Source organism: Dendrobates tinctorius, unplaced genomic scaffold (genome assembly GCF_039654945.1).
Source record: "Dendrobates tinctorius isolate UK_male_01 unplaced genomic scaffold, ASM3965494v1 ptg000468l, whole genome shotgun sequence".
Taxonomy (NCBI): Eukaryota; Metazoa; Chordata; class Amphibia; order Anura; family Dendrobatidae; genus Dendrobates; species Dendrobates tinctorius.
The window spans coordinates 123135-266949 of NW_027362130.1; the positions used below are offsets into that span (position 1 = coordinate 123135).

The 143815-nt window shown below is 47.6% G+C and overlaps 2 protein-coding genes across 4 annotated transcripts; both read left to right on the forward strand.

The window, feature by feature from the left end:
- The first annotated feature begins 31658 nt into the window (after positions 1-31658).
- Positions 31659-96455, forward strand: CGN (cingulin). 3 transcript variants are annotated; one of them, XM_073564626.1, is made up of 22 exons: positions 31659-31806; positions 69069-70171; positions 70252-70334; positions 70411-70480; positions 70610-70705; positions 70822-70964; positions 71383-71521; positions 71811-72023; positions 72276-72424; positions 80295-80436; positions 80519-80731; positions 80847-81059; positions 81160-81366; positions 81480-81737; positions 81821-81991; positions 82072-82233; positions 82703-82792; positions 87407-87490; positions 87936-88054; positions 88206-88314; positions 88408-88571; positions 95271-96455. In XM_073564626.1, exons 2-22 carry the CDS (start codon positions 69080-69082, stop codon positions 95404-95406), a joined length of 4053 nt encoding a protein of 1350 aa, XP_073420727.1. In that variant the 5' UTR covers positions 31659-31806; positions 69069-69079; the 3' UTR covers positions 95407-96455. The 3 variants fall into 3 exon arrangements, with proteins under 3 accessions (XP_073420727.1, XP_073420729.1, XP_073420728.1); XM_073564627.1 differs by lacking the exon at positions 31659-31806 and adding an exon at positions 31899-31919; XM_073564628.1 differs by lacking the exon at positions 71811-72023.
- Positions 96456-114577: 18122 nt separating this feature from the next.
- On the forward strand, positions 114578-132260 carry TUFT1 (tuftelin 1). Its single transcript, XM_073564664.1, has 13 exons — positions 114578-114727; positions 115840-115914; positions 116282-116389; positions 118402-118488; positions 119000-119071; positions 119146-119220; positions 119303-119410; positions 119506-119634; positions 119886-119980; positions 120279-120384; positions 120504-120587; positions 130877-130977; positions 131102-132260. Exons 1-13 carry the CDS (start codon positions 114680-114682, stop codon positions 131166-131168), a joined length of 1155 nt encoding a protein of 384 aa, XP_073420765.1. The 5' UTR covers positions 114578-114679; the 3' UTR covers positions 131169-132260.
- Positions 132261-143815: the final 11555 nt, after the last annotated feature.

A 143815-nucleotide genomic window follows, 5' to 3' on the forward strand; every position in this document is an offset into this window, starting at 1 on the left:
AATATCGCTATAACTAGTGACGTTATAGCGATATTGCTAGCGATATCTCTGTGTCTGATACTTACCTCCGACCGGCTCCCCCGCTGGTTATCGCTGATCGCGCGAGAACGTTCAGGACTGTTTCTCGTCGTCAGCTTCCTGTGGCGCTTCCTGCTGTGAGGACGAGCGATGCGTGGAGCCGGGCGGGAGGAATCAGGATCGCCTGGTGTGACAGGTAAGTAGCGATCCCCGTCCCCAGCGATGTCGCTAGTGAGATCTGCCTGTGTGGCAGCTCACTAGCGACCACTTAGCGATGTACCAGCGATCCTGACCGCGTCATATCGCTGGTCGGGATCACTGGTACATCGCTAAGTGTGACAGTACCTTTAGGCTCTGAGGAAACTCGAGCAGCTCATCTCGATTGGGGGTGACCGTGAGGAAATCTCCGGTGTGAAGTCTTTACTCAAGTGGTGTCAGTATGACAGGCACACATCTTTAGTTTTTGAGAGGGATTTCCGGAGGTACAGCTCGCCCGACCCATACAGAAGCTGTAAGCTTTAAGATGTCAGTGAATTGTAAGGTGGCAAAGAGACTGATCGATAGAACAGGCTCAGTAAGCACACATCCAAATTAGGGATCCTGGAGGTGGTCAGGTTCTTCTACTCACACCTCTTGGGAAAGAGAGATCTGGATCGAGATAGGATGTCAGTTTTCCTGGCTGATTCCTGAGTCAGGAGATGACCCCTCTCTTCATGTTTTAGCAGAGGCAATCAGGGAAGAGGAAATGAGATTGGCGATTGATGGGCTTTGGCCCCCAAAAAATTGCCAGGTCTGGATGGCTTAAAATCCGAGTTTTATAAGACCTTCAGGAACTCTTTGGCATCCTTCTTGACTGAGGTGTTTAACGAGTGTTTTTCCTCAGACACTCTTCCCAGATCAATGAGGTCTGCCCTAATTATCCTGTCAAAGCGTAAAGACTCATCCAGTATTGAGAATTGGCGTCCCATAGTGCTTTTTGATATGGACCGAAAGGTTCTGGCAAAAGTGCTTTTAATTGGCTGGTGAAGTTTGCACCCTGGCTCTTTTCGGGGGCTTAGCACAGCTCTGTTCCAGGCCACAGTACGTTTAGCGCTGTGCTCGGTGTGCGGGAGGCAGTGGAGCAGGGCAGGGCAGGCCACTGGAAGGCGTATCTGCTGTCTTTAGATTAAGCAAAGGCTTCTGACAGAGCGGATCATGAGTACCATTGGTCTGTCCTTCTGAGGTACGGTCTGCCTGAGAGGTTTGTCGATTGGTTAAAGATCTTGCACAAAAGGGGCAGAGACTATTCCGCTTGTGAACGGTTGGGTTGGTCACCCTTTGCGGTTGGTTCTGGCATATGCCAGGGCTGTCCTTTGAGCCCACAGTTAAACGTATTAACGATCGATCCCCTTTTCAGAAGGGTTGATCGCGGGCTTTGGTGGGAGTCAGGATGGACCGGGCGGAGCCGGAGGCCACTCTAAACGTGGTAGCGTACGCGCCTTTAACGAACCCTAGGAGCAGTTAGGTCGGTAGGTGGCAGAGTAAGGCAGGGCAAGAAGGTAAGGTGGGTAGGGTTAGGTATGATAAGGTAGTTAGGTGAGGGTAAATGAGGGATAGGTAGGGAGAGTTCTTGTAGACAACTAGGGTCAGAAATAAGTAGAAAGGGACAGAGAGGTAAGCAAGAGGTAGGTAGGGAAGGAGCCTTCTCTTTCTCCAATATCTTGTGATGGGCAAGTTTTGCACCTGTAGATTTTTGTTTTGCTTTGAAAGCTAATATGGATATAGGGCTTGCAGGGTCTGATGTGTTTTGCTAAAGTGTTTTTTGTAATATTCTAGTATGTTAAAACCTTGCTGTGTTGTTTCTTGTACAGTGTTTTAGTTGGAAGGGTATAGATTAGGTGGGGAGGGGGGTCAAGGGTCTTTTTGAGACATCCATGAGGATGCTTGAGTGAGCTTAAAAGCTCCAATGGAGAAGAGGCCATGATGGACAGTGGATTCTGCGGACATTGCATGGACCTTTCTCGTGTGGCGGTTTTGGGGTTTGGTAGGATAGGGTTTTGTGTGGAATAGGCTATGATGGACAGTGGACTTTCCATGGACCTTTGTTGTGATGCGGTGTTGGGTTTAGATAGGTTAGATTTTTTGTGTTAATAAAATATAATATTATATATATATATACTAGCTGAAGAGCCCGGTGTTGCCCGGGTATAGTGTCGGGGATCTTATTTCACGATCCCACCTTCAGTTCCTGTTTTGGAACGTGCAGCTCTCTGGCGCCCCCTTACCCTCAGGTCAGTCAGGCAACTACACCTAGGATAAGTAGTTGCCAGAAGGGCTGCCTTGCTGTATACTGGCTATTGGGCACTCTGCAAGGAGGGCGGTATGTATATTCCCCATCTCAAGCGGGAAATACACATGGAAAACCTCCGTTCTGTCACTGCCAGAATCTTCCAAATACCCCAGAACACACTTTGCTGCCACCAGCTCCTAGTTCTGATATTAAAATCAATATCAGGTCAGGAGCCAACCCACCAGTAGCATGAATTTAGCACAGAGAACATGGCAATACGTTTAGCGCAAGGAAAATGAAGCTGGTAAATTTTAATAGTTTTACTACACAAAAGTTAGGCAGTGTTTACAAAAATAAAAGATGTTACAAAGGAGACAATTACAATACATACAGGCAATCACAAAATAACATTGATTAAAAGCAGGAACCTGCATATCTCAGTCAATGGCACGCCATGTGGGAGAGGGGGAGGGGAACCTTCCCAGAGCAACAAGTCAAAATGCACAGCTTTCTGTAGCTGGTTCCCTGGGCAAAAGACCCCTTTTGTCTGGGCCTCTGAGCTCTATACCTTTTGCCCAAAACTAGGGGTCTTGCCCCTGGATGTCCTCACGGGGAGGTCTGAGTTATGAAATGCACTCCCTTTTTCAGAAGTTATGAAAACCTTATAAGAACCATAACTCTGGCTGCGATGCTCGTAGGGTGACTGCAGGACTGCTATTTTTCTTATTACGACATGAGCTTTCTATTGATACCAAATGAGAACAATCTGCCGGCTGGGGGAAGGCAGGGACCCTTTTCTCAGTTCCTGAGGAGCTCATAAGTCAGAAAGCGCCAATGTGGATAGCTTTCATGATGTAGATCCCAAAAATATAGGTTTCCTACTTCCACGCCTAGTCTGCGTTATTATATACCGATTTAAAGGAACAAAGAGATTCCCAAAACCATGTGCTCTTGCACATAGCTGAGTACAAACACATTCTGGAGGAAGGGTGGGAAAGAGTGAGATAGAATTATACAGTGCTGGCATGGAGAAAAGGAGGGGGTTGGACACTGCAGCTTGTGTGTGTACTGTACAACCTAATGGGGGATGGGCAGCATGTGTGTCCCAGTAGTTGCAGCGGAAATTTCTGGAAGTGTACTCGAACCCCTGGAAAATGGTTCATATTTTCATGACACCTCCCCTTTTGGACTGCGTTATGGAAGCAGGACCTCTTGGTACTCCTCCAAGTGCACCTCGGCAGGCTCGCCCTGCCGGCACAACACGTCTGCATTGCCATGCTTGCTGCCCTTTTTGTGTTTAACGGTAAAGTCATACTGTTAGGGGGTGAGGCGCTCCAGCGCAGCAACCTTCCATTGATACCAGACATGGTGTGCAGCCAACTCAGGGGGTTGTGGTCGGTCACCACAGTGAAAGCGCTTCCAGACAGGTAGGGCTGCAAACGTTGCGGGGCCCAAACCATGGTCAGGCACTCCTCTATGGTGGAATAAGCCACTTAATTCGGCAGAAACTTCCAACTCAAATACAATACTTGCTTCCCCGAGTTGACCTGACTAAGCACACCACCGATGCCAAACTTGCTGGTGTCAGTCTGTACTATGAACGGCCAACTGATGTTGACTGCCTTTAGCACAGGAAAGCTGCTCAGGGCTGTTTTCAAAGCCCTAAAAGACACCTCACAGCCTTCTGTCCAGTCAATTGTTTGGGGTAGCTTCTTCCTGGTGAGGTCTGCCAAGGGCTTTGCAAGGCTGCTACAGTTTTGTACAAAGCACCTATAGTACCCTGCGGTGCCCAGGAAGGACATCACCTGCTTCTTGGTCCTGGGGGTTGCCCAGTACGCGATAGCATCCACTTTCCCAAGCTCTGGCCTCATAGATCCCCCGCCTACCCGATGCCCCAGGTAGTGGACCTCTCTCATGCTCATCTGGCACTTTCCCGGCTTGATGGTCAAGCCTGCTTGATGGATGTGCCTAAGCTCCTCCTGGAGATGCTGAAGGTGTTCCTCTCAGGAGGAACTGAAGGCAATGTCATCCAGGTACGCCACTGCGCACCTCTCCAATCCCTGAAGCAGGAGGTTGACCATCCACTGGAATGTGGCAGGGGCATTCTCCATGCCAAAAGGCATGACCGTGGACTCGTACAGTCCAAAGGGGGTGAATCTCGAGGCTCAGGGGAATCTGCCAATATCCCTGACTCAAATCCATAATGGATAGATAGTGCGCGCCAGCTAACCGCTTAAGCTGCTCTTCAATGCGTGGCATTGGGTTTACATCAGAGGTGGTGATGGCGTTGAGCCCCCTGTAGTCCACACATAACCGGGTGGTCTGATCCTTCTTGGGCACCAGGACTAGAGGTGAGGCCCACACGCTCTTGGACCATTGGATCACCCCCAGCTGCAAAATCTCATCAATCTCCTGGCACATGACGTGCTGAACCTCGTCAGAGGTCCGATAGGGTGTCCGCCGTAGGGGGCATGATCTCCGGTGTCCTCTTCGTGGACCGCTACCTCAGTCCTTCAAGGTCGGTTGGTAAACACAGCCCGGAAGGTTTCCAGCGTGGCTCGCAGCTGCGACCGCTGGGGTGCAGGTAGTAAGGCGCTTACCTCCGTGTCCTCTATGGACCCACTGGCCTTAGCTTGGGCCAGCATGTCCAGGAGGGGGTCTTCCTCCTCGTTCTCGGGCAGGTGAAAGACGAGCGTGGTCAAGAGTGACTGGGTTGAGCTGTTGGTGTACGACGTACGGGCCTTCCCAGGCTGCTTGAAGAATATCCTTTGGTATGGGGGACCACCACCCACACCTTCTGAACCACCTGGTAGGTCCGCTACCTGGGCGTTCTGGTCGTACCAGTGCTACTGGTCAGCCTGAGCCTGTGCTATGTTGATAACTGCTATATACACAGTATTGTCTCAGCACTAATAAACAATAAGTTTGTTCTCCAAAACTTTTTGCGTCCTCGCAAGAACCGTGCAAGTTTTAAGTGAGAGGAATGATTGCTCAAACCAGATCACTAATACAGTCATGGCCAAAAGTTTTGAGAATGACACAAATATTATATTTTCACATGATCTGCTGCCCTCTGGTTTTTATGTGTGTTTGTCACATACAGAAATATAATTGCAATCATATTATGAGTAACAAAAGGTTATATTGACAGTTAGAATGAGTTAATGCAGCAAGTCAATATTTGCAGTGTTGACCCTTCTTCTTCAGGACCTCAGCAATTCTCCCTGGCATGCTCTCAATCAACTTCTGGATCAAATTCTGACTGATAGCAGTCCATTCTTGCAAAATCAATGCTTTTATTTTGTCTGAATTTGAAGGTTTTTGTTTGTCCACCCATCTTTTGATGACTGACCACAAGTTCTCAATGGGATTAAGATCTGGGGAGTTTCCAGGCCATGGTCCCAAAATCTCTATGTTTTGTTCCCTGAGCCATTTAGTTATCACCTTTGCTTTATGGCAAGGTGCTCCATCATGTTGAAAAAGGCATTGTTGATCGCCAAACTGCTCTTGGACGGTTGGGAGAAGTTGCTCTTGGAGGACATTCTGGTACCATTCTTTATTCATGGCTGTGTTTTTAGGCAAGACTGAGAGAGAGCCCATTCCCTTGGCTGAGAAGCCACCCCACACATGAATGGTTTCAGGATGCTTGACAGTTGGCATGAGGCAAGACTGGTGGTAGCGCTCACCTGGTCTTCTCCGAATAAGCCGTTTTCCAGATGTCCCAAACAATCGAAAAGGGGATTCATCAGAGAAAATGACTTTACCCCAGTCCTCAGCAGTCCACTCCCTGTACCTCTTGCAGAATATCAGTCTGTCCATGATGTTTTTTCTGGAGAGAAGTGGCTTCTTTGCTGCCCTCCTTGAGACCAGGCTTTGCTCCAAGAATCTCCGCCTCACAGTGCGTGCAGATGCACTCACACCTGCCTTCTGCCATTCCTGAGCAAGCTCTGCACTGCTGGTAGCCCGATCCCGCAGCTGAAACACTTTTAAGAGACGGTCCTGGCGCTTGCTGGTCTTTCTTGGGCGCCCTGGAGCCTTTTTGGCAACAAGGGAACCTCTCTCCTTGAAGTTCTTGATGATGCGATAGATTGTTGACTGAGGTGCAATCTTTCTACCTGCGATACTCTTCCCTGTTAGGCCATTTTTGTGCAGTGCAATGATGACTGCACGTGTTTCTTTAGAGATAACCATGGTTAACAGAAGAGAAACAATGATGACAAGCACCAGCCTCCTTTTAAAGTGTCCAGTGGTGTCATTCTTACTTAATCATGACAGGTTGATCTACAGCCCCGTCCTCATCAACACCCACACCTGTGTTAATGGAGCAATCACTGAAACGATGTTAGCTGGTCCTTTTAAGGCAGGGCTGCAATGATGTTGAAATGTGTTTTGGGGGATAAAGTTAATTTTCTAGGCAAATATTGACTTTGCAAGTAATTGCTGTTAAGCTGATCACTCTTTATAACATTCTGGAGTATATGCAAATTGCCATTAGAAAAAATGAAGCAGTAGACTTTGTAAAAATTAATATTTGTGTCATTCTCATACTTTTGGCCATGACTGTACTCTATTATCCCACCGCTCTGCCACTAATATGTCATGAATCGGGGTTAGTAGTTGCCCCCAGTTCATCAGGGATTTATTATATCCCACTTTCCAGTTCCAGTTTATAACTTGCAGCTCTCTGGCTCCCAACCTTACCCTCAGTTCAGTCAGGGTACTAGACTTAGGATAAGTTGTCACTAGAAAGACGGCCTAGCTGTGTACTGGCTATTGGGCACTCTGCAGGAGGGCGGTATGTATAGCCCCGTCTCAGGCAGGAAATACACAAGTAAAACCTCCATTCCGTCCCTGCCAGAATTTCCCAAATACTCCAGAACACTCGCTGCCACCAGCTCCTAGTTTTATATTAATATCAATATCGGGTCAGGAGCCAACCCTCTAGGTAGCGTGAATTTAGCACGAAGACGTGGCAGTAAGTTTATAGAGCAAGGAAAACAGAACTAGTAAATTTTTATAGATTTTATTCCAAAAAGAATAGACAGTGTTTAAAAAAGTACAAAGATGTTACAAAAAGAGACAGATACAGTGTATACAGGCAATTACAAAATAAAGTGAATATGAAACTTACAGTTATCAGTCAATGGCACACCATGTCGAAGAGGGGAAGGGGAGTTCACAAGGGCCAGGATTCAGTCCAGAGCAGGAATAGTATATGCTGTCTCCCAGGTCTGAACAACAGCCTGAATGAGCCTCCTAGCCATATACCTTGTTAGGCATCGAGTTTCCCCCACTGCACATTGGGAATCTCAAGCCATGTCCTCTGCGGTCTCCCATTCCTCTGCGGCCGCAGAGATTCCTGCTCATCAGAGATGTCGGTCCTGGCGTCTTGCCCTGGCTGATGCTAGGCGTCTGGATGCTGCTTCAGGCTCTACTATAACACCATGTTTGAGTCAGCAGCAAGCATATGCTTCTGGGACTAAGTCCTGTATTTTGCTTACTGAGCATACCCGTGGGACGACCTCTCATTGGAGGTCGGAGGTTACATGCGCAGGTCCCGTTCCTGCTCGGATTGGTCCACTGAGAAGGTCCCGGAAGGATGCCGCTATAAAAGAGTCGCACGGCCGCTCAGCCATGCGCTAGGATAGACTCTTACGGGTAGTTGTGTGTGTGCAGATGGATGCTTGAGACTGGTGACTGACTCATCATGATCCCCTCCTTTTGGTTGTGTATAGTATAGGGGTTACTGAGTCAGCGCCAGTAGTGGCTTAGTCTATGTGCCACAGAGCATCCCGATCTCCACACGAGCGTTAGCGCCATATAGTGCTATCCAGCACAAGGCACCTTTGCTCCACACGAGTAGCAGCGTCCCTCACAGCGGCGCCGTGCGCTAGATAAGCGTTTTCCTCCCTGCTCTGGAAGGAATTAGTTAGTTCGGTGCAATTAGTATTCATCGGTTCTCTTACTGGCCCCGCAGCTGCGGCGCCGAGCGCTGTCTAGAGGGGCTCTAGCCCTTTGTCTCTGGGGCAGAGTTCTGTGACTGTCAGCTAGTGCTCACCCTGCCGAGCTCTGTGAGTATAAACAGGCTCCGGCAGTTGTTTTCAGCAGCTCTGTGATGTAACAGAGTTCGCCCCTTTGCACACCGGGTCAGCGGATATCCCGCCGGTGTTCACTTAGTTCTCCCCCATTACCAAGCATCAGTTTTACCATCTCTGCACAGTGGACCCCGGGCTGCGAACGCACCTTATACCAACTTTATTAGGGGCTTGCGGAACGCACCGAATAACACCTTTCCCTGGGTGACCTCACTGGGTGGGCGGAGCTATGGAACGTACTCCACTTTTCAAAAGTTACTAAAAACTCAAGTGTCATAACTCTGGCCGCGAAGCTCTTAGAGTGACTGCAGGACTATCATTTTTCTTATTACGAAATTACCGTTCTTTCGATACCAAACATGAACTACCTGCAGGCTAGTGGACGGCGGGAACCCTTTTCTCGACTCCGGATAGGTGCCAAAGCTTCAAAACCCACCTGTGGATAGCTCTAACCCTGTAGTTTCTATAGTTTCCTGCTTCTATGAAAATTCTGTGTTAATATTGTCACTGGGCAGTAGGGGGGAAAACAGGAGATGTGGAACCTGGGCCCCTGAACTGCCCCTCAGGCTAAGGGGGTGCCCTGACTCTCCCTAACTTGGGGGTACACTTGATGGTAGTAAGGCCCAAATCCCCGACCTGTCCCTATCTCCTGTTTAGCCCTGAGCTAAACCCCCAACCCCCTCCCCAGGAGGTGAGACAGGGAAAACGTGAACTGCACCAAATAATAAACAAGGAAAGATACGACAGACACCTAAGGTTAAAATAAACTAAAAAACAAGACTTAGCTTCTCTCTGCTGCTAATGCTCCGAGCAGCAGAGTAAGACACCAGAACAAGGGGATAGCTGGAGCTCGACCGTAATACAGCCTGCTCCTGAGTCGAGCTTGGTTGGTCTCCAAATGAATAATATCACCAACAGTGAGTTGCAGCACCTGATGACCCTTTCTAGGAAGGAGGAAATGGTCACACCTGCTGACTGACTAAACATGTAGTAACACCAGCGGCCACCAGGGGAGTAAAAAGCCAGCAGCAGACTCACTAAAATTGTAGTAACTACAGCAGCCACCGGGGGCAAAAACCCATATTAACCCCCAAGGGCCAGAAAGGAAAAAGGATTAAATAAGAGAGTCCAGACTCTGACACAGATCCAAAAATGGATCGTGACAGTACCCCTCCTCTGGACCCTCAACACTGCACCTCACCAGAAAAACACTTACGGTGAGGAAGCCTAGATCCACTAAAGTTCACCCCAGCGACCACCTGACTCTCTGGTTCATGGCAAACCTGGGCTGATGGAGGTGGCAAGGTATGCTCCGGAGGCGCCACGAATCTCCAGAGCGCCGACCTGGGGAATGAGTTGTGCATGGGCATTACAGGGGGCAACTCCAGCTGGTAAGTCCCCAGGCCGGGAATGGCCGACACCCGATACGGCCCGATCACCTGAGAACTCCAGACCCCTGCAGCACACTTCCACTGGATGTTTTTGGTGGACACCCATACGTACTCCTTCACACACAGGTCTGGACCTGAACGTTTATTGCCACGCACACGTTTGCCACAAGATGGTGAACTCTTCACAAAACCGACAACAGAGGCATCCCCCTGTGTGGTCACACTCACACCCCCACAATGCTTAGAAGGAGTCACCACCCTCCTCTGACCCCCTCCTCCCAAGAGGACTAAGACACCCAGGGTTAGCATGTGGTGAGGGTCGCGACTTGCTCCTACTCCCTGGCAGCACCTCTGCTGCCCCCACTGGAGTAAAAGGGGATGGACGTAGAATGACGGCAGAGACAGTAGCCCCCAGGCAGCAGCCCTCACATGACTGACCCCAGCCTACTACTTTTCTAGACTGCCAATCTATTACTGGGTTGTGTTTTTCCAACCACGGGAGGCCTAAAACGATAGGTTATGGCATTCCCTCAAAGACATAGCATGACAGGGACTCCTCATGATGAGTCCCTATACGCAGATGTATGTTATCCACGACTTGGGTCAACCTCCCCTGGCTAAGTAGGACAGGGTCAATGGCATGGACGCTTAGGGGTTTGGCTAGCGCCCTACACCTCAGGTCATGGGTCCAGACAAAGTGAGCATCGACCAGATTGACTCCTGCTCCACTGTCCACAAGCACCGGTAGACCCTCAGTCTCCCCGCCAAGCTCCACCTCCGCAGGCAGGTTACAATGAGGGGAAGAAATGGAGGAAATATACACTCCATGGTTGCCTCCCTCCACACGACCAGGGGGACACGGCTTCTTAGCTGGTACAGTAGATTTGGCGCGCATTGGGCAGACTCCGATGAAATGACCACTTTGCCCACAGTAAAAACATGCCCCCCACCACGGCCAACTGCAGTAAACACCATTTGGGCTCCTCCCACCTGCATGGGTTTATCCGTCAGCACTGGTGTGTCCTCCTCCATAGCAAGGACTACAGGGGGCACATTTAGTGTATGCCTCTCCCTGAGGCGTCTATACACCCGGATGGCAAGGGACATGGCGGCCTTCAACGACTTGGGGGTGGCGCACTGCACCAGAGTTTCCTGCAACTTTGGGGACAGACCCTGCTGTGTCAGGTGTTGCACAGCTGACTGTGCTGTGTCTGGTGTAGCAGAGCTGACTGTGCTGTGTCTGGGGTAGCGCAGCTGACTGTGCTGTGTCTGGTGTAGCGCAGCTGACTGTGCTGTGTCTGGTGTAGCGCAGCTGACTGCACTGTGTATGGTGTAGCAGAGCTGACTGTGCTGTGTCTGGTGTAGCGCAGCTGACTGTGCTGTGTCTGGTGTAGCAGAGCTGACTGTGCTGTGTCTGGTGTAGCACGGCTGACTGCGCTGTGTATGGTGTAGCACAGCTGACTGCGCTGTGTATGGTGTAGCACAGCTGACTGCACTGTGTATGGTGTAGCACAGCTGACTGTGCTGTGTCTGGTGTAGCACAGCTGACTGTGCTGTGTCTGGTGTAGCGCAGCTGACTGTGCTGTGTCTGGTGTAGCAGAGCTGACTGTGCTGTGTCTGGTGTAGCAGAGCTGACTGTGCTGTGTCTGGTGTAGCGCAGCTGACTGCGAGCTGACTGCGCTGTGTCTGGTGTAGCAGAGCTGACTGCGCTGTGTATGGTGCAGCACAGCTGACTGCGCTGTGTATGGTGCAGCACAGCTGACTGCGCTGTGTATGGTGCAGCACAGCTGACTGCGCTGTGTATGGTGCAGCACAGCTGACTGTGCTGTTTCTGGTGTAGCGCAGCTGACTGTGCTGTGTCTGGTGTAGCAGAGCTGACTGTGCTGTCTCTGGTGTAGCAGAGCTGACTGTGCTGCCTCTGGTGTAGCAGAGCTGACTGCGCTGTGTCTGGTGTAGCACAGCTGACTGCGCTGTGTCTGGTGTAGCACAGCTGACTGCGCTGTGTCTGGTGTAGCAGAGCTGACTGCGCTGTGTCTGGTGTAGCACAGCTGACTGCGCTGTGTCTGGTGTAGCACAGCTGACTGCGCTGTGTCTGGTGTAGCACAGCTGACTGCGCTGTGTCTGGTGTAGCACAGCTGACTGCGCTGTGTCTGGTGTAGCACAGCTGACTGCGCTGTGTCTGGTGTAGCACAGCTGACTGCGCTGTGTCTGGTGTAGCACAGCTGACTGCGCTGTGTCTGGTGAAGCGCAGCTTACTGCGAGCTGACTGCGCTGTGTCTGGTGTAGCACAGCTGACTGTGCTGAGTCTGGTGTGTCAGAGCTGACTGTGCTGTGTCTGGTGTACCACAGCTGACTGTGCTGTGTCTGGTGTAGCAGAGCTGACTGTGCTGAGTCTGGTGTAGCACAGCTGACTGCGCTGTGTCTGGTGTAGCACAGCTGACTGCGCTGTGTCTGGTGTAGCACAGCTGACTGCGCTGTGTCTGGTGTAGCAAAGCTGACTGCGCTGTGTCTGGTGTAGCGCAGCTGACTGCGCTGTGTCTGGTGTAGCGCAGCTGACTGCGCTGTGTCTGGTGTAGCGCAGCTGACTGCGCTGTGTCTGGTGTAGCGCAGCTGACTGCGCTGTGTCTGGTGTAGCGCAGCTGACTGCGCTGTCTGGTGTAGCGCAGCTGACTGCGCTGTGTCTGGTGTAGCAGAGCTGACTGCGCTGTGTATGGTGCAGCACAGCTGACTGCGCTGTGTATGGTGCAGCACAGCTGACTGCGCTGTGTATGGTGTAGCAGGGCTGACTGTGCTGTGTCTGGTGTAGCACAGCTGACTGAGCTGTGTCTGGTGTAGCGCAGCTGACTGAGCTGTGTCTGGTGTAGCGCAGCTGACTGTGCTGTGTCTGGTGTAGCAGGGCTGACTGCGCTGTGTCTGGTGTAGCACGGCTGACTGCGCTGTGTCTCGTGTAGCACAGCTGACTGCGCTGTGTCTGGTGTAGCACAGCTGACTGCGCTGTGTCTGGTGTAGCGCAGCTGACTGCGCTGTGTCTGGTGTAGCGCAGCTGACTGCGCTGTGTCTGGTGTAGCGCAGCTGACTGCGCTGTGTCTGGTGTAGCAGAGCTGACTGCGCTGTGTATGGTGCAGCACAGCTGACTGCGCTGTGTATGGTGCAGCACAGCTGACTGCGCTGTGTATGGTGTAGCAGGGCTGACTGTGCTGTGTCTGGTGTAGCACAGCTGACTGAGCTGTGTCTGGTGTAGCGCAGCTGACTGTGCTGTGTCTGGTGTAGCGCAGCTGACTGTGCTGTGTCTGGTGTAGCGCAGCTGACTGTGCTGTGTCTGGTGTAGCGCAGCTGACTGTGCTGTGTCTGGTGTAGCAGAGCTGACTGTGCTGTGTCTGGTGTAGCAGAGCTGACTGTGCTGTGTCTGGTGTAGCAGAGCTGACTGCGCTATGTCTGGTGTAGCAGAGCTGACTGCTCTGTGTCAGGTGTACCACAGCTGACTGTGCTGTGTCTGGTGTAGCAGAGCTGACTGCGCTTTGTATGGCGTAGCAGTGCTGACTGCGCTGTGTTTGGCGTAGCAGAACTGACTGTGCTGAGTCTGGTGTAGCACAGCTGACTGCGCTGTGTCTGGTATAGCAGGGCTGACTGTGCTGTGTCTAGTGTAGCACAGCTGACTGCGCTGTGTCTGGTGTAGCACAGCTGACAGCGCTGTGTATGGTGCAGCACAGCTGACTGCGCTGTGTATGGTGCAGCACAGCTGACTGCGCTGTGTATGGTGTAGCAGGGCTGACTGTGCTGTGTCTAGTGTAGCACAGCTGACTGCGCTGTGTCTGGTGTAGCACAGCTGACTGCGCTGTGTCTGGTGTAGCAGAGCTGACTGCGCTGTGTCTGGTGTAGCACGGCTGACTGCGCTGTGTATGGTGTAGCACAGCTGACTGCGCTGTGTATGGTGTAGCACAGCTGACTGCACTGTGTCTGGTGTAGCACAGCTGACTGTACTGTGTCTGGTGTAGCGCAGCTGACTGTGCTGTGTCTGGTGTAGCAGAGCTGACTGTGCTGTGTCTGGTGTAGCAGAGCTGACTGTGCTGTGTCTGGTGTAGCTGAGCTGACTGTGCTGTGTCTGGTGTAGCAGAGCTGACTGTGCTGTGTCTGGTGTAGCAGAGCTGACTGTGCTGTGTCTGGTGTAGCGCAGCTGACTGCGAGCTGACTGCGCTGTGTCTGGTGTAGCAGAGCTGACTGCGCTGTGTATGGTGCAGCACAGCTGACTGCGCTGTGTATGGTGCAGCACAGCTGACTGTGCTGTGTATGGTGCAGCACAGCTGACTGCGCTGTGTATGGTGCAGCACAGCTGACTGCGCTGTGTATGGTGCAGCACAGCTGACTGTGCTGTTTCTGGTGTAGCGCAGCTGACTGTGCTGTGTCTGGTGTAGCAGAGCTGACTGTGCTGTCTCTGGTGTAGCAGAGCTGACTGTGCTGCCTCTGGTGTAGCAGAGCTGACTGCGCTATGTCTGGTGTAGCACAGCTGACTGCGCTGTGTCTGGTGTAGCACAGCTGACTGCGTTGTGTCTGGTGTAGCAGAGCTGACTGCGCTGTGTCTGGTGTAACAGAGCTGACTGCGCTGTGTCTGGTGTAGCACAGCTGACTGCGCTGTGTCTGGTGTAGCACAGCTGACTGCGCTGTGTCTGGTGTAGCACAGCTGACTGCGCTGTGTCTGGTGTAGCACAGGTGACTGCGCTGTGTCTGGTGAAGCGCAGCTGACTGCGAGCTGACTGCGCTGTGTCTGGTGTAGCACAGCTGACTGTGCTGAGTCTGGTGTGGCAGAGCTGACTGTGCTGTGTCTGGTGTGGCAGAGCTGACTGTGCTGTGTCTGGTGTACCACAGCTGACTGTGCTGTGTCTGGTGTAGCAGAGCTGACTGTGCTGAGTCTGGTGTAGCACAGCTGACTGCGCTGTGTCTGGTGTAGCACAGCTGACTGCGCTGTGTCTGGTGTAGCACAGCTGACTGCGCTGTGTCTGTTGTAGCACAGCTGACTGCGCTGTGTCTGGTGTAGCGCAGCTGACTGCGCTGTGTCTGGTGTAGCGCAGCTGACTGCGCTGTGTCTGGTGTAGCGCAGCTGACTGCGCTGTGTCTGGTGTAGCGCAGCTGACTGCGCTGTGTCTGGTGTAGCGCAGCTGACTGCGCTGTGTCTGGTGTAGCGCAGCTGACTGCGCTGTGTCTGGTGTAGCGCAGCTGACTGCGCTGTGTCTGGTGTAGCAGAGCTGACTGCGCTGTGTATGGTGCAGCACAGCTGACTGCGCTGTGTATGGTGCAGCACAGCTGACTGCGCTGTGTATGGTGTAGCAGGGCTGACTGTGCTGTGTCTGGTGTAGCACAGCTGACTGAGCTGTGTCTGGTGTAGCGCAGCTGACTGTGCTGTGTCTGGTGTAGCGCAGCTGACTGAGCTGTGTCTGGTGTAGCAGGGCTGACTGCGCTGTGTCTGGTGTAGCACGGCTGACTGCGCTGTGTCTCGTGTAGCACAGCTGACTGCGCTGTGTCTGGTGTAGCACAGCTGACTGCGCTGTGTCTGGTGTAGCGCAGCTGACTGCGCTGTGTCTGGTGTAGCGCAGCTGACTGCGCTGTGTCTGGTGTAGCGCAGCTGACTGCGCTGTGTCTGGTGTAGCGCAGCTGACTGCGCTGTGTCTGGTGTAGCGCAGCTGACTGCGCTGTGTCTGGTGTAGCGCAGCTGACTGCGCTGTGTCTGGTGTAGCGCAGCTGACTGCGCTGTGTCTGGTGTAGCAGAGCTGACTGCACTGTGTATGGTGCAGAACAGCTGACTGCGCTGTGTATGGTGCAGCACAGCTGACTGCGCTGTGTATGGTGTAGCAGGGCTGACTGTGCTGTGTCTGGTGTAGCACAGCTGACTGAGCTGTGTCTGGTGTAGCGCAGCTGACTGTGCTGTGTCTGGTGTAGCGCAGCTGACTGTGCTGTGTCTGGTGTAGCGCAGCTGACTGTGCTGTGTCTGGTGTAGCAGAGCTGACTGTGCTGTGTCTGGTGTAGCAGAGCTGACTGTGCTGTGTCTGGTGTAGCAGAGCTGACTGCGCTGTGTCTGGTGTAGCAGAGCTGACTGCTCTGTGTCAGGTGTACCACAGCTGACTGTGCTGTGTCTGGCGTAGCAGAGCTGACTGCGCTTTGTATGGCGTAGCAGTGCTGACTGCGCTGTGTTTGGCGTAGCAGAACTGACTGTGCTGAGTCTGGTGTAGCACAGCTGACTGCGCTGTGTATGGTGCAGCACAGCTGACTGCGCTGTGTCTGGTATAGCAGGGCTGACTGTGCTGTGTCTAGTGTAGCACAGCTGACTGCGCTGTGTCTGGTGTAGCACAGCTGACTGCGCTGTGTATGGTGCAGCACAGCTGACTGCGCTGTGTATGGTGCAGCACAGCTGACTGCGCTGAGTCTGGTGTAGCAGGGCTGACTGTGCTGTGTCTAGTGTAGCACAGCTGACTGCGCTGTGTCTGTTGTAGCACACCTGACTGCGCTGTGTCTGGTGTAGCGCAGCTGACTGCGAGCTGACTGCGCTGTGTCTGGTGTAGCAGAGCTGACTGCGCTGTGTATGGTGCAGCACAGCTGACTGCGCTGTGTATGGTGTAGCAGGGCTGACTGTGCTGTGTCTGGTGTAGCAGAGCTGACTGTGCTGTGTCTGGTGTAGCAGAGCTGACTGCGCTGTGTCAGGTGTACCACAGCTGATTGTGCTGTGTCTGGTGTAGCAGAGCTGACTGTGCTGTGTCTGGTGTAGCAGAGCTGACTGCGCTGTGTCAGGTGTACCACAGCTGACTGTGCTGTGTCTGGCGTAGCAGAGCTGACTGCGCTGTGTATGGCGTAGCAGTGCTGACTGCACTGGGTTTGGCGTAGCAGAGCTGACTGTGCTGAGTCTGGTGTAGCACAGCTGACTGCGCTGTGTCTGGTGTAGCGCAGCTGACTGCGCTGTGTCTGGTGTAGCAGAGCTGACTGCGCTGTGTATGGTGCAGCACAGCTGACTGCGCTGTGTATGGTGCAGCACAGCTGACTGCGCTGTGTATGGTGTAGCAGGGCTGACTGTGCTGTGTCTGGTGTAGCACAGCTGACTGAGCTGTGTCTGGTGTAGCGCAGCTGACTGTGCTGTGTCTGGTGTAGCGCAGCTGACTGTGCTGTGTCTGGTGTAGCAGAGCTGACTGTGCTGTGTCTGGTGTAGCAGAGCTGACTGTGCTGTGTCTGGTGTAGCAGAGCTGACTGCCCTATGTCTGGTGTAGCAGAGCTGACTGCTCTGTGTCAGGTGTACCACAGCTGACTGTGCTGTGTCTGGCGTAGCAGAGCTGACTGCGCTTTGTATGGCGTAGCAGTGCTGACTGCGCTGTGTTTGGCGTAGCAGAACTGACTGTGCTGAGTCTGGTGTAGCACAGCTGACTGCGCTGTGTATGGTGCAGCACAGCTGACTGCGCTGTGTCTGGTGTAGCGCAGCTGACTGCGCTGTGTCTGGTGTAGCGCAGCTGACTGCGCTGTGTCTGGTGTAGCAGAGCTGACTGCGCTGTGTATGGTGCAGCACAGCTGACTGCGCTGTGTATGGTGCAGCACAGCTGACTGCGCTGTGTATGGTGTAGCAGGGCTGACTGTGCTGTGTCTGGTGTAGCACAGCTGACTGAGCTGTGTCTGGTGTAGCGCAGCTGACTGTGCTGTGTCTGGTGTAGCGCAGCTGACTGTGCTGTGTCTGGTGTAGCAGAGCTGACTGTGCTGTGTCTGGTGTAGCAGAGCTTACTGTGCTGTGTCTGGTGTAGCAGAGCTGACTGCGCTATGTCTGGTGTAGCAGAGCTGACTGCTCTGTGTCAGGTGTACCACAGCTGACTGTGCTGTGTCTGGCGTAGCAGAGCTGACTGCGCTTTGTATGGCGTAGCAGTGCTGACTGCGCTGTGTTTGGCGTAGCAGAACTGACTGTGCTGAGTCTGGTGTAGCACAGCTGACTGCGCTGTGTATGGTGCAGCACAGCTGACTGCGCTGTGTCTGGTATAGCAGGGCTGACTGTGCTGTGTCTAGTGTAGCACAGCTGACTGCGCTGTGTCTGGTGTAGCACAGCTGACTGCGCTGTGTATGGTGCAGCACAGCTGACTGCGCTGTGTATGGTGCAGCACAGCTGACTGCGCTGAGTCTGGTGTAGCAGGGCTGACTGTGCTGTGTCTAGTGTAGCACAGCTGACTGCGCTGTGTCTGGTGTAGCACAGCTGACTGCGCTGTGTCTGGTGTAGCGCAGCTGACTGCGAGCTGACTGCGCTGTGTCTGGTGTAGCAGAGCTGACTGCGCTGTGTATGGTGCAGCACAGCTGACTGCGCTGTGTATGGTGTAGCAGGGCTGACTGTGCTGTGTCTGGTGTAGCAGAGCTGACTGTGCTGTGTCTGGTGTAGCAGAGCTGACTGCGCTGTGTCAGGTGTACCACAGCTGACTGTGCTGTGTCTGGTGTAGCAGAGCTGACTGTGCTGTGTCTGGTGTAGCAGAGCTGACTGCGCTGTGTCAGGTGTACCACAGCTGACTGTGCTGTGTCTGGCGTAGCAGAGCTGACTGCGCTGTGTATGGCGTAGCAGTGCTGACTGCACTGGGTTTGGCGTAGCAGAGCTGACTGTGCTGAGTCTGGTGTAGCACAGCTGACTGCGCTGTGTCTGGTGTAGCGCAGCTGACTGTGCTGTGTCTGGTGTAGCAGAGCTGACTGTGCTGTGTCTGGTGTAGCAGAGCTGACTGCGCTGTGTCAGGTGTACCACAGCTGACTGTGCTGTGTCTGGTGTAGCAGAGCTGACTGCGCTGTGTCAGGTGTACCACAGCTGACTGTGCTGTGTCTGGTGTAGCAGAGCTGACTGCGCTGTGTATGGCGTAGCAGTGCTGACTGCGCTGTGTTTGGCGTAGCACAGCTGACTGTGCTGAGTCTGGTGTAGCAGACTGACTGCGCTGTGTCTGGTGTAGCACAGCTGACTGCTCTGTTTCTGGTGTAGCAGAGCTGACTGCGCTGTGTCTGGTGTAGCAGAGCTGACTGTGCTGTGTATGGTGTAGCACAGCTGACTGCACTGTGTCTGGTGTAGCACAGCTGACTGCACTGTGTATGGTGTAGCACAGCTGACTGTACTGTGTCTGGTGTAGCACAGCTGACTGTACTGTGTCTGGTGTAGCGCAGCTGACTGCGAGCTGACTGCGCTGTGTCTGGTGTAGCAGAGCTGACTGCGCTGTGTATGGTGCAGCACAGCTGACTGCGCTGTGTATGGTGCAGCACAGTTGACTGCGCTGTGTATGGTGCAGCACAGCTGACTGCGCTGTGTATGGTGCAGCACAGCTGACTGTGCTGTGTCTGGTGTAGCAGAGCTGACTGTGCTGTCTCTGGTGTAGCAGAGCTGACTGTGCTGTCTCTGGTGTAGCACAGCTGACTGCGCTGTGTCTGGTGTAGCAGAGCTGACTGCGCTGTGTCTGGTGTAGCAGGGCTGACTGCGCTGTGTCCGGTGTAGCACAGCTGACTGTGCTGTGTCTGGTGTAGCAAAGCTGACTGCGCTGTGTCTGGTGTAGCACAGCTGACTGCGCTGTGTCTGGTGAAGAGCAGCTGACTGCGAGCTGACTGCGCTGTGTCTGGTGTAGCACAGCTGACTGTGCTGAGTCTGGTGTAGCAGAGCTGACTGTGCTGTGTCTGGTGTACCACAGCTGACTGTGCTGTGTCTGGTGTAGCAGAGCTGACTGCGCTGAGTCTGGTGTAGCACAGCTGACTGCGCTGTGTCTGGTGTAGCACAGCTGACTGCGCTGTGTCTGGTGTAGCACAGCTGACTGCGCTGTGTCTGGTGTAGCACAGCTGACTGCGCTGTGTCTGGTGTAGCGCAGCTGACTGCGCTGTGTCTGGTGTAGCGCAGCTGACTGTACTGTGTCTGGTGTAGACCAGCTGACTGCGCTGTGTCTGGTGTAGCAAAGCTGACTGCGCTGTGTCTGGTGTAGCGCAGCTGACTGTGCTGTGTCTGGTGTAGCACAGCTGACTGCGCTGTGTCTGGTGTAGCACAGCTGACTGCGCTGTGTATGGTGCAGCACAGCTGACTGCGCTGTGTATGGTGCAGCACAGCTGACTGCGCTGTGTATGATGTAGCAGGGCTGACTGCGCTGTGTCTGGTGTAGCACGGCTGACTGTGCTATGTCTCGTGTAGCACAGCTGACTGCGCTGTGTCTGGTGTAGCACAGCTGACTGCGCTGTGTCTGGTGTAGCGCAGCTGACTGCGCTGTGTCTGGTGTAGCGCAGCTGACTGTGCTGTGTCTGGTGTAGCAGAGCTGACTGTGCTGTGTCTGGTGTAGCAGAGCTGACTGTGCTGTGTCTGGTGTAGCAGAGTTGACTGTGCTGTGTCAGGTGTACCACAGCTGACTGTGCTGTGTCTGGCGTAGCAGTGCTGACTGCGCTGTATTTGGCATAGCAGAGCTGACTGCGCTGAGTCTGGTGTAGCAGACTGACTGCGCTGTGTCTGGTGTAGCACAGCTGACTGCGCTGTGTCTGGTGTAGCACAGCTGACTGCGCTGTGTCTGGTGTAGCACAGCTGACTGCGCTGTGTATGGTGCAGCACAGCTGACTGCGCTGTGTATGGTGCAGCACAGCTGACTGCGCTGTGTATGGTGTAGCAGGGCTGACTGTGCTGTGTCTGGTGTAGCAGGGCTGACTGTGCTGTGTCTGGTGTAGCAGGGCTGACTGTGCTGTGTCTGGTGTAGCACAGGTGACTGTGCTGTGTCTAGTGTAGCACAGCTGACTGCGCTGTGTCTGGTGTAGCGCAGCTGACTGCGAGCTGACTGCGCTGTGTCTGGTGTAGCAGAGCTGACTGCGCTGTGTCTGGTGTAGCAGAGCTGACTGTGCTGTGTCTGGTGTAGCACAGCTGACTGTGCTGTGTCTAGTGTAGCACAGCTGACTGCGCTGTGTCTGGTGTAGCGCAGCTGACTGCGAGCTGACTGCGCTGTGTCTGGTGTAGCAGGGCTGACTGTGCTGTGTCTGGTGTAGCAGAGCTGACTGTGCTGTGTCTGGTGTAGCACAGCTGACTGTGCTGTGTCTAGTGTAGCACAGCTGACTGCGCTGTGTCTGGTGTAGCGCAGCTGACTGCGAGCTGACTGCGCTGTGTCTGGTGTAGCACAGCTGACTGTGCTGTGTCTAGTGTAGCACAGCTGACTGTGCTGTGTCTGGTGTAGCGCAGCTGACTGCGAGCTGACTGCGCTGTGTCTGGTGTAGCAGAGCTGACTGCGCTGTGTATGGTGCAGCACAGCTGACTGCGCTGTGTATGGTGCAGCACAGCTGACTGTGTATGGTGCAGCACAGCTGACTGCGCTGTGTATGGTGCAGCACAGCTGACTGCGCTGTGTATGGTGTAGCAGGGCTGACTGTGCTGTGTCTGGTGTAGCACAGCTGACTGCGCTGTGTCTGGTGTAGCGCAGCTGACTGCGCTGTGTCTGGTGTAGCAGAGCTGACTGCGCTGTGTCTGGTGTAGCAGAGCTGACTGCGCTGTGTCTGGTGTAGCAGAGCTGACTGCGCTGTGTCTGGTGTAGCAGGGCTGACTGCGCTGTGTCTGGTGTAGCAGAGCTGACTGTGCTGTGTCTGGTGTAGCAGAGCTGACTGTGCCGTGTCTGGTGTAGCAGAGCTGACTGCGCTGTGTCTGGTGTAGCAGAGCTGACTGCGCTGTGTCAGGTGTACCACAGCTGACTGTGCTGTGTCTGGTGTAGCAGAGCTGACTGCGCTGTGTATGGTGTAGCAGGGCTGACTGCGCTGTGTCTGGTGTAGCACAGCTGACTGCGCTGTGTCTAGTGTAGCACAGCTGACTGCGCTGTGTATGGTGTAGCACAGCTGACTGTGCTGTGTCTAGTGTAGCACAGCTGACTGCGCTGTGTCTGGTGTAGAGCAGCTGACTGCGCTGTGTCTGGTGTAGCAGAGCTGACTGCGCTGTGTCTGGTGTAGCACAGCTGACTGCGCTGTGTCTGGTGTAGCAGGGCTGACTGCGCTGTGTCTGGTGTAGCAGGGCTGACTGCGCTGTGTCTGGTGTAGCACAGCTGACTGCGCTGTGTCTGGTGTAGCACAGCTGACTGCGCTGTGTCTGGTGTAGCACAGCTGACTGCGCTGTGTCTGGTGTAGCACAGCTGACTGCGCTGTGTCTGGTGTAGCACGGCTGACTGCGCTGTGTCTGGTGTAGCACGGCTGACTGCGCTGTGTCTGGTGTAGCACGGCTGACTGCGCTGTGTCTGGTGTAGCACGGCTGACTGCGCTGTGTCTGGTGTAGCACGGCTGACTGCGCTGTGTCTGGTGTAGCACGGCTGACTGCGCTGTGTCTGGTGTAGCACGGCTGACTGCGCTGTGTCTGGTGTAGCAGAGCTGACTGCGCTGTGTCTGGTGTAGCAGAGCTGACTGCGCTGTGTCTGGTGTAGCAGAGCTGACTGCGCTGTGTCTGGTGTAGCAGAGCTGACTGCGCTGTGTCTGGTGTAGCACGGCTGACTGCGCTGTGTCTGGTGTAGCACAGCTGACTGCGCTGTGTCTGGTGTAGCACAGCTGACTGCGCTGTGTCTGGTGTAGCACAGCTGACTGCGCTGTGTCTGGTGTAGCACAGCTGACTGCGCTGTGTCTGGTGTAGCACAGCTGACTGCGCTGTGTCTGGTGTAGCGCAGCTGACTGTGCTGTGTCTGGTGTAGCGCAGCTGACTGTACTGTGTCTGGTGTAGACCAGCTGACTGCGCTGTGTCTGGTGTAGCAAAGCTGACTGCGCTGTGTCTGGTGTAGCGCAGCTGACTGCGCTGTGTCTGGTGTAGCACAGCTGACTGCGCTGTGTCTGGTGTAGCACAGCTGACTGCGCTGTGTATGGTGCAGCACAGCTGACTGCGCTGTGTATGGTGCAGCACAGCTGACTGCGCTGTGTATGGTGCAGCACAGCTGACTGCGCTGTGTATGGTGTAGCAGGGCTGACTGCGCTGTGTCTGGTGTAGCAGGGCTGACTGTGCTGTGTCTGGTGTAGCAGAGCTGACTGTGCTGTGTCTGGTGTAGCACAGCTGACTGTGCTAAGTCTAGTGTAGCACAGCTGACTGCGCTGTGTCTGGTGTAGCGCAGCTGACTGTGCTGTGTCTGGTGTAGCGCAGCTGACTGCGAGCTGACTGCGCTGTGTCTGGTGTAGCAGAGCTGACTGCGCTGTGTATGGTGCAGCACAGCTGACTGCGCTGTGTATGGTGCAGCACAGCTGACTGCGCTGTGTATGGTGCAGCACAGCTGACTGCGCTGTGTATGGTGCAGCACAGCTGACTGCGCTGTGTATGGTGCAGCACAGCTGACTGCGCTGTGTATGGTGCAGCAGGGCTGACTGTGCTGTGTCTGGTGTAGCACAGCTGACTGCGCTGTGTCTGGTGTTGCGCAGCTGACTGCGCTGTGTCTGGTGTAGCAGAGCTGACTGCGCTGTGTCTGGTGTAGCAGAGCTGACTGCGCTGTGTCTGGTGTAGCAGAGCTGACTGCGCTGTGTCTGGTGTAGCAGAGCTGACTGCGCTGTGTCTGGTGTAGCAGGGCTGACTGCGCTGTGTCTGGTGTAGCAGGGCTGACTGCGCTGTGTCTGGTGTAGCAGAGCTGACTGTGCTGTGTCTGGTGTAGCAGAGCTGACTGTGCTGTGTCTGGTGTAGCAGAGCTGACTGCGCTGTGTCTGGTGTAGCAGAGCTGACTGTGCTGTGTCAGGTGTACCACAGCTGACTGCGCTGTGTATGGTGTAGCAGGGCTGACAGCGCTGTGTCTGGTGTAGCACAGCTGACTGCGCTGTGTCTGGTGTAGCACAGCTGACTGCGCTGTGTCTAGTGTAGCACAGCTGACTGCGCTGTGTCTAGTGTAGCACAGCTGACTGCGCTGTGTATGGTGTAGCACAGCTGACTGCGCTGTGTCTAGTGTAGCACAGCTGACTGCGCTGTGTCTGGTGTAGCGCAGCTGACTGCGCTGTGTCTGGTGTAGCAGAGCTGACTGCGCTGTGTCTGGTGTAGCACAGCTGACTGCGCTGTGTCTGGTGTAGCACAGCTGACTGCGCTGTGTCTGGTGTAGCAGGGCTGACTGCGCTGTGTCTGGTGTAGCAGGGCTGACTGCGCTGTGTCTGGTGTAGCAGGGCTGACTGCGCTGTGTCTGGTGTAGCAGAGCTGACTGCGCTGTGTCTGGTGTAGCACAGCTGACTGCGCTGTGTCTGGTGTAGCACAGCTGACTGCGCTGTGTCTGGTGTAGCACAGCTGACTGCGCTGTGTCTGGTGTAGCACAGCTGACTGCGCTGTGTCTGGTGTAGCACAGCTGACTGCGCTGTGTCTGGTGTAGCACAGCTGACTGCGCTGTGTCTGGTGTAGCACAGCTGACTGCGCTGTGTCTGGTGTAGCACAGCTGACTGTGCTGTGTCTGGTGTAGCAGAGCTGACTGCGCTGTGTATGGTGCAGCACGGCTGACTGCGCTGTGTATGGTGCAGCACGGCTGACTGCGCTGTGTATGGTGTAGCAGGGCTGACTGCGCTGTGTCTGGTGTAGCAGACCTGACTGCGCTGTGTCTGGTGTAGCACGGCTGACTGCGCTGTGTCTGGTGTAGCACGGCTGACTGCGCTGTGTCTGGTGTAGCAGGGCTGACTGTGCTGTGTCTGGTGTAGCAGAGCTGACTGCGCTGTGTCTGGTGTAGCAGAGCTGACTGCGCTGTGTCTGGTGTAGCAGAGCTGACTGCGCTGTGTCTGGTGTAGCAGAGCTGACTGCGCTGTGTCTGGTGTAGCAGGGCTGACTGCGCTGTGTCTGGTGTAGCAGGGCTGACTGCACTGTGTCTGGTGTAGCAGAGCTGACTGTGCTGTGTCTGGTGTAGCAGAGCTGACTGTGCTGTGTCTGGTGTAGCAGAGCTGACTGCGCTGTGTCTGGTGTAGCAGAGCTGACTGTGCTGTGTCAGGTGTACCACAGCTGACTGCGCTGTGTATGGTGTAGCAGGGCTGACAGCGCTGTGTCTGGTGTAGCACAGCTGACTGCGCTGTGTCTGGTGTAGCACAGCTGACTGCGCTGTGTCTAGTGTAGCACAGCTGACTGCGCTGTGTCTAGTGTAGCACAGCTGACTGCGCTGTGTATGGTGTAGCACAGCTGACTGCGCTGTGTCTAGTGTAGCACAGCTGACTGCGCTGTGTCTGGTGTAGCGCAGCTGACTGCGCTGTGTCTGGTGTAGCAGAGCTGACTGCGCTGTGTCTGGTGTAGCACAGCTGACTGCGCTGTGTCTGGTGTAGCAGGGCTGACTGCGCTGTGTCTGGTGTAGCAGGGCTGACTGCGCTGTGTCTGGTGTAGCAGGGCTGACTGCGCTGTGTCTGGTGTAGCAGAGCTGACTGCGCTGTGTCTGGTGTAGCACAGCTGACTGCGCTGTGTCTGGTGTAGCACAGCTGACTGCGCTGTGTCTGGTGTAGCACAGCTGACTGCGCTGTGTCTGGTGTAGCACAGCTGACTGCGCTGTGTCTGGTGTAGCACAGCTGACTGCGCTGTGTCTGGTGTAGCACAGCTGACTGCGCTGTGTCTGGTGTAGCACAGCTGACTGTGCTGTGTCTGGTGTAGCAGAGCTGACTGCGCTGTGTATGGTGCAGCACGGCTGACTGCGCTGTGTATGGTGCAGCACGGCTGACTGCGCTGTGTATGGTGTAGCAGGGCTGACTGCGCTGTGTCTGGTGTAGCAGACCTGACTGCGCTGTGTCTGGTGTAGCACGGCTGACTGCGCTGTGTCTGGTGTAGCACGGCTGACTGCGCTGTGTCTGGTGTAGCAGGGCTGACTGTGCTGTGTCTGGTGTAGCAAAGCTGACTGCGCTGTGTATGGTGTAGCAAAGCTGACTGCGCTGTGTCTGGTGTAGCACGGCTTACTGCGCTGTGTCTGGTGTAGCACAGCTGACTGCGCTGTGTCTGGTGTAGCACAGCTGACTGCGCTGTGTCTGGTGTAGCACAGCTGACTGCGCTGTGTCTGGTGTAGCACAGCTGACTGCGCTGTGTATGGTGTAGCAGAGCTGACTGCGCTGTGTCTGGTGTAGCACAGCTGACTGCGCTGTGTCTGGTGTAGCACAGCTGACTGCGCTGTGTCTGGTGTAGCAGAGCTGACTGCGCTGTGTCTGGTGTAGCAGAGTTGACTGCGCTGTGTCTGGTGTAGCAGAGCTGACTGCGCTGTGTCTGGTGTAGCATAGCTGACTGCGCTGTGTCTGGTGTAGCACGGATGACTGCGCTGTGTCTGGTGTAGCAGAGCTGACTGCGCTGTGTCTGGTGTAGCAGAGCTGACTGCGCTGTGTCTGGTGTAGCAGAGTTGACTGCGCTGTGTCTGGTGTAGCAGAGCTGACTGCGCTGTGTCTGGTGTAGCATAGCTGACTGCGCTGTGTCTGGTGTAGCACGGATGACTGCGCTGTGTCTGGTGTAGCAGGGCTGACTGCGCTGTGTCTGGTGTAGCAGAGCTGACTGTGCTGTGTCTGGTGTAGCATAGCTGACTGCGCTGTGTCTGGTGTAGTACAGCTGACTGCGCTGTGTCTGGTGTAGCACAGCTGACTGCGCTGTGTCTGGTGTAGCAGAGCTGACTGCGCTGTGTCTGGTGTAGCAGAGCTGACTGCGCTGTGTCTGGTGTAGCACGGCTGACTGCGCTGTGTCTGGTGTAGCACGGCTGACTGCGCTGTGTCTGGTGTAGCACGGCTGACTGCGCTGTGTATGGTGTAGCACGGCTGACTGCGCTGTGTCTGGTGTAGCACGGCTGACTGCGCTGTGTCTGGTGTAGCACGGCTGACTGCGCTGTGTCTGGTGTAGCACGGCTGACTGCGCTGTGTCTGGTGTAGCACGGCTGACTGCGCTGTGTCTGGTGTAGCACGGCTGACTGCGCTGTGTCTGGTGTAGCACAGCTGACTGCGCTGTGTCTGGTGTAGCACAGCTGACTGCGCTGTGTCTGGTGTAGCACAGCTGACTGCGCTGTGTCTGGTGTAGCACAGCTGACTGCGCTGTGTCTGGTGTAGCAGAGCTGACTGCGCTGTGTATGGTGCAGCACGGCTGACTGCGCTGTGTATGGTGCAGCACGGCTGACTGCGCTGTGTATGGTGTAGCAGGGCTGACTGCGCTGTGTCTGGTGTAGCAGACCTGACTGCGCTGTGTCTGGTGTAGCACGGCTGACTGCGCTGTGTCTGGTGTAGCAGGGCTGACTGTGCTGTGTCTGGTGTAGCAGAGCTGACTGTGCTGAGTCTGGTGTAGCACAGCTGACTGCGCTGTGTCTGGTGTAGCACGGCTGACTGTGCTGTTTCTGGTGTAGCACGGCTGACTGCGCTGTGTCTGGTGTAGCAGCTGTGTCTGGTGTAGCACAGCTGACTGCGCTGTGTATGGTGTAGCAGAGCTGACTGCGCTGTGTCTGGTGTAGCACGGCTGACTGCGCTGTGTCTGGTGTAGCACGGCTGACTGTACTGAGTCTGGTGTAGCACAGCTGACTGCGCTGTGTCTGGTGTAGCAAAGCTGACTGCGCTGTGTATGGTGTAGCACGGCTGACTGCGCTGTGTCTGGTGTAGCACAGCTGACTGCGCTGTGTATGGTGTAGCAGAGCTGACTGCGCTGTGTCTGGTGTAGCACGGCTGACTGCGCTGTGTCTGGTGTAGCACAGCTGACTGTGCTGAGTCTGGTGTAGCACAGCTGACTGCGCTGTGTCTGGTGTAGCAGGGCTGACTGCGCTGTGTCTGGTGTAGCACGGCTGACTGTGCTGAGTCTGGTGTAGCACAGCTGACTGCGCTGTGTCTGGTGTAGCACAGCTGACTGCGCTGTGTCTGGTGTAGCACAGCTGACTGCGCTGTGTCTGGTGTAGCACAGCTGACTGCGCTGTGTCTGGTGTAGCACAGCTGACTGCGCTGTGTATGGTGTAGCAGAGCTGACTGCGCTGTGTCTGGTGTAGCACGGCTGACTGCGCTGTGTCTGGTGTAGCACAGCTGACTGCGCTGTGTCTGGTGTAGCACAGCTGACTGCGCTGTGTCTGGTGTAGCACAGCTGACTGCGCTGTGTCTGGTGTAGCACAGCTGACTGCGCTGTGTATGGTGTAGCAGAGCTGACTGCGCTGTGTCTGGTGTAGCACAGCTGACTGCGCTGTGTCTGGTGTAGCACAGCTGACTGCGCTGTGTCTGGTGTAGCAGAGCTGACTGCACTGTGTCTGGTGTAGCAGAGTTGACTGCGCTGTGTCTGGTGTAGCAGAGCTGACTGCGCTGTGTCTGGTGTAGCATAGCTGACTGCGCTGTGTCTGGTGTAGCACGGATGACTGCGCTGTGTCTGGTGTAGCAGAGCTGACTGCGCTGTGTCTGGTGTAGCAGAGCTGACTGCGCTGTGTCTGGTGTAGCAGAGCTGACTGCGCTGTGTCTGGTGTAGCAGAGTTGACTGCGCTGTGTCTGGTGTAGCAGAGCTGACTGCGCTGTGTCTGGTGTAGCATAGCTGACTGCGCTGTGTCTGGTGTAGCACGGATGACTGCGCTGTGTCTGGTGTAGCAGGACTGACTGCGCTGTGTCTGGTGTAGCAGAGCTGACTGTGCTGTGTCTGGTGTAGCATAGCTGACTGCGCTGTGTCTGGTGTAGCACGGCTGACTGCGCTGTGTCTGGTGTAGTACAGCTGACTGCGCTGTGTATGGTGTAGCACGGCTGACTGCGCTGTGTCTGGTGTAGCACAGCTGACTGCGCTGTGTCTGGTGTAGCACAGCTGACTGTACTGAGTCTGGTGTAGCAGAGCTGACTGCGCTGTGTCTGGTGTAGCAGGGCTGACTGCGCTGTGTCTGGTGTAGCACGGCTGACTGTGCTGAGTCTGGTGTAGCACAGCTGACTGCGCTGTGTCTGGTGTAGCACAGCTGACTGCGCTGTGTATGGTGTAGCAATGCTGACTGCGCTGTGTCTGGTGTAGCACAGCTGACTGCGCTGTGTATGGTGTAGCACAGCTGACTGCGCTGTGTCTGGTGTAGCACAGCTGACTGTGCTGTGTCTGGTGTAGCACAGCTGACTGTACTGAGTCTGGTGTAGCAGAGCTGACTGCGCTGTGTCTGGTGTAGCAGGGCTGACTGCGCTGTGTCTGGTGTAGCACGGCTGACTGTGCTGAGTCTGGTGTAGCACAGCTGACTGCGCTGTGTCTGGTGTAGCACAGCTGACTGCGCTGTGTCTGGTGTAGCACAGCTGACTGCGCTGTGTCTGGTGTAGCAGAGCTGACTGCGCTGTGTCTGGTGTAGCAGAGTTGACTGCGCTGTGTCTGGTGTAGCAGAGTTGACTGCGCTGTGTCTGGTGTAGCACAGCTGACTGCGCTGTGTCTGGTGTAGCAGAGCTGACTGCGCTGTGTCTGGTGTAGCACGGATGACTGCGCTGTGTCTGGTGTAGCAGAGCTGACTGCGCTGTGTCTGGTGTAGGAGAGCTGACTGCGCTGTGTCTGGTGTAGCAGAGTTGACTGCGCTGTGTCTGGTGTAGCAGAGCTGACTGCGCTGTGTCTGGTGTAGCATAGCTGACTGCGCTGTGTCTGGTGTAGCACGGATGACTGCGCTGTGTCTGGTGTAGCAGGGCTGACTGCGCTGTGTCTGGTGTAGCAGAGCTGACTGTGCTGTGTCTGGTGTAGCATAGCTGACTGCGCTGTGTCTGGTGTAGCACGGCTGACTGCGCTGTGTCTGGTGTAGCAGAGCTGACTGCGCTGTGTCTGGTGTAGCAGAGCTGACTGCGCTGTGTCTGGTGTAGCACAGCTGACTGCGCTGTGTATGGTGTAGCACAGCTGACTGCGCTGTGTCTGGTGTAGCACAGCTGACTGCGCTGTGTCTGGTGTAGCAGAGCTGACTGCGCTGTGTCTGGTGTAGCACGGCTGACTGCGCTGTGTATGGTGTAGCACGGCTGACTGCGCTGTGTATGGTGTAGCACGGCTGACTGCGCTGTGTATGGTGTAGCACGGCTGACTGCGCTGTGTCTGGTGTAGCACGGCTGACTGCGCTGTGTATGGTGTAGCACGGCTGACTGCGCTGTGTCTGGTGTAGCACAGCTGACTGCGCTGTGTCTGGTGTAGCACAGCTGACTGCGCTGTGTCTGGTGTAGCACAGCTGACTGCGCTGTGTCTGGTGTAGCACGGCTGACTGCGCTCTGTCTGGTGTAGCAGGGCTGACTGTGCTGTGTCTGGTGTAGCACGGCTGACTGCGCTGTGTCTGGTGTAGCACAGCTGACTGCGCTGTGTCTGGTGTAGCACAGCTGACTGCGCTGTGTCTGGTGTAGCACAGCTGACTGCGCTGTGTCTGGTGTAGCACAGCTGACTGCGCTGTGTCTGGTGTAGCACAGCTGACTGCGCTGTGTCTGGTGTAGCACAGCTGACTGCGCTGTGTCTGGTGTAGCACAGCTGACTGCGCTGTGTCTGGTGTAGCACAGCTGACTGCGCTGTGTCTGGTGTAGCACGGCTGACTGCGCTGTGTCTGGTGTAGCAGGGCTGACTGCGCTGTGTCTGGTGTAGCACGGCTGACTGCGCTGTGTCTGGTGTAGCAGAGCTGACTGCGCTGTGTCTGGTGTAGCACAGCTGACTGTGCTGTGTCTAGTGTAGCACAGCTGACTGCGCTGTGTCTGGTGTAGCGCAGCTGACTGCGCTGTGTCTGGTGTAGCGCAGCTGACTGCGCTGTGTCTGGTGTAGCAGAGCTGACTGCGCTGTGTCTGGTGTAGCACGGCTGACTGCGCTGTGTCTAGTGTAGCACAGCTGACTGCGCTGTGTATGGTGTAGCACAGCTGACTGTGCTGTGTCTAGTGTAGCACAGCTGACTGCGCTGTGTCTGGTGTAGCGCAGCTGACTGCGCTGTGTCTGGTGTAGCGCAGCTGACTGCGCTGTGTCTGGTGTAGCGCAGCTGACTGCGCTGTGTCTGGTGTAGCGCAGCTGACTGCGCTGTGTCTGGTGTAGCAGAGCTGACTGCGCTGTGTCTGGTGTAGCACGGCTGACTGCGCTGTGTATGGTGTAGCACGGCTGACTGCGCTGTGTCTGGTGTAGCACAGCTGACTGCGCTGTGTATGGTGTAGCACGGCTGACTGCGCTGTGTCTGGTGTAGCACAGCTGACTGCGCTGTGTCTGGTGTAGCACAGCTGACTGCGCTGTGTCTGGTGTAGCACAGTTGACTGCGCTGTGTCTGGTGTAGCACAGCTGACTGCGCTGTGTCTGGTGTAGCACAGCTGACTGCGCTGTGTCTGGTGTAGCACGGCTGACTGCGCTGTGTCTGGTGTAGCAGAGCTGACTGCGCTGTGTCTGGTGTAGCACGGCTGACTGCGCTGTGTCTGGTGTAGCACAGCTGACTGCGCTGTGTCTGGTGTAGCACAGCTGACTGCGCTGTGTCTGGTGTAGCACAGCTGACTGCGCTGTGTCTGGTGTAGCAGGGCTGACTGCGCTGTGTCTGGTGTAGCAGAGCTGACTGCGCTGTGTCTGGTGTAGCACGGCTGACTGCGCTGTGTCTGGTGTAGCAGAGCTGACTGCGCTGTGTCTGGTGTAGCAGAGCTGACTGCGCTGTGTCTGGTGTAGCACGGCTGACTGCGCTGTGTCTGGTGTAGCAGAGCTGACTGTGCTGTGCCTGGCGTCGCTGGAACGAATTTGTCATATGAAATGCTTTGGGGTGATGTGGAGGAGTGACTGCTACCTCAAGTCTCCAGGCCTGTCCACCACTCAGTGAGGAGACACAGGGAAAGACGGCCTCCAGTACATGGACAGCATCTCCCAGCAGTCCCTCACCAGGATATGTTCTCCCTCTTGCCGGACAGCACCACAGGCGATCAGTACAGCGGCTGCTACAGCAGAGTCACGGACAGGTGACTGTCACCAATCGATGGTTGCTTGACAACCAGAAACATGGCGCTCATCACGTGACTTGAAGCCACTATGCCTCAGGTTGTGAGTGAGCTCACCTTCTGCCTCCGCCTTCTTCTGCTTTCCACCAGTGAGCGGAAGGGAAAGGAGCGGGGACAGAGGATGGAGGTCTGTCATTGGTACCGGTGTTTTTAGAGGGGCGGGGTTACAGGGAGGGGAGCTTTGTGGATGGAGGTGCGGCTCAGTGTCAGGTTGGAGAAGACCGGAGGAGTAGCGCAGGAGGTGAGAGGCTGGACAGGCTGCGGGTCGGGGAGGGGGCGACGGGGCTCGGAGGAGCAGATAAACTGGACCGTTTTCGGACTGTCACGTGCATAATATTTCGTATCATTATATTGGTTTGTGTGTTATATCATACCGTATCCATCTCATTACACCTCTACTGTATTTTATCCAACCCGTGTCCCGTATGTTTACACCTGTGCTATGTTATTACATCCCAGTGCTGTATATTACACCTGTGCTATGGGTTTTTAGACCCACGATCTTGTGTATTACACCTGTGCTGTGGGTTATTACACCCCGATGCTTTGTATTACACCTGTGCTTTGGGTTATTAGACTGCCGGTCCTGTATACTACCCCTGTGCTGTGTATTACATCTGTGCTGTGGGTTATTACACCCCGGTCCTGTTTATTACACCTGTGCTATGTGTTATCAGGTGCTGTGTATTACACCTGTGCTATGGGTTATTAGACCCCCGGTCCTGTGTATTACACCTTTGCTCTGGGTTAATAGACCCCCGGTCCTGTGTATTACACCTGTGCTCTAGGTTATTAGCACAGGTGTAATACACAGGATCGGGGATCTATGTGTTATCTGTTGCTGTGTATTACACCTGTGCTGTGAGTTATTACACCCCGGTGCTTTGTATTACACCTGTGCTATGGGTTATTAGACTGCCGGTCCTGTATATTACACCTGTGCTATGTGTTATCAGGTGCTGTGTATTACACCTGTTCTATGGGTTATTAGACCCCCGGTCCTGTGTATTACACCTGTGGTCTAGGTTAGTAGACCCCCGGTCCTGTGTATTACACCTGTGGTCTAGGTTAGTAGACCCCCGGTCCTGTGTATTACACCTGTGGTCTAGGTTAGTAGACCCCCGGTCCTGTGTATTACACCTGTGGTCTAGGTTAGTAGACCCCCCGGTCCTGTGTATTACACCTGTGGTCTAGGTTAGTAGACCCCCCGGTCCTGTGTATTACACCTGTGGTCTAGGTTAGTAGACCCCCCGGTCCTGTGTATTACACCTGTGGTCTAGGTTAGTAGACCCCCCGGTCCTGTGTATTACACCTGTGGTCTAGGTTAGTAGACCCCCCGGTCCTGTGTATTACACCTGTGGTCTATGTTAGTAGACCCCACGGTCCTGTGTATTACACCTGTGGTCTAGGTTAGTAGACCCCACGGTCCTGTGTATTACACCTGTGGTCTAGGTTAGTAGACCCCCCGGTCCTGTGTATTACACCTTTGGTCTAGGTTAGTAGACCCCCCGGTCCTGTGTATTACACCTGTGGTCTAGGTTAGTAGACCCCCCGGTCCTGTGTATTACACCTGTGGTCTAGGTTAGTAGACCCCCCGGTCCTGTGTATTACACCTGTGGTCTAGGTTAGTAGACCCCCCGGTCCTGTGTATTACACCTGTGGTCTAGGTTAGTAGACCCCCCGGTCCTGTGTATTACACCTGTGGTCTAGGTTAGTAGACCCCCCGGTCCTGTGTATTACACCTGTGGTCTAGGTTAGTAGACCCCCCGGTCCTGTGTATTACACCTGTGGTCTAGGTTAGTAGACCCCCCGGTCCTGTGTATTACACCTGTGGTCTAGGTTAGTAGACCCCCCGGTCCTGTGTATTACACCTGTGGTCTAGGTTAGTAGACCCCCCGGTCCTGTGTATTACACCTGTGGTCTAGGTTAGTAGACCCCCCGGTCCTGTGTATTAAATCTATGCTTCTGTCCTGCTCATTGTTATGATGTGTAAGTGCATAATGTGGAATATCTTCTGTATTGAGTATTCGTGTGAAATATAGAAAAGCAAATCATAAACAATTTAAAACATAAACAATGGGAGAGAAAAATAGAAAAACCTAAAGCTTGCTGTGACACTGGTATTGGCACACTTTACATTAGATTAGTATGGAAACACATTTTGACTTGCTTGTTGTAAATCACAAATGAGAATCACCTGTGATTAATTGTCGTTGTCTATGTGATATGAATTAGCCAATGAATGATGACTTCAGTGTTGTATAAAGCCACATGGTAGGCCCTGTTCCTTTGTCACAATGGTGAAGATGAAGGAGTTGTCTGAGGACATCAGAACTGCTTTTAGGAGAAACAAGACTTCCAAAGGGTATAAGGCCATCTCCCAAGACCTTGGTAGATTTCTAAGCTTGAGACCGTCAAGAATCTCTCTGGACGTGGGGAAAGAGGAAAATTGACGAGATGTCTTCGAAGGTTGGTGGAAAAAAACACCACGTCAAACATCCAAACACTTGAAGAACAGTCTGAGGTCATGATTTCAATAAGTACCATATGACGTACACTAAACCAAGCAGAGCTTTATGGGTGAAGGCCAAGGAAGAAACCATTGCTGAAGAAAATACATAAAAAAGAGCGATTGATCTTTGTTAAAGAGTACCTGGACAAACCATAATATAGACGGCGCAAAGAAGCTTATGAGGAAAAGAACACCCTCCCAACAGTTGAACATGGTGGAGTATCCATAATGAAGTGGGTTGCTTTGTTGCGTCTGGTACTGGAGGCCTTGTTTCTATCACAGGAATCATAAAATCAGAGAATTATCAAGAGATTTTAGAGCGAAATCTCCTATCCAGTGTAAGAAAACTTGGTTTGAGACGAAGATCGTGGGTTCCCCAGCAAGACAATGAACCAAAGTACACAAGAATGGTTGAAAAAAGAAAAAATGGCCATCAATGAGTCCTGACCTCAATCCCATTGAAAATCTTTAGGGTGAGTTGAAATCTGCCATAGGGAAAATAACCCTGCAAACATTCAAGAGCTCGAGCAAACTGCAAAGGAAGAGTAGGAGAAAATACCTGCTGAGTAGAGCAAGAAGCTTATAGATGGCTTCAAGAAATGTTTGGAGGCCGTCATCAATGCCAAAGGGTGTGCAACCAAGCATTAATTAGGGGTGCCTTTATTGTTGGATTACTCTGGACCAGTAATTAAAAAATCCTGAGGATATAACTATGGTACGTTTCCATTTATTACTGAAACTATTGTACAGTCTATGAAAAAATGAAGAGGTGCCTATAGTGGTGAGCAGGACTGTATATGTTATAACACCCTGGTCCTGATTATTACACCTGTGCTTTATTACTTTCCGGTCCTGTGTATTACACCTGTGCTACATCTTGTATATTATTATTTTGCTCTACCATTGGAGATTTTATATGGACACATGTACAGCTCTGGCAAAAATTAAGAGACCACTGCAAAATTATCAGTTTGTCTGACTTTTCTCTTTATAGGTATATTTTTGAGTAAAATGTAAATTGCGTTTTTATTCTATAAACTGCTGACGTGTTCGAATTTCCAAGCAATAAATTTTGTATTTATTTTCAGAAAATGAGAAATGGTCAAAATAACAAGAAAACCCAATGCTTGTAGACCTCGTAATGCTAAGAAAACAAGTTTATAGTCATTTACAAACAACAATACTAATGTTTTAACTCAGGAAGAGTTCAGAAATCAATATTTTGTGGAATAACCATGATTTGCAATCACAGCTTTCATGTGTCTTGGCATGTTTTCCACCAGTCTATCACACTGCTTTTGGGTGACCTTATGCCACTCCTGGCGCAAAAATGTAAGCAGTTCTTCTTTGTTTGATGGCTTGTGACTATCCATCTTCCTCTCGATTACATTCCAGAGGTTTTCAACGAGTTTCAGGTCTGGAGATTGGGCTGGCCATGACAGGGATTTGATGTGGTCGTCCTTCATCCACACATTGATTGACCTAGCTGTATGGCATGGCGCATTGTCCTGCTGGAAAAACAGTCCTAAGAGTTGGGGAACATTGCTTGAGCAGAAGGAATCCACTGTTTTTCCATGATAACCTTTTATGCAGCTTGATTCATACGTCCTTCGCAAAGATTAACCTGCCCAATTCCAGCCTTGCTGAAGCGTCCCCAGATCATCACCGATCCTCCACCAAATTTCACAGTGGGTGCAAGACACGGTGGCTTGTATGCCTCTCCAGGTCTCCGTCTAACTATTAGATGACCAGGTGTTGGGCAAAGCTGAAAATTAGACTCATCAGAGAAGATTACCTTACTCCAGTCCTCTATGGTCCAATCCCTATGGCAAACTTCAGCCTGGCTCTCCTTTGCTTCTCATTGATGAAAGGCTTTTTTCTAGCTTTACATGACTTGAGCCCTGCCTCTAGGAGCCTGTTACGAACTGTTATTGCACTTCACCCCAGCTGCCATTTGCCATTCCTTTTGTAGGTCACTTGATGTCATCCTGCGTTTGCTGAGTGGCATTCGAACAAGGTGACGGTTATCCCGGTCAGTGGAGAGTTATTTTCGCCCTCTTCCGGTCTGTGGCTTTGTTGTCCCCAATCTCTGCTGCTTGACCTTGTTGTAATGGACTGCTGTCTTAGAAATTTTAAGGATGGAGGTAACATGATGCTCACTGTATCCCTCTGCTAGTAAAGCCAGAATTGAGCCCTTCTTTTCCTCACTCAAGACTTTTCTTTTCAACTCCTTTGACATGGTTAAAGGAGCTAAATTATAAGATTATTTCTCGTTGGTATAAAACCCCAGATACCCTCTCTAGGAGTGACAAATCTTACTCTTCTTATTGTTGGAGATGCAATCTAATGCCAGGTACGCCTGCCCATATATGGTGTCAATGTACCAAAATTATACCCTTCTGGAAAATGATATATAGTCACATATAGAATGTCTTTCGAACAATACACCCTCTGACATCTAAACAGGTCCTCTTGAATGTCCGTCCTGGGCTCAAATGTGTAAGTGACTAGATTGTGAGCTCTCACTTCCTTAACGCAGCTAAAATCCTCATCGCTAGACATTGGAAGGATACTGATCCACCTTCCTTAGCAGAATGAGTAGACGAGGCTAACAATATATATTCCCTTGAAAAAATTTGACTGGCTCACCGCAAACAAGACAATTTAAATGGAAGATGGCACCAATGGTTTATATATCAAAACAAGATTAAGCTCTAACGGAAGGAATTTTAATGCAGGGTACTATTTATGCTTTATATGAATATATATACTTTGTTTTCCACAACTGTGAGTCTAAAGATAGAGGCTTTCATCCAATGGGACTACATCCCCACCCCTTCCGTTCTTTCCCAACTTTACCTGAATCCATGTTTCCCCTTCCCATCTCTTTTCCCATTCCCTTCCTTAAGAAAATGTGAATGTTGATTATACTGACTTGTATTTTGATAATAATTCTGTAACAACATTCTTAAATAAAGAGTTTATAAAAAAAAAAAAAATTTTTTATTCCTATTACTTTTGGGATATTACTAGCACTTGTTTTGCCATCCAGCTTGTCCTATTGCAAGAGGATTGTGAACACCACAGCAGGGTTTTTTTTTATACTTTCCTTCGTTAAATAAGATTTGGTTCAGGTGATCACCTAATCAGAAGCACATTAAGTAGAATGAGGTGTACTCTGGTTGGAATTCAACTGACACTGGAATGGAATGGCTGTCAGACTTGTAGAGAAGCTGATTTTTATAAAACTGTGCAGTGGTCTCTTAATTGTTGCCAGAGCTGTATTTTATACTGTATGTTGTTCAGTGATGGGTGCAGGGCCTGTGGGTTGGGAGTCAGTATGTGACACTGTGCATGGCGGTGTCTGCAGCGCCCCCTCCTGTCCACTGCACATTCGTCAAGTTTTTGTGCTGCTGATCAATGAGGTACACCTCCCACCCTGATGGTTTATAATGGATGCCATGGAGCTTCTGCCGGCCTGAGCGTAAGAGGCTGGAGGACGACATGGTACAATCTAAGGCGCTATAGAATATATTGGCACTATAGATGCAAACCTCAGGAATGAATGACAGAGAACGAGACAAGGGTCCGCGCGTCACTTCCCCCTCTGCTTGATGTGGAGCGGTCTTCTGCCCCTTTATACCTGGCTGATGACATCATAGACACTGTCACTCTTGTGCACACACCAGGTATGCAGAGTTGTAACATTTAAAGGGCCGGTGATCCTCATAGTATCCAGCCTATGACAGTATTTACTCACATATATAGGGCCATTCATTCAGCAGCTTTACGGACATTGCCACTGTCCCCATTGGGGCTCACAATCTAGATTCCCTACCTCCTGTTTTTGGAGTGTGTGAGGAAACACACGCAAACACGGAGAGGACACACAAACTCCTTTCAGATGTCGTCCTTGGTTGGATTTGAACCCAGGACCCCAGCGCTGCAGTGGGAGTGTATGAGCACCAGATGTCTCTGGAGGTGGTCCGATTTGACGTGGGGCAGGGCGCACACTACTATTCATGCCACTCAGCCTCTTGATTCATTCTGCAGTCAGACCCTCTCCAGACTGTAATGGCTGATACCAAAGAGCAGTAAACTATTGGGTAGTTCCTGGGCAGGAAGAGGTTAAGAGTCGGTACCGATCAGGCACTTCCTCTATTGTGTGTCCTAGCAGTGAAACTAATTGCAGTGGAGTGAAACTGGCCCATCCCGTGCTGTGATGAGCTCTCCCGGAGCGTTCCTCAGGGTACAGTCAGTGTGTGGAGCAGCAGCTGGTCCAGTCTGTCCTGTTGGCCTCAGCACTGTGCCTGGGTGTAAGCCCATAGTGGCTGGTTAATGCTCTGACAGCCACAAGCACCTATCTATGGCATCCTCCCTGACTACTGGCACCCTGGCCCAGGCCTCTTGGTGACGTCCCCATGCATGGCTGCATTCTCTCCGTGCAGATGTTTGGATGATTTTGTCTTCTCTGCATCTGGGTATCTCGCGGCTCATTATTACACCACGTGAAGATGTACCCACACTATCAATGGCCACTGACGGTGCTCAGTGACTCTCCCTGTGGGCCAGCTGAGGGTGCATTGAATGTGAATGGTGGGGTATGTGCACTGCATATACAGTAAATAGGTTATGTTGCTGTGGTGAGCCACGTGGGAGACAGTTGTTACAGCTGTGGCTGACTGGGGTATATAGTCCCAGCCGGGTACATCCTTTTAAAGGGGAGCCTCCTGTGGGCTGGCGAGGGCAGGGGGTGCATTGAATGGCTCAGTACGCCCCATGTGGGTCTCTGCTGCGCACACCTGTATATACAGCACACAAGGAAATTTTATGCACTGAAGGGAGCCCCCCCCTGGGCCTGGCTGCTGGGGGCGCGCTGAAGGGAGCCCCCCCCTGGGCCTGGCTGCTGGGGGCGCGCTGAAGCCCCCCCCCCTGGGCCTGTCAATCTGCACTTGGTTTATGTGCAGTTGTCACTGAAACCTTTTATGGGGTGAGCAAAGATTGTAATATCACATAAAGACAACGATAAGCAGAGCAGGCATTTATGGGTTCGCTCATCCATATTATTGCCCCTTATACAAGCTGGCGAGCAGTGTGCCATATCGTATACGCAGGGCCTGCTGCCGATACTGTGCAAACTGCATAAGGCGAATAATCGTACTGTGATTGTCCTTCCGTACAGTTTCCTCATTTAGATTGACGGCAGCAAGACAAGCGCCTTCATATTTGTAGACTTTGTGTGGCCCTCTTTCTACCACTCATCCCACAAATATCTGCACTTGATGTTACTGATCTTCACTCGTTACCATTGTATTTGTGTTAGTAATACCACCCTTTATGGTCAGGGGTCATCTGCCGAGATCCCACGTGATCAGATGATCTGTGAGGCAATATGCAGTTGTATGGAGCAACTGATACGGACGCTCTGCTCCGACCTGTTTGTTCGTTATTCGTCTGCTGGTTTATTATACCTCCTGTAATGATAGATTAGGAGCAGATGAATACTCATTGCATTTTTCCAGGTGAGGTAGTCAGAACAAGGAGGGCCTGTGTATATGAGTCACTCCACCACAGCAGACTTCTCGGCAGAAAATCACCCCCTCTCCCAAAAAAGAGAAGCCCAGACAAAAACATGGGGCCCTCACTAATAAGTATATAAGGCAGACGAGCACCCCGCAGTGTGATGACCAGATGTGTTCTCGTGTGTTATGGGTGGATATATAATGGGGCCTCGCCCACTGCACTCATGTATAAACATGGGGTGCAGGCACTCACTATAGTACTTACTGCAATTTGTTCTGTACTCCAAATGGGTGTTTCTTGCAGATCAGGAGTTCCCCCATATAAACCAACAGTAAAGAAGGCGCTTACGACCATAAGATGAAAGTTGGCCATTTTGTTGTTGGGCTCCGTTGACAATGTAATGTGAATATGGGAGTCCCTGCTCTTCACCAGTTCCAGATGGTATCTTTTGACATGCCCAATCTTTTTTGGCCATTAGAGATAAGTGGTGATCCGAGATGTCTGGTTAGGACTTATTCCCTCATTGCCAGTCTTGCTAACCATTACATCTCACTGAGTAAGATCCACCAGCCCCCATGTACTGGAAGTTCGGGTCAGTTGACGCCATGTTGGTGGCTCCGTGTGTTACCACTGGGAATTGAAGTTCTCCTTCAATGGAAGTCTTCAAACAGAGGCTGGACAGACATCTAACTGGGATGATTTAGCGAATCCTGCTTTGAGCAGGGGGTTGGACCAGATGGCCCAGGAGGTCCCTTCCAACTCTACGATTCTATGATTCTATGATTTGTCTTCCGTTTGATGTGTAAACAGTAAAGCCTCATAGGAATATCCGGCAATATAAGGCCAGGAGCCCAGCTTTGCCCTCTGAGCTGCCTGTGTCGTAGAACTGCATTGTGTGCTGATGTACAGCAATGTGGAGTATTCCTTCCTCCCCTCTCCTCATGTTGCAGGGTAATGGGTGGAGTATAGATATAGCTTTACTCCAGTCCTTTATCAGTAAGGCCTGGGCAAATTCCTTACAAATTTAACATTCATGGTGACTCATGACCAGCCTCCGACTGGAAGCTTAAGGATCTGTGAGCCCCTCGTACAAATTATATAATGTAATATATTATATTCTCCCCACTCCTTTCTATATGTAGCTTAAAGACCCTCCTGTGTAATGTTGTGGAGAATGTCAGCTGACTCCAGTGACTCACACACATTTTGTTCCATTTTTCTGTCTTTAGTAAGTGGGTGACAGGTCAGTTACATCGTGATATCAGTAGACTGGATCCTGACGTGATCACCCATAGACCGGAGCATGGTTTGCTATTGGTCGTGCTTTCTGCTGCTGATCGGGTGCATTGTTGATTTCTGATGGTCTGGAGCACTTTTTGCTCTTCCTGATAGTCGCCTGTAGATTCAGTGCATTGTTGGCTTCTCCTGGCAATCAAGCAGTCTCCTGTAGATTGGATGCATTATTTGCTTCTCTGGTAACTTCCTATACATTGACTCCTGGAAATATGGCAAGTAGAGATGAGTGAATCTGTGGGTGTTCGGGTTCAACGAACACAGTAAAAAGTTCAGGTCCAAATTTGACCTTGAAATTGATCCCGAACCCAGTAGAGGTCGATGAGCACCTTAACTTCTGTGCTTTAAAATGGCTGTAAAATGGTCATAGTCAAGGCTGTAAAATGGTCATAGTCAAGGCTATGTGGGCTGCAAAATAGGAACCATGGTAAAATAGAAACTAATTGAATAACATAAAAATCTTATCAATGCCCTCACAGAAACTGAGGCCTGTATACAGTATTCCTACATTAGCAACTTAGAAACTTCACCCACAAAGCATGGAGGTCACAGTACCTTTTGATTGGAAGGAAGAGGCTGAAACTGCAGCAGAAGAGGGAGCAGGAGGAGACTCAGATGTGTCTTGGTTTTTAAGACTTGTGCTCCGCTGCATCTGGTGCTTGGATTTCAGATGCCTCGTCAAACAAGTGGTACTTGAGTTCAGAGCATTTCTGCCTCGCTTCAGGGTCTGAGGGCAGAGTGCAATCCACCTGTCTCTTGTTGGCAGCACATTCTCTAAAGAAATGCAATGCCAGGGAGCTCTTCGTTTGGGCTGTCTTTGGTGAGCTTATAACAGCTGTGCGGTGTTCAGTAGCAGCCGATGTGCTGGCTAGATGCCGCCCACTGTGGCATTGTACCCTGCTTCCTCTTTTGATGTGCTGCGGCTCTACGCAGCATCCAATCTGCAGCAAATCCTGATGGAATCCTGAACGTGGAAACATGCCCTAATACTGCCCAATGATGTGCGGCACAGACTGCTTGGCTGATTTGCAAGGGGGTGAGGTGGAAGCCAGATGACCGTGGTCCTCAGGTGCCAACTGTGTGCTTTCTCCACTGGACCAGGTGGAAGATAATATGAAGGAACTGGAGCTACTCTCAGCCAACATCTTGTGGCCTTACCATTAGTGTAGCAGTATTCGAGCCTACGAAAGGAGGCATAATGTCCTGTCACCTGCGTGCGTCATTGGAAGGTGTTGTAATTGTGCACGTAACAGGTGCAGAATGACCTCGTCCTCTTCCTGCATCAGCTGCATTACCACCATCAGCAGCTACACAAGCATCGCCACGTCCCTTATTTGATGCCCTCTTCGTTTTTTGGAAGTTTGATTTTGTAAACACTAATCACAAAGAGATGGTGGCAGAGTAGATTTATTTGCAACACTATTAGAAAAAAACACAGTGGTCCTGAAAAAATATTTTTGGCCTAAAAATGGCAACTAGACGGTTGATGCCAATTATTTCTCGGACTACTAGAAAACACACAGCATGTTAGGGACAATACTACTACATATAGGGGTTACAGAGCGCACACTGTGGCTTTTAGCACCTTACGCCTATAGGGGGGTGCACAGTACACACAGCGGTTTACAGGAAGGTACTACTACATATAGGGGTTACAGAATACACAGTGGCTTACAGGACAGTACTACTATTACTACTACTACTACTACTACATATAGTGGTTACAGAGTACACTCACTAGCTTTTAGCACAGTACTTCCACAGGTGGGGTGTGCGGGGTACACACAGTGGCTTTTAGCACAGTAGTCCCACAGGCGGGGGTGCAGAGTACACAGCGGCTTTTAGCACAGTAGTCCCACAGGCAAGGGGGTGCACAGTACACACAGTGGCTTTTAGCACAGTAGTCCCACAGGTGCACAGTACACACAGTGGCTTTTAGCACAGTACTTCCACAGGGTGCAGAGTACACACAGTGGATTTTAGCACAGTAGTCCCATAGACACACAGTACACACAGTGGCTTTTAGCACAGTACTCCCACAGGCGGGGGGGGCGCAGAATACACACAGTGGCTTTTAGCACAGTAGTCCCACAGGAAGAGGGGGGGTGCAGAGTACACACAGTGGCTTTTAGCACAGTAGTCCCACAGGCGCACAGTACACACAGTGGCTTTTAGCACAGTACTCCCACAGGCAGGGGGGTGCACAGTACACACAGTAACTTTTAACACAGTAGTCCCACAGGCACAGAGTACACACAGTGGCTTTTAGCACAGTACTCCCACAGGCGGGGGGTGCAGAGTACACAGTGGCTTTTAGCACAGTACTCCCACAGGTAGGGAGTGCAGAGTACACACAGCGGCTTTTAGCACAGTAGGTAGCACATATAGGGGTTACAGAGTACACACAGCTTTGCATTTGCAGAGTGCGCAGTCAGATTCTGTCCCCCCAATCCAGATGTGTCCTGTCCTTACACTAACGATGCATCCGCCAATCACAGCCATGCTAATACTTGGCATGGCTGTGAAGGCTCCAGAAGTGCCCACTGTCTAAAAGCTTGTTGATTGGATATGCTGCAGCCTTTCAACAAGCTTTATTAGACTGGTGAACCTGAACAGGAAACCGGACGTACAGTAAAAAGTCCATGTTCTGTACCGGATACTAGGTGTCCAGTACGAACCCTGAACTTTCCAGTATGGGTTTATGCATCCCTAATGGCAAGTTCTTAGATCCTAATATAGGCCATAGCGTATGTGACTTTCTCCCTACGCACAATGCCCCTGGCCATAGCACTCGGGTCTAGGCTGCTTGCTCTATTCATCTTCTGCCAAGTCCTGCAGACCGCAACAGACTTTGCCATTGATTTGTTTGGCAGGGCTGACGTCGCGTTTAATTATTGATTGGCACCTTGCACTGTTTGGTCTAGGGCGTGATGGACTTGATCTGTATGGTTAACCAGTGATCGGTATGCAGTTACCTGCACTTTGCTCACTGGTTTTGCCTTGAAGTTCTTCTTCTACAGTGATTGATATGTTGGGGCCCAAGAGCTTGCACTTTGCCACATTGTGTGGTCTTTGTAGTGCCGGGGTAAGCGGAGTAGTCTGAGATGTGATGGGAGGGTTAAATGCTTCGCTGGGCTGTGTCAATAAGAGCAGGTAAATCTCTGCAGAGCAGCATTGTGGCCAGGCTGGCAGAGTGGCTGCAGCTTCCACCTGTGGTAGAAGTGTGCGTGGAAGTGCAAACACTCTGGCACAGATTTCCAAGACTCTGGCTGATATTGGAGGGGCTTTGGTGCCACGTTGTGACATCCGCTACTCCACCTTGTTGCAGATTTACACTGCTGAGAGGTGAGGGCCGCTCTTCTGGTGACAGCTGTTTCTGGGTGACTGTTCTGCACTGGTATTGCCGGCGGTTGTATGTCTGATGCAGGTTTATTTTATCTTGCACTTTTGCTGTTGCTGGTTTCTACTGCCCCCTTTGTTGGTATACAGTGGCTTATGAAATTGTTCCCCCCCCCCCTTTGGCTTTTTACCTATTTTGTTACGTTCCAACCTGTGTAAATATTTTTGTAATCCTATTTGTGTATGATGCTTCAGCATTAGTATAAGTTGAAGTGAGAAAAATATAGGCATACATTTATGGGATTAAATAACTAAAATTGGCATGTGCATATGTATTCTTTCCTTTTGCTTTAAAGTCCCTAAACATTTCTGGAGCAATCGATTCTCTTCATAAGTCACATGCTTAGTGAGAGGATGTCCCCCTGTGCCTTTTAAGGGTCACATGGTCTGTTTACCTTCTCTGAAAGGCCACAGAGGCTGCAACACCATTAACAAGAGGCACCACTAACCAAACACCACCCCGAAGACCAAGGAAGATCTCCAAACATGTCAGTGACAAAGTTGTTGAAGTACAAATCAGTGTTGGGTTGTTAAAAAAAAAAAAAAAATCTGATGATCCCATGGAGCACCATCAAATCCATTATCCTCAAATGGAAAGAATAATGGTACCACAACAAACCTGCCAATAGAGGACAGCACACCAAAACTCTTAGGCCTGGCAAGGAGGGCATTAGAGTGGCCGCACAAAGACCAAAGGTAACCCTGAAAGAGCTGCGGGTTTCCCAGGCAGAGACTGGAGTATCTGTCCATATGACCACAATAAGCTGTACACTCCATAGAGGCGACCTTTATGGAACATTGGGCAGAAAAAAACCTTTACTTACAATTTGTGTGTAAGGCTTGTTTTCAGTTTGCCAAAAGACGCTGGAGACTCCCCAAATGTATGGAGGAAGGTGCTGTGGTCAGATGAAACCAAAATGGAATTTTTTGGCCACCAAGGTAAACGCTATGGCAGGCACCAAACCAACACAGCTCAAGCCCAAGAACACCATTCCCATAGTGAAACATGGTGGTGGTGGTGGCGGCAGCATCATAATGCGGGGATTTTTTTCGTGATCGGGGACAATAGTCCAAGTTGAAGGGAAGATGGATAGTCAAAATTTAGGGATATTCTTGAGTAAAACCTGTTTCAGTCAGACTTGAGCCTGGGACAGAGGTTCACCTTCTAACAAGACAATAACCTAAAGTGGTTTAAGTGGGAAAAGTGTAAATGTTCTGAAGTGGCCTAATCAAAGCCCTGACCTTAACTCAATTGAGTATATGTGGTCAGACTTGAAGATTGCTGTTAACCAGAGGAAACCTCCTAATTTGAAGGAGCTGGATCAGTTTTGTCTTGAGAAATGGGCAAAAATCCCAGTGGCAAAATGTGGAAAGCTCAGAGACCTATCCAAAGCAACTTGCAGCTGTAACTGCTGCAAAAGGAGGCTCTACAAAGTACTGACTTTAGGAGGGTCAATAGTTAGTTACACAAAAAAAATTTTTAAGTTATTTTGTCCTATCTTTTGTGGTTCACAATGAAAAGAAAAGTAATGTTCACAGCTGTAGGCACTTTCTTTACATAAACCGATGCAAGCCAACAAAAAAAGTGAAATTCCAGGTTGTGAGGTAGCAACACAGGAAAAATGCCAAGGGGGTGAATTTTTTCGCAACCCACGACCATGTTTTGAAATGTATGATTTGTATTTTCAAGATGTTGCGCACAGCTTTGGAGATTGTGACGTGGCACAAGCTCCAGGTGCTGATCTCCTTATGTTGCCTCCTGTGGTTTGGCAACCTCGCTCTTATTGACACTTCAGGCTTTTGGCTGGTGAAAGTGATATGTAACCCGCTGAGCAGTTTCACCTGGGTGGAGGTGAGAGACCTGCTTGCACTTCCTCTATGGAGAAAAGCAGGTTAATGATTGACTGCCTTGGTGCTAGGAATGTGTCAGCGAGGTGTGTGCGGCGCACCTTCCAGATATCTGAGCACAGGATCCCTCAACTGCTCTCCTAGCATTACTCATGCACATGTAAGTCTATTCTGCATCCTTACTGGGAATTTTAGTTCTTTTTTTTTTATCACATTTCAGAGACCATATTGAGAATTTCAAATGTGATCGGTACTTCAGCTGTAGAGCAGAATTAAGGAAGGGTTTAAGAGTTATAGCTCTTTAAAAAGAGGCAGCAGTATATTAAAGGGATGTAAAGTAATTGGACAAGTATCTCAGAATCTCGTTAATGGGCTGCAAGGGCTATTTCCTTGTTAAGCCATCATCGGTTGAGCAGGTAAAAGGTCTGGAGCTGATTCCAGGTGTCATTTGCATTTGGAAGCTGTTTGTCAACTTCTACTAGTCTTTTAATTTATTGACTTTACATTTCCGCTACGATCGCTTGTCCAAGTTACATGTGTTGGAGTCTAACATTTACCGTACAATAACCACAATATGGCTACAGAATCACGTTTGATAATGTGTACATTCATAATAACCAATCTTCAGAAACAAAAGCTCTATTTTAGAGGTTGGAAAAATTGGCCAACAGTTGTCTACGTGGTGGAACTACAATACAATAAAGAAATATGTTGAAAAAAAACATGATTCTCAGAGGTTTGTGTATTAAAAAATCCACCGCGTACATTTTCTCAGACCATTTTTTTGACTGATTGGAACTCTATTTTGGCACAGTGCTTATTGAATTGGATGAATTTGATTGTTTCCTTTGAAGAAACTTTTCTTAAGGAATTTAAAAATTGACATTGATAAAGTCAAATGGGAGCTGGAAAAATCTGACACCCTTGTTTATAATCAGCTCATGAAGAAACTGATGGACCATTTAAACTCTTTAGAAGAAACTTATTAAAAGCAAAAAAATTTAAATTTCTGAGATTCTCTTGATTACAAAAACGATAAGGTGTACACATGGTCCAAAGGAAACTGAGTCTTTTTAGGTCCATCTTAAAAATCGCTCCTACAACCGACAATATGATTTTCAAAGGAACATCTGTTTGCCACCGACAGTGGAACTGACATCTTTCTGGTACAGACACAAAATATGAACAGTCAGTCTTCTTCAAAAAACGCGGTAGGAGGAGGGGCAGGAGACCAAGGAACCGGGAGAGAAGATGCAGGCATTACCGCTAGAAAAAATCCTGCAAAGTGTCACCATCTTGACTCCAGTTATTCTATCCTCCCTACATACAAATTGATATCTTAGCGAAAGGACTTAATTATGTTACTGCACAGAAATGCAATTTATTTCACGCCATTAAGGACATGAATCGTTTCACTTGCCTGCTGACTATCAAAAAACATTTTTTTAAGGAATAATCAATTTCAAGTGAGGACCCTTCTGAGAATACACATGATGGACAATGACGCTTCTTTGTCACGGAGCAAACTGCATTATTGACTTTACCTTCCCTTCAAAATAACGACAGAAATGTCTAAAATACCGGATAGTAACACAGGTGTCACTCAATCGTATCCATCAGATTACCCTTTGTAATACAGGTCAACTCTTTATATTTTTTCCAGTCACTGGTCGAAAGGGAACTCTAAATATTGCATACAGACACCTGTGTTGCTGGATTGGGAGGTAATTTCAATAAACCCTGATTTGATGCTGTCAGGGATTTGCAGAATAATACCAATCTAACAATAAGCCTTTAAAAGTGAGCTATCCTCATGTCTGAATGAAGGTGTGAGACTTGGTGTTTTGAACTCTAAAATTTACCATTGGTTGCTACCAGATCATCCCATCACTTCCATTTTTATGGGCTAAACACAAAAGGGGTCTTTCCACCTACCCTACGACCAATAATATCTGGTGTTGGATCACTAAATGAGCACCAAAGTGAATGGGTTAACAACCATCTCCGACCCTTTTTTCCAGGACCCCTGGGCACCTGAATGATACATCTTCAGTATTAAGGGGTTTTGTTATGTTTTTATGGCAATCCAATTTTTTGTTCGCCACTTGTGATGTGGTCAATTTGTACTCATCGATCCCTCATTCCTTGGCCATCGTGGCAAAAATACTATTTGAATAACTATAGTGTATATTCATCAGCTCTCATAAAACAATTTATATTATCACTTGATTATTTGTTAAATCATAATTTTTCTTTTAGGTTCCTCGTTTTTCTTCAAGTTCTCGGTGTCCGATGGGCTCAAAATTTTCACCATCACTCGCAATTCTTTTTCTGTCGTGTTGGGAGGAGTTTTCTAATTTATTTATTTATTTTTTTTCTGTATACAACCTCTTTTCTCCACATGTAGCTTGGTATGGCAGGTATGTTGATGACGTGCTGTTTGGATGATTGACACTTCAATGTACTTTGATGTCATGTCCAATTTCAAGGCGGGTACAAGTTTGTGGCCAAAAGAGGCCAGTCATTTGGTGACATCCTGTACCAAGTGTGGTCTGTAGCCCTAAATCATCTGTCTTGGATTTCCATCACAGGCTTCTTTAAATGTGCTACCAGCAGATGTATCGTGTGATAATAGAAAACGCACCTTTTTTTTTTTTTTTTTTCTACAGGGCACGTCTTATCAAATTAAATCCTTCATTAATAGAGAGTCTAGTCATGTAATATATTGTATGCAGCTCAATAAGTGCCAATTGTATTATATAGCTTATGCCAGACAAAAATTAAAAAGAGGATAGCTGACCATATTATTATTAACCCCTTAATGACCGGAGCTTTTTTCGGTTTTGCGTTTTCATTTTTTGCTCCCCTTCTTCCCAGAGCAAAAAAAAGTGCAATCCCACACTTGTTTTTTGTTTTGGCTCGTTTGCTAGATTCACTTAATGCTAAAACTGACCTTTTATTATGATTCTCCAGGTCATTTCGAGTTCATAGACACCAAATATGTCTAGGTTCTTTTTTTATCTAAGTGGTGAAAAAAGATTCCAAAGTTTGCTAGAAAACAAAAAATTGCACCATTATCCGAGACCCGTACCGATTCCATTTTTTGTGATCTCTCGGGTTGGGTGAGGGCTTATTTTTTGCGTACCGAGCTGACATTTTTAATGATACAATTTTGGTGTAGCTGCGATCTTTTGATCGCCCGTTATTACATTTTAAGTGTGTTGTTGTACACTTGAAACTCGTCAGGCTCTGAGGTTTGTTGTATGTGACTCTAGCAATAAAGTATTTTGTTTTCTCTGGGTTGGATGTCCGGATGAAATCCCTACCTTGTGTAGGGATTTGCTCTGGTAGGTAATGGCAGGGCTACAGTAACGAGGCAACACACAGGCTTAAAATCCAATTTCAGTGGTTTAATGTCACGTTGCAAACGGCAGATTAACAGAAAGTAAGGAAAAACATAGATATACTCCAGCTTGGAGAACCACTGGTCCCAGACTCACCCCCTGCACGGGACAGGCTTAACTATGCGGCTGCCAGGTCTGCGGCATCCGCCAGGTGCCATTCCCAGGGTTGTTGAGAGTCTTGCTGCTATAGTCCTGCAGCACGGGGATCCTGTATACAAGTTCAGGCTAAGTCCAGCCAAGTTCCTGTAACTTCTAGACACACTCTCACCATGTGCCAAACACCAACCTCCATTACATAGTCCATAACCCCTCCTACAAGTGAGGTAGACATGACATGGACTGATCACGTGACCATGACATCATCGCAGGTCCTGTATTTAGGGAAAAACCTGGCCAAACATTAACTTGCTGGGAGAAATGTATCTCCCATTCAGTAAAACACCCTTTACTGTACCACATACCTCCCTCTTATGTTCAACCCTAAGGCCTGTTTCACACTTACGTTTTTCCTGTGTGTTGGCAGCCGCTAAAATGGCGGATAACGGATCCGTGGGCGATGAAACACCAATGGGAGCCACCGGACCGTTGGTGCGCCAGGATCCGCCGATTTCGGAATTTTAAAGGAACCGCGGCTGAAAAGAAAAAATGACTACTGGCGATGTAGCGGTCAGAGGAGGCGAGATCTCGGGCGATGTCGCTGTGAGTGGAGGCGAGATCTCGGGCGATGAGGCGGAGAGAGTGATTTTTTTTTTTTTTTTTTTATTATCCAGCAGCCAGATTGGATTTAGGGTTAAACATGTAGCAAAAGAGGAAAATACGGATTTTGACTGATAGTGACAAACGGATGTGTGAAACAGGCCTAAGGGGGTGGACACATGACATACAGTGAACTCTGGACAGGGCATCTGCATTCCCCTGTAGTCTGCCTGCCTGATGTTCTACTGAAAATTTAAAATTTTGCAGGGACAAGAACAACCTGGTGACTCGGGCATTCCTCTCCTTAGCTTGACTCATCCACGTAAGCGGGGAATGATCTGTCACCAAACGAAATGTTCTCCCCAGCAAATAATAGCGAAGAGACTCAAGTGCCCACTTAATGGCCAGGCACTCCCTCTCCATAATACTGTACCTGGTTTCAGCTGGGGTAAACTTCCGGCTTAGGAAACTAACGGGATGCTCTTCCCTGTTAACCTCCTGAGACAGCACTGCCCCAAGCTCTCTTGAGACAGCACGGCCCCAAGCCCTATCTCAGAGTCATCCGTCTGCACAATGAACTCTTTTTTTGAAATTTGGAGTGATAAGGACGGGTGTACCACACAGTACCCCTTTTAACTTTATAAGGCCTCCTCTAATTGATCATTCCAGTGGACCATCAGAGATTTCCTCCCTTTTAAGCAGTCTGTTAAAGGCGCGGACAGAGTTGCAAAGTTGGGAATGAACCGCCTGTAATATCCCACCAAACCTAAAAATGCTTTTACCTGTTTTGTTGTGAGGGGATGGGGCCAGTTCTGACTTGCCTCCACTTTGTTTACTTGAGGCTTGAGAATTGCTCTCCCAATCAGGTAACCAGTACCAAGCTTCCTCCAACCCTATGGAACACTTCTTTGGGTTGGCAGTTAGCCCTGCTTGTCACAGAGAGTCTATCACTGCCTGTACTTTTGCTAAGTGACTTTCTCAGTCGGTGCTGTACACAATAATATCGTCTAGATAGGCTGAGGCATAGCAGCGATGGGGACGGAGAACAATATCCATTAATCGCTGGAACGTTGCTGGTGCGCCATGCAACCCAAAGGGTAACACCTTATACTGGAACAGCCCCTCGGGTGTTACAAAAGCCATTTTTTCCTTCGCTGCCAATGTTAGGGGTACCTGCCAGTAACCTTTTGTGAGGTCCAGAGTTGTAAAATACCGTGCCTGCCCAAATCGCTCAACTCATCAACCCGGGGCATAGGGTAGGCGTCAAACTTTGAAATGTCATTGTTTTCTGAAATCATTACAGAATCTTAGAGACCCATCAGGCTTGGGTATCAGGACTATTGGGCTAGCCCACTCACTTTGGGACTCTTCTATGACCCCTAACTGTAGCATAGTTTTTAGCTCTTCCGAGATGGCTTGTCGCCGGGCCTCAGGCACCCGATATGGCTTTAGTTGGCCTGTGGCTCCGTGACAATGTCATGTTGGATTAGGGAGGTGCGTCCGGGGAGCTCCGAAAAAACATCTGTATTTCAGCTAATGAACTCCCGGACCTCCTGAACCTGAATAGGAGACAAAGTGTCTGCAATTTTGACTGCGGGTTGTGCTTCTCCTGCCTCGCCCCGAGGTGATGGAGCCTTCTCCATCTGAAACGCAGGCAATGGACTATCCCCACCAATGTTTTGTCTATCTTTCCATGGTTTAAGCAAATTAACATGGTAAACCTGTTCTGGCTTTCTCTGTCCTGGCTGGTGTACCTTGTAGTCGACTGGCCCCACCTTTTCCATGATCTCACAGGGTACCTGCCACCTTGCTAGAAATTTGCTATCAACGTAGGCACAAGTACCAACACCCGATCCCCAGGGCTAAAGGTTCTTACCCGAGCTCCCCGGTTATAGACCGAGACTGTGACTGTTGTGCTGCTTCCATTTGTTCCCGGACTAAGGGTAGGAGTGTCTCCATTCTTTTTTGCATTATTGCAACATGTTCTACTTTTGTGGGGGGTAGGTTGGTTCTCCCAGGCCTCTTTGGCTATATCGAGTAAGCCCCATGGATGTCTGCCGTACCATAGTTCAAAGGGCGAGAACCCCGTAGATGCCTGAGGCACCTCCCGCACGGCAAACAAGTATGGCAAGAGATCCCAGTCCTTCCCATCTTTGGAAACTGCCTTTTTCACATGCTTTTCAGCATCTTATTGAACCTTTCTACCAGGCCATCTGTTTGGGGATGATAGACCGATGTGCGCCACTGTTTAACATTTAGCAAACGGCACAGTTCCTTCATAATTTTTTACTTAAAGGGGGTTCCCTGGTCCGTTAAAATTTCTTGAGCAATTCCCACCCACGAAAACATACCCATGAGTTCCTTTGCTATAAGCTTAGATGATGTGTAGCGCATAGGAATGGCCTCAGGATATTGGGTAGCATAATCTAGAACTTCCAAGATGTGTTGGTGTCCCCTTGCCGACTTGAGAGTCCCGACCAGATCCATTGCCACTCTCTCAAAGGGTACTTCTATGATCGGTAAAGGCACCAAAGGACTCCGAAAGTGAGGCTGGGGACTGGTTACCTGGCACACTGGACAGGAATTACAGTACTGTTTAACTTCTTCATGGACACCTAGCCAGTAGAACCGCTGCAGAATTCGGTCTAGGGTTTTCTTTTGGCCCAAATACCCACCAAGTACATGCGCATGCGCTAAGTCCATTACCAGCCTACGATATGTCTGAGGTACCAGTAACTGTTCTACCAGTTCCCAGACGGATTTTCTCCACTCGGTACAACAAATCTTGGTGTAGCTCAAAGCGTGGCAGCACTGTAGCTGCCCCAGGTTGTTTGGGTTCCCCATTGACAAACAGTACATTTTCTCTGGCCCGGGCCAAAGTAGGGTCTCGGAGTTGTGCCGTACCAAAATTGTCACCTGATACATTCAAGTCTGACAACTCGGGTCCCGGCGGCAAGTCTTCCACCTCTCCAGCGAATACCTTTTATGGGAGAATTCTTCCCCTCCTCCACCGAAGGGAAGGTTACCCCTACCGCCAGTACTTCTTACTCCGGGCCACGAGGTTCATGCCCTACTTCTGGAGAATGTAACCTGGTTGCCTCTGGTGCCGGCAATTGCTCCGTGGGTGGGACAACAGATGGCCACAGCACAGAAAATAAAGGAAAGTCTCTTCCAATTATCACCTCATAATGCAAATTACTCACAACCCCCCACCTCGTGGCACTGCCTTTCCGCTGGTGTGTTTATCACCACTAGTGCGGTGGGATAGTCTTTTAAGACCCCATGTATACACAACACCCTTATTTTCCGACCCGTATACTCGCTGGTTCGTATCCAGCTGGCTCGTACCAGGGTTACAAGACTCCGAGTCCAATAGGGCCACAGCTGGGGTGCCCTCCACTTCAACCCGACACAAATGTTCCATATTGGGACCTTTCGGGGTGCCCATTGCACGCATTGGTTCGGCATAGTGAGACTGGCGGTACCCAAAGTTTGTGTCCATGGACTCAGCCAGGTTGGGGCAATCAGCTCTCATATGACCTGGTTCCTGGCACCGCCAGCAGATTATGGGGCTCCTTACTTCCCCAGATAAGTCCTGAGCGGCCTTCCTGGGCTCCGCTCGCCGAACCAAGGGAGGAGACTTGGGGAACCTTCCTGTTACCTTCTGGGGAGTCCCTCCCTGTATAGCTCTTTGGTAGCCCCATACCTTTTCTATGAGGTTTATCATCTGCATGGAATTAGTAGGGGATGCCTGTCCGACCCATGTCTGGAGGGAGGGGGCAAAGCCTTCCAAAACGTATCAGTCACTATGCGATCCTTAAAGGTATACACCCCTATTAGCTTTCCCTCACCTTTTTGGTTTTGCTCTGCACTTAGCTCTTTATATGCACATAGCACCAATGTGTTCTCCTTTGTTTAAATTATGGATTTTTGGATTTAGGCCGGGGTCACACTGGCGATTAAAACGGACGAATGCAATGCGATAAAAAATCGCATTGCATTCGTCCCAATGTTTTTCTATGGGGCAGCTCACATCATGCGATTTTTGATCGGATCCGATCCTCGGATCGAGACAATCGCAGCGTGCTGCGATTGTCACCGATTTTCGGATCGGATTCGACAATGCAAGTCTATGGGGGCGTGAAAAAATTGGATTGAAAACGGACCAGATATGTGAGTTGCGATAAAATCGCACCAAAAGCCGGCATTTTTTTTTGCCAAAATACAGTAACATCACAGTGTCCGGTTAAATAAAGAAACTAATTAATAGATTTTGACACATTAAATAAAATATATATATATATATATATTTTCTAATATATATATATATATATATATATATATATATATATAAAATTTCTAATTCATACAGCTCTTAATTGCAGAATAGCCGCTGAAACATTTGCCGGCTTTTGTATAACATTCTCCTGCCCGACGTGAAATGACACATGGTTTACATATAGTTAACCATTTCATTTCATGGTTTGTTTTTTTTATGTCTATCACTATTAATTATATGAGGGCTTGTGGGTAAAATTTTTGAGTTGTAGGGGTTCATTTAAGGGGTTAATTCGTTGTATTAAATTGCAGGGACTCCCACTGACGTCACTGAGGCTTATTTATTTAATGTGTCTAGATCTATTAATTCGTTTGTGTACGGAAACCTGTAATTGGGCTCCATTATATGTCCATTTAGCTACCCTGCGAGAAAATCTCGCCAGACGGATGTCAAACGGATCCTAAATGAAGAAAAATCGCATAAAAAACGAATCACTGGTTAAGATACCTTTGTGTGATTTCAGACCGTTAAAATGGGACCGATTTTTTTTTTATTTTTTTTTTTTTTTTTTTTTCGTTGTGTGCGACTCCAGCCTTAGTGCACTTATCACTTTATTGAGCCTATATATTTATACTTTGGCTCCCTATTCTTATTGTCACTTTTATATAAGGGAGGCATATTAAGAAGTGTATATTCACTTTTTTTTTTTTTTAAACTATAGTGTTATATATTCGGGCCGCTGTGATTCTATTGATAACCTATACAGGTATACAGTATATATCTTTGATTGTATGAGCACACAATGCTTTTTACCTTTTTTACTTTTGTTACTATTTACCACTATTGTCCAATAAAGGTATTTTAATTATATTTTATGATCTCTCATTTTATATTTTTTTATATATATTTTTATTTTTTATCTCGACCACAAATTTGAGTTTTTCTCTAGTTCGGTATTGCTGTCGTGATATGCTGTATCAACAGCTGATTGGTTTCTTGCTGCCTAGCCTGCTGTCGCATGGCCTCCTGCTGCTGTCGCATGGCCTCTATGAGCGTTTTTACCGTGGCATCCATTTCTGGAAAGTTCCCCGCCTGGGTCTGTGCCACTCGTTTCACCCAGGACATAGGCTGGGGTACAAATCAAAAATACAAAAAACAGCCTGGCCTCACTGCGTTTGCCCGCATTCAGTCCACCAATTGTAGGGATTCGCTCTGGTAGGTAATGGCAGGGCTGCAGTAACGAGGCAACACACAGGCTTAAAGTCCAATTTCAGTGGTTTAACGTCACGTTGCAAACGGCAGATTAACAAAGTAAGGAAAAACAAATATACTCCAGCTTGGCGAACCACTGGTCCCAGACTCACCCCTTGCACGGGACGTGCTAAAGTAAGCGGCTGCCAGGTCCTGCGGCGTCCGCCAGGTGCCATTCCCAGGGTTGTTGAGTCTTGCTGCTATAGTTCTGCAGCACGGGGACCCTGTATACAAGTTCAGGCTAAGTCCAGCCAAGTTCCTGTAACTTCCAGACACACTCTCACCATGTGCCAAACACCAACCTCCATTACATAGCCCATAACTCCTCCCACCGGTGAGGTAGACAACACATGGGCTGATCACGTGACCATGACATCTTCGCAGGTGCTGTCTTTAGTGAAAAACCCGGTCAGACGTTACACTTCTCCCAGCAGGTTATCTCCCATCCAGTAAAACACCCTTTACTGTACCACACTTACTTTACCACATGGCTGCAGTCACCAGCAGGTGCGGCACCCACCGGACAGACTCCAACTAGATCTATGGATTCCTAATCGTCAATGTGGTCATCTTCCATACCTCCCCCAATTCCATGTGTTTCTATGAACCCACAACATGTGGAATGGAAGAGAGCATCATTGGGCTGCAAAAATAAATCCATCAAAGAGAGTAGAAATATTAAAAGCAGCCAAAAGAGTACACTGGTGAGTTTGGGAACTCCAAAGGCTTGGATGTCCACGGAAGACAACATTGGTGGATGACTGCAGAATCCCTTCTGTGGTGAAGAAAACGCCTTCACAACACCATCACACACTCCCCAAGTGAAGCATACTCTCCTGGAAGGCTGGTGCTGTGGATTCTAAGAAAACTACCAGACTCCGCATTCATGATCTGCAGGTTTTTTAGTCTAATTTGAATAATTAATTGAAAGGGGGTGTGTTCAAAATGTGGAGTTCAATTAGTGAGGTCAATCATTCTGTGAAGAGATAGGTGTGAATCAGGTGGCCCTAACATAAGGGTGAAGCCAGGACATGTTGTACATGCTTTTCTCCTTGAAAGCCTGAGAAATATGTCATTTGACCCATTGTTCAGAAGAACAGTGTACTTTGATTAAAAAGCTGATTGGAGAGGGTAAAACTTATAAAGAATTGCAGACAATGATCTGCTGTTCAGCTAAAATGATCATAGAATCCTAGAATATTAGAGTTGAAAGGAATCTCCTGGGTCATCGTGTCCAACCCCCTGCTCAATGCAGGATTCACTAAACCATCCCAGACAGATGTCTGTCCAGCCTGCTTTGAAGACTTCCATTGAACGAGAAATCACCACCTCTTGTAGCAGCCTGTTCCACTCATTCATCACCCTCACTGTCAAAAAGTTTTTTCTAATATCTATTGTCTCCTCCCATTCAGTTTCATCCCATTGCTTCTAGTCTTTCCTTGTACAAATGAGAATAAAGATGATCCTTCTACAATGTGACAGCCTTTGAGATATTTGTAGACAGCTATTAAGTCTCCTCTTAGTCTTTTTTGCAAGCTAAACATTCCCAAATCCTGTAACCGTTCCTCATAGGACGTGTTTGCAGACCGGTCACCATTCTGGTCGCTCTTCTCTGAACTGTCTCCAGTTTGTTGATGTGTTTTTTTAAAATGTGGTGCCCAAAACTGGACACAGTATTCCAGATGAGGTCTGATCAAAGAGGAGTACAGGGGGATAATGACTTCATGTGATCTAGACTGTATGCTTCTGTTAATACATCCCAGAATTGTATTTGCTTTTTTGCTGCTGCATCACACTGTTGACTCATGTTCAGTTTATGATCTATTAGTATACCAAAGTCTTTTTCACATGTGCTGTTGCTTAGTTCTATTCCCCCCATTCTGTGTATGCTTTTTTCATTTTTATTTTCCAGATGCAGTACTTTGCATTTTTCCCTGCCAAAAACCATTCTGTTAGTCGCTGCCCACTGCTCCAGTTTATTTATCTTTTTGAATCCTCTCTCTCTCTCTCCCCCTCTCCCCCCCTCTCTCCCCCTCCCCTAGTATTAGCTATCCCTCCTAACTTTGTCTGATCAGCAAATTTAATCAGTTTACCCTCAAATCCTTCATCTAAATCATTTGATAAAGATGAACAATACAGACCCCAGGACAGAGCCCTGTGGTACCCCACTTGAGACATTCTTAAAACTGGATGTGCAGCCGTTTATGACCACTCTTTGGGTCCGATCACTAAGCCAGTTATGAATCCACCTAACAGTTGCCTTGTCCAATCCATACTTAGCCATTTTTTCAATAAGGATTGTGTGAGATGCTTTGCTGAAGTCAGGAGACACCACACAGCATTTCCCTGATCCACCCAGTTAGTGATTCTGTCGTAGAAGGAAATTGTTAGTCTGACATGACTTTTTAGTTCCAAACCCATGCTGACTCTGGTTAATCACTTCATTCTTATCCAGGTACTTACATGTTAAAAAATTTATTCAAAGATCTTTCCTGTTATAGAAGTCACACACCGGCCTATAGTTCCCTGGGTCCACCTTCTTCCTCTTTTTGAAGATAGGAACATTTGCTCTTCTCCAGTCTTCTGGGCCTTCTCCTGTTTTCCAAGAATTTCAAAGATTATGGAGAGTGGTTCAAAAATTTCTTCTGCTACCTCCTTCAGTACTGTGGGGTGTAATTCATCTGGACCTGGAGACTTGAATTCATTTATGTTAGCTAAGTATTCCCTCACGATCTCTGTTTATAGATGGCCTGGATTCTTCTATTCCTTTAATAGGACAGTGAAGAACAGTTTTCTGACAGAAAACAGATGCAAAATAGGAATTTAAAAGTTTGGCCTTCTCAACATCCTTTCTTACCATTTCATCATTTTCATCTTGTAAAAATCCTATAGCATCTTTGGCTTTTTACATGTCCCAAAAATCCTTTTTTATTGCTTTTGACGTCTCTTGCAATCCTTATTTCATTGCCAGCTTTAGCTAATCTGATGTGTCCCTTGCAGGTTCTGCAGACAGCATTATATTCTTCTTTAGATATGCCTCCCTCTTTCCATTTGATAAACATTTTTCTTCCTTTTTAGCATGTTTAAATTCTGTGTTCACCTATCCTGGTTTCCTTAAATGTTTGCTATTCTTCCCTCTTTTTGGAATTGTTAACGATTGTGCTTTGAGAATCTAATTTTTCACAATTTCCCATCCTTCCTGGACATTTTTGTCCTTAAGGATATCCAGCCATTGGATCTCTCTGATTCTCTGTCTGAATCCCTTAAAATCTGCATTTCTGAAATCTAACCTTGACGTCTGAGTCTTCACAGGTCTTCCTCCTCTAGTTAACCAAAATTCTAAAATAGCATGGTCGCTAGCTCCTAGGGTCCCAGCCACTCTTACCTCCTCAACCATTTCCTCCCTGTTTTATAAGGATTAGATCCAAGGTAGCAAATCCCCTTGTTTTCTCCCCTACCTTTTGGAAGATAAAGTTGTCAGCAAGAGAGGATAAGAATTTGTTTGACCTGTTTTGCCTGAGAGAGAATCCCAACAAAAGTCTGAATAGTTGAAATCTCCCATGACCACTATGTCATATTTTTTGGAGAACTTGCCCATTTGATGCATAAAGAGTTCATCCATATCTTCAGCTTGCACAGGCGGCCTGTAGTAAATGCCTACAATGGTATCCTTTCCATTGTTTTGTCCTTGTATTCTTACCCAAACGGTTTCCACAGAACTCCTAGTCTGTGAAGCTTGGATCTCTGTAGATATACGCTTTTCTAACATACAATGCGACACCTCCTCCTCGTTTATCAAGTCTTTCTCGCAAATAAGTTGTATTCTTCTAGCCGTGTATTCCAATCGTGTATCGTCCCACCAAGTTTCAGTGATTCCAATGACGTCATATTTCTTTTTCTGCGTTAGTAGTTTCAGTTCTCCTTGTTTGTTGCCCATGCTTCGTGCGTTTGTATAGAAACATTTTAGTTTGTGATTAGTTTTTTTCTCCGATATTTTTGTTAGATTTTTTTTTTCTTTGTTCTTCCTTTCCACTTCTAATAGCAGAGTTCTCAATAGTATTTGTCTGATGTATGGCTTTTTCTCTCCTTTTGCTTTCCTTCACACATTGTTCTGTTATGAGTTCATTTTCCCCTTCACCATTGAGGTCTGATGAACTCCCTCTTCTGGTGAAGGAAGGTAGTGAGGCTGATTACCAAGCACCTGAGCTGGGAGAGGATGACTGGGCGACGGGGATCTCTGACTGGATATAAGGCAGCCGACGCCCTTCTGCCTCGCTGGTGATTTCTCTGTGGAATTCTAGGAGACCAGTCTGATTCCTGCTCCTCAAAAGCTAAGTTTTCTGCTTGGCCTTTTTGCATTTGTGTTTTAGTTTGCCTTACTTTTCTGGATTCTGCCATTCCCTGCTGGGGTGAGCTGAATTCCTTTTTGTCGGTTTGCTCTGTCTTCAGAAAATACCTGAGTACTGACAGTCTTTTTGAAGCCTAGCGTCTTCAGGGCCTTTTTCCCTGTCAGTCTGTTGGCTCTTATTTTAATAGGACAGGATAGGAAGGCTGCTGTCTGCAATCCACGAAAAACCCAATCTAGTTAGCTTGTGCCCCATTATTTGCTCAGACTATCTGTGTTAGTGTTTTTTCTTCTTGCTTCACCGTCATTATACGTTGGGGGCTGCCTATTGCTTTGGGGTTTGCTCTGGGGCAATTTAGATTTCCCTTTCTGTCTTTAGGCTAGGCAGTTCTCCAGCTGTGATCGAGGGGTCTAGGGCATCGTAGGAACCCCCCACGGCTTCTGCTAGTTGTTGTTGATAGGTTCAGGGGTCTGCAATCCGATAGCTGCCAACTTCTCTGGTTTTCTGGACTTAGCTAGCATTTCTGTTTTTGCCTCCTACGGTGACTCATTCATAACCTTGTTTGTTATGAATGAGTCACCGTAGGAGGCAAAAGCAGAAATACAAGCTAAGTCCAGAAAACCAGAGAAGTTGGCAACTATCAGATTGCAGACCCCTGAACCTATCAACACAACTAGCAGTAGCCGTGGGGGGTTCCTACGATGCCCTAGACCCCTCGATCACAGCCGGAGAATTAACTAGGCCTAAAGAAAGAAAGGGGAAATCTAAACTGCCCCGGAGCAGACCCCCCAAAGCAATAGGCAGCCCCCAACATATAATGACGGTGAAGCAAAAAGAAAATACTAACACAGATAGAAAGATAGACTGAGCAAAGACGGGGCCCAAAACTACCTAGATAGGAAAGGTCAGGAAGGCTGCTGTCTGCAATCTGCCAAAACCCTATCAAAGACATAAGCCAACAAGCTGATATGAAAAAGGCCCTGAAGCAGCTAGGCTTCAAAAACTAAATCAGCACTCAGGTATTTTCAGAAGACAGAGCTAAAGGAATTCAGCGCACCCCAGCAGGGAATGGCAGAAATCCAGAAAAACAAAGCAAAACAAAGTCAAAGCACAAATGCAAAAGGCCGAGCAGCAAACTTGGCTTTAGAGGAGCAGGAATTCAGACTGGTCTCCAAGGATCCCACAGAGAAATCACCCGCAGGGCAGAAGGGCGTCGGCAGCCTTATATCCAGTCAGTAACTCCACTCAGCCAGTCATCATCATCAGCCTCAAGTGTTTGATAATCAGGCTCACTACCTTTCTTTACCAAAAGAGGGAGTTCCTCGGGCCTCAGTAATGAAGAGGAAAATCAACTCACAACACTTGTTCTAGTTTAAAGCTCTCCTGATGAGTGTAGCAAGGTGACTTCCAAATACATTTTTTTCCAGTCTTCGTAAGGTGCACCCCATCTCTAGCAAGAAGTCCATCGTATAGGTATTTTCCGCCGTGATCCAGAAATCCAAATCCTTGCTGACAGCACCTTCGACGTAGCCAGTTCACCTGCAGAATCTTATTCCACCTCCTTGTTCCCTGGCCATCCACTGGGAGGATGGATGAGAAGACCACCTGCGCTCCCAGTTATTTCACTTTCTTCCCTAAGTTTTCAAAGTCACTACAGATTGTTTCCAGGTCCTTTCTTGCAGTGTCATATGTCCCCACATGTATTACCAGGAATGGGTCGTCATCTGTAGGTCTGAAGAGTCCTGATATCCTGTCAGACACATCTTTAATTTTTGCACCTGAACAACTCTTGAGGTTATATCCGGTCTGCAGAGAGCGGCCTCTGTTCCTCTCAACAGAGAATCCCCCATGACCACAACTCTCCGCTTCTCCTTCACATTTTTCTTTCTCCATCCAGGAGGACTCTGAGGGCGTGTAAGGTTGTACTTTGTGGGCAAAGTATTTTCTTGATGTATTTCTTCATCGTTCTCCTGCCTGAGAGCCTGGTACTGGTTCCTGAGCAGTATGGGTGCTGAATGCCTCCTGCTTCCCTGGATCGCATGTTTCCAGTCCTCTTTCTTCAGGTGCACTTTGAATTTCTTCTCTTTCTGTAAGATGAAGAGAATTCTACTGTAAGAACTCTTCACCTTCCTTAATGATCTTCAATGTACAGTTAGGTCCATATATATATTTGAACAGACAACATTTTTCTAATTTTGGTTCTAGACATTACCACAATGAATTTTAAACAAATCAATTCAGATGCAGTTGAAGTTCAGACTTCAGCTTTCATTTGAGGGTATCCACATTACAATTGGATGAAGGGTTTAGGAGTTTCAGCTCCTTAACATGTATGTGCCACCCTGTTTTTAAAGGGACCAAAAGTAATTGGACAATTGACTCCAAGGCTATTTCATGGACAGGTGTGGGCAATCCCTTCGTTATGTCATTCTCAATTAAGCAGATAAAAGGCCTGGAGTTGATTTGAGGTGTGGTGCTTGCATTTGGAAGGTTTTGCTGTGAAGGAAACAAGCGGTCAAAGAAGCTCTCCATGCCGGTGAAACAAGCCATCCTTAAGCTGCAAAAACAGAAAAAACCCATCCGAGAAATTGCTACAACATTAGGAGTGGCAAAATCTACAGTTTGGTACATCTTGAGAAAGAAAGCAAGCACTGGTGAACTCATCAATGCAAAAAGACCTGGGCACCCACAGAAGACAACAGTGGTGGATGAACGCAGAATAATCTCCATGGTGAAGAGAAACCCCTTCACAACAGCCAACCAAGTGATCAACACTCTCCAGGAGGTAGGCGTATCAATATCCAAATCTACCAAAAAGAGAAGACTGCATGAAAGTAAATACAGAGGGTTCACTGCACGGTGCAAGCCACTCATAAGCATCAAGAATAAAAAGGCTAGACTAGATTTTGCTAAAAAACATCTAAAAAAGCCAGCACAGTTCTGGAAGAACATTCTTTGGACAGATGAAACCAAGATCAACCTCTACCAGAATGATGGAAAGAGAAAAGTATGGCGAAGGCGTGCTACAGCTCATGATCCAAAGTATACCACATCATCTGTAAAACACGGTGGAGGCAGTGTGATGGCTTGGGCATGCATGGCTGCCAGTGGCACTGGGTCACTAGTGTTTGATGATGTGACACAGGACAGAAGCAGCCGAATGAATTCTGAGGTATTCGGAGCCATACTGTGTGCTCAGATCCAGCCAAATGCAGCCAAACTGATTGGTCGTCGTTTCATACTACAGATGGACAATGACCCAAAACATAAAGCCAATGCAATTCAGGAGTTTATTAAAGCAAAGAAGTGGAATATTCTTGAATGGCCAAGTCAGTCACCTGATCTCAACCCAATTGAGCATGCATTTCACTTGTTAAAGACTAAACTTCAGACAGGCCCACAAACAAACAGCAATTGAAAACCACCGCAGTGAAGGCCTGGCAGAGCATCAAAAAGGAGGAAACACAGCGTCTGGTGATGTCCATGAGTTCAAGACTTCAGGCAGTCATTGCCAACTAAGGGTTTTCAACCAAGTACTAGAAATGAAATTTTTATTTACAATTATTTAATCTGTCCAATTACTTTTGGTCCCTTTAAAAACAGGGTGGCACATGTTAATGAGCTGAGACTCTTAAACCCTTCATCCAATTTTAATGTGGATACCCTCAAATGAAAGCTGAAAGTCTGAACTTCAACTGCATCTTAATTGTTTTGTTTAAAATTCATTGTGATAATGTCTAGAACCAAAATTAGAAAAATGTTGTCTCTGTCCAAATATATATGGACCTAACTGTAGCTAGCCTCTCCTAGATTTTGCAACTTTTCCTCCAATAGGGACACAAGCTGGCATTTCTGGCATGTGAAGTTTGGCTTTTCTACTGGTAAGTCTGTGAACATTTAACAAGAAATGCAGCTCACCAAATGGTTCCTGGCCTCTTCCATCATCTTATTGTTAATGAGATATGAAAGCGGTGAAAAACGTGCCAAAATTCACGTGCCGGTGCTTTAAAATGAAAAGCCAAACCAGAGAGACGTGGGCGAAAACGGAAGGCTACCATTCTAATGGACAGAAGAATAGCCAGAATGGCAAAGGCTCAGTCAATGATCAGCTCCAGGAAGATCAGACAGTCTGAGGTTAACTGTGAGGACTGTGACAGGAGACACCTGTGTGAAGCTAATCATTTAGCAAAAAGTGCCCGCAAAGTCCCACTGTTAAAAAGACATGTACTGAAGCGGATACAGTTTGTCAAATAACACATCAACTAGCCTAAAGAGAAATGGAGAAACAATTTGTGTACTGATGAAAGTAAAACTGTTCTTTTTGGGTCCAAGGGCTGCAGACAATTTGTCAGACGACCCCAAACTCTGCATTCATGCCACAGTACACTCTGAAGACAGTGAAGCTTGGTGGTGCAGGCATCATGATTTGGGCATGTTTCTCTTACAGGGATTATTTACCAGTTTTCATATATTAAAATACTTGAAGCGGTCATGTTGCCTTACGATGAAGAGAATATGCCCTTGAAATGGGTGTTTCAACAAGACAATGACCCTAAACACATCAGTAAACAAGCAAAATTTTGGTTCAAAATTTGGCTAACAAAATTGAGGTTATGGAGCGGCCAGCCCAGTCTCCAGACCTTAATCTTGTAGAACACTTGTGAAGTGAAAGTAATAATGCAGTTACTGAGCTAAAGCCAACAAATGCTAAAATATTGTGGGCTGTAGTCCAAGCATCCTGGCTGGAATAATGGGTGACAGGCCAGTAGTTGGTTGACTCTATGCAACATAGATGTGAAGCAGTTCTAAAAAACTGTGGGTTACAACTAGGTTAGTGATTCACAGGAATGCTAAATCCACAAAAAATACATATTGTGAGTTTGTAAAGACAAATGTGGTCACTGCTAATTTTTTTTAGAGCGGCCCAATGTTAATTTTTAACTTTCTGTAGAGTAGTTAAAAATTATACATTTCTCTTCATGTGCTGAATTAGAAAACACTGCAATGTTCCCAATGATGGAAATAAAAACTGGTAGAAAGATTTTGGGATTAACTCTTGTTTTTCAACACTACTGTATATTCCTCTTTGTCTGAGTTCACACTTGGTGTGCATACCATTTCTATAATATAGCAAGTGAGTATAGTGCTTGATTTCACATAGATGGTATCTACTATATAATCGTCTAATTCTGTCTCTGTAACGGAAATCCCGCCTCTCTGGTCACGACAGGCGCATTCCAGCCGCGAATTTGCACGGAATTCGAACTACACACGCCGCTGATCTCCCAATGGTTCCCTGATAAAACCTGAAAGATAAGAAAAAGGAGTTAGATTATACTCACCCCGGCGTTCGGTCCGATGGGTGTCGCCGTCCGGCGCCTCCCATCTTCATACGATGTCATCCTCTTTGCTTCTCCCTCGGCTCGTGCGCACACATACTTTATCGGCCCTGTTGAGGGCAGAGTACTGCAGTGCGCAGGCGCCGGACCTCTCTGACCTTTCCCGGCGCCTGCGCACTGCAGTACTTTAATCTGCCCTCAACAGGGCAGATAAAGTATGCCTGCACAGGAGCCGTGGGAGAGGCAAGGAGGAGGACATCATCGTATGAAGATGGCAGGCACCGGACCGCGACACCCACCGCCCCCCGGTGAGTATGATCTAATGTGTTTTTCTTATTTTTCAGGTTTCATCAAGCCCCTGATGGCAGTGGCCTCAGCTTATGGGGCAAAAATGGGGTGACAGATTAAATACATCTAGAATACCCGATGCGTTAGAATCGGGCCACCTTCTAGTTTATTAATAATTGCCATATCAGGATTACTTTTTATAGTGGGAATATTTATGTATTATATGCATGGGCACTTTATATTTTTCTTGATATACTATGGTTCAGATATTCGGTACTAGCTGTGAATGAGATTCTGATACTACATATCATCTGCTCTTCAGTTTTGAGACAACACTTATAGTCTACCATGTTATATGTAGTAGACCTGCAGTCACAAACACCTATGCTTTTTGCTATACGACCTATAATTTTCTTATTTTGTATGTTAGCCTGTCTTTTTTGTCAATTAATACTTTAGCTTCATGCTTGGTGCAAACCGTTAATCTACCTGAAATCTAGAAATACCAGATTAGACTTTGTAAAAAAAAAAAAAAAAAATCTAGAGAAGTTGCCCAGTTCTGGAAAAGCAAAACTAAGATCAGTCTTTCCCAGAATAATGGGAAGAAAGTCTATAGAAGACTTGGAACGGCTCTTGATCCTCAGCGCATCCTGTATAATGACAATGACACCTGGTCACTAGTGTTTATTGATGAGACTTAAGACACAAGCGGCTGGATGAATTCTGTGTGTACATGGAGATACTTTCTGCTCAGATTCAACCAAATAAAGCAAGGACGATTGGATAGCGCATCACAGAACAGATGGACAATGACCTAAAGTAATCCTGCGAAAGCAAGGAAGTGGAATGTTCTGCAATGGCCGAGTCATCATCAGATCTCAGCCCATCGAGCTGCATTTCACAGGATGAAGACAAAAGGCAGAAAGAGCCACAAATAAGCGATATCTGACGTTGCTGCAGTAAAGCCGGCAATGCCTCACACTGGAAGACACCAGCGATGGTGATGGCCATAGCCTCAGGACTTCAGGCCATCATTACTGGAAAGCTTCACAACGGAGGACACCAGCGATGGTGACTTCAATGGCCTCTCAACTTCACGCTGTGATACTGGAAAGCATCACACCTGAGGGCACCAGCGATGGTAACGTCCATAGCCTCCAGACTTCAGGCCGTCATTGCTGGAAAGACTCACACCAGAGGACACCAGCGATGGTGACTGTGAAGATCTGAGGTTTTGGGTTATAATAATCACCTTGAATGCCATTTGCCGTAATCTGCCTCAATTATTGTGTAATTTCCACTGGGATATTCTTTTGGTTTTTTTGTGGGTGTTGATGAGATTTGGTGAAACGCTGCTACTGTAATATGTATTTGTATAGTCCATGGTGAAGCACACCCTGAAAGGCTTGTTCACACAAGAAGAATGTGCTGCGTTCTGCAGTGCGATATTAATGGACATTTTTGCTGTAGTAGATGCCATTTGCAATCCCTGTGAAATCTAGAGCGTTCTGCCCATGTCTCCTCCCAATGCCACTTTTAGGGTAAAATACCCGGGATGGCCATAGATCATACCCAAGATTATTCAGATTGTCCAAAAAGTATTCATTCAGCAGACACCTTGGTTAGGAGTAAGCTGGCTTTTCGGAGGCTCGTGCATGGTGTTCCCTGTACTGCAACTTTACCATATTCTGCTGCCTAGAGGAACCGGGTGATTGTATACACCAGTGGTCCTCAACCTTTCTGACCTTGAGAGCCACATTCAGCTCTGAGAGAGCCACATACAGCTCTGAGAGAGGGTTGCGAACCACATCCAGCTCTTGCCCCCTCACAGTAGTGGCAACCAAAGCCCCATTATGGATATAATGATAACCAAAGCATTTCAACATAAATCACCCCAAAGCAGTATACCAAGATCCAGGGGTTCCCACAATACCCCTATTCCGCATTCTCCCATCACAATGTCACATCCAGCTTCAAGCAGCTCCTCTGACTGGTAGTATCATCCGCTCTACAGCGTACCATACCTAAATAATTTCTAAACCCTCAAGACCAGTAGATGTGCATCCACTTCTGCTCTTCTGTGCAGGGCTACTCACAAAGATCACCATTTTGAGATGTGCTCTTCATACCTGTTTGCTATACCTGGAGCTAATGCACCGAGCTGCACATTGGGAACCTCTGGTATACCCCATGCATGGGAAGTTTGTGCTGGAAAATGATGGACTTAAAAGTATAAAAGTGGGTCATGTACTTGCAGCGGCTCCCCAATATCCGCCCCTGACCTGTCCATTGCATGTCCACAGACAGTGGCGCTTCCATAGGACTTCTCCATTACTTTGTTGCCACAGATCTGCACCAATTCTCCGTACACATGTCACGGTGTGCAGGGTTGGGTGCTGCTTCGCTCCGCAGGCGTGGCCCCATTGTGCCACCTGCTTGTTCTAAGATGCAGTCATCATTTATTTTCTAGCACAAGCTACGTGATGGGAGCAGAAAGATGACTTCATGTATTAAGTGGGCAGAATGTTATCTCCTGCCGGCAGCCGTGCAGTCCCCTGTACTGCACAGTTATATGGAAATCTCTGCAGCCAGCCGTTCACTGATCAGGCCTCATGAAAACAACTGGGTCGTGTAATGAGCTGAGGAATCTGGACTGATGCAGCAGAATGTAGTGCAGCGATCATTACCGCTCGCCTTGTTTATTGTCATGACATTGCACTTGTTTCACCCTGTGACCAACCATAGGGGGAGCTATATAAGAGCGGAATAATGAAAAACGCATAAAATGCCCCACGCAGCAGCATTGGAGGGGAGAACACATTTACTATATCAGTCAGTGGTGTTCTGCGAAGCCCAGGCAGGCGAGGGTGACATGATGGAAGAGAAATGAACCACAATGCACACTCATTTTGGTGTATGACTGTGCACAATGTGGGAATCCTGAGAATGCACCTGTAAAACACGCCAGATTGCAGGCAGTAGAAATACGATCAGGGAAAAATGTAGCACACCCGGTTTGTGGCCAGACTGAGCTACTCCCCCCATCCAGCAGCCATAATGCTAGGGGTGAAGCTGCACCTCTCGGCCTTTGTTATGTTGCTGTTGCATCTGGAGTATTTCTGCATTTTCTAATGTGTCGCATTCCTCTGTTTCCGATGAAGTACCAGACAGAGCAGGTAACGTTTGTCCGCAGACAAAGATTGTGCTAATGAAGATCATAAATTTTCCTCAGTCCTCAGAAAACATCAACTGATATTTTCATGGAAAGAGGGGCTTGTAGTATTTTCCTAGGTTCTCACTGTCTTATGTTTTTTTTCTTTTCCAGTTGTTTGATGAATGGAAAGACGTGTTCATGGAGAAATGGCCGAGCAGCACTTACCCGTGGGCCAGGGTGTTCAGATACGTTTTATTGATGACCTGAAAGAGAACAGGAAGCCAAAGAGTATAAGGTCCAAGCAAGACTCCTACGGGGTGGCTATCCGGGTCCAGGGCATAGACGGACAGCCTTTTGTAGTTCTCAACAGTGGAGACAAAACTAAATCTTCATATGGGGTTCAAATAAAAACGAACAACGCCTATGGAAATGCCTCATCTAACTCCACACCTGAGTACCAGGGACTCAGCACCAGAGCGAGCCAGACCGTCCAGTCTGTCAGTTCAGAGTTAGAAATGCCAGCCAACCCTTATAGCAGTAGGACATACCACCAAACTGGCTCACAGTACAGCAGTACCTCAGATGAGGAGCAAATATCCAGACCTCGCAGCAAGCCACGAGCACTACAGCCGGCACGCCGGGAGGAGCTCAGGAGGTCCCAGTCCCATGGCTCTTTACTAGATGCAGAACAGGAGGACTCCTATGGCTACGATGGACACTATAGTGAACGATCCTCCACCCTCGACACTACATACTCCCAATCATCAGGCAGCCGTGGAAGCCTGAAGAAGACAGGCAATGGGGAGGTTACAACGGGTAAATATAAGCCGGCAACTAGTCAACAACCTACCTCCTTCTCCTGTTCACTAGAGAGGAGGAACGGCTTCCCAACATCGACATCGCCAAAGCTGCCAAGTGAAGACATAGACACTAAGCCGCTTTCCTCTGTGGACTCGCTAATCAATAAATTTGACAATCCGGTCCAGATGAGGGGACGGACAGCAAGAAGGAGCCAGGCCATGAAAGATGAGCGGAAGCGATCACAAAGCTTGGACGGACGGAAGTCTCAGCAGGACACCACAGACTACAGAGAAGTGCAGACCACAGAAAGGAGAGTACAGCTGAGTCATCGCCAAGATAACCAGGCGTTTGATAGAGCCTCCCTAGAAAGGGAAGGTGTCAACAAGACCCTGCTGACTAAAGAATGGTTGGCACAGACTCTGGAAGAGCCATTGCCTCAATCTCGGCAGAGAACAGTACCGTCAGAGCTGCAGGTATCACAAATTGTTGTGCCAATGTCTTTATACTTACCGTTCTCTGTGGCTAACTGATGGTTTTTCTTTTTTGTCACTAGTTGAAGAGCACGCCAGATCTTCTGAAGGGCCAGCAACAAGATGACCCCACTCGTGAGATGGTTTACAGCATCCTTCGTGATGGGTCTGTACTTCTGTCTTTTTACTCCATGATACATGGCCTCAGAAGTATCTATGCTAAATGCATTTCTTGAACTTAGGTCTAATGAGAGTGATGCCTTTCTCCGGAAAAAGACCAGTCTCCTCCTGGAAAAGCTTCAGTCCTTCCAAGTAAGTTTTTGAGAATCCAGGAGGATTTTCCTTTTGAACTACGGCCGATTTGTTTAGAAGTGGCTACAAAATGAAGGTTAGCTGCCATGGTGGCCACTACTTTTGGTAACATTGGTGATATCTCTGTAGGCCTCCCCAGGAGATAACACCAGGATCGTGGACTCTCAGAAAGACTTGGAGAGGAGAGTGTCTGAACTTAAGCAGCAGCTGGACGATGAAATGAAGGTGATAGTTGAACTGGGCCCTCACTAGTCGTCCTGGCTTTGGAGACTTGCAAATGAATACACATAGTCTGAAAGTTCCTCATCGACTCTTAAATATTCTTATTTATCTACTCATAGCAAAGAATGAGGCTGGAAGCTTCTCATCCAAAGACCTCAACTCAGAGACTGGAGATTCAGCTGGAGGAGTCTGTAGAAGAATGTAGGAAGCTAAAGGAACTTCTAGAAAAGAAAAAGAATGAACTGAACTCCATGTCTCAGGAGTAAGTCCTGGAGTCTGTAGTCTTTCCTTTGCATGTAAATGAGAGAGGAGCCAGATATCTTTCTAATAATGTCCTAAATAAACCTGCCAATGTGGGAATGAGGCATTTACAGCTTCTGAGATGGGTTCAGTTCACTGTACAAGTCAATTTATAACCTCTTGTGATAAAGATTTTATGCAGTAGAGAAAAAAAACAGCTCATGGCTGGGAATACAAATGTCTCCCCGAAAATAGTCTGTGGCGCCACCTGTACGCTCAACAAGTGTAGTACAGGTCATTAGCTCATGCTGGATATTGCATGAGCTAATCATATAGGTTTAATTTTTGGTTGGATGCACTTGGTGTAGCACTATCCCCCATACTTCCTACTGCTGCAGTCTCTGTATTTGGCTGTATAATCAATTTTCTCTCTTGCACAGGTTGATTGAAGTGCGGATGAGTAAAGAACAGGTGGAAACTAAATTGAGATCCCTGGAAGGGAAATTTCAAGATGCAAAGGAAGAGGTGAACCAAATGCGTTTAAAGGGAGCCACCGGCGACAAGCACTCTCTGCTTAAGGTAACGTATGTCTCCCGGTGCCCCTTTCTTCTTAGCTATTCTATGGCAGAACTTGGCTTGCTTGAGCTGCCTGTTTTACATTGCTGGTTAAAACAGAGCCTGTGCATTGTTATTAATGTTCTGAGCACTTGGGTCACCTCCAGATGTCCTGAAAACTGTCCCCATGACCTGAGTGGATAAGATGAGCAACCCCTTGTTTTCCAGGCCTTGACGGGTCTAATCAGGCCCATCAATATGAAATTCCCATCTGCATGTGTCAGGTTGCACCAAACTTCCTCCGCCCCTTTAGGAGCTGCAAGAAATGCAGGAAGAGTTGGATGCAGTTCTGCAGATTCGGCACAGGCAGGATGATCTACTGAGACAGAAAGAGCGGGAACTGACAGCCCTGAAGGGGGTGCTGAAAGAGGAGGTGGCCAATCATGACCAAGAGCTGGAGCGCGTCAGGGAGCAGTATCAGAACGACGTGAAGCAACTAAGGAAAAATATGGACAACGTATCCCAGGTACCAGAAAGTGCCAGGGACACACCTTCCAGTCTATGTATGGCTTGTTCTGCTGCAGATGGCTATGCGCACTTCACAGCCATGTGTCTGCTCACCCTCTGCTCCCTGCCATCTATACATGAACCCTCATTCTACATCTATCTCCATTTTCCTTTCTCTTCTCTCATTTTTGAGTGTTCTGTGGATCACCTGTCAGTTGGGCTGTATCAGTCCAATGTCTGGAAGAGTAGTCACATATATTGCTTCCCCCAGGACCAGCTGAGCCTGGAGTCTGAACGACAGAAAATAAATCAGGTTGTGAGGAACTTGCAGCGAGAACTGGAGGAAAGCAGCGAGGAAATCAACCAATGGAAGGAAATGTTCCAGAAAAATAAAGAGGACCTCCGCAAAACAAAAGAGGAGTGAGTATGACAAAGGGGATGGGCAGAGACCCAGTATAAGGTCTGTAATCCATGGCTTCCAGAATGCAGATAGAAAATAACTTTAACTTGGCTCGCTGTTGACCAAGCATAAAAACAAACATGTATTTTTTTCTGTTATCATTTCAACACCAGCATATAGTAATTTTTCTTTATTTCAGTTTTTTCGGCAACACATTCTGAAAGCCATAACTTTTATTTCTTCCATAGATATAGCGGTCTGAGGGCTTTTGTTGCAGGGCGATTTGTATTTTTCAACTACTTTGTTTTGGAATGTATAGAATTTTTCTGTAAATATCATTTCACACTAAATTCTGTGTCATTCACCATGTAGTTGATCAAGTGCTAATTTTCTCTCTCACCCATGACAGCACCACGGAGAGAGGGGGTCCGACCATCAAGGACAGGAACCTACAGATAAAAAGGCGGCACCTCTCCTCCGCCCCCAGTTGGATTCCTGTCCTTGACGGGTGACCCGTGGAACCAAGCAGCGGCAGCTTACCGGATAAGAAGAGGAAGTCCAGGGCCGTCCCGTTCGCAGGCTGACAGCGGGGAGGCCCCTGTCGCGGCGGGGTCGGTACCTGAAGCCACCACCGCTGTAGCCGAGGGGCTGTACAGGGTGAGCGGGCGGGAGAGGACTGAGCCGCCGCTCCGGATAGGAGAATAGGGCTGGGGGACGCCGGTATACGCGCGGGCAGCGCCGTGGTACTAAGGTGTACCAAGATGGAGCTGCCCTGGAAATGAACCAACAACTTCCGGGTCCCTGCGGTCGGCACATGCGCACTGCGCGCTCCTCGGGGCACAGCGGTGCAGGCTGGAAGGAGGTGGTGACGTCACGGCCGGGAAATTCAAAGAGAGGCCTGGAGCTGCTCCATGCTGGAAGCGTCCTGTGAGCATGGAGGACAGCGACTAGCACGAGGAGCAGCCAATGCAGCTGCACAGGCAACACCACCATCGCCGACAAAAAGATAAGGACGGATGCGAGGGCCGGTCCAGCAGCCACTCCACGCAGCGCAGCAAATCGACTGCGAGGAGCAAGTCACCTTCCTTGGATCAACCCGTGAGGGATCTGAATCCGCCTCCCGAACCGGTACCTGCAACCGCGCATTCGGGGTAAGTGAGCTACGTGAATGTTCCCCATTTTAATAGACTTCTTTCCCTTATTAGGGAAAGAAGAAAGAAAAAACAAAGAACAGGGAATGCCCCACCTGTAAAAACCAGCTTCCTGGGATAAAAAACTCTGCGACTCCTGCATACAGGAGGTTCTCTGTGAGGAAACCCCGGATTACGCCTCAGATCTAAGAGCAGTAATCCGTTCGGAGTTTCAGAGCGCCCTTTCATCCCTAAAACAAAAAGGGAGGGGGGAAAAAGAGGGACACAGTAGTAGGCTCCCAGTCAGAGGCCTCAACGTCAGGGGAAATTAACTCCCATACTTCAGACACCGACTCGTCATCCTCGCATGAAGAGAGAGGGTCGTCATTGTTTCCCCCTGGATGAGGTAGATATGTTAGTAAAGGCAATAAGATCTACCATGGGGGTAGCAGACCCTCGGCCCGATAGATCAGTCCAGGACATAATGTTCGGGGGACTGGGCCAGAAGAGACGTTTATTCCCATTAAACGAGAACGTACAGGGCCTGATAAAGAATGGGAGAGACCAGATAGGAAAAACTCCACGGTTCCCTCTCTTAAAAGGAAATACCCATTTGACGAGGAAGCATCCACGTCCTGGGACAAAGCCCTCAAGCTAGACATGGCGGTTGCTAAAGCCTCGAAGAAATTTGCACTCCCCTTTGAGGATATGGGTACTCCTAAAGGACCCGTTAGATAAAAAAGCTGACACCTTCCTCAAAGGCACTTGGGAGTCAGCAGGAGGAAACCTTAGGCTAGCCATAGCGGCAACTTGTACCTCCAGAGCCCTCATGGTATGGGTGGACCGATTAGAGAGGCAAATAAGGGAAGGTACACCCAGGGAGAAGATCCTGGAATCCATTCCAGTCATAAGAGGAGCGTCGGCTTTCTTAGCCGACTCATCAGCTGACTCAGTTAGGTTGTACTCCAAAGCGGCAGCCCGTAGAACGCTGTGGCTTAAATGCTGGCCAGGGGACTTACAGACTAAGGCTAGTTTCACATTAGCGTTTACGGCCACAGCGTCGGGCTGCGCACGGCTGCCGCTAAGCCCCGCCCCTGCCGCATCTCCACCTGTAGCTCCGCCTACAGACGCATGACGCTGCATGCGTCCTGCGTCCCCTATCTTTAGCACTGGGGACGCAGGCCTTGCGCACTATGCGTTTGACGGCGCATGCATCCTTTTGACGCTTTGCCGGCCAGCGCCAAATGCAACAGGTTGCAATTTCGTGCATGCGCCGCCAAATGCATACTGCACACGGCCTGCGTCCCCAGTGCTAAAGATTGGGGACGCAGGATGCATGCAGCGTCATGCGTCCGTAGGCGGAGCTACCGGCAGAGGCGGGGCTTAGCGACGGCCGTGCGCAGACCGACGCTGCGGCCATAAACGCTAATGTGAAACTAGGCTAAGATGAAGCTATGCGCCGTCCCTTGTGAAGGGAAATTCCTATTCGGTGAAATATTGGATGACATCCTCCAAAAGGCAGGGGATAAAAATAAGGGATTCCCAAACGTGGGCCCTACAGGCTTTAAGAGGTCCTTTCGAAACAAAAAGTTTTTTCAGAGGAGACCCCTGAGAGAGCAAAAATGGGACGACAGGAGAAGGGACAGGGGGTTCTTCAGTAACCCGTCCCGAGACAAAAAAACCCAAGTGACTGTTTGCCCAGGGTGGGAGGGAGACTAAGTTTTTTTCTACCAGCCTGGAGGAGTATATCAAACAACCCCTGGTTATTAAATCTGATAGGATCAGGGCTAAGGATAGACTTTCTCTCTCTCCCCCCTCAAAAATACGTGGTACCCCCACTAAGATCGGTAGCGGAACAAGAAGCCCTCGAAAAAGAGGTCTTAAGTCTATTAAACAAGAGAGTCCTCCAGGAGGTTCCCCCACGGGAGAAAGGCAGAGGGTTCTACTCGCCTCTCTTTCTAGTAACCAAATCAGACGGTACCTTCCGGACAATAATAAATCTAAAGAAACTAAACGATTATGTCAAAAACAAAAAATTCAAAATGGAGTCGATCAAGTCAACCATCAAAATTCTCTCCCCACATTGCTTCATGATAGTATTAGACCTCAGCGATGCGTATTATCATGTCCCCATCCGCAAGACTCCCGGAAATACCTAAGACTGGCGGTCTCCAAAGGAGGCGAAGTGAGAGAGTTCCAATACAGGGCCCTGCCATTTGGAATTTCTGTAGCCCCGCGAGTTTTCACAAAGCTAGTGGCAGAGATGATGGCGCACCTGAGAGAACAAGATATTCTAATAGTCCCATATCTGGACGACTTTTTAATTGCGAGCAACCTGGCCCAAAGATGCCGGGAACAGAGAGACAGAGTGATAGACACTCAACAAAATCTGGGCTGGCTTCTAAACCTAAAAAAATCAAGGCTGGAGCCCAAACAAGTTCAGGAGTTCCTAGGCCTGACACTGGACTTAAACACCCAGGAGTGTTACCTCCCAGACCACAAAAAAGAAAAGATTGTTCAGATGGTATCAAGAGCAATGCAGAACCCTTCCATGACATTAAGGAAAGCAATGTCCCTGTTAGGGTCCCTCTCCGCCTGTCTGCCAGCGATGCAGTGGGCACAGATACATACAAGAGATCTCCAATGGGATGTATTGGCCAACCAGTCGGCATTAGGAGGTCACTTGGAGGGTCACGTCACACTAGACTCCAAAACTATTCATTCCCTAGCTTGGTGGGGGAACAGAGACAACCTATCCAAAGGGGTTCCCTGGGTGATAAAAATCACACACGTAATCACCACGGATGCCAGTCCCAAGGGATGGGGAGCACATATGAGCAACAGAGTGGCTCAGGGGGAATGGGGAGCTCAGGAACTAGAAGCCTCCTCGAACCAAAAAGAACTATTAGCAGTACACTATGCCCTAACACACTTCCAGACGGTACTACGGGGCCATCATGTCCGGATATTTTCGGACAATCTGGTGATGGTGGCCTATATAAACCATCAGGGGGGGAACCAGGTCCCGAACACTAAATACATCCTCTGAAATATTCACGTTAGCCGAGGAAAACCTACTATCCCTCGCTGCACTACACATACGAGGGGCAGAAAACCAGAGAGCGGACTTCCTGAGTCGCACCCAGCTACATCAAGGGGAGTGGGTTCTAAAACAGTCCATTTTTCTACAGATTGTAAAAATGTGGGGAACCCCAGACATGGATGTTTGCCGACTACAGAAACAAGAAAGTAAAAGCTTTCTGTTCCTGAAACCCCCGGGCCCTGGATGCATTTATGCTCCCATGGAAACAGGGCCTAATGTATGCCTTTCCGCCGCCCATTCTCATCCCGGCGGTCATAAGGAAAGTCAGAGAAGACGGGGCAAGAATGATACTAATAGCCCCGTTCTGGCCAAAAAGAACCTGGTTCTCCTGGCTGAGAATACGATCAATAACCGACCCCTGGGTTCTACCGGATCTCCTCGACCTTCTCTCCCAAGGTCCCGTGCTACACCCTCGAGCAGTGAACCTCCATTTAACAGCATGGAATTTGAAAGGACACTGCTAAGGGGGAGGGGGTTCTCAGAAAACCTGATCTCCACTCTACAAAAAAGTAGGAAGCCAATAACAACCAGGGCCTACGGGAGAACTTGGAGGAAATTTCTGTCCAGCACCGGGGCAAGGGTTCAGGATGGAGTTCAGGTTGAAAAAAATTCTTGAGTTTCTGCAAAAGGGGCTAGAACAGGGGTTGGCGACCAGTACGTTGAAGGTACAGATAGCGGCTCTAGGTGCCCTTTATAACCAAGATGTGGCAGGCAACCCTTGGGTAGCACGGTTCATGAGAGCCGCAGCCAGGTCTAGACCAATAATCGCCCAGAAATTACCATCATGGGATCTAAACCTAGTGTTATCTGCACTAACGGGGGCCCCATTTGAACCCATCCAGTCGGTACCCCTAAAAATCCTATAATTAAAGACGGTACTTCTAGTGACCCTAACATCTGCTCGCAGAGTGAGCGATATTCAGGCTTTGTCAGCAATACCCCCGTTCACTAAAATCCTAGACGATAGTCATACTGAAACCTGACCCGGCGTACCTACCCAAGGTGGCGACACATTTTCATAGGTCCCAAGAGGTAGTCATTCCTTCCTTCTGCCCAAACCCTAAGAATAGGGGAGAGGAGAGATTTCACACCCTAGATGTGAAGAGGTGCCTAGTTCGATACTTAGAGGCCACCAAGGAATATAGGAAAGAAGGGTCTCTTTGTGTGTTTCCAGGGGCCACGGAAGGGACTCAAAGCGTCCAAGAGAACCTTAGCAAGGTGGATAAGGGATGCTATTGCCCTGGCATACTCATCCAGTGGGAATACCATCCCGGAGGGTTTAAAAGCTCACTCTACAAGGGCAATGGCGACCTCATGGGCAGAAAAATCAGAGGTATCGATAGAACAGATCTGTAAGGCAGCCACCTGGTCATCACCTTCGACCTTTTTCAGGCACTATCAACTAGATCTAGCCTCTGTGTCTGACCTGACCTTCGGGAGAAGGGTCCTTCAGGCAGTGGTCCCTCCCTAAGCTACCAATCTCTGAAATTCTCTCCGTGGTGCTGTCATGGGTGAGAGAGAATAGCTTAGTTACTCACCGATAACTGTTTCTCGGAACCCATGACAGCACCCGCTTATTCCCCCCCCCCCCCATTTCACGTGTGCGGTGAGCACGGTTTAATGTGTGTAGAGTGTTTTTTGTTAGACACGGTGCTTCTCCATAATATGCAATATTATAACGTTATGTATATACTTTTGTTGTTAACTAACTGGGAGACCCTCTGATGCTCTGTAACCAACTGGGGGCGGAGGAGAGGTGCCGCCTTTTTATCTGTAGGTTCCTGTCCTTGATGGGCGGACCCCCTCTCTCTCCGTGGTGCTGTCATGGGTTCCGAGAAACACAGTTACCGGTGAGTAACGAAGCCATTCTGTGGCATCAGTGCGACTACAGTGATACTTATTCATTTCTATACTTTCAAACTAAAACTCATTCACTTTATTTATATAAATTTGGTTTTGTCACTTTTACTCCGAGAGCCAGAACTTTACAATTTTTCATTTTCGCTGAGTTCGTTTTTCACAGGATGAGTTGATTAATTGATCCCACTTTGCTGTAGATAAAGGTTAACCAATTTTTTTTTTTTTTTTTTTTTTAAAGTTGGAGGCAAAATAAATAAGGTTTTTTTTTTTGTTTTTTTTTTTCCATTCTGTTTATCGTGCAAGTTAGCATCTGAGGGTGTCATGAGTGAAGGTACTTAAACATTCATGAGCCTGACCACTATCTTACATTGTCTGATAAATGTAGTAAGATGCCAGAGGTGGAGGACATTGTAGCATCCTGCAGGTAAGTGTTGGAAGGGGTTAAGGGGTGACTAGTTTGTGCTATGTGTACAGCTTCTTTGTCCCCCTTGGTCACTAAGTTGTACGATTACATCCATTTGTCGGGACAATCCACTAACCAGTACATAATGCTACGTAATGACATGGTAAGTAGGGCTTTCCGAGAGTCCACACCGAAGATGCCGAGTATTTAATATCAATATGCAAATAAAGTCCGTGGAGCCTCATTTAAGAGTCTCAAACACGGGACTAGCCAGATCTTCCTCCAGGGAAGGACCCAGCCAAGGGGTGGCTCCTTTTGGAAACCACCATTACCACCATATTAAGTGGCCCTTTAAGTCAATATCCAGCTCTTTACAAGTTTACAGATATGACCAGGGAAATACCAAGGCCAGGTATCCATCCACAGACAGCTGTTTCGGGGTGTTGCCCCTCATCAGTGTGGAGTAGGATTCTGGCTAGGTGGGAGCAATGCCTAGTAGACCAACATCACGAAACAATCACTGACCTCAGGGAGACCAGTCAAAACACTGCGGCAGCTGGCAAAGGCGCTCAATCAGTGAAATTCTAGGTGCAATGCTCCCTGGGAAATACGAATATGCAAATAAAGTCCGTGGAGCCTCATTTAAGAGTCTGAGTCTCCCTGGAGGAAGATCTGGCTAGTCCCGTGTTTGAGACTCTTAAATGAGGCTCCACGGACTTTATTTGCATATTCGTATTTCCCAGGGAGCATTGCACCTAGGATTTCACTGATTGAGCGCCTTTGCCGGCTGCCGCAGTGTTTTCTTTGACTGGTCTCCCTGAGGTCAGTGATTGTTTTGTGATGTTGGTCTACTAGGCATTGCTCCCACCTAGCCAGAATCCTACTCCACACTGATGAGAGGCAACACCCCGAAACAGCTGTCTGTGGATGGATACCTGGCCTTGGTATTTCCCTTGTCATATCTGTAAACTCGTAAAGAGCTGGATATTGACTTAATGGGCCACTTAATATGGTGGTAATGGTGGTTTCCGAAAGGAGCCACTCCTTGGCTGGGTCCTACCCTGGAGGAAGATCTGGCTAGTCCCATGTTTGAGACTCTTAAATGAGGCTCCACAGACTTTATTTGCATATTCGTATTTCCCAGGGAGCATTGCACCTAGGATTTCACTGATTGAGCACCTTTGCCGGCTGCCGTAGTGTTTTCTTTGACTGGTCTCCCTGAGGTCAGTGATTTGTTTCGTGATGAGTATTTAATATCGGCTCTGACGTTAAAGAAAAAACTTCTCCATAACTCCGCCTGTGATGAGTGGTGGAATGAGTTAGCAGTCATCACCTCAAGGTTCTGGGTAGACTGGTTAGTCTTGGGTCCTCTCATATGAATTTCTTTGATTCAGGGTTTTACAGCTGAAGCTTGAGAAGGAGGAGTCTGAAGATGAGCTCAATGAGATGAAAAATCGTTTCTCCATCGTCCAGGGTGAGCTGAACCAAGTGAGGAAAGGCTCTGTGGATGTGGAGGAAGCCGAGGTCACAAGAAAGGTCTGTTTCACCGTACAGTCTATGAATGTGGTAGGGACATTGTAATCGGGTTTTGTTCTGATTAATTCCTTACCCACGTCAGGAACTACAGAGATTTCAGGAGCAGGTGAAGCAGCTGATGCAGGAGAAGCAAAGGCTGGATGAGACTTTACACCAGCGGGATAGGGAGCTATCTGCCTTAAAAGGGGCTCTGAAGGAAGAAGTGTCTGGGCATGACCAAGACGTAGAACAACTGCGCGAACAGTTCAACCGCGAGCTGCATGAGTCCAAGAAAGAGTATGATGAGCACATGAGGGTAAGAAGAGGTGCACATGGTAGATATAAGTCATAGTATGGCAAGTTGGCAGCATAGTTGGTGACTGCAACTCTGACCCTGGCTAATGGTGGTGGGTCTCAATTGTATTTGGCAGGAGCTGCAGCAGTTCCAGGATCAAGTAAAGCCTCTAATGCAGGAGAGAGAGCAGCTGGAGGATTCTCTATACCAGCGAGACCGGGAGCTATCCGCTCTGAAAAAGGCATTAAAGGAGGAAGCGTCTAGTCATGACCGTGAGGCAGAAAAAATGTGTGAAAAATTCAATAGGGACTTGCAGCAAACCAAGAGAGATTATGAGGATCTCCTCAAGGTGCTTGCCCATGTTTATGCTATGTGATTGATATGGAACCAAATGACAGGAAGATGATGATTCTGGAGGACGTTGTTAATGTAGAATGTTCCATTTTCAGGTTAAGAAAAAACTAGAGGATGAGAAGGCTGATGCAGAGCACATGCGTCAAGTGATTGAGACTACCCTGCAGGACACCCGTGAAGAGAATGATGATCTCCGCAGAAAGATCCTAGGACTGGAGGCTCAGGTGAAGGAACTGAAAACGTTTTGTGATGATCTCCAGAGGGCAGAGACTCGACTCAAGGATAGAATGGGCAGGATGGAAGTGAGTGTAGCCTTTATTTACAATGTGCCCTGCTTAATTGAGGGGAAGAAGTATTAGAAGTCAACTTCACAAGGCTGTATATAGTAGTGAATTATTTGCTTTTTGTCTCCAAGTCTGAGCGGAAGAAGATGGAGGAGTCTCTCGGAGAAGCCACAAACCAGGGTCAGGAGTTTGCCATAGAGAGGAGAGAAATGGAGAACAGGCTAGACGAGGCTCAGAGGAACTTGAAGCGCCTGACGTTGGAATATGAAGAGCTGCAGGAGTGTTACCAGGAGGAGATAAAGCAGAAGGACCAGCTGAAGAAGACCAAGAATGAGCTAGAAGATCAGAAGCGGCTCCTGGACAAGTCTATGGATAAACTGACCCGGCAGGTAAAGGGCAGATGGGATTCACTGCATGTGCAGTAGGTGTGAAATATAAGCAATGTTTCCCTGACCACTGCCTCTTCTCTCAGCTGGACAGTATGTCACATGAGTCCCGGGATTCTCTGGAGCTTTTGCAGGCGCAGTTAGAAGAATATAAGGAAAAAGCTCGCAAGGAGATGAGTGACTCTCAAAAGCAAGCCAAGGAAAAAGCAGCTGAAGCAGAGAGACTACAGATAAATGTCAACAGGCTGCAGGAAGAGGTACTGCGCCGCCAGTCTACATTTGTGGATGTATGTCAGCAGGGGGTGTGCATAAATAATATGTTTAACTGTATCCTCAGGTGCAGCGTCTGAAGATAGCTCATCAAGAGAGCCAGGCAGAGAAGGAGAGTGCAGTGCTGGACACGGAGCTGGTCAGTCAGAGGCTCCAGAGCCTAGAACAGGATATTGAATCCAAGAAACAAGTCCAAGATGACCGTTCCCGACAGGTGAAATTGCTGGAGGTGAGTGTGAGGGGGTAATGTGGTTAGGACTGGAGAAGATTTCTGGAGAGTAGTGTGCTGAGCTTGTGGGAGATCATAGGCTAAGGTTACATTGTGTGAAGAGCCGTGTCCCCCAGCAGCACAAAGTATCTCAGCTGGGTTTATTTGTATCAGGGATTAGGATTGTTTGGCTCTCCTGTATAAAGCGTAACGTAACTTTATAATCTAGGTTTTAGCTACATTTTAAAGTTGAGTAACAAGAGAACTGGCCACTTTTAAGTTTCATAGCAGTAACCGTACAATTAATCATTTTGAATAGCAATATTTGGTGATCCTTTCACGTAGTATTTCCTGCCAGTGCAGTGGCCATTCAGTAGGCCCTCCATATACAGTTGTATGCCTGTACCTATTACACATGGGACTTGTGCTCCCAGATCTGGCCTTGTAATTGTGATGACACCGCTCTATAGAACAGTGTTTTTCTGCACAGGACAAGATGAAGCGTCTGGAGGTGGAGCTCGATGAGGAGAAGAATTCTGTAGAGCTCCTCACTGATCGAGTTAAGCGCAGCCGGGACCAGGTAATGTTGCCACAGTACAAAATGTAAAACGCATGTTGAACTGCAACAAACCTGAGCCAAGTGGTGTCCAAATTTACATATATGCCATGACAGGAAGTCCCCTAATCCTCCGAATACTCCAAGAAGTAACTACATGTGGTGACAGCATCCAAAACACAAGTAGTTCCTTTATTGTTCCTTCACAAATACACTGAGATGGCAACATTTCAACTCAAGCAAATGGCTATATAGGTCTTTGTCCTGTGTGCTGACAACTATAATAATCTTTATATAGCGCCAACATATTCTGCAGCGCTTTACAGTTTAACAGTTTCAAAACACACGTCATAAGTAACAACGTTAACAATACAATAATTAAAGCAAAATAAGATGACCCTGCTTGTGAGAGCTTTCAATCTACAATGAGGTGGGGGAGATACAAAGTACCGGTGTGTATTTACAATTATGGTCCAGCCATCTTGAGGGACTGAGGGATGGATGGAGATAGTGAATGGGCTACACATGCACTTACACATAGAATGACTTTGATTAGTGAACGTGATAGGCCGCTCTGAACAAATGTGTTTTGAGGGAGCGCCTGAAACTATGCAAATTGTGGACAGTCCTAATTTCTTGGGGTAGAGCATTCCAGAGGATTGGCGCAGCACCGGAGAAGTCTTGGAGTCGGGAGTGGGAGGTACGGATTAGTGCAGAGGTTAGTCGAAAGTCGTTTGCACTGCAGAGCGCAGCGGTCGGTTAGGCCGATAGACAGAAATGATGGAGGAGATGTAGGGGGGTGCTGCACTGTGGAGAGCTTTGTGGGTGAAGTACTTTGAATTGGATCCTATAATGAATGGGCAGCCAATGTAAGGACTGGCGAAGAGCGGACGTGTCCGAGTACCGATTAGTCAGATAGATGACCCTGGCTGCTGCATTAAGTATGGACTGGATATGGGATAGTCGAGTAACGGGGAGGCCAATTAATAGAGCGTTGCAATAATCCAGGTGGGAGTGGATTAATGCTACAGTGAGGGTTTTTGTTTCCATGGTGAGAAAAGGGCGGATTTTAGAGATGTTCTTTAGGTGTAAGTGGCAAGAGCGGGCAAGAGATTGTATATGGGATGTGAAGGAGAGTTTGGTGTCAAACATAACACCCAGACAGCGCGCCTGCTGCCGGGGTGTTATTGTGGTGCTACCCACGGAGAGGGAAATGTCAGATTTAGGGAGGTTAGTAGACGGCGGGAGCAGAAGAAGTTGAGTTTCAGATAGAGAGGGGCCATGATGTTGGAGACTGCGGACAGACAGTCACTGGCATTCTGTAGTACAGTGGGGGTAAGGTCAGGGAATGACGTATATAGTTGTCATCAGCATAAAGATGGTACTGAAAGCCAAATCTGCTGATGGTCTGTCCAATTGGGGCTGTGTAGAGAGAAGAGAAGGGGGGCCAAGGACTGAGCCCTGAGGTACCCTGACAGCGAGAGGAAGTGGAGATGACGTGGAGCCAGAGAACAAAACACTGAAGGAGCAGTCAGAAAGATAGGAAGAGAACCAGGAGCGAGCAGTGTCCTTAATGCCTAGTGACTGGAGCCTAGAGAGTAGGAGATGGTGGTCAACAGTGTCGAAAGCTGCAGATAGGTCGAGAAGAATGAGCAGAGAGTGGTCACCGTTACGTTTTGCTGTCAGAAGGTCATTGGTCACTTTGAGTGCAGTTTCAGTCGAATGTAGGGGGCAGAAGCTGGACTGTGAAGAGTCTAGAAGGGAGTGAGTGGAGAGGTAACGGGTAAGGCTGGAGTAATCTAGGCACTCCAAAAGTTTAGAGATGAAGGGGAGATTGGAGACTGGTCTGTAGTTGTTTGTGCAGGATGGGTCAAGAGCGGGTTTCTTTAGTAATGGAGTAACGATGGTGTGTTTGAAGGAGGATGGGAAAATGCCAGAGGAGAGGGAGAGATTAAAGATTGTTGGGGGAGTTGTGACGACTGGAGAGAGAGACTGGAGATGTGAGGGAATGGGGTCGGAAGACAGAAGTCTGGAGACTTCTTCTTTGATGGGATCAAATGTGGAGAGTGAGCCAGGGGAGATGCCGGAAGGGATGGGAGTCACAGTACTCGGTGGATGAGAGCAGATTTCCTGACTGATATTATCTATTTTTTCTGTAAAGTGGGAGGCCAGGTCATCAGCACAAATGTCTGTGATAGGGGCTTGTGCTTTCGGCCTGAGGAGGGAGTGAAAGGTGTTAAAAAGTTTCTTGGAGTTGTTGGCTAGTGAGGAGATCAGGGTGGTGAAGTACGTCTGTTTGGCGAGGTGAAGGGCAGCGTTATAGGTTCTTAACATAAATTTGAAGTGGATGAAGTCTGTTTTACTCTGTGCTTGAAGGTTCTGAGGGTGAGGGGAGCTACTTGGTCAAGGGTGCTTCTAAGAGTGTCGTTGTAGTGATGAACAGCCAGATCAGGACAGGAAGAAGAGGAGATGGGAAACAGTGATGAGTGTAGGGAGTCTGGAAGTGTCTGAGGGTTAATGGCTTGTAGATTTCTGACTGTGTGGTAGGTAGGAGTGAGCTGGGGTGGGTGAGGATTTCTGAGCGTGAAGGAGAGAATGTTGTGGTCAGAGAGTGGAGGCGGTGAGTTATTTAGGTGAGAGATTGAACAGAGCCGGAGAAAGACCAGATCAAGGGTGTTACCGTCCTTGTGAGTCTCAGAGCTTGAAAGCTGCGAGAGACCTAGAGAGGTGGTTAGTGATAGAAGCTGGGATGCAGATGTGGAAGCAGGGCTGTTAATGGGGATGTTGAAGTCTCCCAGGATAAGAGTTGGTAGTTCTGAGGACATGAAGTGCGGCAGCCAGGCTGAAAAGTGATCAAGGAAGTGGGTGGGTGAGCCTGGGGGCCGGTACATGACCACTACTCTTGAGGGATAGGGGACGGAAGAGCCTGATGGTGTGGACCTCAAAAGAAAGGAATATGAGTGATGGAACTGGGGGAATGACCTGGAAAGTGCATTGTGGGGACCCGAGAATGCCGACTCCACCACCATGTCTGTCTGTGGGTCTTGGGGAATGAGAGAATTGTAAGCCACCATAGGAAATGGCAGCAGGAGAGAGTGTCAGAATCCTGAATCCAGGTTTCAGTGAGGGCCAACAGATTAAGAGAGTTGTTCAGAAAGTAGTTGCGCAGGAAAGGAAGCTTGTTACAACAGACCGTGGATTCCAGAGGGCACAATTAAAAGATGGAGATGAGGGAGTGCAAGTAATATTAATAAGATTATTATGGTTTCGATATGAAGTAGGGGAAGGGTTAAGGTTGGGGGAGATGTCCCCTGAAATCAATAGGCATAGGAAGATAAAGAGCAAGTAATTGTTGGAATTGTAAGTAGTTTTTTTCTGCGATGTGTTTGGGCAAGATGGGCTGAGGTTTCTCAGGAAGGTGAGGAGTGCATGGGAGCTGTACATGGGAGAGGGAAGTATAGTAGGGCTGATGTGTATGAGTTGTGATGGAGGGGGGATGGGGTGGTGAATGTGGATGGCAAGGGAGCACAGGAGGATAGAAATAAAGCACATGGATAAAGGGGAGAGCAAAGTGTGGGTTACCGGACTCCTGCCCTGATTCCTTGCCATGGATAACTGCCGTTTTCTTGATGCTTAGCTTCTGTGATGCTTAGCTTCTGTGATGCTTAGCTTCTGTGATGCTTAGCTTCTGTGATGCTTAGCTTCTGTGATGCTTAGCTTCTGTGATGCTTAGCTTCTGTGATGCTTAGCTTCTGTGATGCTTAGCTTCTGTGATGCTTAGCTTTTGTGATGCTTAGCTTTTGTGATGCTTAGCTTTTGTGATGCTTAGCTTCTGTGATGCTTAGCTTCTGTGATGCTTAGCTTCTGTGATGCTTAGCTTCTGTGATGCTTAGCTTCTGTGATGCTTTGCTTATGGGATGCTTGCGTGCTGCACCCCACACTACGTGCTTCCTCTTAGGGACTACTACATATATAGTCCACACTACAGGGTCAGGAGAGAGGGATTGTGGGAGCTGGTTTGGGATAATTTGGCAGCTGGGGCCAGCACACCAGGGGATGGTTAGATGATCAAAGGCACTAGACCGGGCTGCATCTATATAGCACCTTTCACCTGATATGATCTAGAGAGGCCCCAGTCACGGATATAAAGCAGTAAGTATTAAATACAGTACAACAAATGAATTATACCAAAGCATTAGCAGGCACATTAAAATATGTCGAAAATGGTAAAGCAGCAGAAGACAGCAAGCAGAAGTATGGACAACTGAACTATAACCACACCATATCCGCTCCGTACACTTAGCACAACGTTTACATCTGGTAACTGGTCAGATACCAGATTCAGCTCACCAGGTTTATTTCTAGATTTGTAACCATCTATTAGCAATTTTCATACTATACCTGTATGCTAGATGGTCCCGGGGAAGGGACAAATAAAGTAGGCGCTTACAGTGCTCTGTTACACAGGGAGGGCAAGAATTGGGTTGCGGAGGAGAACATCACCATGAAGGGGCAAGTGGTAGGCTGCGGAGGAAGAGTAAATAATAGAAGACTGCACAACTTTTCTTTGCCTTATTATTTTTTCCTGGCAATTCTTCCTTTCATGTTGGTGATGCTTCATTTGTCCCATGTCAACAGATGGAGCAGTTACGAGCAGAGCTGATGCAGGAGAGGACCAGGCGCCAAGACCTGGAGTGTGATAAGATCTCCCTGGAGAGACAGGTGGGGCCTTTAGCGGCTGTGCATCTTTAGCTGTAGTGGCTGTGCATGTGACCTTTCTAGACCTGAAAGGTTAGCACTTGACTCCACTTGCAGATTGCAGCAATGCTTAGGAAATGTTCTGCATTCATGACTAGTCAATCTGTTGCAAGTACGATATCCTCACCTCTCCATGTGGTAATATGTCTGGAAGTGAGCAATCCCATATCTACGTAATATGCAGACAGTGATCCAGTCCAGCGAGAGTCATCTGATAAGTCACTACTCCCAGAGTATTATTCCCCATACTATAATATTAGAAGTCAGTGACCCTTAAAGTACAGGAAGAACAAATGACATTTTGCCGGACATGGTTATTGTTCATAAGTCCGTTTTGTGGAATGGCGCCCATGTGATCGGATTACTTTGCTTTTGTAGTGAGATATAATTGCCAATATTTATCTTTCAGAATAAAGATTTGAAGAACCGTCTGTCGGGAATAGAGGGGCAACAAAAACCCAACTCCAGTGTGTCTCAGCTGGAGACTAAACTGCAAGAGGTCCAAGAGCGTTTGCAGCAGGAGGAGAGGTACTGGCATCTCCAGATTATGATGCTTGGCTCAGTAATGGAGGGAGTCTCTTCCGTATCACAGTGTGAATCCCTTTAGTTCCTGATACACAAGGTTATGGTAGAAATCATTCGATTCGTTACCACTTATGGTGTGAAACTTTTTCCCCAGGGAGAAGAACACGATACAGTCCTCAAACCGTAAGCTGGAGAGGAAGCTGAAAGAGCTGAACATTCAGCTGGAGGACGAGAGACTCCAAGTCAATGATCAGAAGGACCAGGCAGGACACATATCCATACTAAGTGACCATAACATTATGCTCTCTCACACCACAACTGAGTTACAATACTTATATTCTATTTTGTCTTCTCAGCTCAACTTGAGGGTGAAGGCTCTGAAGAGACAGGTGGATGAGGCTGAGGAGGAGATCGAGCGTCTGGAGGGCCTGAAGAAAAAAGCTCAACGAGAGCTGGAAGAACAGCATGAGATTAATGAACAGCTTCAGAGTCGCCTAAAATCCATGGAGAAAGAGTCCCGGTAAGAACCACACACATCCTAGCGTCTCTGCCGCTTAAAGTGACCATGTCAGCAGGATTATGCTAAGTGACTACAAGCAGTGTCAGGTTGGCACCGTTATACTGACTACACTGTTACCTGTTGAAGAGATGTGGTTGTTGTGTAATCTGTATTTTCAGTTTTAAGTTAATGTGTTCATGCTCCAAGGTTGCCTGTGGGAGGGGGGTCTTCATGTGGTGCTCTGATTACATATTCATCTACAGTTGTGGTTAAAAGTTTAAATACCCCGTCAAAATTTCTGCTTTCTTGGACTTTTTCCAAAGAATGTGAATGACACCAAACCTTTTTCTCCACTCATGGTTATTGGTCGGGTGAAGCCATTTATTGTCAAACTGTGTTTTTTTTCTTATTCAATCATAATGACAACCCAAAACATCCAAATCACCCTGATCAAAAGTTCACATACCCTATCATGCACAGAAGTTGAACAAATGGGTTTGAATGGCTACTAAAGGTAACATCCTCACCTGTGACCTGTTTGCTTGTAATCACTGTGTGTGTGCATAAAAGCTGAGTTTGTTTCTGGCATCCAGACAGACTCTTGCATCTTTCATCCAGCCACTGACGTTTGTGGATTGTGAGTCATGGGGAAAGCAAAAGAATTGTCAACGATCTATGGGAAAAGGTAGCTGAACTGTATAAAACAGGAAAGGGATACTAAAAGATATCCAAGGAATCGATAATGCCAGACAGCAGCGTTCAAACTGTGATTAAAATATATAAAGTGCTCTCAGTGAGAGAAACAAAATGGGAATCTTGTGGGTGTGATAACAAATGGAAAATCGGGGGCTCTGTAAAAACAAAACCACGGTTAGGTAGACCAACAAAGATTTTGTCCACAGCTGCCAGGAAAATTGTTCGAATGCAAAGAAAAACCCACAAACAACATCAGCTGAAATACTGGACTCTCTGAAAACTAGCGGTGTGGCTGTTTCAAGATGCACAATAAGGAAGCACTTGAAGACAAATTAGCTGCTTGGTCGAGTCACCAGAAGAATGCCATTACTGCGCAAATGCCACAAAGTATCTTGTCTTCGAAATGCAAAACCGCACAGAGACAAGCCTCAAAACTTCTGGAACAAGGTAATTTGGAGTGATGATGAGACCAAAATTGAACTTTTTGGCCACGACCATAAACGTTACATTTGGAGAAAGGTCTATGACCTATGATGAAAGGAACACTATTCCTACTGTAAAGCACGGAGGTGGATCGCTGATGTTTATCGGATGTGTGAGCTACAAAGGCACAGGAAACTTGGTCAAAGTTGAAGGAAAGATGAATGCAGCACGTTATCAGCAAATTTTGGAGGCAAATTTGCAATCAGCCCGGTCGCTGCGCATGGGACATACTTGGACTTTCCAACATAAGAACGATTCAAAACACAAGGCCAAGTTGAACTGTCATTGGCTACAGCAGAACAAAGTGAAGGTTCTGGAGTGGCCATCTCAGTCTCCTGGCCTCAAGATCAGTGAGCCACTCTGGGGAGATCTGAAGCACACAGTTCATGCTAGACAGCCCAGGAATTTACAGAAACTGGAGGCTTTTTGCCAAGAAGAGTGGGCCGCTTTACCTTCTGAGAAATTAAAGAACCTCATCCACAACTACCACAAAAGACTTCAAGTTGTCATTGATGTTAGAGGGGGCAATACACGATATTAAGAAATGGGGCATGTGAACTTTTGATCAGGGTTATTTGGTTGTTTTGGGTTGTCATTGCGATTTAAAAAGAGAAAACACAGTAGTTTGACAATAAATGGTTTCACCCAACCACTAACCATGAGTGGAGAAAATGTTTTGGTGTTATCATTCATATTCTCTGAAAAAAGGACAAGAAAGCAAAAATTCTGCGGGGGTATGTAAACTTTTGAGTACAACTGTATATTGGTTCTGACAAGTCACTGACCCCGCAGTCACCTGTCCCTTAGTTTATATACTGTATATGTTATTGTTTGGGAAAACAAAAATTACATTTATCATGCAGGCTCTAGAGCGTCAGCGCCATCTTGGTGTAGACTAACACTTTTTTTTTTTTTTTTTCTTTTTTTTTCCCTCTAGCAAAATGGTGCAGGTGGTGGCGACTGCGCAGTAGCATCTACCACGTTCTTAATTGTGCTACTGCACAGGCACGGCTGGCACCATTTTAAGGAAAAATTTATTTATTTTTTTTTTCTCAAGAGATTTATGACTAAATAAAATGACAATATGACTATTCTAGATCTGATCATGCTGCAGCGCTGGCGCGTGCATGATTAATGTAATCCCCCCCCCCCCCCCCCCAACATTAACATATACAGTATGTAAACTATGGGGCAGGTGACTGCCGGATTAATGATGTATAACTGGTGGATACTAATATCTGGATACTTTACTGCTTGTTTGAGATAATCAAGTTGATTTTTTTTCTGCCTGTTAGATTTTTTTACTGGCATAAAGATATAGTTCCTAGACATTTTTTGAATTACTTTTTGAGCAAACAAATAAAAAATCTATGAAGCAGACAAACAAGAAAATGATACAGACCTTGGAACATACTGAGCAGACAAATACAGCCTATTAATCTAGATCTAAACATTTATTTTAGCCTTCAGAGAATTTACACTAGCCTAGCAGTACCATAGAGAATTTGTACTGTGTGTAAGATTTCTCTACTTGCACCCTTAGAAATGGGGGCTGGCAGGGATATAAGGGCCAGACAATGTGGAGCAGGGGTGCCCTCCGCTGTCAGGAAGGATAGCCGCTTACTAGGGCCTCATTAGGGCCATTGTAGGAATAATTACTACTATTAACATATTTTGTCAAATAATTTTTTTGTAAGATAGAAAAATATTTTTGTGTAGAGGTCCCTGCATACATCTATTTGTATTATATTATTTGCCCCATTCTGAGGGTCTGAGAGGTACTATTCTTTTAATTAATTTTTTCTATATATTGCATTTGGGATTTTAATAATACTTAATAAAAGTTATGTTTTAGGGTTCTTTCTCGTTTTGGTAGATACATAAGCTAAACCCTTAGTGTACAATAGTTTTGGTGCCTCGTGCCTCCCTTTACCTACTTTTACTGAACTCTCATCTGGGGTCTTTCAGAAGAGTAAATGCAAGTGTTAGTTTACAAAGGTTTCATTTTCGGAAAAAAAGGGGAAAACCTCCTGATCAAGGTCATTTAAAGGGGATATCTGGCACTTGCCTTTTTTTTTTTTTTTTTTTTAAATATATAACCAAGGCACCTATGTGTTGTGCCCAGCGGCAGTCATTGACCTGATCCTGCTCCTGCCAGAGATTCAGCTATTCAGAGCAGCAGTTTCTCTTCTTTTTGTCAGGGCGGGACTACTGGTGTCATGCTAATTGGGGGAAGCCAGCTGTCAGCTACTGCTGCCTAATTGGGGGAAGCCAGCTGTCAATCAATATGACACCAGTAGTCCCTCCGTGTTAACAGGAAGAGAAACTGCTTCTCTGATGGAGTAGCTGAATGTCTGGCAGGAGTGGTCAATGACTGCTGCTTGGTACAATAGGTACAGGGGTTTCTCTGTTAGGCATATAATTGCTTTTTGTTCTTTTTCTTTAAAGTCCTGGATATCCCCCTTTAACCCCTTCATGACCCAGCCTTTTTTGACCTTAATGACCAGGCCATTTTTTGCAATTCTGACCAGTGTCCCTTTATGAGGTAATAACTCAGGAACGTGTCAACGGATACTAGCGATTCTGAGATTGTTTTTTTTCATGACATATTGGGCTTCATGTTAGTGGTAAATTTAGGTCGATAATTTTTGCGTTTATTTGTGAAAAAATCAGAAATTTTGCAAAAATGTAGAAAATTTCGCAATTTTCAAATTTTGAATTTTTATTCTGTTAAACCAGAGAGATATGTGACACAAAGCGGTTACTAAATAACATTTGCCACATGTCTACTTTACATCAGCACAATTTTGGAAACAAATTTTTTTTTTTGTTAGGAAGTATAAGGGTTAAAAGTTGACCAGCGATTTCTCATTTTTACAACAAAATTTACAAAACCATTTTTTTTAAGGACCACCTCACATTTGAAGTCACTTTGAAGGGTCTATATGGCAGAAAAAAACCAAAAGTGACACCATTCTAAAAAGTGCACCCCTCAAGCTACTCAAAACTACATTAAAGAAGATTATTAACCCTTCAGGTGTTTCACAGGAACTAAAGCAACGTGGAAAGAAAAAATGGACATTTTAATTTTTACAACAAAAATTTTCTTTTAACATCAATTTTTTCATTTTCACATGGGCAACAGGATAAAATGGATCCTAAAATTTGTTGGGCAATTTCTCCTGAGTACACCGATGCCTCATATGTGGTCATAAACCACTGTTTGGGTACATGGCAGGGCTCAGAAGGGAAGGAGTGCCATTTGACTTTTTGAATGGAAAACATGCTGGAATATTTAGCGGTTGCCATGTCACGTTTGGAGAGGCCCTGTGTGCCTAAACATTGGAGCTCCCCCACAAGTGACCCCATTTTGGAAACTAGACCCCCCAAGGAACTTATCTACATGCATAGTGATCACTTTGAACCCCAAGGTGCTTCACAAATTGATTGGTAAAAAAAAGTACTTTTTTTCACATTTTTTTAGCCTCAGCTTTTTCATTTTCACATGGGCAACAGGATAAAATGGATGCTAAAATTTGTTGGGCAATTTCTCCTGAGTACATTGATACCTCATATGTGGTCATAAACCACTGTTTGGGCGCACGGCATGGCTCAGAAGGGAAGGAGCGCCATTTGACACTTTGAAATGAAAATTACCTCTAATCGTTAGCAGACACCATGTCGTGTTTGGAGAGCCCCTGTGTGCCTAAACATTGGAGCACCCCCACAAATGACCCCATTTTGGAAACTAGACCCCCTAAGGAACTTATCTAGATGCATAGTGAGCACTTTGAACCCCCAAGTGCTTCACAAAAGATTATAACGCAGTGCCGTGAAAATAAAAAATATTTTTTTCCTCAATTTTTTAGTGCGCAATTTTTTATTTTCACAAGGGTACCAGGAGAAACTGGACCCCAAAAGTTGTTGTCCAGTTTGTCCTGAGTATGATGGTACCCAATATGTGGGTGGGGACCACTGTTTGGGCACACGTCAGGGCTCGGAAGGGAAGTAGTGACATTATGAAATGCTGACTTTGATGGAATGGTCTGCGGGCGTCATGTTACATTTGCAGAGCCCCTGATGTACCTAAACTGTGGATCCCCCCCCCCCCACAAGTGACCCCATTTTGGAAACTAGACCCCCCCAAGGAACTTATCTAGATGTGTGGTGAGAACTTTGAACCCCCAAGTGCTTCACAGAAGTTAATAACGCAAAGCTGTGAAAATAAAAAATCTTTTTCCTCAAAAAATGATTTTTAAGCTCGCAAATTTTTATTTTCACAAGGATAACAGGAGAAATTGGACCCCAAAAGTTGTTGTCCAGTTTGTCCTGAGTACGCTGATACCCCATATGTGGGGGAGAACCATTGTTTGGGCGCACGTAAGGGCTGAGAATGGAAGTGACGTTTTGAAATGCAGACTTTGATGGAAAGGTCTGCGGTTGTCGTTACGTTTGCAGAGCCCCTGATGTGCCTAAACAGTAGAGACCCCATTTTGGAAACCAGACCTTCCAAGGAACGTATCTAGATGTCTGGTGAGCACTTTGAACCCCCCCCAAGTGCTTCACAGAAGTTTATAACGCAGAGACGTGAAAATAAAAAAAATCATTTTTTTTTTTTTTCCACAAATTTTTTAGCCCTCAATTTTTTATTTTCCCAAGGGTAACATGAGAAATTAGAACACCAAAGTTGTCGTGCAATTTTTCCTGAGTACGCTGATACCCCATATGTTGGGGTAAGCCACTGTTTGGGTACACGTCGGCGCTTGGAAGGGAGGGAGCACAGTTTGACTTTTTGAACGCAAAATTGGCTGGAATCAATGGTTGCACCATGTCGCGTTTGGAGACCCCCTGATGTGCTTAAACAGTGGAAACCCCTCAATTCTAACTCCACCCCTAACCACAGCCCTAACCCCAGTAGGTGGGGGGAGCCTAGAGAAGGGGGAGGGGAGGGGGAGCAGATGATGACGGCGGCGGCACATTGCCACTGTCAATCGGTATCGGGGGCCAATCGTGGGGGGGGGGCGGGGGGGTCGGATCACGGTCTCTAGCCATGTCTGATGCTACTGCAGCATCGGCCATGGTTGGATTGTAATATTTCATCAGTTTTCATTGATGAAATATTACTATCGCTCTGATTTGGCTGTTAAAAGTGAAACAATCAGAGCGATAGTAATATTTCATCAATCGCTCTGATTGGCTGTTTCACTTTTAACAGCCAATCAGAGCGATCGTAGCCACGTGGGGGTGAAGCCACGCCTCCTGTGGTGAAGAACAAAACCCCTGTATCTGTGGGTCGGGTGACCTTTCAGTGACCCCGGTCACCAGACCCCCAGGGGGGCTTTAAAGTCATGACGCTACATAGGCGTCATGGGTCGTTTTGGCACAACTTTTCATGACGCCTATGTGGTGTCAAAGGTCGTGAAGGGGTTAATTCCCCACATATGAGGCCAGTTTAAATTGTACATGTTGGAGGCAGGAGCTCCTAGTTAAGATCATGGTTTCATGGCCTCTCCTAATATTCACTTCTGTGACTTTTCGCAGACGTAAGCCAGTCCGTCCTGCCGCTGATGATGACGATGATGACCTCAGCTCTGACGGTGACTTTGATAGATCATATGATCCCAGCTCTATAACCTCGCTTCTCACTGAGAGTAACCTCCAGACCAGTTCGTGCTAACCATGTGCTGGAAGACCAGCAGGCCTGCTGGACAGGACCCCAACCGCTGTGCTGCCTTGTGGATTTCTGAGCATTACATGAAGCCTGGAGAAGGAGACTGGTGCCTTCTGAATGTTACTGCACCTCCGGCAGCTTGTCATTGTGCTGGTGCATGGAGAATGTAGCCCACTGTGCCTTCCGGGAAATATTTCCAATGCAGCCAGAGTCCTGAGTCTATGGACACTGCTGATCTGTAACTTCAATCTACAACTGTGGAGCCTGTCCAGCTGCATTTGGCCCTACATCTGACTTTGTGCCTCAGTAGGGACCTTTTAAGGTACTAGATGCCATGTATCCAGCTCCTTCCAATGCGTGCCTCAATACCACTGCGCTAATAACTGAGTAGAAATTAGAGAAGCCTGATTTACTGTCTACTAAAATTTTCCTATCAGTCACATGTGTTGCATGTTTGTCATTTTGTGTTGGGAGTGTGTGGGATGAGTGTACGATCCATGTTATTATATGGTAGCGTTCGCAAATAAATGTATGGGTGACTGGGTAAGCACATTCCCATTCCCTAATAAGCAAGGACATGTAAATGAAATACATATATATCACCACACCGAGATCCTCACTTAGGGGGTTGCATGTTTTGCTCATCTCGGGTGTCTTGCTACCTTTGAATGCATGGTGTTCTTGAGAAGAGTGGCTTCTGTCTTCTCTATACTGTAATGATTTATATACTGGGATATGACTTTCTCTATATAACTCGCCATAAATAAAGGCCTTTGGCTTGTCTACATGGTGGTGACAGATGGTCTGCAGAAAGCCTGGCCTGTGTGTAGAGAGAATTTATAATATTGTGAGTCCTTCAGGTCAGGAACAGAGCATTTCTGTTATATGGTGCAGGTGATTCAGCCCTGACCTGGGGTGGCTGCTCTTCATCTCTAGTCCCACTATGTAATTGTTAATGCAAGAGTGGACATGTAAGATTGGAAGGCCAAAATTGCTTTGTGTTACATCACCTAAAAAAATTATATTAATGTGATTAAAAAATGAGTACAAAAGTATTTACTGTAGTGTAAAATCAAAAAACAAAATAAGCTGTGAAAAATTTGGAATTTATGTTGTGTAAGTGCCATGAAAAATATTACATCTAATTGGAAGTTTATAAATGGATGGTGAAATGGAGGAATCAAACATAATAATTTTATGCTTTCTATGTTGAAATTTGTGTTCTGGTTTCCTGCACACTTAATGGGTCGATTTTTGTTTTACACAGCTACAGCACCCCACTTTAACACTAAACTCTCTTGCACTAACCCAACAGGCCTTATCTATCAAAGAAAAGACTGACTGTAACAGAGGCATGCCTGGGAACGCAACATATCCAACTACTAGACATCAGCAGTGTCATCACACTTACCATACCACTTACACATCTCTAGAGATCAGTGGCGACATCACTGAGAGAATGACTCCAAACCATCTCTAGAAAACAGTGGGGCATCACTGAGAATGCCTCCTATCCATCACTAGAGATCGGCGGTGACATCACGGAGAATGCCTCCTATCCATCACTAGAGATCGGCGGTGACATCACGGAGAATGCCTCCTATCCATCACTAGAGATCAGCTGTGACATCACGGAGAATGCCTCCTATCCATCACTAGAGATCAGCTTTGACATCACGGAGAATGTCTTCTATTCAAGACTAGAGTTCAGCGGTGACATCACGGAGAATGTCTCCTATTCATCACTAGAGATCGGCAGAGCCCTTGCTGAGAGTGCCTCCTATCCATCGCTAGAGATCGGCGGTGACATCACTGAGAATACCTCCTATCCAACACTAGAGATCGACGGTGACATCTGAGAGTGCCGCCTATCCATTACTAGTTGTACTGTGCAGAGTATATATACACAGGCTAGGAGAAGGGGTACTGTGCAGTGTACATGTACACAGAGCAAGAGAAGTGATAATATAAAACAAAGGATTGCTACCTAGTGATCTAGGTGAGTTAAAACAAGTGTACCTGCTACCCAAGCATATGGACTGAGGTGTAAAGTTCCGGCCAGTCGGAAAATTACAGCAAGAACAACGGAAGACCAGAAAAGAGGATATCGACCACAAGTTCACAGTATTAATATTAAATAGCATATAATTTATTAATAAATCAGGTAAATCGTAATAGAGCAAGCGACAATGCAAACTTAAAAAACTGTTACAATAATACATACAAAGGGCACTCAATCCAGTGATAGAAATATTGCCATATAAACTCATGTATAATATAACCAATATGTGAAAAACAATAGTACATAAAAAAAGTGATGCGTAAAAATACCAAGGTAAACAAGAAATGACTTGGATAAAAGCATCCACAAGTGTGCACAAAAGTAAAGTGCTAGCAGATACCAATAGGTGTCAGTGTAGGCAAATCATGAGTCTACAGACTATTTACGAGGAAAAAATAAAGTGCAAACAATTGTGAATAGTATAATATGGATGAAACCACAGTAGGACGGCACTTACAATAGTGATACAGTCTCGGTCTCCCTCCCCAATGCGCATTTTGGCACGCTGCCTGTGACGAATGAGTCTATATGTACCAGAGCCGATCATGCTATGGCAGCTTCTAGCCTACCATGGAGACTATTGAAGCATGCCAAAAGTTTTAAAAAAAAAGTTTTTAAAAATATTTAAAAAAATACAAAAGTTCAAATCACTCCCCTTTTGCCCCATTTAAAACAAAACAGTACAAAAATCAAACATGCACATATTTGGTATCGCTGCGTTCATAATCGCCCAATCTATCAACAATAAAAGGATTAACCTGATCGCTAAACGGCGCCGCGAGAAAAAAATTCAACACGCCAGAATGACTTTTTTTTTGGTTGCCTCAAAGTTCCGTTAACATTGCATAGCCATATTGACTGAAACATAAAAAAGTTATGTCTCTGGGAAGAAGGGGAGCGAAAAACAAACGCAAAAAACAAAATGGGCTCTGGTGCGAAGGGGTTAATTAAACTGGACTTGAGTTGGAAAGGCACACACCTGTCTATATAAGACCTCACAGTGCATGGCAGACCAAATGAGAATCATGAGGTCAAAGGAACTGGCCAAGGAGCTCAGAGACAGAATTGTGGCAAGGCATAGATCTGGCCAAGGTTACAAAAGAATTTCTGCAGTACTCAAGGGTCCTAAGACAACAGTGTTCTCCATAATCCTTAAATGAAAGAAGTTTGGGACCACCAGAAGTCTTCCTAGACCTGGCCGTCCAGCCAAACTGAGCAATCGTGAGAGAAGAGCCTTGGTGCGAGAGGTTAAGAAGAACCCCAAGATCACTGTGGCTGAGCTCCACAGATGCAGTAGGGGAATGGGAGAAAGTTCCACAAAGTCAACTATCACTGCAGCCCTTCACCAGTTGGGCCTTTATGGCAGAGTGGCCCGACGGAAGCCTCTCCTCCGTGCCAGACATATGAAAGCCCACATAGAGTTTGCTAAAAAAACACATGAAGGACTCCCAGACTATGGGAAGCAAGATTCTTTGATCTGATAAGACAAAGATGGACCCTTTTGATTATAATTCTAAGCGTTATGTGTGGAGAAAACCAGGCACTTATCACCTGCCCAAAGCAATCCCAACAGTGAAACATGGTGGTGGCAGCATTATGCTATGGGGGTGTTTTTCAGTTGCAGGGACAGGACGACTGGTTGCAACTGAAGGAAACCTGAATGTGACCAAGTACAGAGATATTTTGATGAAAACTCTTCCAGAGTGCTCTGGACCTCAGACTTGGCCAAAGGTTCACCTTCCAACAAGACAATGACCCTAAGCACACAACTAAAATAACTAAGGAGTGGCTTCAGAACAACTCTGCTGTGACCATTCTTGACTGGCCCAGCCAGAGCCCTGACCTAAACCCAATTGAGCATCTCTGGAGAGACCTGAAAATGGCTGTCCACCAACATTGACCATCCAAACTGACAGAATTGGAGAGGATCTGCAAGGAAGAATGGCAGAGGATCCCCAAATCCAGGTGTGAAAAAACTTGTTGCATCATTCCCAAGAAGACTCATGGCTGTACTAGCTCAAAAGGGTGCTTCTACTTAATACTGAGCAAAGGGTCTGAATACTTATGACCATGTGATATTTCAGTTTTTTTCTTTTTTAATAAATTTGCAAAAACTTCTACATTTCTGTTTTGATTTTTTTAGTCAAGATGGGGTGCAGAGTGTACATTAATGAGAAAAAAAAATTAACTTTTTTGAATTTACCAAATGACTGCAATGAAACAAGAGTGAAAATTTAAAGGGGTCTGAATACTTTCCATACCCACTGTATACAGGACAGGAGCAGTGGTATCGTGCAATGTGTATATATACAGCACAGGAGGAGTGGTACTGTGCGGTGTATATATACCGAACAGGAGAAGTGGCACTGTGAGTGTGTTTATACAGTTGTGGCCAAAAGTATTGACACCCCTGTAATTCTGTCAGATAATAATCAGTTTCTTCCTGAAAATGATTGCAAACACAAATTATTTGGTATTATCTTCATTTAATTTGTCTTAAATGAAAAAACACAAAAGAGAATGAAGCAAAAAGCAAAACATTGATCATTTCACACAAAACTCCAAAAAATGGGCCAGACAAAAGTATTGGCACCCTCAGCCTAATACTTGGTTGCACAACCTTTAGCCAAAATAACTGCGACCAACCGCTTCCGGTAACCATCAATGAGTTTCTTACAATGCTCTGCTGGAATTTTAGACCATTCTTCTTTGGCAAACTGCTCCAGGTCCCTGATATTTGAAGGGTGCCTTCTCCAAACTGCCATTTTTAGATCTCTCCACAGGTGTTCTATGGGATTCAGGTCTGGACTCATTGCTGGCCACCTTAGAAGTCTCCAGTGCTTTCTCTCAAACCATTTTCTAGTGCTTTTTGAAGTGTGTTTTGGGTCATTGTCCTGCTGAAAGACCCATGACCTCTGAGGGAGACCCAGCTTTCTCACACTGCGCCCTACATTATGCTGCAAAATTTGTTGGTAGTCTTCAGACTTCATAATGCCATGCACACGGTCAAGCAGTCCAGTGCCAGAGGCAGCAAAAGCAACCCCAAAACATCAGGGAACCTCCGCCATGTTTGACTGTAGGGACTGTGTTTTTTCTTTGAATGCCTCTTTTTTTTTCTCCTGTAAACTCTATGTTGATGCCTTTGCCCAAAAAGCTCTACTTTTGTCTCATCTGACCAGAGAACATTCTTCCAAAACGTTTTAGGCTTTTTCAGGTAAGTTTTGGCAAACTCCAGCCTGGCTTTTTTATGTCTCGGGGTAAGAAGTGGGGTCTTCCTGGGTCTCCTACCATACAGTCCCTTTTCATTCAGACGCCGACGGATAGTACGGGTTGACACTGTTGTACCCTCGGACTGCAGGGCAGCTTGAACTTGTTTGGATGTTAGTCTAGGTTCTTTATCCAACATCCGCACAATCTTGCGTTGAAATCTCTTGTCAATTTTTCTTTTCCGTCCACATCTAGGGAGGTTAGCCACAGTGCCATGGGCTTTAAACTTCTTGATGACACTGCGCACGGTAGACACCGGAACATTCAGGTCTTTGGAGATGGACTTGTAGCCTTGAGATTGCTCATGCTTCCTCACAATTTGGTTTCTCAAGTCCTCAGACAGTTCTTTGGTCGTCTTTCTTTTCTCCATGCTCAATGTGGTACACACAAGGACACAGGACAGAGGTTGAGTCAACTTTAATCCATGTCAACTGGCTGCAAGTGTGATTTAGTTATTGCGAACACCTGTTAGGTGCCACAGGTAAGTTACAGGTGCTGTTAATTACACAAATTAGAGAAGCATCACATAATTTTTCGAACAGTGCCAATACTTTTGTTCACCCTCTTATGTTTGGTGTGGAATTATATCCAATTTGGCTTTAGGACAATTCTTTTTGTGTTTTTTCATTTAAGACAAATTAAATGAAGATAATAATACCAAAGAATTTGTGTTTGCAATCATTTTCAGGAAGAAACTGAGTATTATCTGAAAGAATTGCAGGGGTGTCAATACTTTTGGCCACAACTTTATAGGACAGTAGAAGTGGTACTGTGCAGTGTATATAGACAGAACAGGAGACGTGGTACTGTACAGTGTATATACATATACAGGACAGGAGAAATGGTACTGTACAGTGTACATACACAGGACAGGAGGAGTGGTACTGTGCAGTGTATATAGACAGGACAGAAGTGGTACCGTGCAGTGTATATATACAGGACAGGAGAAGTGATACTGTGCAGTGCATCGCGTGATTTTTCGAACAGTGCCAATACTTTTGTCCACCCTCTTTTTTATGTTTGGTGTGGAATTATATCCAATTTGGCTTTAGGACAATTCTTTTTGTGCTTTTTCATTTAGGATAAATTAAATGAAGATAATAATATCAAAGAATTTGTGTTTGCAATCATTTTCAGGAAGAAACTGAGTAATTAGCTGAAAAAATTGCAGGGGTGTCAATACTTTTGGCCACAACTGTATGCCGTGTTGAGGAGGGGGAGGGGAACCTTCCCAGAACAACGGATCCAAATGCACAGCTCCTTATAGCTGATTTCCCGGACAAAAGACAACTTCCTAATTGAGTATCCTAGCTATATCCTTCCCTGGCTGACCTCACTGGGTGGGCGGAGCTAGCGAATGTACTCCACTTTTGTAAGTTACTAAAAAACTTCTGCAGGCCATATCTTGGGCTGCGAGGCTCCCAGAGTGACTAAGTTAAGGAGTACTATCCGTCTTCTTACAAAATTATTTTTCATTTAAGACCGAACTTGGTGTCTGTGTGGTACGGATGGGAAGGAATCTGTTTCTCGATTTCTGGTGGCCGCACAATCTCCAAAACGCTGCTGTGAATAGCTTTAATTATGTAGATTCCAAAAATATAAGTTTCCGGCCTCTATGATTATTCTGTATTATGTATGTTCTGTATGTTTGAATGAACAAAGAGACATGTGCTTTTAAACAAAGCCTGATTTAGCTGGTCATAAACCACATTCTGAGGGAGGGGGACAAAGGGGGATAGAATTACACAATACAGGGGGAGAGAGAACTACAGCTATGTGCTTGCCGAAACAAAATGGGGGAAGGGCAGCAGAAGGCCCTGTATGTGTAATCGAAGCCATGGAAAATTATTCATATTTTCCTGACACATATGCGCAAACGTCATCGTCAACTACACAAAACGCCTGACTGCTGTGGTTGCCAACAGGGGTTTTGCAACCAAGTATTAAGTCTTGTTTGCCAGAGGGATCACATACTTATTTTCACTGCAAAATGTAAATAAATTTATATAATTTATACAGTGTGGTTTTCTGGGTTTTATTTTTGATATTCTACCTCTCAATGTTAAAATTAACCTACCCTTAAAATTACAGACGGTTCATGTCTTTGATAGTGGGCAAACTTACAAAATCAGCAAGCAATAATTATTTCATTCACTGTATATAGGACAGGAGAAGTTGTAGTGTGCAGTGTATATAAACAGGATAGGAGAAGCGGTACTGTGCAGTGTATATATACAGGACAAGAGGAGTGGTCATGTGCAGTATATATACAGGACAGGATGTGTGTTACTGTGCAGTCTATATATATATACAGGACAGGAGAAGTACTGTGCAGTGTGTGTGTGTGTATGTATGTATATATATAGGTGCAGTATACATATATAGGACAGAAGGAGCAGTAGTGTGCAGTATACATATACAGGACAGGAGGAGCGGTAGGGTGCAGAGTATATACAGGACAGGAGTGGTACTGTGCAGTGTATATGACAGGAGAAGTGGTAGTGTGCAGTATACATATACAGGACAGGAGGAGTGGTAGGATGCAGTGCATATATACAGGACAGGAGACGTGGTACTGTGCAGTGTATATATACAGGACAGGAGAAATGGTACTGTGCTGTGTAAATATACAGGACAGGAGACGTAGTAATGTGCTGTGTATATATACAAGACAGGAGACGTGGTACTGTGCAGTGTATACAGGACAGGAGAAATGGTACTGTGCTGTGTAAATATACAGGACAGGAGACGTAGTAATGTGCTGTGTATATATACAGGACAGGAGGAGTGGTAGTGTCACGATCCCACCGCTGACACCAATATGTCACGGACGGAGGGACGCGACGCACTGCCGGCACACTGCTATCACAGGCACAGTGGGGGCTTAGCTTAGTTATCCCACCACTGGCACCATGTGACAAAAATACAGCAAGTTAGTCTTGCCCTAACAATTTTATCGCAGAGGGGTTATTTTGGATGCCCCACCACTGCTAACAACCTTCTAAGAACTGCGGTGATTTATGTATATCCCACTTTCTCAGTTCCACTTTTGAACTCGCAGCTCTCCGGCGCCTCCCTTATCCTCAGGTCAGTCAGGGAACTACACCTGGGATAATTGGTCACCGGCCGGCTGCTTCAATGAGGTCTGGCCTCCCGGCCCGTTGCAGTGAGGGAATTATAAACGCTCTGGCCGCAGCCACCCCCAATTAGCTTATAAAGTCCCTTTCCGTCACAGCCAGCAGTGCCCAGGGTTCAAATCACACTTTGCTGCCACCAGCTATGATTCACTTAATCAATGATTTAATTAAGAGGGTCCATAGCAAACCCCCAAATTAGTAGCAATTATCTAAAAAAGGCACTTAAGTTCGTTTCTTAGAGCATGAAGGCAGACTGATAGCTTTACAATTTATTCCCCAAAGTAGGGCAGTGATTACAAATATAAAAAGTTGTTACAAAGTTGAGACATTAGATATGTACAATGCAAACATAAAATAACAAGAATTAAAAAACAGAAATTAACACACATGTGCTTAGATGGTTTTAGGCTGACCGTGTGGGGAGGGGGGAGGGGCAGCCAGCCACACATCCCCGTTCATCTGCGAACGTCTTGGCATGAAGTCTCTGGCAGAACTGAAATGGTTTGTTCACTGGCATGCTTTATGGCCTCTGCTGTGTGACATCACAAAAAGGGGTTGGCCGGGGAGGTTCAGCCCCCTTACTCTGGAAGTTACAATCTACTTACAAACTTATAATAACTATATCTTGACGAGGAAAGCTCGTATAACCATGTAGACGGTATCATTTGTTGTAGTTCGCTGAATACAATAAAACAAAACCAAGCATGCCGTCGTTAAGACACACCGTTTGGGCGTAATCCATATATCAGTTTCTGGTGGTGTTAGAACCGTGAAAATTAGGGGTTAGAAAGCTGGTTTCGGCCCTACGCAGAAATGTGGGTTTTATATCTCTGCCGCGAGTGAGGTGCACGCTTGAACTTCTTTTAATATCTCTCAATCATATGCTTGCCCCGCATGGCTCAAACAAACAAATCCCTTCCCTTAGCTAATCAACATTCCTTTCTGTGGAGAGGGGGTAAATGCTTGCAGAGGAAGAGTCCTATTTCCAATGCAGACACAGAGCTGTTAAGAAGGGGGGAAGGGTAGAGGCCGCAGCTCTGACAGTCTACAATGTCATCAGTAGAGTAGCAATGGGAGATTTCTAAAATATCCCAGCAAAATCACACTTTACAGACATATCTTACAGTAATATCTTAACATTACAGGTAGTGTGCAGTGTATATATACAGGACAGAAGGAGTGGTGCTGTGCAGAGGATATATACAGGACAGGAGGAGTGGTGCTGTGCAGTGTATAATATACAGGACAGGGGAAGTGGTACTGTGCAGCATATATATACAGGACATGAGAAATGGTACTGTGCAGTGTATATATACAGGACAGGAGAAGTACTGTGCAGCATATATATACAGGACAGGAGGAGTGGTGCTGTGCAGAGGATATATACAGGACAGGAGGAGTGGTACTGTGCAGTGTCTATATACAGGACAGGAGGAGTGGTACTGTGCAGTATATGTATACAGTACAGGAGGAGTGGTACTGTGCAGTGTGTGTGTGTGTGTATATATATATATATATATATATATATATATATATATATACACAGGACAGGAGAAGTGGTACTGTGTAGTGTATATATGCAGGACAGGAGAAGTGGTACTGTGTAGTGTATATATGCAGGACAGGAGAAGTGGTACTGTGCAGTGTATATATACAGGACAGGAGGAGTGGTACTGTGCAGTATATGTATACAGGACAGGAGGAGTGGTACTGTGCAGTGCATATATACAGGACAGGAGAAGTGGTACAAGGATTAAAAAACAGAAATTAACACTCACATGTGCTTAGATGGTTTTAGGCCGACCATGTGGGGAGGGGCAGCCAGCCACACATCCCCGTTCATCTGTGAACCTCTTGGCATGAAGTCTATGGCAGAACTAAAATGGTTTGTTCACTGGCATGCTGTATGGCCTCTGCTGTGTGACATCACCAAAAGGGGTTGGCCGGGGAGGTTCAGCTCCCTTACTCTGGAAGTTACAATCTACTTACAAACTTATAATAACTATATCTCGACGAGGAAAGCTCGTATAACCACGTAGACGGTATCATTTTTTGTAGTTCGCTGAATACAATGAAACAAAACCAAGCATGCCATAGTTAAGACACAGTTTGGGAGTAATCCATATATCAGTTTCTGGTGGTGTTAGAACCGTGAAAATTTGGGGTTAGAAAGCTGGTTTCGTGCCCTACGCCAAAATGTGGGTTTTATATCTCTGCCGCGAGTGAGGTGCATGCTAGAACTTCTTTTAATATCTCTCAATCATGTGCTTGCCCCGCATGGCTCAAACAAATCTCTTCCCATAGCTAATTAACATTCCTTTCTGTGGAGAGGGGGCAAATGCTTGCAGAGGAAGTGTCCTATTTCTAATGCAGACACAGCTGTTAAGAAGGGGAAGGGGAGAGGCCACAGCTCTGACAGTCTACAATGTCATCAGTAGAGTAGCAATGGGAGATTTCTAAAATGTCCCAGCAAAATCACACTTTACAGACATATCTTACAGTAATATCTTAACATTACACCTCCCCCTTTTAGAAGGCGCTACGGAGACATAACCTGACGGTAATCCGCCATGTGCACTTCAGTGGGTTCGCCCCGGCGGGACAACCCATCGGCATTACCATGTTCGCTGCCCCTTTTGTGTTGTACGGTAAAGTTGTACTGTTGAAGGGCAAGGCTCCAGCGGAGCAACCGTCCATTGGTTCCGGACACTTTGTGCAGCCAGCTCAGAGGGTTGTGGTCGGTTACCACCGTGAAGGTGCGCCCGTACAGGTAGGGCTGCAAACTTTGCAGTGCCCACACCATGGCCAGGCACTCCTTCTCGATGGTGGAGTAGGCCACTTCCCTCGGCAAAAGTTTCCAGCTCAGGTACAACACGGGGTGCTCCTGGTTCCCCGAGTCAACCTAGCTGAGCACAGCACCGAGGCCAAACTCTCTGGCGTCGGTCTGTACCAGAAATGGGCGACTGCTGTCGACTGCTTTCAACACTGGAGAGTTGCACAGGGCTGTTTTCAAAGCTTGGAAGGCCGCCTCACAGTCATCTGTCCAGTTGACTGTTTGGGGTAGTGTTCGCTTGGTGAGGTCGGTCAAGGGTTTTGCAATGGCACTATAGTCCTGTACGAACCGCCTATAGTATCCTGCAATGCCCAAGAAGGACTTCACCTGTTTCTTGGTCCTGGGGGTGGGCCAGGACACGATTGCGTCCACCTCATGAACCGCTAACTCAGTCCTCCCAGGTCGGTTGGTGAACACGACCCGGAAGGGTTCCAGGGTGGCCAACAACTGCGACCGCTAGGGGAACGGTTAACAAATCACTTATCTCCATGTCCTTAATGGACCCATTGACCTTGGCTTGGGCGAGCATGTCCAGGAGGGGATCTTCCTCCCCATCCTCAGGCAGGTTGCAGACCGGTAGGACGCAAGCTTCACGTTCGTGGTGAGCCTTCAGCATATTGACGTGAAAGGCCTTGCGCCTACCCCGAGCATGGTCAAGCGTGACCACGTAGGTGACCAGGTTGAGCTGTTGGTGGACGACGAAAGGGCCTTCCCAGGCAGCCTGAAGCTTATCCTTTGGTACGGGGACCAGCACCCACACCTTTTGACCCACCTGGTAGGTCCGCTCCCAGACATTCTGGTCGTACCAGTACTTCTGGTCAGCCTGAGCCTGCATCATGATGTCATGCACCAACTGCGTCAATGTCTGCATCTTGTCACGGAAGCACATGACATAATCCACGATGGACACTTCTGTGGGGTTTGGCTCATCTTCCCAGGATTCTCTTATCAACCCAAGGGGTCCCCGGACTCGCCTGCCATACAGGAGCTCAAAGAGGGAAAACCGCGTTGAGGCCTGCGGAACTTCTCTGTAAGGGAACAGCAGGTGTGGGAGGTACTGCTCCAAGTCGCGCCCTTGGGTCTCAACCAGCATGCGGAGCATCTGTTTGAGGGTACCGTTGAAGCGTTCAAACCATTGGTCTGTGGGTGATACGCACTTGTTACCAGGTGCTGCACCTGCATTTTCATACAGAGAGCCTCCATTAGGCGAGACATGAATTGGGTCCCTTGATCGGTAAGCATCTCCCTGGGAAATCCTACCCTTGAAAAGATGGTCACCAGTGCATCAGCCACCTTATCTGCCCTGGTTGAAGACAGAGCTACTGCCTCTGGGTACCGGGTAGCGTAGTCTACCACGGTGAGAATGTATTGCTTTCTGCAGCTGCTGGGGACAGCCAGCGGGCCTACGATGTCCACCACGATTCTCTGGAAAGGCTCCTCTATCACCGGCAAAGGGATAAGGGGAGCCTTAAGAGCAGGCCCCGCCTTACCCACTTTTTGACAGGTGTCACAGGAGCAGCAGTATTGTGTTACATCTGTCCTAATCTTGGGCCAATCAAAGTGTTGAGACAGTTGTGCCTTAGTTTTGCTGATCCCCAAGTGTCCAGCGAATGGAATCTCATAGGCAATCCGCAACAACTCAGTTCTGAACTGATAGGGGACGACCAGCTGTCTTTCCCTCAACCACTCCTTTTGGGATTCTCCAGGTACTGTCTCCCGGTACAACCTTCCTCATTCCCAGAACACCATCTCCTTATCAGACTCGTAGGTGAGTGTCTTGGCGAGATCTCTCAATTTCTCCAGGCTCGCATCTGCGTGCAGAGCAGCCTGGAACTCCTGGCTGGAGGCAGCCAGAAGTGATGTCAGGGTTCCTTCCTTACTGGGACCCTCTGGAACCTGCTCTGGGTTCACCTCTGGTTCAGTCTCTCTTGTAGCAGAAGAGGGTCCAGAAAGCAGGGCGCTACCTGCGATCTGGGCACTCTGACTGCGCGTGACAGCTGCTATGTTTGCTGTTTCCCTGGGGATTTCTACAGATCCATCAGCCGGCGCTGCTATGGGCTCTACTTCCCCATCCACCCCCAACACTTCAGGAGCAGTGCTACTTATGGGCCAGTTACCTTCCTCGGTGGCACTGGTCAGTTGCATGGCATTACCTTCCTCATGGTCCCCATGCACCTTCCCATTTCCTTGAGCACCGTTGCTTGCTCCTGCCAAGGGTTCCTCAGCCGTCTCACTCCGCAGAGTGACGGGGCTGAGCTCTTCGGTACCTGTGGACACATCTACAGTTTCAAAGAAATGGTTAACAGGTTCAGTCGGCACAGACACATTATCATCATCATTCCTAGGGAAAGAATGGTTATCAGATTTGTTTGGTGAAGTTACATCACCATCAGCGTCATTCCTGGGGAGAGAATGGTTATTAGTTGCATCATTGCTCATCAAGGCAATAGCAGGTAACACATTCAGTTTCCCATCATCATCATCAGGGTTAACGTTACCCTTATTACCAGATTGGGGAGGGGTGTCAGGGATGTAGTATGCAACCATCCTCCCCAAGTCAGTCCCCAATAAAACATCAGTGGGAAGGTTTTCAGACACTCCCACTTCCCTCACCCCGCTCCCAGCACCCCAATCAAGAAAAACCCGGGCCACTGGCAAGGGACAATGGGTGCCTCCAATCCCGGTGACAGGGTTTTCCCCTCAACAAACTTCAGGGGCCGCCATTCCAGGACGGATGAGGGTTCGTTCAGCCCCGGTGTCCTTGAGGCCCGTAGCACAATGGGCCCCCACCTGGATGGGTTGAATGTTGTCGGCAATTCTCCCAACCACACATCCCACCAAAAGAACAATGGCGTTGGGCCTAGAGGCCTTGGCTGGGGGGGTCTTCTGCTTTTCCGGACAGGTGAAACTGATGTGACCAGTCCAATCGCAGTTGTAGCACTTGTGACTGTCAGTAGTAGGCCTGGTTTTGGCAACAGGGACAGGGCCTCCGGAGGGACGGCTAGCTGGGGCACTGGGGTAGGTTGCAGGCTTACCCCCTCTCCAGCTGGTGGTAACTGGCCTCCGCATCTCTGGCTTCCGGTTGGCCTCATAGCTGTCGGTGATCTGCGCTGCTTTGTCCGCATTCGTTGGTTCACGGTTCAGGATGGACTGTTGGACCTCAGCTGGGCAAAGATGCAGGAACTGGTCTTTGATCATCAGGTCCCGTAGCAGCTCAAAGGTGTTAACTGACAGTCCATGGATCCACTGGTCAAAGTGGGTTTTGAGTCCTTGCACCACATCGTTATAGCTATCGTGTGGGCCACGTTGGAGGTTCCGGAACTTCTTTCGGTATACCTCAGGTGTCAGCCGATATTGGCGATCAAGACCTGCTTGATAGCATCATAGTTGTTATCTTCTTCTGGCCGGAGGGAAACAAACGCCTCCAGGGCTTTGCCTTTTAGCCCTGGGGTCAAGTACCAGGCCCATTGGTCCGCAGGCAGCTGGTACTATCTGCAGGCTTTCTCAAAGGCCCGCAGAAACGTGTCCAAGTCTCCGTCATTTTCTATAACGGGAAAATGCTCTGGCCGGGGCTTCGGACTCAGCGCTGTTGGGCTTACGGCTCTGCTCGGCGGAGGGCATCACCCCTTGTCGGAGCAGCTCCAGTTCATAAGCTCTCTGAGCTTCTGCTTGGCGCTCAGCTCTCTCAGCCTGTGCTTGGCGTTCGCCTCTCTCAGCCTCTCGGCTCTCTGGGCCTCCCGCTCGGCTTGGGCCTCCTGCCGGTATAGCTGGATCAGCCTCACCCGCCCTTCACTGTCTTTGGCGGGGAGTTCGTCCAATGCCGCTTGCAGGTAGGGGTCCAATCTGTCCGGATTGCATGTGGGGCCAGCGCTCAGGAGTGGATCCTCTGCTGCAGCCCCATTGTCACTTAGGCCAGCTTCTGCGTTCGCTGGGCTCTAGTCATTTTCCCATTGCACCAGAGCCGCGATCAGTTGGGCTTTGTTATTGTTCGTGGTGTCGATCCGCCACACCCCGCAGAGGGCAATAAGAGCATCTTTCCTTTGCTGCTTATACCACTCTGCTCCCATCGTAGCCATGGTTGCCAAATAAAGTTAAAGAAAAAAAAGAGAAGGGAGGGAATACTCACGCTTATACAAAAATGTCTCAGGACAGGAACCGTGCAGGTTTTTAGTGAGAGGGATGATTGCTCAAACCAAATCACTAATGCTCTATGATAATCCCACCGCTCTGCCACCAATATGTGACGATCCCACCACTGACACCAATATGTCACGGACAGAAGGACACGACGCACTGCCGGCACATGGCTATCACAAGCACAGTGGGGGCTTATCTTAGTTTTCCCACCACTGGCACCATGTGACAAAAATACAGCAGGCTAGTCTTGCCCTAACAATTTATGGCAGGGGGGTTATTTTTGATGCCCCACCATTGCTAACAACCTTCTAAGAACTGCGGTGATTTATGTATATCCCACTTTCTCAGTTCCACTTTAGAACTCGCAGCTCTCCGGCGCCCCCCCTTATCCTCAGGTCAGTCAGGGAACTACATCTGGGATAATTGGTCACCGGCCGGCTGCTTCATTGAGGTTTGGCCATCCGGCCCTCTGCAGTGAGGGAATTATAAACGCTCTGGCCGCAGCCACCCCCCAGTTAGCTTATAAAGTCCCTTTCCGTCACAGCCAGCAGTGCCCGGGGTCCAAATCACACTTCGCTGCCACCAGCTATGATTCACAGTGATTATAAATATAAAAAGTTGTTACAAAGTTGAGACATTAGATATGTACAATGCAAATATAAAATAACAAGAATTAAAAAACAGAAATTAACACTCACATGTGCTTAGATGGTTTTAGGCTGACCGTGTGGGGAGGGGGGAGGGGCAGCCAGCCACACATCCCCGTTCATCTGCGAACCTCTTGGCATGAAGTCTCTGGCAGAACTGAAATGGTTTGTTCACTGGCATGCTTTATGGCCTCTGCTGTGTGACATCACAAAAAGGGGTTGGCCGGGGAGGTTCAGCCCCCTTACTCTGGAAGTTACAATCTACTTACAAACTTATAATAACTATATCTTGACGAGGAAAGCTCGTATAACCATGTAGACGGTATCATTTGTTGTAGTTCGCTGAATACAATAAAACAAAACCAAGCTTGCCGTTGTTAAGACACACCGTTTGGACGTAATCCATATATCAGTTTCTGGTGGTGTTAGAACCGTGAAAATTAGGGGTTAGAAAGCTGGTTTCGGCCCTACGCAGAAATGTGGGGTTTATATCTCTGCCGCAAGTGAGGTGCACGCTTGAACTTCTTTTAATATCTCTCAATCATATGCTTGCCCCGCATGGCTCAAGCAAACAAATCCCTTCCCTTAGCTAATCAACATTCCTTTCTGTGGAGAGGGGGCAAATGCTTGCAGAGGAAGAGTCCTATTTCCAATGCAGACACAGAGCTGTTAAGAAGGGGGGAAGGGTAGAGGCCGCAGCTCTGACAGTCTACAATGTCATCAGTAGAGTAGCAATGGGAGATTTCTAAAATATCAAAGCAAAATCACACTTTACAGACATATCTTACAGTAATATCTTAACATTACAGGTAGTGTGCAGTGTATATATACAGGACAGAAGGAGTGGTGCTGTGCAGAGGATATATACAGGACAGGAGGAGTGGTGCTGTGCAGTGTATAATATACAGGACAGGGGACGTGGTACTGTGCAGCATATATATACAGGACAGGAGAAGTGGTACTGTGCAGTGTATATATACAGGACAGGAGAAGTGGTACTGTGCAGCGTATATATACAGGACAGGAGGAGTGGTGCTGTGCAGAGGATATATACAGGACAGGAGTGGTACTGTGCAGTGTATATATACAGGACAGGAGGAGTGGTACTGTGCAGTATATGTATACAGTACAGGAGGAGTGGTACTGTGCAGTGTATATATATATATATATATACAGGACAGGAGAAGTGGTACTGTGTAGTGCATATATGCAGGACAGGATAAGTGGTACTGTGTAGTGTATATATGCAGGACAGGAGAAGTGGTACTGTGCAGTGTATATATACTGGACAGGAGGAGTGGTACTGTGCAGTATATGTATACAGGACAGGAGTGGTACTGTGCAGTGTATATACAGGACAGGAGAAGTGGTACTGTGCAGTGTATATATACAGGACAGAAGTGGTACTGTGTAGTGTATATGTGCAGGACAGGAGAAGTGGTACTGTGCAGTGTATATATACAGGACAGGAGGAGTGGTACTGTGCAGTGTATATATACAGGTCAGGAGAAGTGGTAGTGTGCAGTATATGTATACAGGACAGGAGGAGTGGTACTGTGCAGTGTATATATACAGGACAGGAGAAGTGGTACTGTGTAGTGTATATATGCAGGACAGAAGTAGTACTGTGCAGTGTATATATACAGGACAGGAGGAGTGGTACTGTGCAGTGTATGTACACCGGACAGGAGAAGTGGTACTGTGCAGTATATGTATACAGTACAGGAGTGGTACTGTGCAGTATATATATATATATATATATATACAGGACAGGAGAAGTGGTACTGTACAGTATATGTATACAGTACAGGAGGAGTGGTACTGTGCAGTGTATATATACTAGAGGAGTGGTACTGTGCAGTGTATATATACAGGACAGGAGGAGTGGCACTGTGCAGTGTGTATATACAGGAGGAGTGGTAGTGTGCAGTGTATACATACAGGAGAATACAGATCCTGAGAATTCCCCCCAGTATACAGGACCGGATATTAGTTGACGTGGTGCTGTGTTTCTCTTTTTGCTGCAGGGGCGGTGTGTTACCTGTGGGTAGCAGTGTCCCTATCACTGGTCAGAATCCTTATTAGGGCAATTTGTCCTGTGTGGTTGGATGAGGGCGTCATGAGGCTGCTTCCTACCGCCTCCATGTAACACCTGGCTCTCAGTTGCTTCATACCAGTGTATCCTGTATACAGCATAAACAATGTGACATCACCCGTCATGGAGCAGTGAATACGGTGCCCTGTGTTATACTGCATTATTATCTTTCTCTACCACCTGTACACCAGGTAAACCTTTCATCCACAAAAGAAAACACTAAAACATTGCTATGTTGGTGTACTGACGACATAAATCGGATGATTGCAATGCGAGAAAACATTGCATTGTACTCTGACCAATATTAGAAAATGAAGTCAGTGCTCATCTGCAAGTATTGTCTCAGCTCGGCTCAGACTGAGGAAAAAGTTGCAGCATGCTACAATTGTGTGCAAGAATTAGATTGCAGGTCACTGGGTGCGAGGGAAAAGTAGCACGTAGCCTTATTCTAGCTATGTCTGTCTATAAGAGCGCTTTATTAGAATCACAGTACCTAAAAGCTGATGGTAAAAATGCATTGCATGCGTACGTCACAGGGATGCTAGGTGAGAAACCTGCATTGTCAGCTCAAGATGGTCATCCTACTGTTCTGGATCAACATCGGACCAACTTTTTATATGCTAGTGTCACTCCAACGTTATGCTCAATGGGGGCGACAGCACAGATAAAATAACCCTTATGGTTTGAGTTGGTGGTGCAGTCCCAGATGGTAATCTCCCTCTAGCTGCAGCCTCCTGGCTGGTAGCTTTCTCCACTGTGGAGGGTTCCTGGTATAATTCTGTCCCTGGGGTCCTGTGCCATGCTCTGGAGTCATCCTGGCAATGGCTGCATTGCCTCCTGATGAAGAGACCTGAGTAGTCTGGAAAGCTTGCAATGTGTTACCATCTTTTCAGTTAGCCATTGAAAGGTATCAACCAACTGAGGACTCTCAATTCTGAGTATTGTGCATTGCTTCCTGAGAGCTTTCAGGAATGACTCCACCTTCTGGTCCTGGGGCCAATCATCCAGCATGCTCCCAGTGATGTCAGCAGCCTCTCTTGTACTGTGCCATGTCCTCCCCCAGATGAGATCAGTTCTGTGCTATGTGAGCTGAGAGCAACCATGAATGGCCTGTGCACCCTGCAGCAGATCCAGCCTGAGTCGGAGCCGGTCAGTCACCCTGTCAGTGTGTGTGATGGTTGCAGCTATGTTGAGGGGATAGTCTCTATGTTCTCTTTCTGTATACTTATGTCATGATTGTGGGAGTTGTTACATTGTATGGCTGTGTTACTCTGGGAGGTAATGTTAGGGCTCATTCACACTTGTATTTTGCCGCTTCATATAGTTTTAGTCATTTGATAAAACTTTGCCAATGATTTTCTAATATTACCATTTTTATTTAAGCATATGTCATTTTTCAATCCACGGCATGTGGTAATGGATCCATATGGTATTGCTTGTCGCCCCCACAAAAGTCAATTGCATTGAATTTCATAGTTCCATATTTCATTGTGCATATTTCCGCAATGTTCAAACAGGAAAGTAACATTGAATGCTTTTAGGCAAAAAAGTGGGACAAATACAACACAAGGACAAATGGTAAAAAAAGCAAAGCATCCATACAGTACGGGCGTATTTTAATATACATGTGTGAATGAGCCCTTCCACAGGATTTAGGGGGGAGACACTGTTCTGAAATGTATGGCTGTACAGATGTTATTTGCTTCGGGTCATGGGGGATGAGCACTTTGTGGTGATGTGGGGCCTCTGCGCTCACAGTCTATGTACCTGCCCAGACATCAGCCTCAGGAATGTCTGCTTTTCTGTAGGGAAAATAACTCCTGCACTGCCTGCTCTGATAGCTGGAGTTCTGTTCTCTTGCACAATGCAGTCCTAAATGATTAATCAGCTGCAATGAGCATAGGACAGTGAGGAGGCTACCACAGAGGATAGGCATAAACATTTTGAGTCGAAGATTTTTAGTCCTAGTTGCTGACCACTCACCTTAGTCAGATTACAGGGCCACATCCACCTTACCTAACAGTATGAGTTCAATGTAAATTACACACAGTCATTCTCCAACTACCAAAGGTCACTGTGTGCCTCATGGATGATCACTACTGGCAGCTCGCCTATTAAACTATGAGCTCACTGGGAAAGGGATGTGGAGTCGCTCAGTAAAGGGCGTTATGAGTTGGGTCACTGTGTGAATGTGCAGCCAGCGCCTGTAAATCCACTCACGTAAGTGACTGTGGTGAACCATCACTGTCTTTTACTCCTAGGACAGTGTAAAAACTCTGCGTCTGACCCTACGTGACGACAAGTCTCCTGACAGGACAGACTCCACCAAAGTGAAGGTGAGCACATGAAGGCTAAAGAGCCAGGGACTACAAGACCCCTTTTCACTCCTCCTGCCAATACCATATTGTGATCTGTTCCCCAAAAACTTTGCTAGCAGATATCACTGTACAGCTAGGCAGATCTGTAGAACCTTACAGGAACTATAATGACGGCCACTCACGGTGGCTGTCTCCTACTTTTTTAGCCTGCCTAGATTGTTGTCATTTTCTGCTGATGTTATGATGTAAATTCCTCGTGATGACATGTTATCCTCACACATTCATCAGAAAGGAAGTAAAAGTTACCCCAATATCAAAGACATGGATCATTACTGACCCCCTTTGGTGTAAACAGCTGTCACTAATCTTTCCTTGTTGTCCTCAGCCAGTGGGACGTGCCTTTGCCCTCATCTCCTCACACCCCCGACAAGGATCCCGACCCCTCAATTCAGAACTGATCAAATCCAAAGATGGAGATGAAGAGATTATTAAGGTACTAGACTTCCCATTTAGAAGGTTTGGCTATTTCCTCCCAATGTGTCAGCTCCAGGGAATGTACCGAGAGGTGGAGGCCACTTATGTCACTGAGGAATGTGATCTATATGGATGAAGATTACTGACTACTTATGCGATGAATGGAGTAGAAGATAATTATAAGCGGCATTGATCCCACAGATAGAATATCATGCAGACATACAGTATGTCCTCTCCCTTTGTTACTGTGGTGGAGCTCGGCACGGAGTATAATTGAGGCATAGGTGTGTCCTGTACACACATAAAGGTTGTTTGCAGTGGTATTAAGTGTTTCTCCTCTGACTTCCATTCACAGTGGGTTTGGAAAGTATTCAGACCCCTTTAAATTGTTCACTCTTTGTTTCATTGTAGCCATTTGGTAAATTCAAAAAAGTTCATTTTTTTTCTCGTTAATGTAACCTCTCCCCATCTTGACTGGCAAAAAAAACAGAAATGTAGAAATTTTTGCAAATTGATTAAAAAAGGAAAACTGAAATATCACATGTTTATAAGTATTCAGACCCTTTGCTCAGTATTGAGTAGAAGCACCATTTTGAGCTAGTACAGCCATGAGTCTCCTTGGGAACGATGAAACAAGTTTTTCACACGTGGATTTGGGGATCCTCTGCCATTCTTCCTTGCAGATCTTCTCCAGTTCCATCAGGTTGGATGGTGAACGTTGGTGGACAGCTATGTTCAGGTCTCTCCAAATTGGGTTTAGGTCAGGGCTCTGGCTGGGCCAGTCAAGAATGGTCACAGAGTTGTTCTGAAACCACTCCTTTACCATTTTAGCTGTGTGCTTAGGGTCATTGTCTTGTTGGAAGGTGAACTTTCGGCCAAGTCTGAGGTCGAGAAGAGGTTTTCATCCAGGATATCTCTGTACTTGGCAGCATTCATGTTTCCTTCAGTTGCAGCCAGACATCCTGTCCCTGCATGATGCTGCCACCACCATGTTTCACTGTTGGGATTGTATTGGGCAGGTGATGAGCAGTGCCTGGTTTTGTCCACACATAACGCTTAGAATTATCACTAAAAAGTTCTATCTTCATCTCATCAGACCAGAAAATCTTATTTCTCATAGTCTGCAAGTCCTTCATGTGGTTTTTAGCAAACTCTATGCGGGCTTTCATATGTCTGGCACTGAGGAGAGACTTCCATCGGGCCTCTCTGCCATAAAGGCCCGACTGGTGGAGGGCTGCAGTGATAGATGACTTTGTGTAACTTTTCTCCCATCTCCCTACTGCATCTATGGAGCTTAGCTACAGTGATCTTGGGGTTCTTCTTTACCGCTCTCACCAAGGCTCTTCTCCCACGATTGCTCGGTCTGGCTGGATGGCCAAACTTCTTCCATTTAAAGATTATGGAGGCCACTGTGCTCTTAGGAACCTTGAGTACAGCAGAAATTATTTTGTAACCTTGGACAGCTCTGTGCCTTGCCACAAGTCCTATCAGTTTAATTAAATACAGCTGGACTCCAATGAAGGAGTAGAGCCATCTCAAGGATCACAAGGAAATGGACAGCATGTGACTTAAATATGAGTGTCTGAGCAAAGGGTCTGAATACATATGACCATGTGATATTTCAGTTTTTCTCTTTTAATTTGCAAACATTTCTACATTTCTGTTTTTTTCAGTCAAGATGGGGTGCAGAGCGTACATTAATGAGGGAAAAAAAAACTTTATTGAATTTACCAAATGGCTGCAATGAAACAGAGTGAAAAATTTAAAGAGGTCTGAATACTTTCAATACCCACTGTGCATATCAATAGTTACAACTGCTCATACTGGGGAAGAAAGAAGAACAGTAATGGAAAGCAACCATATTATTGTCTGTCAAACCATGCTCTATTCATGGCAGAAATTAAAGCGATCCTAGTACAGATATCTTCACAGTGGTTAGTCATCTGTGTGCGTCAGCCCTCAGTAATCAGTATAGACTGACCCCTGGCAGATAGTTCATACACATTATAGCTCTGCTGTCCTCCTCTTCAGGTATATCTCAAAGCCAAAGCGGAGAACAAGAAGAACCATGAGTGGAACGTCAGCCAGCTAAGGAACGAGGTGCGGCAGATCCAGGAGGTGAGCAGGGAAATAATTAGACATCCTCACTAACAAGGCCCTAGAAAGGATTATTGATTTTGATGCCACCATAGTTTACAAACTTAAGGTATTTAGCAGTATGTTTGCTTACTCCTTGGTTGTCAGGTTTTCTGCACACCATACTAGGGAGCTGAAAAAGGCTGCATATCATACCCTCATCCATGGGTGGAAGGCATTGCTGTGCATACCCACAATAAAGTGTATAATCCTGCAATAATGACCCCATGGCTTTCAGGGTTAATCTTGGACCTCTGCTCCTGTTCTATGCTTGAACACTCTTCTTCCTGCTTGCTCTGCTGTAATGGTATTACAAGCCATGAATTATTAATCTGTAGCATAGCATACAATGTGAATCTGGTTCCTGGATTTTAACACTTTCAAGAAGCTTGTTGGGTTAAGTTACAGAGAATGGTTTGTTGTGAGTTCAGCAGTGATGGTTGGGATATTCTTCACACAAAGCCTGATCATAGAGTAATGTCTTCTCCTCTAGGCTCGCACTTCCTTAACTCTTCTAAGAAAAGACCTTGATGCCTCCAAGCATGAGGATCTCCAGTCAGATAAGGTAAACTCTAGATTTTCAAAGGACACACTGCAGAACATTTGGACAGAGTTCTTATGACTTTTCTTGCTGTGTAGGGTGATCTGGTGGGAAGGCAGAATGGTGATAGACTCGGCAATACACTGTGGTCGCAGACAGAGACACATGAAGAGGTGAGCAGAGAAGCCCGTAATGCCCCAATGAGCAACTTTTCCATCTTTGTCTTAATTCATTATTTGTATTTTGTAACTTTAGGAATTTCCACTGGATAATGGCAAGAACATGAGGGAGACGGCACAGAGGTTATATGCCAGACTTCAGGAAACGGAGAGACGGCACCAAGCAGACCGCAAGATGTATGAGGTCAGATTTGGGGTGTGTCTAGTACAATGCTATATTGTCTAAAAGAAACTTTTTAAAAATGTAGGCAACGTTTTTCTTTTCATTTGGATTTTTAGGAAAAACTATCACAATGGCAACAGGAGGCTGAGCAGAGCCAGCAAGCACGTGTAGAGGCGCAGGGAGTAGCTGCTAGGCGGCAGAAAGAGGTAGATGAGCTGAAGAGGCTGATGTCCAACATGGAGAAGGTAACAGCTGTTAACTAAATTGCACTTTATTTCTTGCCTTATTTTTGAGAGACAAGTGGTGGTGGGTTTGTATGATCTGGACACTCCCCTGCCCCCAATTCTCAGGATAACATTGCCACAGTTGTCAGTAAAGCTCATAAAGCATTTATATCCCATAAACATGTAGTTCACATGATCCTAAAGTAATGTGCACCGTCTCAGGAAAACCAGTTTCATGTTTGATTTTTTTTTTTTTTTTTTTTCACTTACAGGAACACAAGCAACTGCTTCAGACAGTAAAACATAATGAGAAAGAGTTGGATAAAATGAGAGAACAGAATCAGCAGGAGGGACCCTTGCAGGAGAGGTGAAAGGAGGCCTGTGAAGGGGTGTACTGGTCTCTTAATGGCTGTGCCATGCAAACAACAGAGATCTTATAACTAATTCATGAATCCCCACATAGCTTATATAACACCATGCTTTGGCGGTTCTAGCCCTCTTCCCATATCCATTTTCAGAGTGGGAAAGAAGTTATGGCTGCTCTTACCCTTAGAGCTCTTCTTATAGGTCCCCATAGCTGTCCATGAACTCCCTCTATTGTACAGTCAGCACTGGACAACACCCCATGGTGTTGACTTTACTGATCTTTCTTTGTTGTCTTCTAGATGTCAAGAACTGGAGAAGACTGTGTCTACTCTGAAAGAGAAAATTCATCACCTCAATGACATGCTAAAAAGCCAACAGCGTAAAGTGCGCCAGATGATTGAGCAGGTAATTGCAGAGGATTCTGGGATGGTTTCATGTGAGGAGATGATAAAGTCAGACAGCTTCTACATATTTCACACTGTGGCCAGAGAATTTCATCTCCTTGTGATATTTTATATCTTCAGCTCCAGAATTCCAGGACAGCCACACAAGAAAAAGACTCACTGATTCAAGAACTGCGGGAGAAAGTGTCATGGCTGCAGGCAGAGGTGAGACCCGAGTGTGTGATACACACATTTAGTTATGAAGCTTTTACAGCGGCCTAATATCACGTACTCAATCATTAAGTGACTGCACAAGTCGTGAGAATGTGCGCCTCATTGAATGAATCTCATGATTGTTGGAGTTAAACCCTTGTGGAAGCCCGTGTCGTAACCAGATAAGAGGAATGATCTGAACAGCAATGTAAATTACATTATCTTCATCATCATTATTATAAATGTATTTTCACATGTGCAGAAACCCTTGATTTGTCTTGTTTGCTCTGCAGCCACTAATTATTTTCTCCAACCCTGGCAGCCATGTGACCAGTGATTCTCTCAAATGTCCAGGGTCTTAGGTTCATAATCTTTTACTGTATCCAACTTGGAGCTAGTCATCCTCTCTTTTTTTCCTTGTGTCTCATCATGATCCCATTTGTGTAATTTTACAATGCAGTGCATCAATACCTTTTTGGTCTAGCTTTTACATTAATCAACAATAGCCTCTAATCTGAGAGGGACCAGGTCTAATGCGTTTGCCTCGACATGTTGTCGGAGGAGAAAAGGTTAGGACATGCTGAAAAGTTCAACACTCAATACTGTACATTTACACCACATGAAAAATAGGACAATGCCTTAAGCATTCACTAGTAAGAACTCTTATTGTACCTTACTGAGCACGCACATGTATGGACAGATCGGGAAAGAGAACTTCTGGCCAAAATAACCTTTGTCTGAAGCCATCTGTACATTAGAGAGCTTATAGCAGTACTGGAGTGTTATCAGAGAAGAAACTGAATTAGTCACGTACAAGTGCTTCTCACTAAATTAGGCCTGTTTCACACTTCAGTTTTTTCTGTCAGTTAAAATCCGCCAAAATAGCGGAAAACTGATCCGCAGGCGGACTGACAGAAACGGGGATCGGCGGATGTACGGATCCGCCGAAGGTAAAAATTTAAAGGAACCGCGCCTGGGGAAAAGGAGAGAGACCGTTATATGCTCTGTCCGGCCCGCTGAGCGGACGCCAAAATCTTGGCGGATCCGTACAAAAACGGATCAAACGGACGACCATCCGTCAAGATCCGCCGATAATGCACGTCTACGAGGAAAAAAGCGGATTCGCCAAGAAAAATGGCGGATCCGTTTTTTTTCAAAATCGGCGGATCTTGACTACTGGTCACAAACGGAAGTGTGAAACAGGCCTTAGGGTATCATCAAAAAGTTACTTTATTTCAGTTCTCCAATACTAAAAGTGAAACTCATTTTATAGAGTCATTACAAACACAATGATCTATTTCAAGTGTTTATTTTTGTTAATGTTGACGATTATGGCTTACAGCCAATGAAAACACAAAAGTCTAATAAACACCTGCTAAGGTCTCCTAAGCGTTTGAAAAGGTCCCTTAGTCTGTTTCAGTAGGCTCAATGATCCTGGGGAAGATTGCTGACTTGACAGATGTCCAGAAGGCAGTCATTGACACACTCCACAAGGAGGGTAAGCCACAAAAGGTAATTGCTAAAGAAGCTGGCTGTATCCAAGCATATTAATGAAAAGTTTAGTGGAGGGAAAACGTGTGGTAGAAAAAGATGCAAAAGCAACCGGGATAACCACTGCCTTGAAAGGATTGTTAAGAAAAGGCCAATCAAACATTTGGGGGAGATTCACAAGGAGTGGACTGTGCTGGAGTCATTTCTTCAAGAGCCACCACACACAGACGTATCCAGGACATGGGCTACAAGTGTCGCATTCCTTGTGTCAAGCCACTCATGAATTTGAAAACCATACACCTGCAAATACTATTGAGAGATCTGCTATTAGAAGTGGAAAGGAAGAACAAAGACAAAAAAAATCTAAATAATAAAAATATTGGAGAAAGAGAAAACAATCACAAACTAAAATGTTTCTATACAAATGCGCAAAGCATGGGCAACAAACAAGGAGAACTGGAACTACTAACGCAGGAAAAGAAATATGATGTCATTGGAATGACTGAAACTTGGTGGGACGATACACATGATTGGAATACAAGGCGAGAATGATACAACTTATTTGCGAGAAACAAACTTGATAAACAAGGAGGAGGTGTCGCATTGTATGTTAGAAAAGCATATATCTACAGAGATCCAAGCTTCACAGACTGAGAGTTCTGTGGAAACCGTTTGGGTAAGAATACAAGGAGAGAACGGAAAGGACACCATTGTAGGCATTTACTACAGGCCACCTGTGCAAGCTGAAGATATGGATGAACTCTTTATGCATCAAATAGCCAAGTTCTCCAAAAAAAATATGATATAGTGGTCATGGGAGATTTCAACTATCCAGACATTTCTTGGGATTCTCTCTCAGGCAAAACTATCAGGTCAAACAAATTCTTATCCTCTCTTGCTGACAACTTTATCTTCCAAAAGCTATGGGAGAAAACAAGGGGATCTGCTACCTTGGATCTAAACCTTATAAACAGGGAGGAAATGGTTGAGGAGGTAAGAGTGGCTGGGATCCTAGGAGATAGCAACCATGCTATTTTAGAATTTTGGATAACTAGAGGAGGAAGACCTGTGAAGACTCAAACTTCAAGATTACATTTCAGAAAGGCAGATTTTAAGGGACTCAAAGATAATCGGAGGGATCCAATGACTGGATATCCTTAAGGACAAAAATGTCCAGGAAGGATGGGAAATTGTGAAAAATTAGATTCTCAAAGCACAATCATTAACAATTCCGAAGAGGGAAGCATAGGAAGCATTTAATCAAATCAGGATATATGAACACAAAACTTAAACACGTGCTAAAAATGATGAAAAATGTTTATCAAATGGAAAGAGGGAGGCATATCTAAAGAAAAATATAATGTTGATGCAGAACCTGCCGGGGACGCATCAGATTATCTAAAGCTGACAATGAATTAAGGCTTGCAAGAGACGTCAAAAGCAATAAAAAGTTTTTGGGGGATATGTCAAAAGTAAAAGAAAAGTCAAAGATGCTATAGGATTTTTAAAGATGAAAATGATGAAATGGTAATAAAGGATATTTAGAAGGCCGAACTTTTCAATTCCTATTTTGCATCTGTTTTCTCTCAGAAAGGAAATGTAACATCAACTGATCTTCACTGTCCTATTAAGGGAATAGAAGAATCCAGGATATCTATAAACAGAAAGATAGTGAGGGAAAACTTAGCCAACATAAATGAATTCAAGTCTCCATGTCCAGATGAATTACACCCCACAGTAGGAGATAGTGGAAGAAATTTTTGAATCACTCTCCATAATCTTTGAAAATTCTTGGAGAGCAGGAGAAGTCCCAAAGGACTGGAGAAGTGCAAATGTTCCTATCTTCAAAAAAAGAGGAAGAAGGTGGACCTAGGGAACTACTGTATAGGCCGGTGAGACTGACTTCTATACCAGGAAAGATTTTAGAACAAATTATTTAACAACATGTATGTACTGCCAAGAGTGAACTAATTAACCAGAGTCATCATGTGTTTGTAACTAATAAGTCATGTCAGACTAACTTAATTTCCTTCTATGACAGAATCACTGACTGGGTGGCTCAGCAAAATGCTGTAGATATAGTATATCTTGACTTCAGCAAAGCATTTGACAAAATATCTCACACCATCCTTATTGAAAAAAATGACTAAGTATGGAATGGACAAGGCAACTGTTAGGTGGATTCATAACTGGCTTAGTGATCGGACCCAAAGAGTGGTCGTAAATGGCTGCACATCTAGTTGGAAGAATGTCTCAAGTGGGGTACCACAGGGCTCTGCTCTGGGCCCTGTATTGTTCAACATCTTTATCAATGATTTAGATGAAGGAATTGAGGGTGCACTGATTAAATTTGCTGATGACACAAAGTTAGGAGGGATAGCTAATACTAGAGAAGAGAGAGGATTCAAAAAGAAATAGTTGCTGCCCACTGCTCCAATTTAACAGAATGGTTTTTAACAGGGAAAAATGCAAAATACTACATCTGGGCAGTAAAAATGAAAAGCATATACAGAATGGAAGGAATAAGAATAAGCAACAGTGCATGTGAAAAAGACTTGGGTATACTCATAGATCATAAACTAAACATGAGTCAACAGTGTGATGCAGCAGCAAAAAAGGCAAATACAATTCTGGGATGTATTAACAGAAGCATACAGTCTAGATCATGTGAAGTCATTATCCCCCTTTACTCCTCTTTGGTCAGACCTCATCTGGAATACTGTGTCCAGTTTTGGGCACTGCATCTTAAAAAAAGACATCAACAAACTGGAGCAAGTTCAGAGAAGAGCCACCAGAATGGTGACCGGTCTACAAACCATGTCCTATGAGGAATATTGAAATTTAGTCTATAGTGCCTGGTGAACGTATGGACGGACGACCAGGTGGCGGCTCTGCATATCTGCTCGGAAAATGCGTTCCCTCTCACTGCCCACGATGTTGACACTGCACAAGTGGAATGAGCTTTCAGTGATGCTGGAGGAGGAAGATTCTGCAATGAATATGCCAGACAGATAGCTTGCTTGATCCAATTAGCATCGTATTTTTCGCCGCCTTCTTGCCTTTATTTCGTCCTGAGAACTGAATAAGTAGGTTTTGGTCAATCCTCTATCTTTCAGTTTGCTGGAGGTAACAGAGAACCACCCTGCGGACATAGAGGGTGTGGAAGGTCTCTTCCTTCGCATTGGAAGGATTTGGTGACAATGAGGTTAACACAATATCCTGCCCTCTATGGAAGTCCGGGACTACTTAAGCCCCAGTCACACACAGCGATCTCGCTAGCGAGATCGCTGCTGAGTCACAAGTTTTGTGACGCAACAGCGATCTCACCAGCGAGATCGCTGTGTGTGACAGGTATCAGCGACCGGCCCCCCTGCCGGGTATCGCTGATCGTTCTTGAAAGCTCTGGACTTTTTTTGGGTCATTGGTCTGCCGCTGGCCAGCACGCATCGCTGCGTGTGGCAGGCGGGAGAGCAACGAGCAGGAGCTTGTAAACAGTGGGTTTCTAAGCGCCGCGCGGCGCTTAGAAACCCTCTACATACCTTAGTTACCAGCGCGCTGGTGCAGGGAGCTGGTAACCAAGGTAAACAGCGGGTTTCTAAGTGCCACGCGGCAATTAAAAAACCCGCTGTTTACCTTGGTTACCAGCTCCCTGCATCAGCGCGCTGGTAACTAAGGTACACAGCGACGCGCCCGCTCGTCGTCGCTGGTGCTGATCGCTGGTGAAGCTGCCTGTTTGGCAGCTCACCAGTGATCATGTAGCGGCACTCCAGCGATCCTGACAAGTTCATATCCTTGTCGGGATCGCTGGTGAGTCGCTATGTGTGACGGGGCCCTTAAGGCATAAAGGCGGGATCTAACCGAAGGATAATGCTATCTGTAGTGATAGTCAAGTAGATTTCCTGTACTGATAGGGCCTGTAACTCTCCTACGCCTCTTGCGGTAGTAATTGCTACTAAAAAAATTGTTTTGAGGGTCAGGTTCTTTAAACCAATGGATAGGGGTTCAAATGGATCTTGGGTTAGACTATTAAGGATTATATTCAAATCCCAGGGGGGAACCTGACTACGAAGCCTAGGACGAATCCCAGCTGCAGAGGTCATAAAGCGTTTAACCCAGCAGTGTTCAGCTAGGTCCTGATCAAAAAAGGAACCGAGAGCTGACACCTGCACTTTCAGTGTACTAGGTGAAAGCCCTATATCCAAATCCTTTTGAAGGAAGTCTAAAATCTGCGCGATGTTGGGATGGAAGGGATCAGGAGTATCCGGGAAACACCAGGATGAAAATTTCTTCCAAACTTTGCCATAGATGGCGTTAGGCACAGGCTTTCTACTCTTCTGGAGGGTTCGTATAACTCCATCCGAGAGCCCTTTAGCGTTTAAGATTTTGGCTTCAGTAGTCAGGCACAAAGGTTGTCTGCTCAGGTCTGGGTATAGCAGGGGACCGTGTTGAAGGATGTCGACCTTCTGGGGCAGAAGCAAAGGACCTTCCTGAGCCATGTCAATCAAAGCTTCTTCCTGGCCACATGGGAGCAATCAGGATCGTGGTAACTCGATCTAGCTGAATCTTCTGCAGAGTCCTTGCTAGCATTGGAATCGGTGGGAAGGCTTTTGCCAGGCTGAACCTGAATGGGAGAAGGCGTCTATTCCCTGTGCTCAGTGCGCAGGACTGAGAGAAAAGAACGTCCTCACCTTTGCGTTCTGATTAGAGTTGAGCGACTTTGGTCGGATCGGGTTTCATGAAAGAAAATTTGTTTCGTATGAAACTGGTCCGACTAGGGAAAAAAAAAGTTGGAGTTTCGTCTGAAACCCGACCCCAATGCAAGTCAATGGGGAATTAAAATCGGCATTGAGCGGATGACATTCATCCACACAATGCCGACTTTTATTCCCCATTGACTTGCATTGGGGTCGGGTTTCGGACGAAACTCCAACTTTTTTTTGCCCGAGTCAGACCAGTTTCATCCGACTCAAATTTTCTTTCATGAAACCCGATCCGATCAAAGTCGCTCAACTCTAGTTCTGATCATTGGCAAACAGGTCTACATCGGGACGCACCCACCTTGATGCCAGCGACAAAAAGACAGTTTGGTCCAGGCACCTTTCCCCCGGATGGACGTCCTTGCTGCTGATGAAGTCCACCTGGATATTGTCCGACCCCTTTAGATATATTGCTGTGATGGAGAAAAAATGTTTTTCTGCCCAGAAAAAATCCTTGCAGCAATTTGATTTTAAACTGGCGTATTTCGTGCCTCCTTAGTCCCAGAGGTAGGCCACTATGGTCATGTTGTCAGAATAAACCCACACGTGGTGACCTTGGATGAGGGCTGATGAGGCTTACAATGCCTCCTCCACTGCCTTCAGTTCCCTCAGTTTTTAGGAGCTGGAATTGATGCCTGGAGGCCATGACCCCTGGAAGTAAGATCCCTCCACCACAGCACCCCAGCCTCTCCGACTGGTGTCTGAAGTGAGTACCTTCAGGGGACGCTGATCCCAGCTGACTAACCGCTGGAGATATCGGTAGTTTAGCCACCATAAGAGTGGATTTCACATGACTGGGAAGGGGAACTCTTGGTCAGTGTATTTTGATGCCTTCTTAAGTACAGCAGCACATGAGACTGCAGGACTCGCGTATGGGCTTGAGCCCAGGAGACAGCCTGGATGCACAACATCAGTGATCCAAGAATAGACATTGAGTCCCTTAAGGTTGGTGATCTCTGAACCTGGAGGTCCACTGGACTAGGTCGAGATGACGATCCCTGGGTAAGGAGGTTCTCTTTTCTGAATCTAACAGAATTCCCAGGAATTTCTTCCTTGGTGAAGGTCTGATTTCTCCAAGTTCGGGATCCAGCCTAGGGAGTTCAGGACGCCACATCCAGGTTCAGACGAGGGACAGATGGTGCAACGATGAGAAAGTCATCCTGGTATGGGATAATGCATACTCCCTGGAGTTGGATGAAGATTACCACCTCCGCCATGATCTTGGTAAACACCCGTGGTGCTGATGAAACGCCGGCAGGACATTGAACTGATAATGGCAGACTCGGTGACCGTGGGAAACTGCAAATCTGAGGAACTTCCTGTGGTCCGGATGGAGCGGTACATGATAATAGGCATCCTTCAGATGTACTGTAGCCATCACCCAGTTCTGTCCAATTAGCGGGATTGCTGATCTGATTGATTCCATTTTGAATCGTCTGTATTTGACCACCTGGTTCAGGGGTTTCAGATTTATGATAACCCTGTGTTTCCCTGAGGGTTTTGTTACCAAGAACAGGCGAGAATAGTGGCCCCTGCCTATGTCCTGTTGTGGTACTTGAGAGATCACCTTTGATTGAAGTAACCCTTGTAGCTCTAACAGCAAGGATTCTTGCACCTATGGAGAGTGCAGCGAGGTAACTCTCAGGCTTTGAGGGGGAGGACTCTTGAACTCTAGCCTTAATCCGTCCCTTTATGGTAAAGAGAACCCATTGGTTTGTGGAGATGGATTCCCACTGAGCGATTAAGTCTGAGAGTCGACCCCTGACCGGAGAGCAGTCATTGTTTGCTTGGGGCCTGCTGGTGCTGGGGGACAAGGATGTTTTTGCCCTTACCACCTTTAGGATAACTCGATCGGCTTGTTTTGCCTTTCCCCCTGAACTCCCTCTTGGAGGACTGGTCACGGGGGGGACGAAAAAAAAGTTTCCTAGACCCTTTCTGCTCGGGAAGTGATTTCCTTTTATCAGTGTCTTTCTCTAGGATTTCGTCTAGGACTGGGCCGAACACGGTGTCCCTGAAACGGGATAGCGCAAAGTTTGGTTTTGGAGGTAAAATCACCCCCTATGACTTCAGTCATAGTGCTTTCCTAGCCGAACTGGAGAGGACTGCGGATCTTGCCGCTACCAGGACGGACTCAGCAGAAGCATCAGCAAGGAACCCCGTTGCCTTCTGAAGGAGAGGGAGAGAGTCAAGTATCTCCTCACCAGAAGTCCCCTGAGTAAGGTGATCTTCCAACGTATGCAGCCAGCAGAATAGAGATCTGGCGACGCACGTTGAGGCCACGTTCGTTTTGAGTAGATTGGTGGAGGTGTCCCAGGACTTTCAAAGCTAGCTCTCAATTTTTTTGATCCATGGGATCCTTGAGCTGGGATGAATCTTTGAAAAGGAGAGCCGTCTTTTTGGCCACCCTGGACACCTGCACATCCACCTTGGGGATTTCCTATAGAGAACAATCCCTGTCTATGGGTAGCGATTTTTCAACTCTGAAATGACACTAAGTTCCTTCTCAGGGGAGCCCCACTCATGAAGGATAAGGTTTTGAATATATTCATGTATGGGAAACCCTTTCCAATCTTTAGGTTTCAGCCCCCCAAACATCTCATCTTGTACAGAGTATCTCATTTCCTCTTCCTCAACCCCCATAGTGCTTCTCACCATACTAATCAACTCTTCCATATCTTCGGAAGAGAAGTAGTATTTTTTTTTTTCTGGACTTAGGGGTGGAAGTGGAACCCTCATTCTTCCAATTATCCTCCAAACTGGAGGAACGGATTTTGCCCGAGTCTGAGCCAGAATCCATGGGTGCCCACTTCCTCAAATTAGGAGGGGGGTTGTGGTACTTGGCCCTGGGAAAGGGCAGCCATAGAGGTTTGAACCTCCTGCTTGATGAGGGTTCTTATGCTGTCCAGGAGAGAGGGCTGTTCGATCCGCAACACATCATTCGTGCAAGGCTGACAAAGCTTCTTATATACGGAGGGAAGCCTGGAAGCACACACCCCACACTTGCGGCTGGGCACCTTATGGGGCAGGGACCTTGTCTCCCTAACAAGAGAGAGAAAAGGTATACTAAGGGACCTTCACCACTACTTACAGTAGTAGGGTGAATGCTGGGCTCTGCAGATGGAGGCAGGAATGGTTTGTCGCCGCACATTATAGGTCAGTCTGTCACCGAGGGACATAGGCAGTTAGTCTTACCTGGAGCCTCTTCCAACCAGGATTTAAAGGAAATCGAGGTCCCAGCGTGATTTGTGCTCCTTCTCCCCAGGACAACAGGGGGAATCCCGGAAAGAATTCCCCAAAATGTGGCCGCTGTCCTGGAGAAGGCCGGCACCTGCCTGCTGCGCGTGCGTTCCAGCGTGGAACACACAAAAAGCAAACCGGAAGTTTGGGTCGACGTCACTTCCGGTGCGCACAAACTCTTGGAATCAGCCGCATGGAGAGAGGAGGACACCGGCCGCATATCACCGCCCTGCTTTACCCCTCGATGAGGCGCAGGAGAGGGGTCCCGAGTTGCATGACTCATGGAGACGAGAGCTGCCCTTAGAGGAGAGAGGAGACCCCCGACCTCGGCTGCCCGGCATATGCTAGGAACTTCTAAGGTGCTCCCGATCACCGGAAACGGTAGCTCCATCTAGGACCTCTTCATGCCCCATAGGGGACAGGAAACACTGGTGGTTGTAGGGAGGGATATTTAACCTCTTTTGTGTTTCCTGTCTCCCATTAGGGCGGGGAGACAACCTTTGATGTTGCTGTTGTGGAAGGGGACTGGAGAAATTAACTTTTTGATAATATTCTAATTTAGTGAGAAGCACTTGTATATAGAAGCTTATCACTGAAGATATTTAACATAAAGCAAAGTTTAAGGGGGGTAGGGAGTTTCTGCAGTTCCTATCACTCAACGCAATGAAGACCTGAAATGGGTAATAGCACAGAACATTAGTTTTTATTCTCTACTTTGGAGACTTTGTGCTGTCGTCAAACTTTCTTCCTACTTGTATTACTCATAGTGCCAAGGTGACTTCATTTAATTTTTTTTTTTTTTTTTTTATATTCCAGAACCTTGAACTACAGGACAAACTGGAACATTTTCTATCCTCTCAACCAGGACACACATCTTATCTACCAAGGAGTTACTCCAGACCCAACCTCCAGAATGTGTAGGTGCCTGCTGCTGATTCCAGTACTAGTATAAACCAGCTGTACCATGACTGAGATGGTCCACTTTTTTTATGCTTTTGTACATTAATATGAGGGTTTTTTGTTTTTTTTTAATCTTTGCAGCAAACGAGTGTACATCCCTGCTGGCTCCGGAAGGCCATTACCTCTGATCAAGCTGGTAGAGACATGAAATGTGATCTTAAGATAGCACCAACCCCGCTTCTTCCAGTTGACACCTAGACGACTAAAGGTGGAAATCAGTTTTCCAGAAGCCTTTTGGTTATGCTTCTTCAGTAGACCATCCATCTTCTGGTGCATCCTTGTATAAGAAATTAACACCACTTACACTTAACCTGGATAGACAAGGTGGGGGGGGCTTTAATACACTCATGGATGTTATAAAACAGCCTAAGCATGACCTCTATCAATTGAAATGGAAAAATAGACAAAGATTTAATTTCAACAGCAAAAGAGAAAAGTGTGGGCCATCATATAGTCAGATACTAAGCTATGCAACACCGACAAGATTGTGCCTTTTACTTGTCACCTGAACCAATGTTGGAGCACCAAGCTGCTGTTTACCAAACATGACTTCCCCAGAACTCCACCCGCTAATATTAGGGAACCGACATCCCCGCTGGCAAGACGCACATTAACTGCTTCGATCCTGGATGAATCAGAAAAGACTAAAAAGCCCCAGGGAGTTTGCACTCTGCCAAGTGTCGCATGTGGGTGTTATATACCCCAACAAAGCTTGTGTGAGAGCAGCAATGTATATTATCCTCAGGATTTCTGCACCGTCTTGGGGTACAAATCTGCATCCACACAGAACGGACATGAATGTAGTATAATTGAAGAAACAGTGATGGACGCGGATTCAGGAAGCCTTCACATTACACAAGCTCCTTCACTTGACAGTGCAAGGCTGACACTTGGCTGGGGTGGGAATGCAGTCGTGGACCCCATGTCCATAGGATATGCTAAGATCATAAAAACTCTGAGGTGGTCAAAGCAATATACAGTCACTTCATGCTGCAGCTGTCGATGTGCTGAGTCATGTAATGACAGGTAAAATTGACCTCCAAAGCCTTACAAACCTGTAATTCACACACTAAGGGCTAGAGTCTGAGCCTTCTGTGTACTATTGTCGAGCATCGATGGTGGGGGTTGTGTAGGGTGTTCTCCTTGCCTGTATTTATGTCTGTGCGCTGACGTGCTGTATTATACTGGAGGTGTAGATACATAAGTGTCATGTTGAATAAATTAAGTTATTTAAGACTTATGGAGTCTCCTGTCTGCGCAGGTGACATGTACTTACAAGATGGAGTGGCGGAAAGCCAGACTGATCCAAGTTTCGTCTGCATTACACACCCTGTGTAATTGTAGTCACACACCCACACATGCTCCTTTGCAAACCTCAACTTGGTTGTTGAGGACACAGCCAGATGACTGTGAAAGGGACTGTGATGGAAACCTGACTTGGAATATTTGGGTCACACTGTAATATACCAGAGGAGATTTTATTATAGGACACTCCCTTATACTCAGAATTATTGGGGGCATCGGGAAAACTTGTAGTTAGCTAACCATCAAAGAATGTGAATATGGTCTCGAGAACAGCTTAATTTAGGCTAGACCTGGAGTTTGGAAACTTTTGTTTCAGCAATTCTATAAACATTTCAGCAGTCTCTGAAGGTGGGGCTGCATGTTTTTATTTTTCAGGGTAGTGTTGAGAACGGAACGTTTAGAAGTGCTGTAAATCCCTCTGGGCAAGGCGCGGGATCATGAAATAGCTGGGCAGGGTGCTGCTGATGACGGCTTATGTGTCTGACTTATGAGTTTCTGCCTCCATCAGCTGGTCATCTGAGGCATATCATCACACAAAAGAAAGTGCCCAACAGATCTTTCCAGAAGCAGTAGAACATTTTTACACTAAACGTTTTTATGTGCCAGAAATCCAAGGTTGTACCTTATTCTCATTCATAATCAACACAGCTAATGCTTGATGTTGATTACCGTATATACTCGTGTATAAGCAGAGTTTTCAGTACCTTTTTTTGTGATGAAAACTCCCCCCCTCGGCTTATACACGAGTCAATTGTCCCAGAAAGCCGGCAAGGAAGGAGGAGAGGTGGGTGACAGAGGCAGGAGCAGGCGGCTGCGGCTAATGCCTGTGCTGCTGCTAAAAGGGAAATGAATATTCATTTCTCTTATACTGTGCAGTTACAGCTGCCAGCTTCCAGCACACATCCTACATACCTCCATGCATGCCCTTGCTACATCTCCGTTCCGGCACCAGCAGCACTTCCTGCAGAGCGATCACGTGCCCTGGTCATTAAGGTAATGAATATTCACTACCTTAATGAGCGGGCCACATGATCGCTATGAAGGAAGTGCTGCTGGCACCGGAACGAACCAGATGCTGCGAGGGCACACAGGAAGGTATGTAGGATGCGTTTTTTTTTTCTTTATGGGAACCATGCATACAAGCATAGGGGATAAGGAGCCATGCATACAAGGACAGCGATGGGGGAGCCATGTATACAGGGACCGGGAGCCATGTATACAAGGACAGAAACCACGGGTAATACTAAATTACATGCACAAAGTTTTCATCCACCTCATACCATAAAGTCTATACCCTTAGGCTATGTGCACACGCTGTGGATTCATCAGCGGATTTTTCCGTGCGGATCCGCAGGTAAAACCGCAGGTAAATTGACCTGCGGTTTTACCTGCGGATTGGCCAGCGGTTTTCCCCTGTGGTTTGACACCTGGACAATCGAATAGGTGGCAAACCGCAGCGGAATCAGCAGAAAGAATTGACATGTCAATTACATAGTAACATAGTTATTAAGGTTGAAGGAAGACTTTAAGTCCATCTAGTTCAACCTATATCCTATCCTAACTTGCCCTAACATGTTGATCCAGAGGAAGGCAAAAAAAACCCATATGGCAATCAGTAAGCTTCACATTGGGGAAAAAAATTCCTTCCCGACTCCACATACGGCTGTAATGTAAAATGTCTATAAAGTATGATGTTTCTAGAACCTTCTAGAAATCTCCCACTTCACTCTGATGAGAAATTCAGCCTGTCAGCTCCTACAGCTTCCCTCCTTCCCCCCCCTTAAAAGCCTGTGTCCGCACTGGTAATAGGACACTTCCCCTATAGCATTTGGCCCATCTCCACAGAAAAGAATGTTAATTAGTTAGGCTAAAGAAAGTCCTTTGTTTTCTGGGACATGTGTCTGAAATAAAACTATGAGAGATATTAAAGTAGGCGAGAATGGGCTCCGATCACGACAGAAAAACGAAACAGACATTTTTGTGATCTGCGCAGACCCGGCTTCCCTACGGTGGCTCTTGCAAAGTTCTATCACTGCCAGAACCTGAGATATGGATTGCTCCCAAAGGAGTGTCCTAAGTATGGCATGTCTGATGTTGCTTTATTACATTTGATGAACTACAACCTATGAGGCCCTCAGTGTGTTGATACGAGCTTCCCTCGTTGATATGGTTATCATAAGTTTTTTAGTTAATTGGCAACTTGGAGAAAGGGGGGGATGAACTTCTGCAGACTGCCCCTTTTGTGATGTGACAGACCCTGGGCTATAAGGCACCCCTCCCTTACAATGAGTCAGTGGGAGCTACAGCGTCTGTGCCGACCAGAAGCCAGATGAGTGGAGACATGTGGCTCTGCCTTCTCTCCCCAGCCACATGGTCTGCCTGATACCGACTAAGCACATGTGAGTGTTACTTTCTGTCTTTTTAATCCCCTTTATGTTATATTTGTATTGTACATATGTAATGTCTCAACTTTATAGCAACTTTTATCTATGTAATCACTGCCCGCATTCTTTTGGGAATAAATGATAAAATCTATTAGCTTTGTCTCCATGCTCTAAGAAACGAACTATGCGCCTTTTTTAGATAATCGCTACTAATTTCAGGGGTTTGCCGTGGACCCTCTTAATTAACTCTTTGATTAAGTAAAGCGTGGCTGGTGGCAGCATGGTGTGCGCGGCTGGCGAGGCTAGCTGGCAGTACAGAAGAGTCTCTTATATTGCTGAATGAGTGGTTGAGGCCACAGCATTGATAATTCCCTTACTGCAGTAGTCTAATTGCCCGTGCACAACAAGCAGCCCGTCCGGTGACTAATTATCCTAGGTGCAGTTCCCTGACTGACCTGAGGGTAAGGGGGACGCCGGAGAGCTGTGAGTTCCAAAGTGGAACTGAGAAAGCGGGATATACATAAATCCCCGCAGTTCTTGGAAGGTTGTTAGCAGTGGTGGGACAACCAAAATACCCCCCTGCAATAAATTGTTAGAGCAAGATTAGCTTGCTGTGTTTTTGCCACATGGTGCCAGTGGTGGGATAACTAAGATAAGCCCCCACTGTGCCTGTGATAGCCGTGTGCCGGCAGTGCGTCACGTCCCTCCGTCCGCTGACAAACCCGTGTCGATGGTGGGATCGTGACCTATTGGTGGCACAGGGTCCGCTGTCTTTCACAATTTGGTGGCAGCGGCCCGCCCGTTCCTCACATATTGGTGGCAGAGCGGTGGGATAATCCTAGAGCATTAATGATTTGGTTTGAGCAATCATTCCTCACTAAAAACCTGCGGAAATCCTGCATCATAGGTTTTGGAGAACAGACTCAGTGGTTACTAGTCCTGAGACATTTGTGTGTACGTGCGAGTATTCCCTTTCCTTCTCTCCGTTTTTCTTTTCTATCTTTTATTTGGCAACCATGGCTACAATGGGAGCAGAGTGGTATAAGCAGCATAACAAGGCATCTCTTCTTGCCCTCTGCTGGGTGTGGCGGATCGACAACAAAAACAAAGCCCAACTGATCGCGGCTCTGGTGCAACGGAAAACGACCAGAGTCCAGCGAACGCAGAGGCGGGCCCAAGTAACAATGGTGCTGCAGCAGAGGCTCCACTCCTGAGCGCTGGCTCCACATACAATCAGGACAGATTGGACCCCTACCTGCAAGCGGCCTTGGACGAACTCCCCGCCGAAGACAGTGAGGGGCGGGTGAGGCTGATCCAGCAATATCGGCAGGAGGCGCGAGCCGAATGCCAAGCACAGGCGGAGAGAGCCGAGCGCCAGGCGCAGAGGGCCCATGAACTGGAGGTGCTCCAGTGTGGGGGGGGAATGCCCACACAGCCCGAAGCAGTGAGCCCAGCAGCGTCCAGAGTCCTAAACCCCGGCCAGAACATTTTCCCATGATGGAAAAGGACGGGGACTTGGACACGTTTCTGCAAGCCTTTGAGAAGGACTGCAGACATTACCGGCTGGATAAGGTCCAATGGGCCAGGTACTTGACCCCAGGGCTAAAAGGCAAAGCTCTGGAGGCGTTTGCTTCTCTGCCGTCAGAAGACGACGACAACTATGATGCCATCAAGCAGGCTCTGATCGCCAAATACCAGCTGACACCTGAGGTATACCGAAAGTTCCGGAACCTCCAACCAGTGGATCCATGGACTGTCCGTTGATTCCTTTGAGCTGCTACGGGACCTGATGATCAAAGACCAGTTCCTGCATCTTTGCCCAGCTGAGGTCCGACAGTTCATCCTGGACCGCGAACCAGTGAATGCGGACAAAGCGGCACAGATCGCCGACAACTGTGAGGCCAATCGGAAGCCAGAGACGCGGAGGCCAGTCACCACCAGCTGGAGAGGGGGTAAGCCTGCAACCAACCCCAGTGCCCCAGCTAGCCGTCTATCCGGAGGCCCTGTCCCTGTTGCCAACACCAGGCCTACTACTGACAGTCACAAGTGCTACAACTGCGATTGGACTGGTCACATCAGTTTCACCTGTCCGGAAAAGCCAAAGAACCCCCCAGCCAAGGCCTCTGGGCCCAACGCCTGTTCTTTTGGTGGGAGGTGTGGTTGGGAGGATTGATGACAACGTTCAACCTGTTCAGGTGGGGTCCCGTCTTGCTACAGGCCTCAAGGACACCGGGGCTGAACGAACCCTCATCCGTCCTGGACTGGCGGCCCCTGAAGAGTTTGTTGAGGGGAAAACCCTGACTGTCACCGGGATTGGATGCACCCGTTGTCTCTTGCCAGTGGCCCGGGTTTTTCTTGATTGGGGTGCTGGGAGCGGGTTGAGGGAAGTGGGAGTGTCTGAAAACCTGCCCACTGATGTTTTATTGGGGACCTACTTGGGGAGGATTGTTGCATACTATGTCCTTGACACCCTCCCCCAATCTGATAAGGGTATCGTTAACCCTGGTGTTGATGATGATGGGAAACTGAATGTGTTACCTGCTTATGCGTTGATGAGTAATGATGCAACTAACAACCGTTCTTTCCCCAGGAATGATGCTGATGTCAATGTACCAAAGCAATCGGATAACCATTCTTTTCCTAGGAATGATGATGTATCTGTGCCGACTGAACCTGTTAACCATTTCTTTGAAACGGTAGATGTGTCCACAGGTACCGAAGTGCTCAGCCCCGTCACTCTGCGGAGACGGCTGAGGGACCCCTGGCAAGAGCAAGCAACGGTGCTCAAGGAAATGGGGAAGTGCATGGGGACCATGAGGAAGGTAATGCCATGCAACTGACCAGTGCCACCGAGGAAGGTAACTGGCCCATAAGTAGCACTGCTCCTGAAGTGTTTGGGGTGGATGGGGATGTAGGGCCCATAGCAGCACCGATTGGTGGGTCTGTAGAAATCCCCAGGGAGACAGCATACATAGCTGCTGTCACACGCAGAGTGCCCAGATCGCAGGTAGCGACCTGTCTTCTGGATTCTCTTCTGCTACAGGAGAGACTGAAACAGAGGTGAACCCAAAGCAGGTTCCAGAGGGTCCCAGTAAGGAAGGAACCCTGACGTCCCTTCAGGCAGCCTCCAGCAAGGAGTTCCAGGCAGCTCTGCACTCAGATGCAAGCCTGGAGAAATTGAGACACCTCGCCAAGACGCCCACCTCCGAGTCTGATAAGGAGAGGGTGTTCTGGGAACGAGGAAGGTTGTATCGGGAGACAGTACCCGGAGATTCCCAAAAGGAGTGGTTGAGGGAAAGACAGCTAGTCGTCCCCCTACAGTTCAGAACTGAGTTGTTGCGGATTGCCCATGAGATTCCACTCGCTGGACACTTGGGGATCAGCAAAACTAAGGCACGGCTGTCTGAACACTTCTATTGGCCCAAGATGGGGACAGAGGTAACACAATACTGCCGCACCTGTAACACCTGTCAAAAAGTGGGTAAGGCGGGGCCTGCTCTTAAGGCTCTCCTTATTCCTTTGCCGGTGATAGAGGAGCCTTTCCAGAGAATCGCGGTGGACATTGTAGGCTCACTGGCCGTCCCCAGCAGCTCTGGAAAGCAATACATTCTCACCGTGGTAGACTACGCTACCCGGTACCCAGATGCAGTAGCTCTGTCTTCAACCAGGGCAGATAAGGTGGCTGATGCACTGGTGACCATCTTTTCAAGGGTAGGATTTCCCAGGGAGATGCTTACCGATCAAGGGACTCAATTCATGTCTTGCCTAATGGAGGCTCTCTGTGAGAAAATGCAGGTGAAGCACCTAGTATCGAGTGCGTATCACCCACAGACTAATGGTTTGTGTGAACGCTTCAACGGTACCCTCAAACAGATGCTCCGCATGCTGGTTGAGACCCAAGGGCGCGACTGGGAGCGGTACCTCCCACACCTGCTGTTCGCTTACAGAGAAGTTCCACAGGCCTCGACCGGGTTCTCCCACTTCGAGCTCCTGTATGGCAGGCGAGTCCGGGGACCCCTTGGGTTGATAAAAGAATCCTGGGAAGATGTGTCAAACCCCACAGAAGTGTCCATCGTGGATTGTCATGCGCTTCCGTGACAAGATGCAGACCTTGACGCAGTTGGTGCATGACAACATGACGCAGGCTCAGGCTGACCAGAAGCACTGGTACGACCAGAACGCCCGGGAGCGGACCTACCAGGTGGGTCAAAAGGTGTGGGTGCTGGTCCCCGTACCAACAGATAAGCTTCAGGCAGCCTGGGAAGGCCCATACGTCACCCACCAACAGCTCAACCCGGTCACCTACGTGGTCACGCTTGACCATGCTCGGGGTAGGCACAAGGCCTTTCACGTCAATATGCTGAAGGCGCACCACAAACATGAAGCTTGCGTCCTACTGGTCTGCAACCTGCCCGAGGATGGGGAGGAAGATCCCCTCCTGGACATGCTGGCCCAAGCCAAGGCCAATGGGTCCATTGAGGACATGGAGATAAGTGGTTTGCTAACCGTATCTCAGCGGTCGCAGTTGGTGGAAACCCTGGAACCCTTCCAGGCCGTGTTCACCAAGCGACCTGGGAGGACGGAATTAGCGGTTCATGGGGTGGACACCGGGAATCACGCCCCACTACGGCGAACACCTTATCGGATCTCTGAGGTGCAACAAGTCATGCACCAAGAGATCAATGAGATGCTAATGCTGGGGGTGATTCGACGGTCAAAAAGTGCATGGGCCTCACCTGTAGTCCTCGTGCCTAAAAAGGATCGAACCACCCGGTTCTGCATAGACTACAGGGGGCTCAATGCCATCACAACCTCTGATGCCCACCTGATGCCGCGCATCGAGGATCTGCTTGAGCGGTTGGCGAATGCAAGGTACATATCCATCATGGATTTGAGTCGGGGATATTGGCAGATTCCCCTGAGGCGCAGGAGAAATCCGCCTTTATCACCCCCTTTGGACTGTACGAGTCCACGGTCATGCCCTTCGGCATGAAAAATGCCCCTGCCACTTTCCAGTGGATGGTCAACCACCTGCTTCGGGGACTGGAGGATTGTGCGGTGGCGTACTTAGACATCGCCATCTTCATTTCCACCTGGGAGGAACACCTTCAGCACCTCCAGGAGGTGCTCAAGTGTCTTCACCAGGCAGGCCTGACTATCAAGCCAGGAAAGTGCCAGATGGGCATGAGCGAGGTCCACTACCTGGGGCACCGGGCAGGCGGGGGTTCCATGAGTCCGGAGCCAGAAAAGGTGGACGCAATCGCGTCCTGGCCCACCCCCAGGACCAAGAAACAGGTGAAGTCCTTGGGCACTGCAGGGTACTATAGGCGGTTTGTTCAATACTATAGCGCCCTTGCAAAACCCTTGACTGACCTCACCAAGCAGAGGCTACCCCAAACAGTCAACTGGACAGATGACTGAGGCGGCCTTCCAAGCTTTGAAAGCAGCTCTGTGCAACTCTCCAATGTTGAGAGCAGTTGACAGCAGTCGCCCATTTCTGGTACAGACCGACACCAGCGAGTTTGGCCTCGGTTCTGTGCTCAGCCAGGTCGACTCGGGGAACCAGGAGCACCCCGTGTTGTACCGAAACGTTTGCCAAGGGAAGTGGCATACTTGACCATCGAGGAGTGTCTGGCCATGGTGTGGGCACTGCAAAGTTTGCAGCCCTACCTGTACGGGCGTACCATCACGGTGGTAACCAACCACAACCCTCTGAGCTGGTTGCACACAGTGTCCGGAACCAATGGAAGGTTGCTCCGCTGGAGCCTTGCCCTTCAACAGTACGACTTTACAGTACAACACAAAAAGGGCAGCGAACATGGAAATGCCGATGGGTTGTCCCGCCGGGGCGAACCCGCTGAGGTGCGCATGGCCGATTACCGAGAGGTAATGCCTCCGTAGCGCCCTCTAAAAGGGGAGGTGTAATGTAAAATGTCTATAAAGTATGATGTTTCTAGAACCTTCTAGAAATCTCCCACTTCATTCTGAAGGAGAAATTCAGCCTGTCAGCTCCTACAGCTTCCTTCCTTCCCCCTCCTTAACAGCCTGTGTCCACACTGGTAATAGGACACTTCCCCTATAGCATTTAGCCCATCTCCACAGAAAGGAATGTTAATTAGTTAAGCTAAAGGAAGTCCTTTGTTTTCTGGGACATGTGTCTGAAATAAAACTATGAGAGATATTAAAATAGGCTAGCATGGGCTCCGATCACGACAGAAAAACGAAAGACATTTCTGTGATCTGCACGGACCCGTGTTGTGAGTTCATTTTCCCCTTCGTCACTTAGGTCTGGTGAACTCCCTATTCTGGTAAAGGAAGGTAATGAGCCTGATTATCAGTCACCTGAGTCTAATGATGATGACTGGCTGAGTGGAGTCACGGACTGGATATAAGGCTGCCGACGCCCTTCTGCCCTGCGGGTGATTTCTCTGTGGACTTCTAGGAAACCAGTCTGATTCCTGCTCCTCTAAAGCTAAGTTTTCTGCTTTGCCTTTTAGCATTTGTGTTTTGTTTTTGTTTGCCTTGCTTTTCTGGATTCTGCCATTCCCTGCTGGGGTGAGCTGATTCTTCTTTTGCCTGTTGCTCTGTCTTCAGAATATTCCTGAGTACTGACATAGTCTTTTTGAAGCCTAGCGTCTTCAGGGCCTTTTTTACTGTCAGTCTGTTGGCTCTTATTTTCATAGGGTTTTTCACGGATTGCAGACAGCAGCCTTCCTGTCCTTTCCTATCTAGTTAGCTTGGGCCCCGTCTTTGCTCAGTCTATCTTTCTGTCTGTGTTGTTTTTTCTTCTTGCTTCACCGTCATTATATGTGGGGGGCTGCCTTTTGCTTTGGAGTCTGCTCTGGGGCAGTTTAGATTTCCCTTTCTGTCTTTAGGCTATTTAATTCTCCGGCTGTGATCGAGGGGTCTAGGGCATCGTAGGAACCCCCCACGGCTACTGCTAGTTGTGTTGATAGGTTCAGGGGTCTGCAATCCGATAGCTGCCAACCTCTCTGGTTTTCTGGACTTAGCTAGCATTTCTGTTTTTGCCTCCTACGGTGACTCAATCATAACAGAATCACCCGCCAAACAGCAGATCCTAGGGTACTCAATAGCAGGAAAGAATTGTGTTTAAAAAAAAAAAAAAAGTGTGTATATTCTTTCCTCTATATCTCTGAGGCCGTAGGGGGATTTTTTTTTTCTCTCAATGGAGATAAAGCAATTGTCTGATCGTGTGGAGCAGCTCGCTGCGGAAGTGCGGGGAATTTCCGCCTACCTTGCTCGTTCGCATGCTGTTGAACCAAAGATCCCTACACCTGATGTATTTTTTGGGGATCGATCTAAATTTTTGAGTTTCAAAAATAATTATAAATTATTTTTTGCCTTGAAGCCTAACTCGTCAGGGAGCTCTGCGCAGCAGGTTAAAATTGTCATCTCTTTGCTGCGTGGCGATCCCCAGGATTGGGCATTTTCTTTGAAACCAGATGATCCTATTCTGACTAATGTGAACGCATTCTTTCAAGCCTTGGGGTTGTTGTATGACGAACCTAATGCTATTGATCAGGCTGAAAAGACCCTGTTGGCATTGAACCAGGGTCGAGATTCTGCAGGGTTGTACTGTCAAAAGTTCCGAAAGTGGGCGGTCCTTACTACCTGGAATGATAATGCCTTGGCTGCTCTCTTTCGGAAGGGTTTGTCAGAAGCCGTAAAAGATACTATGGTGGGATTTCCTGTTCCCTCTGGTCTGGACGATTCTATGTCATTAGCCATTCAGGTTGATCGGCGTTTACGTGAACGCAGGATTGCATGAGAGGTGTTGCCACTGGTAGAACAGACGTCTGAACCTATGCAATGTGATAATTTTGTCTAAGGCGCAACGTCAGGAGTTCAGAAGGCGTAATAAGTTGTGTTTTTTCTGTGGAGATGCCTCGCATATTATTTCTGTTTGTCCTAAACGAGAGAAACGCTTTGCACACACGTTTTCTGTTGGTGGTGTTCAACCTAAGTTTCTTCTGGCAATTACTCTGATCTGTTCCCTGTCCGCATTTTCCGCCAAGGCTTTTGTGGATTCGGGAGCAGCGCTAAACCTAATGGACTTGGATTTTGCTAAACGTTGTGGATTTCCTATGACACCTCTGCAGACGCCTATCCCTTTGAGGGGATTGATGCTACTCCTTTGGCGAAAAATAAACCTCAGTTTTGGACCTAGGTGGTCATGCGGGTCACCCCAGACCATCAAGAAAATTGCAGATTTTTGGTGTTACATGGTCTGCATGATGCCGTTGTTCTGGGGTTTCCCTGGTTGCAAATTCATAATCGTCTTGGATTGGAAATCTGTCTGTGGTGAGTTGGGGTTGTCGGTGTGCCTGTAGTGAGGCTCCGTTTTTTTCCACCTCTCCTCAGCCGCATGATGTTCCTGACTATTTGGCGGACTTTTATGATGTATTTAGTGAAAATGAGTCTGCGTCCTTGCCTCCTCATAGGAGTTATGACTGTGCAATTGAACTGAGCCCGGGGTGTAAATTTCCTAAGGGTCGGCTCTTCAATTTATCTGTACCCGAGCACGAGGCTATGCGGTCCTATATTAAGGAAGCGTTGGAGAAGGGTCATATTAGACCATCCTCTTCACCCTTAGGTGCCGGGTTTTTTTTTGTGGCCAAAAAGGATGGATCTTTAAGGCCGTGTATTATCATGCCCTCAACAAAATTACTATTAAATATCAGTATCCGTTACCCCTGATTTCGGATCTATTCTCTAGAGTTAGAGGTGCTTGCTGGTTTACCAAGCTTGACCTCAGGGGGCGTATAATCTTATCCGCATTAAGCAGGGGGATGAATGGAAGATGGCGTTTAATACTCCGGAGGGACATTTTGAGTACCTGGTGATGCCTTTTGGGCTCACTAATGCCCCTTCTGTCTTCCAGTGCTTCATGAACGATATTTTCCGAGACTTTGTCGATAAATTTTTGATTATCTATCTGGATCATATTTTGATCTTCTCCAAGGATTGGGATTCTCATGTGGAACATATTCGGACTGTGTTCCAGATCTTGAGGGAGAATTCCCTGTATGTCAAAGGATCGAAATGCCTTTTTGGAGTACAGAGGATTTCATTTTTGGGATTTATT

Bases quoted from the DNA above. Each gene is read 5' to 3' on its own strand.
- CGN (XM_073564626.1), top strand. From the start codon at position 69,080: ATGGAAAGACGTGTTCATGGAGAAATGGCCGAGCAGCACTTACCCGTG. The intron at 80,732-80,846 runs GTAAGAAGAGGT...TGTATTTGGCAG, and splicing joins AGTATGATGAGCACATGAGG to GAGCTGCAGCAGTTCCAGGA. The intron at 81,367-81,479 runs GTGAGTGTAGCC...TTTGTCTCCAAG, and splicing joins ATAGAATGGGCAGGATGGAA to TCTGAGCGGAAGAAGATGGA.
- TUFT1 (XM_073564664.1), top strand. From the start codon at position 114,680: ATGAATGGCCTGTGCACCCTGCAGCAGATCCAGCCTGAGTCGGAGCCG. The intron at 118,489-118,999 runs GTGAGCAGGGAA...CTTCTCCTCTAG, and splicing joins AGGTGCGGCAGATCCAGGAG to GCTCGCACTTCCTTAACTCT. The intron at 119,635-119,885 runs GTAACAGCTGTT...TTTCACTTACAG, and splicing joins TGATGTCCAACATGGAGAAG to GAACACAAGCAACTGCTTCA.